Here is a 143,564-nt window from a genome sequence, read left to right as displayed (position 1 = left end):
TGCTCATGTTTAAAAACTTTAAAAAGTGAAATAATGTCCTTTTTTGACCTTAAAAACTAAGATACCACTAACTATCACAAAGACAGACCTCGCGCTAGCAACAACTTGTTATTTGAAATAATACTTGAAGTAAAAATGCATCTTAGGCCTACTGGCACTAAACACACTAACAAACACGATGATAAATGCCTGTAGCGCTCAACTAGGAGTTATCGTACACTTTATTCATCATGCGATGTTACAGAAACATTTCAAACAGACATGCATCTTCATTTGCTCAGCCATTCCTTGCCTTTGTTGTCTCCCTCCACATTTCACCCTCAGCATTGCTTCTGTTCCCGCATGCCACCCTGCCTCTTATGGTCCTCTCCACAGACCTCAAGCGCTGCAGAGAAGGCCACAAATCACAAGCCGTCCTCTCCAAAGGACTGCAGGCTGTGGGCCAAAACTGATGAGATGTCATGCTCTCCTTAAACAGGAGCATATTAATGAATCAGTCTGTGCTTGAAGAGCCCAGAAGCGGTGCTCAGCAGCCGAGTGCATGGGGATTATTTAGGTGAACAGATAATGCTTAAAGCTTCTAAAGAACGACTAGCTCATAGTCATAAATCACAGCTACAATCACACATGTACTGTCTATACAGATGCATACAGTACATTTGCAGGCAGATGCACAACACATCCACATTCATCACCATTCAATAATCTGCAATCTGAATGTATTTCTACAATTGCTATATCAAAGTGAACTAGATTGATATTTTAGGCGTGAAGATTTTTTATTTTACTTCGATATCCTGCTGACTGAGTACCTGAACCTTGTTGGTTTAAATGGGAACATCCTGTCAGAGACACATAAGACGCTAAATGGGGCGGATGATCGCTGTGTCTTTCAGGAAGCAGACCACGTAATGGATCTCTGCACTCTATGAGCCATTATTTCCCATCTCATGGTCCTGGAGGACTCTTCCCCATTCCTTCTTCCTGATCCTGTTTCACTGCGGGATCATTACACGGAGATGAGAGGAGGCAGCGCAGAGATTACAGGCCTTTCAGAGAGCACCGTTTACAGCAAAGAGCCAGAGAGAAAGAGAGAAATTCTGCAGTGCTACAGTAGACTTTAAAAGGAGTAGTGCAACATTTTTGGGAAACATGCTTAATTGCTTTCCTACAGACAGTCTAGGATAAGAAGATCTCATGCCTGTTTCTTGGACAGGCAACAAAACATCTTATCTTGGAGGCAGGGGAACAAGCTTCAAACACAGCTTGTATTGTAATGTGTATTGTATCTGTTAAGTTCCTGTCCACCTCACTGATACATTTTTAAGTTCATTAATTCAACATGTTTGCCTTTGTAGTGTATATCATAGTAATCCTTGATGATTATAGGGTTAGGGAAATAGTTACATCATGTAAACCTATTCTGAAAGCTCAAAGTGTTGATGTTAATCTCCTTTTCATGTTAAAATAAGTAGTTAAACAAGTAGAGTGTGTTAATAATTAAACTTGAAAGCGGCTGGCAGGCATGCTTGGACAGATTCTGGCTAACTGCCCTAAAGTCTTTATGAGGCCTAACAGAATAATGACTCCTTGTTCTCAATGTAAAGACAGGAGACTGATATCAATGTTCAGTATGACACAGCAGCACAGTTTACCGAAGGTGTGAGAAACTAAAACGTGTTTTACAGCCAGTGAGGTGACACAAAGAGTTCTTACTCCTAATTTAACTTCAGTCTGTCCACTCTTCATCTGCCCTATCATTAACCTCTAGGTCACTTTCCATCCTCAGACTGAAGATACTGTTCATTGAGTTTTCACACACGTTGACTGCATGATTGTCTGTCATTTGTTCCTGCTTGACGCTGTGATGTCAAATAAATCGATCCAGGCTTCACAAGAACATATGAGTAGCCTCAAACCTCCCCAAGCTCCTCCAACGAAACCTTGACCTTTTACCAGATTTACCTCCAGAAGGAAACGATGATAAACTGTCTGGTGATGAGTCATAAGGTGCTTTAATGTAATGCATGTTTCCACACTGAAGGGGAAATACACTGCTCCACAATTGAGCATTTAGGAAGTTAGTGAGGGGGTGGTTAGTGTGGTCTGAGATAGATGAAGATACAGAGAGGAAAAAGGAGTGGGTGTGATCAGTGCTTGAATTGGGCCGGTACTCACCGGTAGTACGCAGTACCGGGACTTCTGATTGTTACCCATCCGGTACCGTTACTTCTTACTGAGTACCGGCACGGTGCCGGTACAGCGGTACTAAGTACTCAGTAGATGCGTCATGAGGTGCCGCCGCCGCCGCTTTGTCCGCCTAGCCCCCGGAGCAGCCGTCTTCGTTGCCCCAAACACCACCACCCCTCGGCGGCCCGCAAGTGCCAGAGGACCTCGGCAAAACAGAGCCTGCCCAGGTATATTTAAACAAGTTCCCAACTCGCCTGTACAGTGGGGTTAGGCAGTCATTTTGCAGCTCATGGTTTAAAAACAGAGATTGGCTGGAATTTGCTGTAAAAAAGATGCCATCTTCTGCTATGCATGTAGACATTTAGGTTAAAATACATCTAACTCAGATGCCTTCACCACAATTGTACCAGAGTACCAAACGCTGTCTCCTGGTACTCATCTGAGTAACTCACTAAAAATTATGTTTACATAATCTATAATGATCACCAGTGATGTTAGCTGAAGAATGAAGTGCAAACCAAAATGGTCACTGTGAGCTCAAACTGTGTGGCGTAAGAGACACTGAGAGTTTGTGGTGCTGCTGAAGAAAATGCTGACAAAATATAGATGAGAGAACACCAAAGAGGAAGTGAAACAAGTGCAAAAGAAGAAACCCCAACTTCAAACTTGGGCAGAGTGAAATACAAAGTGACATGTTGATGTGTCAACATGATGAGAATAGACTGAGTTTGACATGTTGTAAAACCTTAAAGCTGTTGCAACAGAAGAGCGACTCAAGTGTAAGAGCCCAAGCTTTACTGTATTTCACATGGCTTTTTTGTCGTGTTCTGGAAATTTCAATTTGTGAGATTATTGTTGATTTATACGTGTGTTTTGTTTGACGATAAGATCCCCTTTCATCCATCCTTTCTCATTCCCTAGCCATTGCAAACTTCATCATCTCATTTTTCAAAAGTAGGGCATGATAGTCATTGAACAACATTCACTTGAAATAATGATGTTGTTTTTAAACTATGGTACTATTTTCACCCACAATTGAAATATTAAATTGTATGTCTGACATTTCTTATCTAAAAAAAACATACTGTTAACTACTTCAACTCTTAAATAAAAGTTACAGATTTCAGCTTATCTGACAATAACTATAACAATATTAGGGTTTGTGATATTCTAGATAATTTTATTTGGCATTTAAGCAACTAAGGTAATTAAGGTAACTACAGACTGTAACAGGACAAACAAACCACACACACAAAAGAGTTACAAGCCTTTACCAGCACTGCCGGCCTGCAGTTTTATGACTTTCCCAAGATTGACTCTTACAACTGACCAGAGCCAAATTAATCTGTCATGTCTCACACAAACTCTGTAGGTGTTTTTTGGACTTTGGACAAACATAACATGATATACTTAATTAAACCTAAATGAATTGAAAAAACAACATAATTATTATTACCCTGTTTTGGTTTAAAGACAGGAAGATTACAGCATTAATCAGATGATGACCTGAATGAGGTTGCAGTAATGCCAGCGCTTTAAAACACCACCTGCTGCATAATGGCGTATAATGTCACTTTATAAAACTAAAACACATTTCGCAGTGCAGATTTGCATAATTCAGACTTTGGTCAACAAACGCACTTCCTCTTCATGCTGCCAAGGTGAATTACAGACAACCACAAATCAATTTAGGAAAACGGTTTGTAGTGTGAATGAGTGTGAGTACAGGTAGCACACATTCGGCTGTGCTTGGGTGTTTACTTTGATCTTTAATTATCCTGAGAATGTTTGCTAACTCATTTGTTATATTAATGATCTGTCTGTCTGGACAGTTGGTACCCAGCATTCCCCTCTGTCAACATCAAACCGGGACTTTTTCCTACTGGGATGCTGGGAGCATGTGTGTGTTGGGAGGGTGTCAGGATCTTTTTCAAAATGAATAAGCAATATGTCAAATCTATTTTTAAATGCTTGGTATGCATCAACCCACTTATCCTCATTTCACTTATTTTCTTTCAAAACATGAACTAGTTTCATAACTGGGCTGCGCATATTACAATCTTACCATTTATCAGCATCATTACACAAAGTCAATCTTAAAGCTTTTGTTACACACAAGACTTTTGGAAGCATTTTTAGGACATTGAGGGACTCTCAGGGAGTAGAGGAGAGTGGGGGGGATTTTATTCCAACCACATATTTTCCGTTTCTCTGCACTTGTAAACAACAGCTAGAGTTCACTGGGCCTTTAAATCCCAAACCATAGATTATTTCCTGGCCGCCTGGTTGCAATTATCTTGTTAGATTTGTTTAGTCCCAGTACTCAAAGAGCTCAGACGCTCTCTGAAAATACAACTCGTTTCATACACAGCACAACAACATTTTAGGAAGACCACAAATAATACATTATATCGCCTGTTCCCAGAATTGAAAAAAAGTGTGAGTGTTTTGATAGAAATAATCAATAATTGAAAGATGAATGATTCATTTTGTGTTGTCACATGGGAATCATCATTATTTATAAGCTGTGATAGAAAAGTTAACACCCTGCACGGCAAGACTGGTCATCTAATGTGTTTTTAAACGCAAACACTTTATGAATCATAACCTCTGAAATTAACTCCAAGGAACAAGAAAAGGGTAAGGGGACTGAATCATGGCTAACAACTCATTTACTCAAGAATTCTGTCACAAGTATTTAATATTTAAAATGATGCAAGAAATCAAAAGGGAGAATTCTTGTTTTTTCTTCTCGTGATGAATGTTTGAGATTACCTGAAGTGCGTGACCCTAAACTGTTGGTTTCAGTCATTTATAATATCTGTTGGATACCGACGTGTTCCATCCTCCCAAGTCCCTGGGCACAGCAACAGATGAGCAGATTCTGCTTCGTTTGACGTGAGGGAGTATCGTTTGTTGTATTGTATTTCCCTCCTGCTGCTCAGCCAAGTTTTATTAGGCCATAAATCTCCTGACATTGTTGGAGAGTTGGAGTATGAAACAAGAATCCCTTTGTTCTCCCAACATTTCTAAGAAGATGTTGTTAGTAAACCATCACCAGGGATGGTTTCAATTACCTTACTCCGTTTTTGATCCGGTTCAGATACCTGGATTTGTTCTGACTTAATTCTCAAACTCTTTGTTCACTTCTTTCTTATTTATTAGCAAAGAGCAATGTCAAAGCAATGGATAGCAGGCTTTTAATTCCTAGCTGATAGCAGCTTAGATCAGCTTCCCCGTCCCCGAACATAAACTCTGTAACTGCTCAAATTCTGCAATTTGTGTGTTTTCTTGGCCTGTTATCAAAATATTTTTGGTGAGGGAAAAGACACATTACTCTATAACACATTTGTACAAGCATGCGTTGCTTGTCTCATGCTGTTAAATCGGTACTAATAGTTTTAAAGCCATATTTGTTCAGTGTCTGCTCATCCTGAAGTTTATCTCCAACATATCCATGTTCAATTTTAGAATGGCATACTTATATATTAAGTTTTCAAAAGCATGATTCTCCAAATGTATTTTTCAGTGTAGGCCTGAAACTGTCATGATCTTAGTTTTTGTTTCCCGTTTTATTTGTAAATGCCTTTCTCTCCTCGTGTCTTGTATTACTTCCTGCCCTCGTGTTTCTCCACCTGTGTCTTGTCTTTGTGATTGTTCTTGTATATAAGTGTTCCCTAGTGTTCCCGGTCAGTTCATCGTCTTTGTACCGGTTTGTTTTCTCCGATATCCTGCCTGTGTTCCCGCTCTTGTTCCTCGTGCCCTGCGGTCTGTACTTGTTCAGTGTTTCTTTATTTGTGTTGTTTCGTTTCTCCTTGTCTGGTCGTCCTGTGTTTGTATCAGCTTTATTTAATTAAAAGTTTGCTTTTTCGTTATACCTGCCTTCCTCTTTTACTTTTTTTGGGTCCAGCGTCTTTTTAAAACCATGAGAGAAACTGGTTTTATTATAAGACTATTTAATAAATATACTGGGAACAAACAAATATAAATGTATCAGTCTACGCATATCAAGTGAACCCACAAGAGGTCCCAACCCTGAGGTTGAGAAACTCTACACTTGGGTGTGGAACACATCTCACACAATGCTGTGGGAACAATGAAGGTGCTGATGGATAGACAAATAACTGTGGACACACATGGCAAGAACCACTAAATATTGCGTGTGAGCTATTGATTAACTTCTCCAAGAACAAACTAAATAAATATCATTTCATGTAACATGGGGCAAACATAACCTCAGGTCATAAAAGAGAAGCTGATGATGAAATGGCAGCATTTTAAGGAAGACGTCCTACATGTCTCTTCATGTCTCTTGTTAAACAAATCAGCCTGAAGGCAGCAGTCAATGTGAGAAGAATAATTCGTTTTGGCTGACCACTCTTCATCTCCTGAAGAAGCAAGCTAGGCCAACGACTAATCACATTTGCCAAAATCAATACTGTTTCACGGTTTGGTCAATGTAATAAATCGTTCAGATGTGGCATTTAAATCTATCAGTAAAGTCGATTTTTTAAAACCAACATAGAATGTACGCACGTGTTATGCCTTTAACCATCTGTCGTATGTACAGTATACAGCCAGATGCACACAGCTTAGTGTGATTCTGCCCTGGTGTTTTTACAGAGAGATCTCTCCACAGACCCCCATAAAATACAGACACCGTTTAAGGGGGGGGGGGGGGGGGGCACTGTTGTAATAAAAGAGCAGTCATGACTTGTGAAGAATATCTGCACAATGAAACCATAACAAATAATAAAATCAACTTAAATGGTTGTCAAACTGTGAATGCATATCAAATCATTTTTGGCCCAATTTTGGCTGCAGTGGGTATTATTATTCAATATGAAATAATACAGGCAGTATGTCCAATAGTGATGATGTAAATTATCCATAAACACACACAGGATCTATCAAGGACTCCTTATACAATATGTTATTTAAGAGCCTGTCATTTCACAGATTTATGCAGTGATTGCAAATCAGCAGTACCGGGAAACAAATGAATTTGATAATGCTTTCCCGCTTTGCATCCCCCGCTTTTACCACCAAAGTAATGTTTTCAATGTGTTGCTGCAGAGGAAATATGTGGCAAGCAGTCTGATTGGACGTAGATAAAGATCATTCAAGGGAAAAGGAATACGAATATATGGTGCACAAAGCCCTGAAGACCCAAAGAGGATATTCATTGCAACATTACATTGATTTCAAATCCGCAAAGATTTCCCCACAGGGTTAACCGTAAAGTTATGACGCATTATGATCTAAATAGGGAAACTCAAACTAGAACAAAAGAAAGAAAATGGAGGGGATACGGAGGAAAGAAATACGATTTAAAGGGTTTACACTAAATATTGTTCACACAAGATGGATTCTGTGTGAAAGTTGTTCAACCCAGTTATTACCTCTACGAAGAATTTGAGTTTCTCTCCGCTCATTGTTTAGTTTTTTCTAGCCTGCAACTTTTTAATTCACTCTCATTTTCCTCAGCATTGTTCCAGTGACAGCAGGCAACTGTTTTCAGCACAAAATACCTTACCTTCCCTGCACACAACAGCCAACAATTAGCAAATAGCTGCTGATACACTTCAGAATAACGATATGTATACCCTGCTATAAAAAATAAAGTTTACTTCAGGGGATTGAGTTCAAACGTGCAATCTCGAATCTGCTCTCTACATCCGTCTTTACACACTTTGTCATTCACAGCCTTCATAATGTTGTTCAGCACCTCTAATTGTCTGACTAAAGCCTGAGGCCATGTTCTTCAGCTGCAACACACTTTAATGAAACACCAAATGGGTTCAATATCTACACCTCGTTACCTCGAGGACCTTCATTGCCGTCATTTGTTGTTCAGTTCCTCTTGCGTGTGACAACATACAACAAACCAGAAAAATAATAGTAACGAAGAGAAAGCTTAGTGAGCCTGCAGCCTTCTGACTGCTGTAATAGGAGTATTTGTGTGTGTACATATTAAGTGTGTGTGTGTGTGTGTGTGTGTGTGTGTGTGTGTGTGTGTGTGTGTGTGTGTGTGTGTGTGTGTGTGTGTGTGTGTGTGTGTGTGTGTGTGTGTGTGTGTGTGTGTGTGTGTGTGTGGTGTATAGGTTGAATAGAGGATAAAGCATTCATCCACTAAGGAAGGGAATCCTCATTGTTTGTTTAAAAGCCAGCAGCTTATTGCAGAGCATCATCTTCCCTCACGGAAACTTGGATGAAGCTCCCAATGGTATTTATCTCCCAGCAGCACCTGGAGCTTCTCAAGAACAAAACCAGTTCTTATTTCGACTCACACATATTACAGCATGTAAGTCTTATATATCTGACGGTACCTCTCCCATGCCTGATGCATACTTCCGACACCTCAAAGGTCAGAGTACACTGTGCCGTCGTCACAAAGACCTCAACCAATGTTTTCCACATTTTGTGTTGATGCACAAGTAGACTCATGTAACAGCACTTCTGGGAGGCATTACAGGGATATCAGCTTTCAGGCATCTTGGATGTGTCTGGATTTGAGGAATTCCCCTTTTCATTCATACTGATTCACTAAATCTGGATCCAGTTGGATGTGGGTAGTTAATGCCTCTCATTCTGCATATTGTCAGTGGGCTTTAAATCCGGCTTTGAGCGGGCCTGTCGAAGGACTTAAGAGATCCTGGCTGTCTATAAACTATTGGCAGGTAGCTGTGTGCTTATGGTCTGAGTCATTCGGCTAAACCACGTTTGTCTTATTGTTTATTAAGAGCAGGCTCTCTCCTAGCTTATACATAATATTCTTCATGATGTATAACTATTAACTGGTTCCTTAATCAATGTTTAGTCTCAGAGCCCCTGAAAAGGTGAAACATTGTATGTTTTTGTGGCTTTAAGCAAAAGAAGATGTTGCCTCTTACTGACTGTCAGACAGACCTGATTTAAGATGTATGAGGCATGATCCCCGGCGGTGTCTATAAATGTGTCAGAGCTGTTATTCATTTTTTTATTGACAATCTGCCCTCTGGCTAATTTTGCTCAGAGCTATTGGAAGTGATGCGGTATTTTTTATTATTTTTTTACGATATCGTAGGAACTGTGCTTGTGTAACCCTTGAGCATTTTTTTTGGAAGCCACAGGAAAAAGATAGAGCGACATGTAGTTTACCAAGTGGGAAGACAATCCTCAAGTTTAAATGCTTTGGTTTTGGGCTTTGTGATAGATCTTCATGTTGGTAATGTGCCAATAAATGTAAAACTGTGCCAACACAATCAAAGATAAAGATTTCTGGAATACAAACTTGAATGTAAATCATGTGAGTTGAGATCTTTCCTAAAATCATCTCCTTAATAGTTTAATTTTGGTGAGAAACAGTGCATGCAAAATAGGCTTTTAATAAACTTGTTTATAAACAACTCCAAAGGGTTTACAACTTCCTGACCTCTAGTCCAGTATTTTTCTTGACTTCAATTTCATGATCTGATTTAGTATAAATAATCCATTACAGCTACTATTTTTAAAACTATAAAACTTTCAACAGCGCAATTAAATATAATTCAGTTTATGGATCTTCTTTTTTCTAACCTCAAGCACAAGTCAATAAGAGCCTGCTGACTAACACATGGTAATGGAAACCCTTTCATTACACAACGCGTCAGTGATTCAAATCCATCCCAGAGTGCAGCTCTGGATTAAAGTTACAGTCACCTAAAAGCAAAACATGCCATGGGGTTATTGAGGCTAGATTTATTTTGCATTGTGAACTATGTCATTCTCTAATGTACAGTTAAAAACGTGTAAAATCTTGCACAAAGCTTGTGATATGAGTGCAGCACTCTATTGATCCTGGTATTGACTATATCAACATATTAACCCTGGGCTGCTTCTGTGGTTCCCATAGGAACTGTACAGGTTATGAGTCTGTACCTCTCACCTGAAGGAGACAGCTCTGATCAATGAACTGAGGAAGACAAACCAAAGAGGAGGACAACCAGACCTGTGGATTTCCCTTTTAGAGGGAAACCTGTCAAGGTGTATGAAATACTGACCCTAAGATCCCCCCAAAACAACCGTGCTACAGCTAGTGAAGGCTTTTTTAATCTGTATTTTAAAATGTTTAACAAGCAGTGGCCATATACTGCAAATAGCACTCCATGACACTAGCATGTCAATTCTGCTTCCTAGAACAGACCAAGATGTTCCTCATGTTTTATGTTGCATCAGTACCAATAAACTGTTCTTTCACAGAACAGCTGCAATGATAATGTTCATGAAGTTGTATAGATTAATGGCACCTTTTATCCTCCAGCTGTCTACTTTAATTGCTCAATGTGTGAACGGTGTGATTAAATCAGTTAGGTGATGTATAACATAATATGGCAGTGTTGTAGTGTGACCAGCGTGGGAAGCTATTTTAATCAGGTAACAGCAAACAGCTCAAATATACAGAGCCAACAGATAACGTATAAACAATACATCACCCACCATCATCAAATAAAGATTGAGCATTTTCTGAAAAGTTCCCACACATCTGGTCATCTTTTACCACTTCCTTCATCAGTAAATGTGTTTTGCCTCCTGAATAATAGATGACATTCAGGGTCACACCTCTGTAACGCACAGAGCAAATACTGCCTCATTTGTTTTTGTGCTAAAGCAACTCAAACTCAGAACACAGAAAATAATGAATGTTTCTGATTTGACAAGTTTCTATTTAGTCTATTCACATGCCAAACTTACAATGAGAAAGGGAAGCATTGAGTTTCCAGCATCTGTTTTTGCAATCTCACCCACAGCGTGCAGTCCCTGCTGATGCCATCAAAGCTTCAAAAACATCATTCTTCAAGGTGTTATCAGATGCATGAAAGCGCTTTGAACAAATGAAGACTTCATGGAAACACATGTAACACGTGGAGGAATAATGATTGCATGCAGCTTGAATACTTTTGCAAGTGAAGGAACAAACGTCAGAACTGTGTCAGTGCTGTAGGCAGCATCAACTAAATATGTGCTTGACTATATTCTCCTCATAGTAAACAATAACACTTTTTTACCACTACCCGGTGAGCTTCAGCCACAGAAACTGATGTGAATCGTGAAGCTGCAACTTTTTAGAAACGTGTTAAGTCTGCTGTGGTGCTTTATCACCAATGTATCACATGTATCGGTTACAACCACAATGATGAACATGCTCATTGGCAGGCAAGCTAACACAAAAACAGAAATGTCTGCTGAGATGATGCATGAATCACTAACAGCTTAATAACGGGGTCTTGAATTATTCAGAGTAACATACTAGTGAATGCTTGTAACTCTAGATTGTTTGGTAGGGATGGTTAACATATGAATATTGATGAGTACATCTAAAATTAGGGTTGTGAAAGCCCTCCAATCAATTCAGAGAAGAAAAATGTATTTTAGAAGGAAAAGGGAAAGAATTGAGGTAACATGACTCATGGCAAAGCTGCAAGTTTTCTAATATGAAACGACCCACAACTACAGCTAAATTACATTTGCAAGTGTTGAATTTGGGATTTTTGTTTCCTGAAGTCTGACTCAGTGTTGACTGTGCATAATGTCATCATTTTCATTCCCCAGGGCCCTCTCTTTGACTACTCCTAGCAAATGCAGCTGCATGCACTGTAGGTTAGTCAAACCAAGTCTTACCACAACCCATTCGGATGCAGACGATGAGTAAATGGCAAAGAACGGAGCTTGAGAACCTTTTTACTGATTCCTGTAAACTAACTGATCTTCAGACCACCGCTGTTAACAAGGTTTACAACATGTGAAAGTAAGGATGCCTTTGTAATGCAACGCAGATATTTATTTCCCAAATGTCAGTGACATCAGGCTGATGTTTATGGGCATAGACGGGAAAGCGCAACCTCCTCTAAATGGAGCGTTGCCCTCTGGGAAAGGCACTGTCGGACCAGTCCTCCAGGGTTAGCAGGTTTGGCGCACTCCTCTCCAACAGGGACAGATATGGAGCTTAGTGCATGCACACACAGCCAGCATGCTTTGTGTGAGGAGGGCTGCACTTTAAAAGGCACACCTTTTATTAGTGGAATCTCCAACAGTATTGCAAACACATACCAGAGCAACGGTCGCCATGCCAGCTGAGCTTTCTATGTACATAATGATTAGAGAGTGAGGGGAAGTAGTATACATCATAAATTCAAAAAAAAAACTAATCTCCATGCTTGAAACTACCCTTCACTGTCAGCTTTGAGACATACGTCCAGCCAAGGACTCGTGTTAAAGGGGAACAGTACCTTCACTCCTTCTTTCTGTTCCCGTTTCAGAAACCTTCTTTGATTCCTCTTGATTTCGATATATGTCACAATAGGTTGTCCGGTCTTTACTTTTGTCCACTGTACATAACATTCATAGCATGCTGACATATCATGATTCAGAGGTGAAATCTGCAAAAATAATTGCTGGCTAGGATCCAAAAAATGTGTTGTAAAAGTCACAGAGAGAGTGAGAGGGAGTGGAAAAACAAAAAATGGATTTCATTCTGTGAGACACACAAACACAAGGGAATGCCAAAAATGAACTCACAGTGAGTGGCAGGGAGCAGACCACGAAGATGACGGTGATGAGTGCCAGCAGCACCAGATGGTCCACCTCTTCTTCCCCCTGTACAAACCATGCCAGGCTCATCCTCCTCCTCCTCCCCGCCGACCCGACCGAGCCACGCCGCATCATCTGGCTCCGGTGCATCTGGCACAGGCTGACAATCACTGAGCCGTTGCACACAAACACTGCACAAATCAGCAGGGCCATGAGAGAAGAGTAGGACAGGGAGAAGGCAAGCACCAAGCTGGACTTTTCATCCCCAGTGGCGTCCATGTCGATGAAGCACCACGTCCCGGGACAGTACTGTCTGAATTTTCCATAGCCGCTGTATGGCAGGAGGCAAAAGGCAAAAGAAAAGAGGTAGATAAAGAAAAGAGTGAATTTGGCAAAGCTGTGGCGGATGCGTACAGAGTAAAAGTAAGGGTGGCTGATGGCCAGGCAGCGCTCCACGGCCATGGTGCACAGGATGAGCGTGGGAGCCAGGCCGAAGAAACTCATGGCAAAGCCAAAGAGGTTGCAAAGGCTCGCACCCCCCAGAGTGATCAGGGACTTGTTGCTGGCGTAGCAGATGAACACAGGTGGGCTGAGGAGGCAGGTGCCCAGCAGGTCAGTGAGGGCCAAGCCCGTCACCAGGATGCAGAAGACAGAGGACCTGGAGCGATGCTCTTTCTGGTGCACCCCCAGGATGAAGAGAGCCAGGAGGTTCCCCACCACGGCAGCCAGAAACATGATGATGCTGGTAACTGGCTTGCCATCCTCATTCACAATGCGAGTGTCATTGCAGGTGGTATTGTTACATGATTCGTTTAAAACCATGCTTATGTTCATGTTTAGCTCTCTGCAATGAAATATCCCTGCTCAGTGTGAAAGTGATAAGGAACTCCCACACAACAAAAGAAGATCATGACGTCTTGATACCATCATTTGGCATCACAGAAGGCAATGTTTTTTCGTAAGAATCATACTGCTGCGTTGACTTAAAACGTGGTCTCTTTTGCTTGCAGAAACTTTTGAAATATTTCTGTGGAAATAAAGAAAAAAGCTGTTAGGAGCTATAGGTGAAATAAAACAGTGGCATGCTGTTAAAGTTTTCCTTCTGAGTAAACTATGTTTCTTGTATAATTCTAAACACTGTTCTATCAGAGTTTTAGTTACTAAAATCGCTCACCTTTCACTGGCTCTGTCGGAAAAATGTACCTCTTGAGCGGGTAAAAACGCTGTCACAGCTACTTCTTCTTTTTGTTCCTCTTCTTCTGCGGATTCAGACAAAACTGTTTTAAACTCCCTCCGCCGGTAACTTCTCGACAGACACACGCTGAACCTTACGGGACACGGAGAAGGAGTGAACAAGCTTCAGCTGACTTTCTCCGTGTGTGTCTTTTTGTACCTCCCTCTGTTTTCGGATCGATGCATAGTCCCACCCACTGCACCGAAAGACGCTGACAGATACTCTTTAGAGGGACTTTCTAGCTCTAAAAAAGGGGAAATGTTAAAGAATGCACTTGTTTATGCTGTCTATCAACCATAAACTATTTGTTGACTTGTGTCCTTCCTTGTTCTTAGATAATGAAGTTTATGTCCCAAACATATAAGCAGATGCATGAGCACACTCTTATCACCTCCTTATCAGATGTTTTACTCAAGTTTAGACAAAACCTAAAGATGTAACTTTAAGACTGGACTAGTTTTTTTTATTGATGTATTGAGTGAAATAACAAAAGTGCAGAGACACAATTAGCTTTTTTCAAACGCCTCAGCTGTATTGGCTTAATTGTTCCCCATGTGAGTTTAAAAATAACTAATATAATTAGTCTTTTGTGTAAGTATTTGGTTTGGCAGAGTCTCTTCTTGGATTAAAAAGAAAGTGTTTTTATTAGCAGTAATCTCTGCTAGTTTACATTTCATGCAATCTTTGGAACTCAACCATAAAGGAAGAACCAGTGCTTTAGTTAAATATAAATCAAATCAAATCAAGTTCTATTTATATAGCACATTTTAAAAACAATTTTTGGTCGAGCCAGAGTGCTGTACATGCAATAAAAAACACTTTAGCACACAGAAGACAATAAATTACAACAGCAAATATAAAAATCAAACGCAGGGAAATGTCAGGAGTCGTGCTCCTGACAAATATAAATGCCAAAAAAAGAAAATTCTTGATTTTGCTGTTTTATTTAATATTCTGGACACAGTTTTTGTTGTGCAGCCTTGCATGCTTTGATTTGGCCCTCGCCCGTTGTGAATACTGAATATGCTGTCAAATATTTGAACAACTCGAAGAGTGTTTGACAAAAGTCCAGGAAACAGATAAATGCTGTTAAGCCTCATTTACCATTACATCTATCATTCAAAATTTGAAGCCAAGTAGAGGTACTATCAACAACAAAGTGTACATCCTACACAGGTTGCTCTACTCAATGACATATTATAAATTGTATTGGATTTTAATTATTGCTTAGTCCCAGGAGATTGTGACCTCTTCGTTTGTCTAAACACCAAAAATAGATGTTACTAACTGTTCAATTGATCTGATGGACCCATTACAATGATACAATAGCAGCCCAAAGGCGCTTTATTGAATTATTTCTGCCGATAATATTTGATTTAGATTTTGTTCATCATGTAAACCCTAGCTGAAGGCCCTGGAGCAGTCCACTATGGCACAAAGGTGATTTCACTTATGATCCAAATTAGATCTTCTCAGGATTGTGCCTTATTTCCCTGATGACAAAGTGATTTCCAGTATAAATCTTACATCTTCAACCTGAGCAGGGGTCTAAACAGGTGGAACAGGGGTCTAAGTTTTTAGGCCCAGAACCCATTATTTGAAAGAGAAACGTAGCAAGGACCTACATATAAAGTTAAATATTATACTGTGCTTACAACATTTGAAGGGTGACCTAAATGGCCTTGATAGCCTCCACATGGATACAATACAGAATAATTAAAAATAATAATATACTGTAGCCATAGCTAACTCACAGTCATAAACAGCTACCGCACAGTGATTTAACAAAGGTTATAGCTTCATGAGTAATAGTTCTGTGTGAATACAATGTTTTTCTTACCCTTTGAGATAGTAAACTGAATTATCTGTAGGTTGATCTATTTGAATGAATTCAACAAAACATAAAGGTTGTATCCAATTGCTGTAATGATATGTTGGTTGATGGATATAAAATGAACACATCACAATTTACAGACATAGGATATGATAATGGTAGTGCTGAGGTGCCATTGCTGCTCTTCATAATGGTATCTTTTCATCACAACTAAAATAAGATGTAGCAGCAATAACATCACCACAACCAACAAAATAGGCATGAATACATATTGCTGCATAGTAATTACATTTTATTGCTTAGTTTCACTCTCATTTGCTTCCTGGCGGTTTCTGTAATTGACAGAACAAAGCACCAATTTTCAATTCTGGACGGAGTAATGGAGATCCCATTTCACAGTTTTATACGCTGAAAATGAGGCAGTTACACAGCTGCTAGTGCGTGGTAGCTTGCTGGCACAGATCACTGGGATATTGTTAGACAAAGACATGCAGATATTTGTTTTTAATCTTCTTCTTCGTTTCACTCCATCCCTCCAGCCCTCACTCCCTCTCTGACAAACAAAGCTCTAATTTACTTTTAACTACACAAGGCACCTGGAGGCGTGGATGGCATCCGAGGTGTTTACAGTTGCCCAGCCGATAAAACAAACCAGGCTGCCACCTTTAAATAAACAGCAGACATGAACGTGCAAAACAAACGCAGACATACATGCATACTTTTCCAAAACCAGCAGACGGGTTTGTAAACAAAATCCAAACGAGACACCCAGGTCATGATACATACGTTTTTAATAAGTTCACAATAAGTTCAGCACAGCATCAATTTAGAATAAAAGCTGTTGTCTGAAGCTGTCTCACTATGAGATGGACATGTCTGGTCATTATTAGGCATCGTTTGTTCCTCCAAGTGAATTCCAGAAAACCTTGCTCCTTTCCTTACTATTAAAGGAATGAGGCGTCTCATGTCAACCTCTGACCTGTCTTGTGTCAGTTCAAGCCTGACCATCTGCTTGTTGGTTGGAATATGATGCAATAATTTGGAAATTCTCAGGAAGAGGACCAGTACCAGTAAGCAAGTGCATTTATCGTACCTCATAATTCACTGAAAAACATTAGGGTAATCACATGAGACATTTTCTCTTTTTAAAAAACAATATATTTGCAAAACACATGGAGCCCAGGGAGTTTTGGTCTCAGTGGTTTTTCTTGGACTGTTTCAATCCTAATTGAAAGCAGAATTTAAAGTGGTAACACAGACCCAAGGAACTCAAATCCGTTGAGGATATGTCTGATCTAATAATGAAAAAGGTCACATTTGACGTTGTGCATCTGTCATATTTCAAACATGCAGCCAACAATGCATGTATTGTTACAGATCAACAACATGATCAAACTCAGAATAGCAGAGTGTGTGTGTGTGTGTGTGTGTGTGTGTGTGTGTGTGTGTGTGTGTGTGTGTGTGTGTGTGTGTGTGTGTGTGTGTGTGTGTGTGTGTGTGTGTGTGTGTGTGTGTGTGTGTGTGTGTGTGTGTGTGTGTATGTGTGTGTGTTTTAGAGAAAGTAAGAGAGAACAGATAAGGAGTTTTTGTTGTTACATATTTCTTTCTTCTGTCAGATTGCCTTCCTTGTCGAGAAATCTCCTCTGTAACAATTACAATGGGTATTCATCAGATGATAGGTATCAAGTCTGCAAGTCATGGAAATGTTAATCACCAATTTATTTAATCAGCCGGCACATGTTTTCAGCTATGCATGTCATGATGTCTGCCTTCCAAGACGTCAGTTCTTCTCTGTGTTTGTTTTCACATTCGGAAAACCAGCGGTGGAAAAAAGGTTTTAAAATCAATAATGGTAAATACTGCTAATGAGCCGGTGCAACGCTGAGTGTAAAGACTTAGGCTTGAGATGGTGAAGGAGATGCTGCTGATTTCAACTGTGAGACCACACACACAGCATAATTCTGATGGTAACTGTAAATAATTGTAACTCAAGAAGTCACAGTATAACTATGTACTTCATATATTCCACACTAAATGTTTCACACCTGGTTGACCTCTCCAGCCAGCACACCTGCTTCTGATAAATGACTAGTTAAGAACTTAATCCCAATATGAAAGCTTATTAGATTTGCATAGTACTTTTCAATATACATTAAAAGATGTTTGTTGTGCAGTAAAAAATTGATTTGTATTTGTGTATTGGCTCCCCCGCTGTTTGTACTTTCAAAATAAACCACTAATTTGTAATGGAATCAGGTAAACATTGGAGACCTTGCTACACTGAGATGTCTGTCCCATACTGCTCATGTCTACAGAACACATTTGACTTTGATCACATCCCCATGACATGACTTTTTCATATAAAAAATGATGTATTTATTTACCATAAATTAAACTGTTTTTATTAGCAGAACATATTCTCATAGTTGCTTACTGTTACTAAGATGTGTGTCCTACAATAACAAGCTTGTCATTCTGTAAACTGAATTTTGTGGTTTAATTTGAGGCAAAATAGTAAAAAAAAGGCAAATTCTCAGTTGACCGCTTACTTACTTTTCTTATTCTCTTATAATAAGTCAAGAAGTGTAATTATTTTGTTTACCCATACATGGTAACATATGTGCTGAAAGACATTTGACAGGCGTAAAGAAACACACCCACATATATGGCACAGTGGAAATGTACACAGAAACAATACAACAATAATGATCAAGGCCTGCATTGGTTTACCTTGTTTGATGTAATTCAGAACATAATGGAATTTAAATATGTTTTCTCTGTTAATAGACGTTGTTTGTTTTAGCAGCTTTTCCTGCTGTCTCTGTCTAAACAGGCTTTAGAGACTGCATTTCCCACATAACAAATGCAAAGTATGATACTAAACTCAGTCGACAACATAATTTTAAAATTTCAAAAGCTTTCTCTTTGCAGTACACACCCAAACCAAAATGTGTATATTTAAGGGATGTTAAATCAAGTCAACTATTGCTTCTACAACCTAGACAAGCACAGCCACTTAAAGAATCAATCAATGTTTATTTATATAGCCCAATATCACAAATGTTACATTTGTCTCAGTGGACTTCACAGTTTGTACAGAATATCAGTATGACAATACGACACCCTCTGTCCTTAGACCCTCACATCGTACAAGGAAAAACTTCCAGAGAAAACCCACAGTTTAAAGGGGAAAATGGGAGAAACCTCAGGGAGAGCAACAAGAGGAGGGATCCCTCTCCCAGGACGGACAGACGTGCAATAGATGCCGTGTGTAAATCGAAAAGATAATACATTTTACAGAATAGGTAGACCAAATGTTCGGAAATGCATGTGTGTATAATAAGAAGATGAATCCACAAGGATGTCAACAATCCTGTGGGAGCCATCAGGGAAGTAGTATGATGAGAGTCAGGCAGGACCACAGTGATAGGTTCAGCCACGACTCGAAGTCCAGGACTCAAATCCAGAACTCAGGATAAAGGATCCAGGACACAGGATCCAGGACTCAGGACTAAGGATCCAGGACACATGATTCAGGATCCAGGATACATGATTCAGGATCCAGGACACAGGACCGCAGCAACAGGATCAGCCACGGCTCAGGATCCCAGCGTAGATAGACACCAAAAAGACATTTGGGGGAAGCTGGGTTATTCGGAACATGAGTACAGGTAGAGACAGACAGAAGGAAGAAGTAAGGTGTCCCCCGACAGTCTAAGCCTATAGCAGCAAAACTAACGTGTCTACGTACATGCACTCCCTTAGGATAGGTTGAGGGAAAGGGGTAGCAAGTATGAAGTAAGGAACAGAGGTGGAGAGGCACAACGTGTCTACGTACATGCACTCCCTTAGGATATGGTGAGGGAAAAGAGTATATAAACTAAGATGTATGCGCCACATCTAAACCATGAGCGCATTGATCCTAAAAAAAAATGTGGGCACTGACACCAACAGTTGTGCGTCGGCTCGGCAGGGATCAAGGCACGTATATGCCTCTCCCTGCTTCCACTGTCTACACACACAACCAAAGAAGCCCTTGGATGTGTGTTGAGGTGTGATGAAGTTAGACCTTTTTCTATTCTTCTATTCTCACAAAACTACTGCCATCACTTTTCATTTTTACAAAGAAACACCCTGCTTCGGGGAAGAGACGTCATGGTCACAGTTCCCCCCTCATCATGTTAAGTTAAATTCCTTATATCCAGTTTAAGACACACACTATAAATACAATTCTTGGGAAGATATAATAAAGGTCTTCGGATGCCCCCTCGGATAGGCTACAACCGCAGATCTTTGTTGCGTCATTACAATTATTGTATTGTATTAAGACATTTCAAATTTACAAATAATTTCTGCCGAACCCTTACGCATGAGGAACGTTATGTTCCACAATTCGAAAGGGACAACACCCTAACAAAATGAAATATCAAAGCAGCCCTCTGCTCTTTAGAACTGGAAAGGGAAATATTACTAATGTAGTTCCCGTTTTAAGAAGTGTTGAAAGTAAGATATTTTCACTTCCCTTTCTATTCTCTTTTGCAGACAGTAACGGACAGTTTGTCTTAACAATAGTTTTGGTGCTGAACTCGAACAAACTAAAAACACTAAAACTAGTGGAGCAGTGTTTAGCATCTGTTGTTACGTTTCCTCCAGATATATTTGTTCATCAGCTATGACAATACTTTGGGTTGGTTTTGAGGTTAATGAACATGCAGTTCAATACAGTCAATAAAAACAGAAAGCAAATGTGGTCTTTAATTAGAAAAAGGTCCTGCTGGGAATTTTCCATTTAAAACCACTCCACTGATGTATTGATGAGTAATAACGTTTAAAGAACAAAACATTTAAGATCAGGGGAGAATCGACTCAAACCTAATAGTTTCTTCTTCAAGCTTCCCACATCAGTTTCTGTTATTGATTGAAACTCATAGTCTTTCAGGGATGACTCATCCACAATCTCATTTGAAAAACAATCAGCCTTTTCTAAACAGTGGCTACCATCACATAGTGTTTTAATAAGATTAGGTTTTAATCATGTTTAGCAGATTACTGTATACTAGAAAAGAACATTTGTCTGTTTGAAAGGGAGATACAGCCATTACACAGCCGATGGTCGTGCAATAGACAGTCTAATCATTATAAAAGCATGCACGTTCAGTGATATCACAAAATATTATGCAGAAATGTTACAGATCTGCTCAGTCAAGTTTTGACTGGAACTCTGTGATCGTCATGTTCCTCTGAAGAATGAACATGTTTTATTAGTTAGGTCTTTACGTGAGGTCCTATGGTATGATGCAATGTTTTTGAACATGACATTTTAAGAACAAAACTGCACACATTTTTATAAATAGACAGCAAAAGCTTTAATACTGCAAGGTGTGAAAACTATACAAAAAGGCGCACAGCACAGTAAATAAGAACACTTTAAATTTGGCTTAAAAGAAAATGCAATTTTTTTTGGAAAATCAATTTTTGAACTTCCATAAAATGAAAAACTGTCACCAATTACCCAATTGTAGTTTTTAGATATTTGTTAATAGTTAAAAACGTGTCCTGGGTTTTAATGCAGTGGTTAAAAAGCTATATTAATGCTGATATGTGTGTCCTTCTTGAGAAATTATCCAGAATATACTAAAGGGGAGGTGTTGAATTGGTGAGTGGTTAAGATGGATGCCACATAACCGCGGCTTTATTCCTTGTTACGTCTGTCTCTATCAACTGTCCAATACAGACGGAAATGGCATAAAATCAAGAAAGAAAGAAGACATGTAAAGATTAGTTTGAGGTACTTTTGTTACAATGAATATGTTGGAGGTGAATTAACTATCACCAGAGACACTGAGCAATGAGCCTCTGAAACCAGGCATACCTACACCCTAAAAAACGATTCTGTATCTAAGTTTGTTTCAGTGTTACAGCTTGGTAACCAACATGAAGTAGGACAACAAAAGAGTAAACAAATGTGTTAGTTTGGTCACATGCAAAGTGAGCGGGGGATAGTGAACCATGTCAAAGAGGGAGATTCTTTGTATGTTCTTGGGAGGAGAGATTTAGCTTATAAATTCAACAAACTGTACAAATATGATTCCAAAAATAGAAACATTGTTCAGGAGTCCCAATTGCACAGTATAGTTATACTCCTCCAAATCCCCTCCCCCAGGCATAATGAGAATAAAAAGGAAACCACAGTGTTTCGCAGTCTAAGAGATAAAGTCAGATTGCAAAGTGTACATTATAATAATAATAATAATAATAATACATGGGACTTTTATAGCGCTTTTCATGAAACTCAAAGACGCTTTGACAGAGAATTAAGAAAAGACAACAAAAAAAAGACAAAGAAATACAAAAAGAGATAAACAAAACAGAAAATAGGGGGGGAGGGGGGTGGTCAGTGGTTGAATGCAGTGTTGAACAGGTGGGTTTTGAGTGATGTTTTGAATGCTGTGAGGGAGGAAGAATCTCTGATGGATTGGGGTAGTGAGTTCCAGAGGGTGGGTGCAGCAACGGCACACACACACACACACACACACACACACACACACACACACACACACATTAAAACTCTCTTAAGTCAAGTTGCATGTAATTTATAGAGAATTTAACTGGGTTTTATATAAGGTGTTAATACAGCTGTTTTAAAAGTAAGTGTGTTGACTCCTTACTGTTTCAGACTCACTGTACCATTATTGAGTTGGCTGATAAAACAGCACCACCTAGTGTCGAAGTTACGGTCAAATCCGTGCACCTTTCATGTTTTATTTATTATTGGCCATGAATGCATGGTGTCTTGAGGCCAACAATGTAACTAATCAAGTAATTTACTTAGGTACAATTGTGAGGCACTATACCATTTTGATTGTTATTTACACATCTTCTTTCAGCAGTGGAAGAAGTATTTAGATTGTTTGTATGAGTAAAAGCACAGATATATTGTCCTCAAAACATACTTTACGTATCAGAGATACACTTCTCATTATGCAGAAAGCTGCCTCTATATCACTGGATCATTATTATTGTTGCATTAACATTCAACTAATTTAAACACCGTACAGTATATGTCTAAAAAGTAAAAGCGCTCAACAATTCATGTACGTAACCACAGGAGATAATGTAATAGATTTTAAGCTTTCTTTAAAGTTAATAGTATGCCTTCTTTAAGACCCCAATATTAGCATATATTGAACACTCTATATGTATAATGTATGCATGTATGATTAACATAAACATGCATCTTATGAAACCAGCAAAACATTTACAAAATATCTCTAGTATTCTCTCATAACTGCTGTGGGAGCAACACCAGTGGGAATCTCTTCGGTTACACAACCAGAGGGATAATCACACCTTCCTGTGCCTGTGATTCAGTTCTCATTATCCTGCTGAGCGTGCTCCTAATTCATTCTCCTTATCTATTTAAACCAAACGATTAGCAGGTGGACACACATCCAATGACCTCTATCTGCCCAAGATAACGGCTTGTCCCATTGGCTGTTGGTGCTGCCTGTCAGCAAGAGGGCAAGGCTCCTTCTTTGCATTTAGTGTGAAAGGTCACGACACTATAGCTGACGTGGATTACCACACACTCCTGTTAGAGATCTCATGAGCCACTAAATATAGCCTGTGACTGGGATAGTGTCTCCAGTGAAGGGCTAGGGTGACCAGCCCTGACCCAATCTCAAACTGTCTGGAGGAGATTAGTGCTCCTTTCTGGCAGGAAAAGAGCTTGAAGAGTGACAGTTAGATTAAACATGACAAGGAAATGCAGGTGAAGTAAAGCTCAATTTATTGATTTATGGAAAATATATCACATCTTTACATTTTTGATACCTTCAGAAATTAACAGTTCATTAACCATTTACTTTCTGACATCCGAATCGAATATAACCAATTGAAACGCCTCAAGCCGAGCAGCATTTAAGTTCCGTGCATTAAAGAAATCAGCTAACCCGCTTCTTAAATTTAGCCTACTGTTCAAAACCCTAAAACATTTCCCATCTAAAGCTGAATTATTTGCTACAACCCAAATTCATCTCTATCTGAAAGTCCCTTTCTAATAGCCCAAATGTAACACTTAAACCCCACCACCTGTAGTTTTGGTGAATATACAGTTGATGTATCCTGTTCAATAAAACAGCAAACAGATTGAAGTTTGAATCACCAGACTACAAATTGAACATGAGACACCAAGGACGGGAAATGAGTGTAACATATAGTTGTTATAGCAGCAGCAACAGTGACTTTTGGTTTCTTTTTCTTCTTTTACAACAAACCTTTTTTTTTTATATCCATGTGGTTTATACCAAAGTGCAAATATGTTGAACTGCTTATATTTGTTATGTTATTACATTAAGTAGGTTTAATATAGTCTAATGAACTACGAGTCTTGCAAGAAGGTTGAGGCGTTAAGAGTATTATGGCACATTTCAAAACCAAAGATAAAACATGTCACAGGTCATTAACTACAACAATAGGCAATGCAAACTTTACGACACACTAATATATATATGTATAGATATATCTGGTGACCAAAGTTTGTCATCAACACATTAATATTTGAGAACACATTTATAAAGCATTACATCAATATTGTACCATCAGGATATCTGATTGCAGGACAAATATTTTAACTGCAGTCCTTAAGTATTGTTTTCACAATAATCCTTCTGAAGCAATGCAACATACTACTGTCCGTCTCCAATCAGTGCCGTGGGCCATGTAAAGCCCACAACTCAAAACCAGACAATATATCATCCCCAAGAGGAAAAAAACATCAGCACTTTTCAGTCTTTCGTTCTTGTCTGAACTCTTCAAGGTTTAAGGATGCTCTTCTGCAACCCACCACCAATAAACACCCAACTATTTGCTCTTGCAATAATCAATAGTGACACAAATGTTACAGATATATAGCTATATAGTTATGTATATACCTCCAGTGTGTACACAGTCTGACCACTACCTCTGATGGGCTCAGAGCCTCCTTGTTGTGACAAGAGACCGCCACAGGAAGGTGCATGCAAGAAGAGTACTTAATTCAGTATTTAGAGTTCTTTGTTGAATATTGGAAATAATTAAATAGCCAACTTCTCTATACGAACTGTGGCATGGGCTCCTACCCCTCTGCCATTTCAGTGTTGCTCTTTCCTCTAAATTAATCAAGGGCTGGGTGACTCAGCAGAATCTTGGTCTGAAGTCAAGGCTTCGGCAGACTTAAAGCTTGGTCCATTCACTTCTTTAGGGATTATTCTGTTGGTGTTTGATTTACAGAAACCTAAGAAGTATTTGGATATACTGAAGCACAGATTGTTAAGTTCAACAGAAATAATTTTGGGGGGGAAGTTTGTTATCATTTGAGAATTGTTCCTTTTTTTGGTTCTTAAAGACAGTGATCTTAGGAGGACAAGCAACATTGAGAAGCAATTCAGTGTTCTCTTCACTTGGCAGTCATCATCTGGACAAACTCTGTGAACATAACAGAAAACAATTCTTTAAGGACAGTCGCAAATGAATCCGTTAAGGCTTTTTGGTACAGTACATTTTAAAACATTGTGTATATGTTTTCTTGTTCTAATAATGTATTAAATATACTAGATTATGTTGTTGTAAAAACTAGTTGTAAAGAGAACAAGCAAGTGCAATGTTTTAATTAGGGAAAAAAAATTATTTTCACGAAGAAACCAACCAAAAAGAGCATCTCACCTTCGTAGTTGACCTGCCCATCGCCATCAATGTCCGCCTCGCGGATCATTTCGTCCACCTCCTCGTCAGTGAGCTTCTCCCCCAAGTTGGTCATGACGTGCCGTAGCTCTGCTGCGCTGATGTATCCGTTACCATCCTGCCCATGGCCAAAAAGAACCATTGTTAATGCACTATTTAAGATTCTATACAGTACAGCAGCTAAAAACAGAAAATATCACTTATGTTAGTTTCAGTTTCTCTAGTATTAGGTTACACGAAAGATAGGTCAGTAAACCTAATCATCTCTATTGCTAAGCCTCAACTGTAGATTGAGCCTAATGCTAAATATTTGCATATTAGCATGCAAAAGATAATTGTTGAGCTAGCAGAGAGGCCTGGTCCTTTTAATGGATGAAAGTGCTGGTCAAAGGAAAATAAATAAGCTGTGACTTTGTGCAAGGGAGTTTAATCACATAAAAGACTTTGTCCATGTTTTGTCTTTTCAGAATTTGGCTAGCCATCACAATGATCTGTGTGGAGATCCTGTTGAGAGGTTCTAGTTAGGTCCACTCGGTCCTATCGTACCTTGTCAAAGACTCTGAAGGCTTCTCTGATCTCCTCTTCACTGTCTGTGTCTTTCATCTTCCTGGCCATCATGGTCAGGAACTCAGGAAAGTCAATTGTACCATTACCTACACGGTCACACAAACAGAGCGAGGTAAGAGCAGTTGTCACCAGTAAGTTGTGACTACATCAGGCTGTGTTCAATCTTGAGTAGAATCCAATGAATACATCTGCATTCCTGAAATTAGTGGCACTACTTTTTTCTCAGGAATAAAATAAGTTTGAAGCAACAGCATTAAGATGACGGCCTATCACATGAGTAACAGGGAAGGGGTTATCTGCCAGACAACAACAGTCACCAGAGAAAATGTCACATTTCTTAAGGATGACGTAAATGTCATGGTGGTAATTTAAAACCAAGTGCTTCCACCGATACCCTAAATATCTCTGCACTGCATAGACTGGGCAAACCTCCTAGGTGGTTTAAGGCAGGGGTTCCCAACCCCTGGGCCGCAGACCGGTACCGGGCCGCGAAGGTGTTACTGCCGGGCCGCGAAATAGCTGAGTTTATCGTAATATTTGCAGAATTATAAATATTAATGCTGTCAAAATGATCGCGTTAACGGCGGTAATTAATTTTTTGAATTAATTGCGTTAAAATATTTAACGCATGTGCAAAATGGCCCGCCCCATACATCCCACCAGTGGCAGCGCCAGGGTATGGCTGGGGTAGGCTACACCCATACCAAGAAATGGCTTAGCCATTGTCACGTAGTGATCGTCTTCTCAATAGAACATCTTTGATAATGTCTTCTGGCCAATCAGAATCAAGATAACGGCGTGGTGTTGTTGCAGGAAGTCCCGACAGAGAATACTTTTGCTGTAGTACAGAGGTGCACATAACTGGTACGCAGGTTATGTGCGTAATCTGAAATGCGTACCGTCACTTGTGTCACAAAACGCATTTGCGTACCGACGTACTTGTGAAGCTTTTCCAGAAGGCGGTTAGATCACCGGACGACAGAGTCGGTCTCCGTGTGCACAGACAGGGCTGCTGTTAACGTCGGTCTGTACAACGGAATTGTGCCAAAACTACGCCAACCGGCTGCGGAGGGAGACTCCCCCCCTTCACAGGAGAACTGCGTTCACACTCTGTGGTCACGAAGTACTCCACTAGCCCCCCCCCCCCCCCGTCGACTTTACTGAAGTACTCCACTAGCCCCCCCTCCCCCGTCGACTTTCCTGAAGTACTCCCCCGTTGATAGAAATCAACACGTAATGAATTAAGACCCCACGGTTTGATGATTGATAGGTGTGTGGGCTGTCTTTCATTTTGACACACAGAACAATGTTATAATAAAAATACATACATACATACTGTATGTTAAATGGATATATCCGCCTTCTTTCATTTATCTTTCCATTCCCACAACAATATACATAAAGAAATGGCATATTTTGGACATAGTTCGAATGGTGATTAATCATGATTAATTAATTTTTAAGCTGTGATTAATCTGATTAAACTTTTAATCGTTTGACAGCCCTAATAAATATATAAAAATTAGGGCTGTCAGTCGATTCAAATATTTAATCGCATGATTGTCCATGGTTAATCGCGATTAATCACACATTTTTGATCTGTTCTAAATGTACCTTAGAGTAATATTTTTCAAGTTTTGAATACTCTTATCAACATATGAGTGGACAAATATGCTTTATGCAAATGTTTATTATCATTTGAACAATGACAAATATTCTCATGAATATTAAACACAACAACCTCTGAACATTACAAATATTCGCCTCAATTGAACCTGGAACCTCTCTCATACAATAATACAATACACATGGTGTTGGTGTGTGTGTGTGTGTGTGTGTGTGTGTGTGTGTGTGTGTGTGTGTGTGTGTGTGTGTGTGTGTGTGTGTGTGTGTGTGTGTGTGTGTGTGTGTGTGTGTGTGTGTGTGTGTGTGTGGAGAGAGAGACACTGTGATGGATCATTGGAGCTTTGTGTAACTCAAGGCATATGCTCGAACGGGAGCTGCCTGGACGCTGCAATCATGTTGCGAGCACTATCCGTGCCGAGTGTGCTGACTTTTCGTACAATGTCCCACTGTCTGGCTGCCTGCATAAAGTCAAGTGCTCGGCGCAGTTGTCGGCGAAATGTCGCTCCTCTGTTTTCATTTAAACAGCTTCTTATATCCATTAGCGCAGCTAGCTAGCACCAGATGCTAACAACAACAGTACACGTAAGGTCTCTCTCTCGCGCCGCACATACACACATCCTCCCTGTCCTCCCGATGGCCAGTCGGTGCCTGCCGGTGAGCGTGGAAGTGTGGTCTGCCACAAGCGGGCAGCAGGAGCGGGGCTGTCAGCATCAGCTTGTAGATAGTATTTTAAACTCGATGCGCTCTGAAACTACGGGGAGGCCGAGGACAAAAAATACACATGCGTTAATCGCGTTAAAATAATTAGTGGCGTTATTAACGCGTTATTAACGCTATTATTAACGCGTTAACTTGAGAGCCCTAATAAAAATATTTTATCATGTTTTTAATTTTCGCACCTATACCAGTCATATTATTTCATCCAATAGCCTCGTTAAACTTCCACCAGAAAACAGTTGAAAATTGCTTTTATGGTGTTCCGAGGAATTCGGCGGCTCAGCCTAAGGTCTCAGCCCCTCGTTCACACGAGAAAGTTACCAGTGCTCCAAGTAGGAAGAGGAGCACACAGGAGACAACCGTTTAATTGCAGACTGTTATGTTTATGTGGGGAAATGGCAGTGCATACATTATTTGAGATATATTTCAAACTCGGACCTCATTTTAAGGACATGTCGGCCAGGGGTGTAGAGCTATTTGTTTAAGCACCGGATTGGCAAAACAGGAGAGTAAACCATTCTGCCTTGATCTATGAATTCATGTCCGGGACTCTCACGGTATCTGCTGCCCACAGCTGTTTTATAGAAGGAAAACCTCCTTCACTTCATGAAATGGCTGCAGCATGAGGAGACAGCGGGACGTATACTCCGCCTCAGAGAAGTGTAGCACCAGCGAACTGCCCGATTACTCCCCCCTTTATTAGTTTTATGAAGGAGATGTCCGGTCACCAAGGCGCAAGATGTGTGTGTATGTGCTCTGCTCAGCTCAGAGTGTGTTCGGTGTGTTTGTGTCTGTCACTGGCATTTGTTTTTAAATGACCATGAACAGTAATTTACACACATCTGGCTAACTCCATAGGTATATGTGGGTGTTCCCAAAAGAAGTTAGTTTAATCTTAATCTCGATGTAGTGCTAAATGTGTACCGGAACGAACAACACTATCATACTATCTTCTGAAAACAAATTCCAGTGTCACACAGACACACACACACACCCTGGCGACCGGACATCTCCTTCATAATGCGCCTTCTCCTAGTTTTCCCAGCATTCACTGGATTATCCGTGAATCATACAAACAAAGCCAAAACGTTGATTTATCTGTTTTCCCGTTTTGGTTTAAAAACTGAATAACATCGTTTTTCTGGTTTTCCGTTTTTTCCGAAAAACAAAAAAACGACACTGGTTCTTATAAAAAAGTTGTTAATATGTTTTGGATGCATATTGTTCTAGTATTTGTTCTGGCTGTAACATGCAATTGGCCTCTGTTGCTACCTGCTGGTGGTGAGTAAATATTCAAATCAGTTAAAATTGACAACCGGTCTGTGATTCTTTTTTAATGTATCTGCCGGTCCTTGGCACAATAAAGGTTGGGAACCCCTGGTTTAAGGCATGAGCAACAACTGACCAAGATTACCCTTTACATTGTGGTAATTAAAAGTTTCAACATATCATTTTATTGTGTGTTTCCTCCTCACCATCAGCATCCACCTCATTGATCATGTCCTGCAGCTCGGCCTCAGTGGGGTTCTGTCCCAAAGAGCGCATCACAGTCCCAAGCTCCTTGGTAGTGATTGTACCATCGCCATCCTTGTCAAACAGCGAGAATGCCTCCTTGAACTCTGTGCATTGACAGAAATAACACTCGTCAATACAGACACTTCACTGTCAGGCTTTCAAGCAGCCTGAATAGAAAACACGTGCTCAGCATTACCAGGGTGTGTGCATGACTAATGCAATGCTATGAAGGAATGTAACATGTGGGGTGCTGGACCCGATTTAAACAACAGCACAGCATGAGTTAAAGCATTGGTGCATCTGTTGATTCCTAGAAATGGATGTGCATATGTGAGTTTTTTCACGTGTAAGTATTATCCTGAGACTCCTTTTAGACTTGTCAACCACCAGCTAATATCCTCACAGATCTCTGGTTACTTAAATCTCTGAAGACATTCAAGCTTCTCAGGTTTGTTGGAGAATGAATGAAGGTGCTTAATCTAAAACAAACCAAACACAGTTAAGGTATGCCCTCACCAGCAATCTGCTCCTCAGTCAGCTGATCAGCCTGTTAACAAAAGAATAAGACATTGATAAAAACACTGATAGTCCAACATGAAAATCGTATTGTGGGCAGTCCTGCCAATGATTATCGTATATTTTATACTTTTTAGTTCGGTAGATTTATTACAAATGTATTGTTTAAAAGTCAAATGTAAAAGTAGTGAGTAGGTTAGTTGAAATATGAGGGGTTTTTACATTATTGTCGAGACGAAAGTCAATATTAAAATGAAAATAATAATATCTGAGGAAAAACGGACGGATAAATAATAATTTGTATGTATTTTCGTTTAGATTATTATTATAGTTCAATACCAATAGGGGTATTTTATTTTATTTTTTTAATAGCATAGGCTACTTTTTCTGAATGATAAGCGAGCTGTTGTTAAAAAAATGTTAATGCCGCTTCCAGTAACACGGCAGGAATTATGATGGCCGGTCTTTGTCACCAAAGCCACGCGGGGAGAAGTTGGCGACAGTATGTGTGTGAGGCTTCAGAGATGCCGTTGGTATGTTTCTCGGTTGTTTATTGTGTTTTGCGTACTTGATCTATTGCCTTATTGTGTGAGAGTGCTGTTGCGCAATGGAGGGCTTTTACGCAGCGTGGTTTGTGTGCACTCCGTTTTATTTGGTGTATATTTATAGACAGCGGAGATGGTGTTCAGTTGAGGTTTTCTCGGTTGCTTGGTTTCAAGTAGAGAAATATATTTTCTTATTAATTCATTTAACTTAATGATGTTTTGTAAAATAATTAACAATTTATCATTTGAATTATAATACCTTGAAAAGGCAGCAATGTGACTGAATTATTATTAGAAATAATGCAATGAGGCATACAAAATGTTTATAATTTTATTTGCATGTGAACTAACATTTGTTTGTCCTCTGTGTTTTGAAGGTTTTCAATCTGATGAAAATCTGATGCAAAGTCTGATTTAAAAAGAAAATAAAGACAAAAGAAAGTTGTCCAAGCGTCCTCTGTTGCCCACCAGCCTCTCAAGTTCGGGAAAAACACTGAATAAAGGCCAAAACCCAGAAGAACTGGACAATTATCCTAGGGAAGACTTAACAAATATAACACTTGATTGAATTGCCTTCACTGATGGTGTGTATGGCTGGAGTTGCTGGAGCCCTTTTAGTCTGACTTATGACAAAATTGTTCTTCAAGTCCAGTACTCATTGTCAATTGTGTCATTCATCTTATTGGGAGGGTGTTCAAGGTTCATATGCTCAAGATCTATTTTCAATGCATCCATCCATCCATCCATCCATCCATCCATCCATCCATCCGTGTGTGTCTGTCTCTGTGTGTGTGAGTGTGTTTCGCGGGTTGCTAAATGTTTTGTGTGTTTATGTTGACAAGGAGGTTTAATAATTGTGTGCTACACACAACGTGCAGTCGATTTCATTTTCATCGCCGTTTGTAGTAGAGTTACCATGGTATTTTTATTTTAACTCTCGTCCCAAATTCGTCCCAAAATTATTTTTTATCCTCCCTGACACTATTTTTTTCGGCCCCGGGACGACGGGAGGTCCTTAAGCTCGAGCCCTGGAAGGAGGAGCGGTTCAACTCCGAGTCCCTCCCGGATGACCAAACTTCTCACCTTATCCCTAAGGGAGACACCAGCCACCTTGCGGAGAAAACCCATCTCGGCCGCTTGTACCCGCGATCTCGTTCTTTCGGTCATGACCCATCCTTCGTGACCATAGGTGAGGGTAGGAACGAAAATGGCACGGTAGACAGAGAGCTTTGCCTTCTGGCTCAGCTCCCTTTTCGTCACAACGGTGCGGTAAAGCGACTGCAGTACCGCTCCCGCTGCTCCGATTCTCCGACCCATCTCACGCTCCATTGTTCCCTCACTCGAGAACAAGACCCCGAGATACTTGAACTCCTTCACTTGGGGTAAGGACTCATTCCCTACTTGGAGTGGACAGTCCATCGGTTTCCTGCTGAGAACCATGGACTCAGATTTGGAGGTGCTGATCCTCATCCCAGCCGCTTCACACTCGGTTGCGAACCGATCCAGTGAGTGCTGAAGGTCGCAGACCGATGAAGCCATCAGAACCACATCATCTGCAAAAAGCAGTGGTGCAATCCTTAGTCCACCGAACTGCAGACCCCCTCCCCCACGACTACGCCTCGAAATCCGATCCATGTATATTACAAACAGGATTGGTGACAAAGCGCAGCCCTGGCGGAGGCCAACCCTCACCTGAAATGGGTCCGACTTACTGCCGAGGACCCGGACACAGCTTTCGCTTTGGGAGTACAGAGATTGGATGGCCCTGAGTAGAGACCCCCTCACCCCATACTCCCGCAGCACCTCCCACAGTGACTCCCTGGGAACCCGGTCATACGCCTTCTCCAAGTCTACAAAACACATGTAGACTGGATAAGCGTACTCCCAGGCCCCCTCCAGGATCCTTGCGAGAGTAAAAAGCTGATCCGTCGTTCCTCCTCAATCTGAGGTTCGACAATCGGCCTGACCCTCCTTTCGAGTACCTTAGAGTAAACTTTCCCGGGGAGGCTGAGTAGTGTGATGCCTCTGTAATTGGCACACACCCTCTGATCCCCCTTTTTAAAAAGGGGAACCACCACCCCGGTCTGCCACTCCTTCGGTACTGTTTCCGACTTCCACGCAACGTTGATGAGACGTGTCAACCATGACAGTCCCTCAACACCCAGAGCCTTCAGCATTTCTGGGTGGATCTCATCCACCCCCGGGGCTTTGCCACTGTGAAGTTGTTTGACGACCTCAGTGACCTCCCCCCGGGAGATTGGTGTCGATCCCCCGTCATACTCCAGCTCTGCCTCTAACATAGATGGCGGAGTTGTCGGGTTCAGGAGTTCCTCAAAGTGCTCCTTCCAACGCCCTAACACTCCATCAGTTGAGGTCAACAACGTCCCATCCTTACTGTACACAGCTTGGATGGTTCCCTGCTTCCCCCTCCTGAGGGGCCGGACAGATTTCCAGAACAACTTTGGTGCCGCCCGAAAGTCCTTTTCCATGTCTTCTCCGAACTTCTCCCACACCCGCTGCTTTGCCTCGGTCACGGCTGAGGCTGCTGCCCTTCGGGCCTGTCGGTACCTTGCAACTGCCTCGGGAGTCCCCCGGGATAACAAATCCCTGAAGGCCTCCTTCTTCAGTCGGACGGCTTCCCTGACCACCGGTGTCCACCAGGAGGTTTGAGGGTTACCGCCCCTTGAGGCACCTAGGACATTGAGACCACAGCTCCCCACCGCGGCTTCGGCAATAGAGGCTTTGAACACCGACCACTCTGGTTCAATGTCCCCAACCTCCACAGGAATGCCCGAAAAGCTCCGCCGGAGGTGTGAGTTGAAGGCCTCCTGAACTTTGGCCTCCTCCAGACGTTCCCAGTTCACCCGAACTACACGTTTGGGCTTACCAGGTCTATCCAGAGGCTTCCCCCGCCAATCGACCCAACTCACCACCAGATGGTGATCAGTTGACAACTCCGCCCCTCTCTTTACCCGAGTGTCCAAAACATACGGCCTCAGGTCCGATGATACGATAACGAAATCGATCATGGACCTTCTGCCTAGGGTGCTCTGGTACCACGTACACTTATGAGCATCCTTATGTTCGAACATGGTGTTTGTTATGGCCAATCCATGACTAGCACAGAAGTCCAGTAACAAACCACCACTCCGGTTCAGATCAGGGGGGCCGTTCCTCCCAATCACTCCCCTCCAAGTGTCTCCATCATTGCCCACATGTGCGTTGAAGTCTCCCAGCAAGATTAAAGAGTCCCCTTCAGGAGCACCATACAGGACTCTTTCCAGGGTCTCCAAGAAGGCCGTATACTCTGAACTGCTGTTGGGTGCATAAGCACACACAACAGTCAGAGTTTTCCCCCCCATAACCCGCAGGCGTAGGGAGGCGACCCTCTCGTCCACTGGGGTAGACTCCAACAACGAAGCACCCAACCGGGGACTTGCGAGTATCCCCACACCCGCCCGGCGCCTCACACCTTGAGCAACTCCGGAGAAGAATAGAGTCCAACCCCTATCCAGAAGTAAGGTTCCAGAGCCGACGCTGTGCGTAGAGGTGAGCCCAACCAGATCCAACTGGTAACGCTCCACCTCCGGCACAAGCTCCGACTCCTTCCCCCCCAGAGAGGTGACGTTCCACGTCCCCAAAGCCAGCTTCTGTCGCCCGGGTCTGGTCCGTCGAGACCCTCTGCCTTCACTGCCACCCTTCTGGCAGCGCACCCGACCCCATCGCTGTTTCCTGTAGGTGGTGGGCCCGCGGGACGGAGAAGCGGAGGTGTTGCTATGCCCGGCCGGGCTCCGTGGCAAGCCCGGCCACCAGACGCTCGCCGACGAGTCCTCCTTCTGGGCCTGGCTCCAGAAGGGGACCCCGGGCTTCCTCCAGGCCGGGTATCCTCACTTCGTGTGTCGTCTTTCATGAGGTCTTGTGACCTATTTTCAATGCAGTGTTCTGTAAAGATCAGAGGCAATAGAGTGCCACAGTCCTAAAACCCAGAAGCAAGTTAGCATTTTACCACTTCCGGTTCCTTAGACAAAAACCAATGCAATTTCTCCATAGGATTTTGGAAAATAGCTCAAAATAAGCTCTGTGGTTGACACAAATTGAAGAGACAGATCACGTTTTGTTCAGCCGGATAATATCCACATGTCTACCCTACTTTTATAATTTTCGAATCATACATTTAAGCGATAGATTTATGATCGATATATTTTAGGACGCGTCACTGTGACACTCTATATCTTAAATAAATAACCTGTTCCTAACAATATGGTTAAGGCTACAGTATTTAGATAGTATGGTTTTTTTGCCATGTATATGTCATAATGCTTTTAATTTGAATTGCCTTGATCTTGAAAATGTGCTGCATAAATAAGCCTGCCTAGCCTTACAGTTGTTAAGTGTCTACGAGTTTCTTTTTTTCTACCATGCACACTCGGAACACCTCAACATGACTCAGCTGCTCTTCTTTGTGTAAAAGGTAACTACAGACTTTTAAAATTAACCTTTGAAGCTTTCAGTGGGTGAGTGTTAATACTCAAAGATTTATTTTAAGTGAATGTGACTTTGAAATCTTCCAGTACCATGATTATACAGATACAAGCTTTGGGTTTACCTAATGAGAAGCACTGGCAGCAGATTTCACTCTTCAATCATCATCTAAAGATCTATGCCAATGCACTATAAACAAAGTAATTCAAAACAGACTGTGATATAATCTGACAGCTGTGCACAGTCAATGCCTATACGAACTACCAAAAGACTAACCCTTCAGACAAAAGGCTATTAAAACAAGATAAATATTGTGTAACACCACTTCCTTTATTGAAAGCGTCCCCAATGGAGAAAGTGGATTTATACTTTATTTATAAAAATTATATTTTATACAATTTGGCTACATACACATTTTCAGGGTGGCTATGGTTTAGGCAGACCTAAACATTTTAAGTCATTTTGATAATCACAAAAAATCTAATAGAAGACAGACTCAGAGATAGGGGTGGTTGTGTGGTGGAGAAGACGGTAAAAGTGAACTGGGAAAAACATAGCGTCTGTCAGCGGGTTGACTTCACAGCTGTGAGTTTCTCAGTCTGCATGTCGGATTGAGCCACCTTGATTCCAATCTTACCGGGTTTGAAACACTTTCTCCTCTAAATACAGCGTGCTTCCTGCCTCATATATATATAGCCTGGTACTGGTTTCAATCAAATGTTACATTCGATGAATTGTATTTCAAAAATGGAATACTTTGGTCAGCTAATTTAGAAAAATTCATTTAAACCATAATATAAATAAAGCCCTATTTTTAGATAAATTAATATTTTTAAAGGATCTGCAGGAACCCTAATGGGATTTCAGTTTATTTGTTGTATTAAGTAAAACATATATTAGTATTTTACACAAACCCACATGCTAATATCAGTGGGCCAATGTTATCCAAACCTGCTGCTCTTAAGATTGCACTTTTTGCTTTGGCATTTCTAAAACACACAATTTATTTTCATTAACTTAATTTGACAGGCCATTCTGCCACTCGTGTGAGGTCTTACCAGGCCTGTCTAAGTCAGTCAACATGCCCACTTCAGGCTGAGAAAGTGTGATGAGGGACGGGTATAAATACTCCATAGCCAGAAATACACACGCCTGCTATAATTAGTGAGACACGAACAGGGTCGGCAATGTAGCACATTGAATATCACAGCAAAACTAACCACCTCTTTGTATCTTCTTTACTGAACAGATGTGAAGTGCAGTTTATCATCATAGACTAGCCCCCGTGCCAACTGTTGCTTGACATTGCTTGCTGCTTTGTGAAGTCCTTCATGTTGTCAGGAAATTATTTTCAAATGAATTAGAAACAACTGGCATATTCAGATATAACAAGAATTTACTAGCCACATGAAATCCCAATAGCCTACAATAATATAGTACTGATAAAGGTCTTGTTCATTTGAGTATAACCTAAGCTAGGCAATTAAACAAGTAAATATGTAGATAATGCAACAATAAATAAATAAATGGTTCCTCTGTTGCCTCAAAGAATGAAACATTAATTGGTTACTAAAAATGTTGTGCTATTTCAGAACTAAAGAGATAAACGCTAACATTTCTGTAGCTCAATATGGTGTTAACACCAGGTGTTCCTCGACTCAATTTCTATGATTCACCGTGTTGGTTTTGGGGAGGGGGTTGGGGGGATAAAGAAAAGGGAGCAAGAGAGACTGCAGAGTATTCACTCCGTCCACTGCAAACCAGTTCAGCGGTGCTGAAGCAAGCAGTGTCTGGATCAGAGCAAAGCAAGGTTGAGTGTAAGAGGATTTGTACAGCTGCTGTGAAAGTGCTCAGCAAAACAGTATTGCTGCTTTTCAACTTATTATTAAACAAAATATCGCATTTTCTCATGTCGAGTATAGAAAACTAAGGGCCACAGGTGATTTCTTTTCATGCATGTGACTCAATGGGGTTATGTAGTGTCCTTAAAATCTAACAGACCATGTGTATGTTCTTGCACAGTACTGTATATAAGAATAATGGCAGATTAAGAATAAGACATTGGTTATAGTGCCACTGTTGGGCTTATTTGAAATATGTATTTTTAGCTGTCATTTTGGAGGGGTGCACTGCGGGTCCTGACAGCCTACTGCACCAAGCATGGTTTGGTTCAATGCGGGGGAAAGGGAGGGGTGGCAAAGAGGATCATTCAGCAGGAGCAGAATGCGGATCCACGTTATGGCGCAATACGTAACGGTAGAGATGCTGTCATGGAGGTGTTTCGAGAGCACACAGCCCAAAAATGTTGCAACACAACCGTCATAATGTCCATGCAATGTGAAAAACAATTGTTGCTTATGGTAAGCCACAAACTACTACCTGTGAGCTGTGTTCTTATGTAATCGAAATTGTTGGCGCTTGTTGCGCATGTCGCTCTATATCCAAAGCCTCCATGCTGTTGTGCCTGTAAGAGGTTCTACCCATGTTGCAGCAACTTGTAATGTGGGATGTCAAATGGTAGTTAGCAAGACAGTTTGCCAGAGCTTTGATAGTCATCTTGCAAGATTAACGAGATGGGTTTCAGATCGCCTTAACACTGGACGGTCTATTTTTACACAGCACCTCCTTCACCAGCGCCACCACGCCCACTCTCGACTCAAAGCAAAAGCGATAAAAAACGCTGCAAACCTTGATACGAGCATGGAGGTTAAACCACAGTATTTACACACACTTAAAGGAAATTAGCTAAATTGTAGCTATAACATAACAGCAGAGAGCAGACGGTGTAGTTCCCCTCGCAATACGACGTGCACATTAAGCTGCGCAGGTGATAATAAATACATTGGTTTCCTTTGGTTTACTTCATATGTAGAAAAACACTGAGTAACATAGTGATATAAAGACAAAGTGATTATCGACAACGTTTGCCCACATCAACCTCAGGACTTGCTGCAGTTTATCTAGCTTGTAAAAAACATTAAACATCTATCTTTAGCTCGGATGGTTTACTGAATGACAAGCAGAGGATATGTTTAATTGCAATACGATTAGTTTGCTACAGCAGTGTAATCATATTAACGACCTAACATGGCTAGCGTTAGCCCGTACTCACCATTGTATCGTTGACGTTTCGAGCTCCGTGAAGATGACGACAAATATAAGGTTTTGTATTGACCTTACAGTTACACGTAAGAAGTCCTTAAATTATTTCAAACTTTATTACAATATATGTTTTTGAGCAATCTGTGGAGACTGTCCCGTGTTGCACCAGAGTGGCCCGGAAACCTCAATCCAGTGTGTCCTATGCCTCGAGTACTGTATCCTTCCGCCGGTGCCGGTTTGGTCCTCCCACTTAATGCAATGTCAAAAATATTGAGCACTGCACAGGTGGAAGTGTTTTAATTGCAATATACGTTTACTATTTGTTATTAAATGCCTATTTGATACATACGCTATGCAAAACCACAATTCTTGTTGCTCTATATTCACCAAACGCGCAAAGATACCATCCTCACCACCCAGTCTCAAGGAGTGACAGTGTATGGAAGATTAACAATGCCATACTGCGCGTTCCTTACCAGTGAATTATTTAGTATGACTGAAAAAACGTTTCTATACATAGTATGTGAAATTAAAAATAATAAAATACAAGGATGTTCTACTGCACCTTCTACAGAATATTCTTACCCAGAATTGATCATTTTAGTGTCAAGATGTGCAATTTGGACATATTAGTAAACTTTTAATAGAAAATGTAAAAAAATACATTGCTCCCGCTGTGCAGCAGCAGGGCCCAGGCAAATTAAAAAGGAATGTCAACTAAAAATAATTCCTTCTTAATCCACTGACTCTTGCTTGCGGCAATGTTGTTTGGCCCGTTTGTCTGAAGTAAATGTTGTTTTTTTGCTTTATTTTCTTGTCAGAGTATACCAGAATGCGTAGTTTACATATGTTAAAAGGAAAACAAAATCTTCTGGGGAAGGGTCCCCCCAGACACCCTTGCAGGGGTTCTGTCCGCAAACGTCGTTCTCACAATAGAGTGCATCATAAATGTATTGATCAAAAATCTATCGATTAGATTTACGATTAGAAAATTATAAATGTAGGGTAGACGTGGATATTATCCGACTGAACAAAACGTGATCCGTCTCTTAAATGTGTGTCAACCAACCACAGACTTATTTCGAGCTATTTTCCAAAATCCTATGGAGAAATTGTATTGCTTTTTTTTCGAAGGAACCCATGCGCAGCTTTCTTCCGGGTTTTAGGACGTATCACTGTGGCACTTGTTAGAAATTAAAATCAATGTTTTAATGGGGAAATGTAGTTTAAACATGCCGTCAGTTTTAATGCTCTTTTATACTGAAAAACCAGAAATTCTTGTGCACAAGCAGTTAAGCTTTTATTCTGAAAATCCTTCATCTACGGTTAGCATTTAGCATGTGGCTAATATACGATTTCCTGAAGAGGTGAATTTAGTAGCGAAATTATATAGAGTGGTGCAAACCGAAGCCTACTGACTTAACACTACAACTATAGATGTCGAGATACTACCATGCTGAATATTAAATGAAGGTACAGTTTATTTGAATACATTATTGTTTACAGACGAGAGTAGCATGTGACAACATCCGGAATGACCGGAAACCAAACGAGCCGAGAAGTATTGTTTAGAGTATTGATTACAGCGTTTAGAATGTGTTAAATGAAAAGTGATGAAAGAGAATATGAGGAGAAACGGCGTGTTAAGCATATATTGAATGTGAAAAGAACCTATCCTCTGTTTAAATGCAATAACGGACATTGGAGACGAGGTGAGCCGGCTGGCGGGGAGGAGCCAGCAGAGGATATATAACAGCACCGGAGGAGAGATCCATTCTCTTCTCTTCCCTATCAAGGAGCGGATCACAGCTGTTTGTCTGACTGAACAATATCATGCTTGTGACCAACCCGCGCCTTTTTTAATTAAAGTTCCCAATTGAACTTTCACAGAGACTCCATTTAGTCTCCTTTTAAAGCTTCTCTCCTGGTCGGGAGAATAACGAACACAGTTAACAATCTGGTGAGTTCCCTGACGTGATCCCGCTGAACGAGGAGAGAAAACCAACCGGCTGTTTCCTGGAGACGCTTGCAGCCATTCGACACACAAGAGCTCAAATCAATCGGTAAGAAGATGCCTGTTATGACAAAGATTCTTCACTAGTTAAACTAGGCAAAGTTAGATTTGTGTGTTTGACGGCAGCTGGCTGATCCTGAAAATAGCTGTGCATTTTAATGTTAAAACAACCCAAATTGATAAAATAATCACTCTAAAACCACGAGGCGTTGTTTTGTCACAAGCAGGGTGAGTTCACACTTTCTTTTGTTCCATTAACCCTGCATGCTATTTACCACGTGTTGGTGTTGAATTTTAAATATATAGTGTGTGGACATTGTACTTCGGATAGGTGCCTTGCTGCTTTCACATAGGTGTCTCTTGTTACGTTAATAGTTATTTAGCCTATGACGTAAGGGTATATAGCCCATTTGACGATTTTTGTTAAGATCTGGAGACATAGCGAATCGGTTAAGGGCCGAGTAAGTGAAAACCAGCGGGGCATAGTGAATCAATTCAGGGTTAAGACCGAAGTCAGTGCTTTAAAGAAAGTCCTTTTCAAGAAAGGCTTGGTTAAGGTCTAAGCCTTTATCAGTGGTTACAACTGTTCTGTTTAAAAATGATATTGCGGGTGGGTTACGGTAATCGGAATTACAACAGCAGCGCAGTAATAAGACGACGGTCTATTATCAGTGGCTGATAGGTCTCCATATTGGTCCCGGTGTTACAGTACAAGTTGAGTCATGACAACTGGCGACATTCTATTATTTTCGTCATAGGAATCCGGGGCGTGTACATTGAGGACCCATTGTTGACTTACCAGGAAAGAAACATGCCGATCGCCTCGTTTGTCGTTTACGTTCATCTTTTGCTATATCCTCCTCCATAGGATCACTTTGATGCACATTCAGTACTCGTATGTGAGGTTGTGGGGGAGAGGTCGATATCGTGACGCTTACAGGGAGGTATCGAACATTACAAAGTAGGTGACTGTGTAGATGCCTGTTCAAAATATTGCAAACTTGAATAAATCATTTAAATTATATTATTTGTTTCCGACTTTCATTTGTACATCGTTCTTAATGTGATGTATAGTAGCTTTGATAGCTGTCCATACCTTCAGACAGCCTAAAAGTATAACACAAGTTGTTTATTCACAAACGCTCATCGACATGACTGGATCACTCATGACAAGTTGTGATCAGCTCCGATTAAATTGTGATATCAATTCTTTAGCTATTCTCCAGGGAGCACGTTTTTTTGATGAAATACCTGTATCTCTCTCATCACAACAAGACTCTACACTGTGCAGGAAAAACAATTACATACATGAAAATAACCTTGATGCATGGGAATGAAACACACAAACTATCTTCCGTGGCTATGCTGATATGTCACAGTAACAGTCAACCACATAAAAGTAAGTCCAGCGGGGCAAACGTTGAATACATAAATACAGTAGTTCTATTATGCCTTTAAGCCTATACGTTTAACCCATAAGAACCCGGACCCATTTCTACTTTTGGGGAAATTAAGGGGAACGTCATTTAGACAAAATAGACCACCTAGAACACATTTCTGACAAGTAACACCCCCCTAGTTTCAAATATCTGAAATGTGACATATATGTCACATTGGGCTTTAATGGTAAAGTAACTCTTATTTATAACTTCATTAATGAGGATGATGTTTTGGTTTACATTTGTTTGAACATACTTTCAATTGAATAATAAAGAATATGTTAACTAAATATAATTGAATCAGCTAAATTAACTGAGCAGATCATAATCATATTTGTAATTGTGCATATATGTCACTCTGGGTTTACTGTGAATGTTTAGGGTTAATGTCCCGATGTGACACCAGTGTCACAGCAATATTTATGGCATTTGTTTCATATCAATTTCATCAAGAAATGTTTCTACAACATATGTATATGTAATCAGAATCAGAAAAGAGCCAAAGACAGCTTAATGTTTAACAAATGACATGTCATGTAAGCATTTTTATTCTTAAATGGCTTGAATATTAGCTTTAGCAACAAAAAACATTTCCAAATGTAGCTAGTTCTGTCACATGTGTTAGCCTGGCACATGGACATCTTGGACATGTTGTTATGGGAACACAAAAGCAAATGACAAGGACCATGACCCACCAGACTGTTCAGTGTGTGTCACTTAGGGACTTCATGAGACAAAAAAGGCTAAAGTTGTATAAGGAACTTTCCAGAGCATTTAAAGTTCATGTGACACCTGTGTCTAAGCAATTATGTCTGCCTTCCGTGTTGCACCATGAGGACCCACTGATATAAAATGCTTAACTGTCTAAGTTGCAACCATGCACTTTTTGGAGGGCTAAGTGCCAGCTTGACATCTTTTTGGCTTCATTTATAGAAGGAAAGACAACAGTGATAGTTATGTTTCAGAATAACATTTATTGGAAATTGTTAGAACAATCTCCCTGGTCACCGGCTTGAGCTTGAATCTCAGGATCCATGTATCTGTGATCCTCTCCAGAATGGAAGTAGTCATGACATACAGAGCATCAACTAGTTCCTGAACAGTGTCCTTCACATGCTGATATCCAAGAGAGGTAGTTACACAGTCACAAGATGGAGGAATAGAAAGCAGTATTCAATGTTTACTTCAGATTAGCTCCACGTCAGAAATGAGCATGCTTGTCATATGTCTCTCTCCATAGAGGCTGAATCATCATGTTAATCACATAGCTATCATATGCCTCAAACAGTCCTGATGCTCTTCTAGGTAAACACAAATCCTGTCATGTTCACAGCTACAGTTGATACCTTTGTTATCATGGTACCCTCATGTTGGAAGAGGACATTCAGGATTTTGCCAACAGAAATGTGTGTGTGTGTGTGTGTGTGTGTGTGTGTGTGTGTGTGTGTGTGTGTGTGTGTGTGTGTGTGTGTGTGTGTGTGTGTGTGTGTGTGTGTGTGTGTGTGTGTGTGTGTGTGTGTGTGTGTGTGTGTGTGTGTGTGTGTGTGTGTGTGTGTGTGTGTGTGTGTGTGTGTGTGTGTGTGTGTGTGTGTGTGTGTGTGTGTGTGTGTGTGTGTGTGTGTGTGTGTGTGTGTGTGTGTGTGTGTGTGTGTGTGTGTGTGTGTGTGTGTGTGTGTGTGTGTGTGTGTGTGTGTGTGTGTGTGTGTGTGTGTGTGTGTGTGTGTGTGTGTGTGTGTGTGTGTGTGTGTGTGTGTGTGTGTGTGTGTGTGTGTGTGTGTGTGTGTGTGTGTGTGTGTGTGTGTGTGTGTGTGTGTGTGGGGGGCAGCCTTTACAAAAGAAATCTGCATTGACAGAGGGCTCCCCAACACAGTACGTGTGGTACCACCCAGTGCACTCGATCTTAAAAATAAACAGAAAAACGACATGTTAGAATATTGACAAACATTTTAACACCCCTCATCCAGAGTAAGCAGTAATCAAGTTGTTTACATTTCATTAAGCAAGCAATGTATAGTTTTAGATCTTAGCTGTTTTCCTTTCTGTTTAGAGTCCATGCTCAGAAGTTTCTTCAACTGCTCCAGTGTCATCCCATAGTGCAAAGGCATGCAAGTTTGGTGAATTAAAGTAAACATTTATAATATCTGTTATAGAGAGTGTTCACCCAGTGCTGTAGAGGTAACCAATCCAGGGTGTATCCCAGTCCCAAATGTTGGTCAGGAAATAAATACAACTTCTTACCCATTGGTCAACCTTAGGCCCAATGCTATGTTCCCCACAGCTCGGATAGGTCATCTGTAAAAAAATTATTAAGAAATACAGGCATTAAGGTATTGAAATGCCAAATAAGACACAATATTTATGTTTCCCCTGTCTAGTCCTGTATACCTGAGTTGTTCACCAGAGCCATTGCCATCTTTAACCTCATTGAGGCCACTCCTTCCTGGTCCACTGGGTACTGGACCTGTTGGTTTTGCAGTATTTGCTCTGCAAGCTTAAAAGGTCTGTCATAAGTATCTTCATAATTTTTGTTAATTACAGATGGTTATATATACACACACATTACTAAATGTTACCTTCAGAACCAACACACTGCAGGACGTAGAATCTATCTGTTTGGGATGATCGATTGTTGTGCAGGCCCATCTCCGAACTGAAGGTCTGTGTTTCCGGACCAGCGATCTACATAGGAAACAGATAGATTGGGTTTTGTATATAAGCCCAATTCAGATCCTTTTTTAAGTCAAGAAGAGCTGCATGTTCACACAGGACAATCTAATGGTATTCAAGTAAAACAGTAGTAATCAGGAACATGATTTATGTGGCTTTGTGTTGCTCCCTCTTAATATAATCAAAAATCCTGAATATTTCTAGTAAACACATTAGAGCTTATATTTGATTCACCTTGTTACATCTTTGCATCTGATTAATTGCTCTTCCGTGGCCCCCAATGGGTTCAAGAACAGGGACCTGTTCTCATTCAGATACATGATCTATGGAAGTGCAAAGAACTTATTAAAGTGTTGAGTGTTGAATAAATAAAAATGTCTTGACCCAGTAACATTTTAGATTACTTACAATGAGGGTCCAGTGTGCCCCGTCACAGAAAGCTCCGGCTGCCACCTCATGTTTTGACAAATCCAACTAAAAAATATTTTTACATACATATGTTCATATATAAACTTATTTCTAGTACTCTACTCACCTTTCTTAAGCTTCCCTTGTGGGTTCCCTGCCAGAGGGACGTCATTAGGTAGGAGTCCACAATGAAGACCCCAGCTTTGGCCCCAACCCATGCCAGATAGGCATTCACAATCTATGAATACACCAGTATCTTTTGAACCCATTTTCAGAATGATCAGTTTGCCTACTTACATTTTTCATATACAGTAGGCTTACCTCTCCCTCCAACTCCTCTCCCGGGGCCAAGACCAACAGATTTTGACTGTATATTTTGTATGGGCCATACTTGGCCCACAGTGTCTCTTGTCTCCTCCCTGCCCATATGTCTCGGATTATTATAAAAAAAGGCATGTTAGTTATTAATGAAATGCATACTTTAAGGTGTACTTTTTTTCAGTTTACTTACAAGTCTCTACATCAGAGGATGCTCCTCGTGCCTGGCACTCTGTTGTGGAGGTGGAGGTGGGTGTGGGTGTGGAGGGCAGTGGAGCAGCCAGAGGAGAAGGATCCAACACTTTTTGTAATTTAGCAGGGATCCTCTCCTCTGGCTGGACATAGTGTTTCAAATGATCAATGTTCACTCTCATTGTCTTTTTTCCTTTTTTTGTAGCAAATTCCGCTACCTTCCCCTCAATTTTTAGGATCCTGAATGGTCCCAACATGTCTGCCTCTAGCTTTCCTCCTTTCCTCTGTTCCGACCTTTTGTTGCGTTTTAAAACGAAATCCCCCACTTGAAAATTGTCCACTTGCCCACCTTCTTTCCTCTTGCGGATCTTATCTTGGCTTTTTGCTATGTTACCTTTCACCCTCGCAAAAACCGCCTCCTGTTTTTTGAGTTCCTCGAAGACTTCCTCCATTTGCAGCAAGTTGCTCACTTTCTCTTCCGTTATCTGCCACAGAAAAGCGTCAGAATGTTGAGAAAACATTGATGTTTGAAATAGTATGAATAATTAAAAAGGATGAGGACATTATCAGATCTTACCTCATACTCCTTGGGCACCTCTGACGGGTACCTCGCCTCCCTCCCAAACATCAGAAAATAAGGACTGAACTTGGTGGTCAGCTGGGTTTTCGTTCTCAGACCAAACATCGTCCCTTGGAGGAGTTGGTCCCACCGTTTGGGCTCACCCTCCACCAGTTTGTTCAGGGACCTAAATTCAGGTCAAGTACAAACACAAGAAGGTAGAACAGAAATTGGTTTCTAATATATGATAAAGCAGCTGATTTATTTACTTTTGTTGTATTTTTAGCTATCAATTCTGATTAGTTCATATAGGAACAGTAATGTTTGTTATTCTATGAACAAATATACCTTTGTATTGTGCCATTTAGTTTTTCCACCAAACCATTTGTTTGTGGGTGGTACGGCGAGCACAGGCTTCTTTTGATGGCCAGCTTCTCACAAAGGTTATAGTTGACCTTGAAGTGAACATTGGGACAAACAGGAAATAAATTTGTTAGCACAGCAGTTACATAATGGGGAGTCATAATTCTTCACAGTAGTACCTTATTGCAAAATTCCCTGCCTTGATCTGTTAGCAGTCTTTTAGGTGCACCAAATTTGTAAAAGAAATCAAGAATACACTTGGTCACCTCATCTGCTGTTTTATTTTTAAGTGGGTATGCCTCTGCCCATTTGGTGAAATAATCAACCATTACACAAATGTACTGATTGCCACCATCGGTTACTGTGAGTTTACCCACTAGGTCCATGCCGACAAGCTCCAGAGGCTCTGTTACCTGAGATGAAAAAAATACACATGAGCATTGCAGTACATTACTGTTGGCATGTTTGAAAGCTGAAACTGTCTGCAAATGTGTCCTGTACTTCAATAGGAGTGTACTCTTTCTTCTCCTTGATAGTGGCCCTCTTGGATTGGCACTGGGGACACGCAGCAATCTGAACAAAAAAACACACTATAAACCTTTATGTGTTGCACTTTTGTACCATAATGTGTAATTTACCTCATTATTTTGAACTCACCCACTTGCGGATGTCCTCCGTCATGCCAGGCCAATAGAACCGCTGAATGATGGCCAGATGAGTTTTCTCCATTCCAGCGTGTCCACCAATTAGGCTGCAGTGGAACTCTATGAAGAGCTCGTTGGCTTCTTCACTTGATAAGACCACTTTTGCAAGGTGCTCAGTCCTGTTTTTTTTCCTCCTGCATATGTGGTGCAGGTCTCCGTCTAGTATTGAAATGTCATAATTATACATGTATCAACAGTGTTATCAAAGCAGATGATGTTCTGAAGACCACATGTCTGAAATGGTTACCTTTTAATCCTGAAGGACTCAGCTCTTCTTTTGATAGCAAACCTCTGTTTGTTAGTCAAGCCTTCAGGATATATATGGCGGATATGGAAATCCAACAGTTCTTTCACCATGTTTGCATCCATGGTTTGCTGGCCCTCTCTAATATTAAGCCCTACACAAATGCTGTCCCTCCAACACACACACAGGCAAACAACTACTCACTAAATTACCACACAACACACAAGGACAAACAAACAATCACATTCAGTACTCACGCACAATCAATCTTTCTCTGTCGAATCTCACTATTCTATCGCTATGTATCTGTCTCTCGCTCTAAATGTCTCTCTCGCTCTAAATGTCTCTCTCTAAATGTCTCTCTCGCTCTAACTCTAAATGTCTCTCTCGCTCTAAATGTCTCGCTCTAAATGTCTCTCTCGCTCTAAATGTCTCTCTCGCTATGTCTCTCGCTATATCTCTCTCGCTATCCTCATACAATTGTGTCATTTCCACCAGTTTATATAGCACTAGAGACAATCAAGGAGCAGATCACAGCTTGTCCCAGATGTTCAGCTGGGCCAGCTGTGATCGATCCTGTGATGAACACGTGCTTCAGTTACAGTGTTGGGTGTAATGCGTTACAAAAGTAACTGAGTTACAGTAATGTATAACTGTTAGCTGTAACGAAGTAATGTAATGCATTACTAATAAAATGTGGGTAATATATTGCCCGTTACAATTCTCAGTAACGCAGTAACAACACATTTTAACCCGAAATTAAATGGTTTTATGTTTTTGAACCATTTACCAACATCGCAAGACATTCTGACACCAGAGAAAAATTGTTTACCCTTCAGGCTCATCAAGATCCAGGCTGTCGGATGTTCTTTTCCCAATGACTGCCTCGCTGCACAAATATCCCGCTTATTACATACTAAACACACTACAGAGCCCATTCCGTGTTCCTGCTAGTATTTACTTCCTCTCTGCCTTCTTCTGGTGATTTATCTGACGTTCAGCGCTCCGTCTTTTAACCTCTTTTGCTTTCTCTTTCTTGATCCTCCTTAGCAACCTTCATTGTAGTCATCAACAGTGGTCTGTACTACTGTATTAACAACGTGTCACATGTTCAATGAATCAGAATCGAGTATTCAACTAAGCCGTGTAATAAAAGTTGTGAGTAGCCTTAATGGCCTACACAGTTGTTATGCTATACCACATTGTCCTTCACTGGATGTATAATGAGCTGCACTTAACTACATTTTAGCATTTAAAATACTTAGCCATTCTTTTAAGGTTATTTTGGTAGAGTAACTCAAAAATAGGCTAATATAAAAGTAGTGTTAGTCATTACATTTCAGACAGTAATATTGTAATGTAACGTAGCCTATTACTTAAAAAAGACATTAATAAGTAATGTACTGTCTTACATTTTGGAAGTAACTTGCCCAACACTGCAGATGATCCAGTCATCTCGATGCTGTTTTCGGGCTGTGAATAAACAACTTGTGTTTTACTTTTGGGCTATCAAAGCTACTATACATCACATTAAGAATGATGTACAAATGTTTTATATGTATTCAACGTGTGCCCCGCTGGACTTACTTTTATGTGGTTGACTGTTACTGTGACATATCAGCATAGCCACGGAAGATAGTTTGTGTGTTTCATTCCCAAGCATCAAGGTTATTTTCATGTATGTAATTGTTTTTCCTGCACAGTGTAGAGTCTTGTTGTGATGAGAGGGATACAGGTATTTCATCAAAAAAACGTGCTCCCTGGAGAATAGCTACAGAATTGATATCACAATTTAATCGGAGCTGATCACAACTTTTCATGAGTGATCCAGTCATGTCGATGAGCGTTTGTGAATAAACAACTGTGTTTTACTTTTAGGCTGTCTGAAGGTATGGACAGCTATCAAAGCTACTATACATCACATTAAGAACGATGAACAAATGAAAGTCGGAAACAAATAATATAATTTAAATGATTTATTCAAGTTTGCAATATTTTGAACAGGCATCTACACAGTCACCTACTTTGTAATGTTCGATACCTCCCTGTAAGCGTCACGATATCGACCTCTCCCCCACAACCTCACATACGAGTACTGAATGTGCATCAAAGTGATCCTATGGAGGCAGATATAGCAAAAGATGAACGTAAGCGACAAACGAGGCGATCGGCATGTTTCTTTCCTGGTAAGTCAACAATGGGTCCTCAATGTACACGCCCCGGATTCCTATGACGAAAATAATAGAATGTCGGCAGTTGTCATGACTCAACTTGTACTGTAACACCGGTTTGGCGTGTCCAAATAGCAACAGTTAACCATAGTCGACTATAAAGTCAAATATTACGTGAACAGGTTTATAGCTAGTGCGTAAGGGTTCCTAACTTTAAGTGATATCAATAAGATAAAGCCCATTTTTTCATAGTAGCCCATTTTTCATAGTAAACTAGATAGAAATGTTGTTATTTTAAACTAAGTGTTGTTTTGGCTTGTATTTCAGGGTTTATAATACCACACCAGTGGTTTACTTTGTTACGGTTCGTTTAAAGATCACCTAGCCATTGTTTAAACTCCCACCTGAGAGCCGCATGGACAAATCTCTTTGTCTACAGGTCAGAGTGCAAAATAATCGGGTGCCATCTTGTTTACACCCCACATGTGGAAAAAACAAAGACAGGGCAATCGCCATTTCGTGAAATGCAAATTCAATTAGCTCCTTTTGCTTTGAATTTGCATTTACACAGAGCCTCCACCAATTAGAAGTAGCAGAGTAGAACATTTAGCAGACTATTTTTGTAATTATGAGAAGGATACAGATTACAAGTGATGTTGTTCCCCCACACAGAAAACTATTGTGTCCACACAACTAGTGAGGTCAAGAAGACGGGCTTCCACCCAAAATATGCAAGGGGCGGCGATACACCTGACGTGAAGCTGTCCAGACCTGAAAACAGAAACTCGATTCTGCTGTGGTGAAGTCTGGCTACAAAGGGAGGTGTCCGATAGGGTCGCTTGTCTCAAACCAGTGAAGAAGTCAACAAGAACCCAGCAGAACTAAAGAGTGACTGTTAGTGGGAGAACTGTGACGGAGCGACAGAGACTGGCCCAACATTTTCCAGCCAGTACATAGATAGACCCCGTCAGAAGACCGGGGCTGTGTTTAAAGGGGAACTTCATTTATTCTTAGCCAGAAGTGCAGTTTTTAATCAAACAATTATGTGATTTATGGAGTCAGATTACATTTTTCTCATAAACACAATTTTATAATCGGTCTGAAGTGTCTGTTTTAAGGCATGAGCCGCAGATTAAATAACATAACACTGATGAAGAAGTTGTAGGGTTTTTACAACAGTTTCAAGAATCAGTCTTTATTTATTTATTCTTGAGTAACTTTACTGATTTATAGTGTAGTGCGTAAGGCAATATCTCATTTGAGTGAGGGGCACCAGCCCTTCATGCAGGTCACCCTCTGTGAGAATAGTTCATATTTTCCCTCCAGTTTGGAGAATGATTATTTTATCATATGTTAGTTCAGCAGTGTCAACCAATCCTCTAATCCTAGAGTTATTGAGACGCATTAGCGACACCAGGGGTATTGTTTTTCGCAGCAACGATGATGCATAATACCATGACAAAAGCCATTATTGAAACAAGTAAACTATTAGAAGTGCTAATGGGAAATGTTTTGTGAATATGCATTTATGCCATCAGAAAGCCATACATCATATGATATTTTTGTACGCCTTGTGGGTACACGGAGAATTTATATTTATTTAATGCAACGTTATGGGTTTTACATGTCCTGTTCATAATAGGGTAATCATTGCAATATTAATTGAGCATTTTATGCTCAAAGGAGGGAGTGTCATGATTATACAGATATGTTGATTTCAGTGACGTAGTTAATAAATAATAACATGTAGTTGACAATACGTCTCATAACAACAAGAGGTATGCCAAAGCTTGGGCCTTCTCCAAGGAGGGAGTGGTCCAGTTTTAGATATTAGACAAATAGAAGTGGATGAATATGTCAGAACTCTGAGTAATATTATGCAAGTTTTGTCTACACAGCAGGCTAGGAAAACTACAGAGATACCAGACGAGACACCAGAAGAGACTCCTGTTCGGCCAGGTGATTGGGTGAGGGTGAAGGTTCACAAAAGACAGTGGGCTCATCCCCGGTGGACGGAAGCGTGAAAGGTTGTAACAAACTTCACACGCGCTCCGGTTTAAAGGTAAAGAAAAAGGAGCAAATTGACACCACCTCACACATTGTCACCCTTCACTGGCAACTTCCAGAACATTATTGGGAGTTAGGACTGATTTGGCAGAGCTGGAACAAAACAATAAATAGAAATAAGATAAAGATAGAAACAGCTCAAAAGACAAATTGTCTATAGATTTTTATAGATTGTACATTAATGTGAAAACCTATTTTTTTTGTTTTACATCTGAAAAAGAGTCCAATTTTTTGTATGTTATTTTTGGACTCATTATTTAAATCCTGTAACGGACACAACCAGGGATAAAATAGAGATGATGACGAGAACAAAGCCAAACCAATTGTGGGGTCCCCTAGGGATAAGAGTCAGAATAGCATTGTTGATTGTGCTCATTACACTTGGCACCTTGTTGGTTGGATGGGGAGTACAATATCAAGTAAAACATGGAACCATTAGTTCACTCATAGAGAATGCCCACATCACTAACAAGACTCCAGCTGCGTTTCACAGACTTTCACTTATCCCCAGAGCCAAAAGATCAGCTGAGCAACAAGAGGAGGAGTTAGAAATACTTCCCAAACAAGAGGCGGTTATAATCAAGATGATTCACCCCCCTATATGCAGTTCTTGTATCAAATGATGAGATGGGTTTAAGTGATCGGGATATGTAAGTGATGGGGATTTACAGATTAGGGGAATCTCTAAATACACTGGATCCATGTTTTAGTCTGTACCAGAAACACCCCCTGTTAAGTTTATGAACAACCGACCGGTGACCTGAGTAGAATTATTGAAAATGATTACAGTTGAAACAGGCTACTAACCCACAAGTACAGCTTTGTACGTACAAACTCTATGAACAAAATTTCCTAGCAGACAGTGGCGACATTGCAGATATGTCCAGTCACCAAAGTTAGTTATGTTCTAAATAACAGTGAGATTTAAAGTGATGGAGAAAATATGGAGACGTTCCTTTATAGTGTGTGAAATATGTGGTGCTTGAAACATCTAGGTATTTAAATGTATGGAAGAAAGTGGTTTCCTGAAAGAGTTAATTGGAGTAAACATGTTACAGTGGGTGAAAACAATGTTTAGGGATATGGTACAATTATTAGAAAACATTAACTGGGCTTAGATGACATTTAACATCAAAGAAAGATAGTATGGTTAGGAAAATAGAGTGGGAAAGATTGGATTTATTTTACCTCAGTGTGTTAACTATAGATAATGCGTCCCGAGATCTCTCTCTCTCTATCTCCGCCTGTCAGAACGCTACGACCCCAACTTCCAAGCAGACAAAAGACCTCACCACGGAAGACTCCTCCTCCTCCATCGAACAGACAGAGAAGCAGAGCTGAACCAACAATGACAAGACTTTATCCAGAACCATTTCCACCTGAGGAATCCAGAACTACAGGTGACATAAAAGGCACACTCTCATCGGTCCCCCACAGGACACAGATGTTCCAAGCTGAGCCACAAGATTTGGACACAAGAGCAGAGTGTGGGACATGAGAGCAGAATATGCCCTCCATGCAACAAAGTAGAGACTGTAAAGGAGGAGATGAAAAGCAAAGCAGATGGGACACTGAAAAGAGTTACAGCGGAAGGATCCAAGAGCAGATGGACTGAGGAGAAGGTGGACTGAGGAGAGGAAAGGGCGGAGGAGTTGGCATGGTCCGGCAGAACGTGAGGGGGTCGTGGCTTGACAACCAGAGGGGGAGACAAGGAATACGGGAGTGAGTGAGTTTACACATAAACACACTTATTCACCAACGAGAAATACGTAAAGAAAAAGGTTTATTAGCCATGAATTAATCAATTGGTGAATTTATAAAGTAAGAAAGAGGAAACTATTAAATAACCCTAAAAACACACTGAGGGTAGAACATATTATTCAATCTTTTCATCATATGAACAAATTATTCTTTAAGAGTTTTTTTTATTCATGTGTGAATTTGGGTAAGATTTAATTTGTTACAGTATAGACCTACAGTTTAAAGGGATGGTTTTAGTAACCACTCTATAAAAGCAGACAAATCTTTATTTGTATGGAAAATGTTAAAGGTAGAGCTAGTACCAAGCCAAAGATAGTATTCCAATCTAGAGTATTGATATCTCCATTGTAGCACGGTTATTACCTCAGGAGGGAAGATTAAGGTGGAAATAACATTTGTTTTTTGTCCAAGATGTAGAGTTTTAAAAAGACAAAAGAGAGATTGCACATTTTAATTAAAAAAAACTAATATAATTGGGAGTAATACATGGGGGGCCTTGGATCACTCATTGTGATGGTGCATATTTTACAACAAATATCGTTCAGGGAGAAGGGGTCGCTCGATCCACCCTGCAGATGTTTTAAATCTTACTTGCAGCTTCAGAGGGAGCGCACGGCACCAGAGTATGAGTTTTAAAAGACAAGCGCCACCAGCTCCTAAAGGTCATCCATTCAATCAGTGATGACCTGACTTTTAGAGATGTTATTTAAAGGAGAAACATATCTGCCATAGGTGTAAATTCCTGAATTGAACTGCAAACCATTAATGAAATGACTTCTGTTTTAAAGTTCTTGTTAAAGGAGGGAGTAATTATCACATGCTCTAGCACCCAAGGTTCCACACACTGTTAAAGGGGTTAGCATAGCTATTTAAGTAGACCAGAATTGAAAATAAATTAGTATAATGAGTTATTGATATTCCACTGGTTCTCACACCATTTCAGGGACTTTATCACAGCATTAGAACAGACCACCCAAAGGTAATGAGAAGGAACTTTTAAGTGATGAAACTCTACAACTGTTGTAACTGACCAAAATCTTCTCCCAGAAATGACTGTCTAGAATGCCGTACCCCAGAGTAGAACGTACCGATTGATCACGACGGCCCCTTCTAGAGAACATATTACTTTCATACCTTAAATGGTATGAAAGGAGGGAGGGTACATTTCTCATGAGGAGATAATTACAAATGCTAGCAGAACAAGACGACCAACCCCCGTATTCAGATGTTGATGACAATGATGAGTTAGTTTAAATGATATGGATGTTCGGAGATGAGATTGATCAATGAATGTCCAGCTGATGTGATTCTTTACATTATGAAATCATGTGAAGAAGTGAGCAAAATAAAATGCTAAAATGGAGTGAATCCATTTCAATTTACTTTACACTATTCCAAGATAGTTTATTTTTATTTTTCAATTTACTTTGCCAATCCAAGATATTTTATTTTATTCTTTATTACTTTATACTATTCTAATATGGTGGATCTCATGTTGTAAAAATCATTGCTATTCTAAAATGGTTTGTTTCTTTTCACTTTGTAAAAACAAGTGCCTTAACACTGAGCGTGGTATGAGAACGGTTTCTGTGAAAGGAGGGACGAAGAAATGTTCTGATACCAAGCCATTGCTGCTATTTTGAAGAATGATATTGAATGTAAACACTAGAAGTTATGCACAAGGGAAAACTTTTATGTTTGAACACAGACAAGAATTTATTTTGTATTTTTGTAAAGCCGGCTGTAAAACCATTCCATTTGATTGTATGTTTGTTAATATGAGATATGTAATATGCAAAGTTCAGATGAAGAACTCATTGATTTCAGTATTATGCACACCTTTTAGGTGTGTAAGGAGGGACTGTTAGAAATTAAAATCAATGTTTTAGTGGGGAAGTGTAGTTTAAACATGCCGTCAGTTTTAATGCTCTTTTATACTGAAAAACCAGAAATTCTTGTGCACAAGCAGTTAAGCTTTTATTCTGAAAATCCTTCATCTACGGTTAGCATTTAGCATGTGGCTAATATACGATTTCCTGAAGAGGTGAATTTAGTAGCGAAATGATATAGAGTGGTGCAAACCGAAGCCTACTGACTTAACACTACAACTATAGATGTCGAGATACTACCATGCTGAATATTAAATGAAGGTACAGTTTATTTGAATACATTATTGTTTACAGACGAGAGTAGCATGTGACAACATCCGGAATGACCGGAAACCAAACGAGCCCAGAAGTATTTTAGAGTATTGATTACAGCGTTTAGAATGTGTTAAATGAAAAGTGATGAAAGAGAATATGAGGAGAAACGGCGTGTTAAGCATATATTGAATGTGAAAAGAACCTATCCTCTGTTTAAATGCAATAACGGACATTGGAGACGAGGTGAGCCGGCTGGCGGGGAGGAGCCAGCAGAGGATATATAACAGCACCGGAGGAGAGATCCATTCTCTTCTCTTCCCTATCGAGGAGCGGATCACAGCTGTTTGTCTGACTGAACAATATCATGCTTGTGACCAACCCGCGCCTTTTTTAATTAAAGTACCCAATTGAACTTTCACAGAGACTCCATTTAGTCTCCTTTTAAAGCTTCTCTCCTGGTCGGGAGAATAACAAACACAGTTAACACACTATATTGGTGAGTGTGCATTTGTCTCGGTGGAGAACAGGCGTGTTCAAGACTCGTAAAAAAAAAAAGGAGATCATTGGCTTCCTCAATCATTTTCATAACCACTTTTGAAAACAAAGTGACGCCCCTGGTCACAATAACAACAAAGTTTATTTCTGAAAGAGGGACTCACTCCACGTTGACTCTCTGTCGGAGTCCCTCAGAAAGCCGAGGAGCAGGGAGCCTCTGGGGGCCAGATCCGCTCTATGGACCTCTCAGACCCGACCACAGTGCGGGTTCTCCGGGAACACACACAACTTTGTGGAGCTGCTCTCCAACATCTTCATTAATACATTGAATAATCGGGCAGTGTGTTCAGTGGCGACTGGTCATTAGGGGCAGGCCTTCGATCTAGCCCCACTGTCTAAGTCAGGGGTGTGAAACTCAAATACACAGTGGGCCAAAATAAAAAAATATCGGTACTAGTCGAGGGCGGGACTGGTTCAATGTTTATTGCAAAACGTATTGAAATGAACTTATTGCACATATTATTAAACCTGGATCTAACAAAGCTTAAATGATTGCCTATAAAAACAACATTAAACATGAAATAATCAGTTGCATTCATTTCTTATGGCTCTATCTGCAGCTTTTCCGGAGTCATTTCTTATGATTACATTTTTCCACAGGCTTCAAAAAAACAATTTCCCTCAAAGAAAAAAACAAATATGCCCTGTTGTCATGAGAGAAAAAGTGCAGAAGGAAACATCCATTGAAACCCAGTTTGCTGCTCTGTGATGGTAGTTCAAGACAGATACTTGGCATCTCATCTTGGGTGCAAGTTTATCAATGTTTGGAGTCAGGCTCTGAGCTGAGGAAATCCTCAGGATTGAGTGAAGGCGTGCGTGCAATATACCGGCGGGCCAGATCTAATAGTAATTAAAAATTATCCTGGGGGCCGAAATTAAATCCACCAAGGGCCTGATTTGGCCCCTGGGCCTTGAGTTTGACACATTTGGTCTAAGAGAATGGGTGCTGTAAAAACTACACTCCACATGCTCCACATGAGTATTTTTCTATTCAATGTGTGCGGCAACAAAATAATCACCATGGGGGCACTGTGCTGGCATACCTACCAAACGTCATCTCATAATTCAGAGAGCTGATTGGCTTTAAGCACCTGTGCCGCGAAAAGTGTAGTTTTCACCCTGTAGTGAAGAGGAGACGAGAGAGAGGAACGTATAGCGATTAAAATCAGTAAAACGGAAAGAAAATGAATGAAGTTGACCATCAACTTCAGCTTTGGTAAGTACATTTTATGTCATATCTTTTGTTGATCTTCTGTGTTTTGCCTATAGGCTATTGCTCTGCTGGATCGATTGATATTTTGACCTCGGTGATGAGTGTCTGTGTTTTCCTTATACCCGGACCCCCCTTGAATTGACTTATGTGCAGAATCTCTTGCTAAAAACACACATGTGCTTTAAAAAAAGTTAAAGACTCAATGGGAATAGGAATGAATGAGAAAAGTAGATCTACAAGAGGATACATATTTGAAAGCAATACAAAATAGTTGAGAGCCTTATTGCATTATATCTTGATAATGGTCACCTTGTGTCTGATTTTGGTTTTACTTTGCAAGACATTTCTGCCATAAAGTGTTGCATAAAAACTAATCAGAATGCAGGAAACTGAGTGTTTGACACTAAAAAGCAGTGCCCACCACACATTAATGTTGTCTTGACGTTCCAGCTGCCTATTAGAGTTATATCATCTAAAGATTATTGCAATGGCCAGACCTTTTATTTCTTCCAGGGGTACGGAGGATGGGTGCATCCTATTTCATAAGGGAGTACACTCAAAAACTACAAAGCCTTATCCAAAAGTCTGCACAAATTGTCGAAGTCAGTTGCAGCTCAATCAGAATGCTTGTCCTAGGGATTATTTGTTGTAAAATAATAGAGGACACATCTTTTATGGCCTTAAGTCTCCGTGTTGGCTTCAGTGGGATTCATGTTAAGATGCTAACACTTTACAATAACTCCATTCATGGGCATGTACTTGATTTTTGTGTTAAAAATGTAAACGATATAGTTTATTAATGTGAGTTATAAAGCACTCCAGGAGAGGGAGACATTGCTCTAATAATTCCAATAGTTAACATCCAAAACTGGTCAGCGACAGTGACACAAGGTTGCATCAGACAGTAAAAAGAACATCAAGGAACAAGAACAAATGGAAGAATGCCCCAAAAAAATTCAGAAATGTAAAACATAATAAAAAGAAGAGTTTTCCAAGAAATTTTAGGTCACAAAGTCTGGTATGGGGTGTGGAGTAAACACTTCATCAATCTGGTTTTTTTCATCTGCACGCCCAAGGGTTACAAGAAGTCCTTCTTTGCATTCTTTCCGCCTTCTGTAATGGATGCACTGAATGGGTATAAAGGGCTAGGCCCTAAACCAGAGTCGGTCTGAAGTAAGATATTTCTCAGTAAAAAGTCAATTTAGAGACAACATACACAAAGCATATGGGCCACATTGTTAGTAAGTGTTTTCAGTCTTGCTCCTATAGATGGGAGCCTTTTATTTAGTTGTTTGTCCCTTATAATCCATTCATTCTTTCATCTTAATTCAGCTGATTTCATGCTAGGAAAGAAGTGTGTTGCCAAAGCAAAACATCGTCAGATGTGGGGGAAGATCACTCATGCACATCAACTGTTGATGATTGTGGTTATTTTAGGAATTTTACAGATGCGAGAATCCTCCTTAACCTAAGGCGTGGTTAAGATTCTCATAATATTGGCCTTCATCTATCGCTAGCAGGAAACAATTACTTGAACACTTTGATGACTACATGATGTATTTTAAGTAAAGGACAGATGCATCTATTAACTGTAAATATTTTCCTAGGCCCAACTTTGACCCAGTTTATTAGTTAGTACTGCCCTCGCTGAGCACAGGCCTGCCACCTTGGGCTGCTGTGCTCTCAGTGTTTTGTCTCCCTATTCCTGCCTGAAGGCGTCAGCTGATAGAGGTGTTATAGTTCTTTATCTTGTTATGCACAATGTTGATTATTCTCTCAGAACTAGTTAAATACAGGGGTCTGGGGTAGAGATCTTCAGAATTGGTTTGGCAACCACTGTGTCAACTCGTGGCACAGGACATCTCTTGTGAATCCTCCGGCCAGGGCCCCAAATAAACCATCAGTGTTTGCCATCAATTTTCCTGCTCTCCCCGTGTCTCTCTGAGTCCTGTCTCCATTGCTTCAGAAGTTTTCATCACACTGATAACTTAGTTCATAAGGTGATTCCATCAGGCTTCTGCAACAGGTGTTCATAATGAACACGCAAAAGATGGAACTCTTGATTTATTTCCTTTACGTTTTTGACTATTATAATTGCTTCTTGTCAGAGAGTACCAGAATTCGGGGCACAGGTATAAAGTGTATCATGTCATATGATTAGGTGTGTCTGACCCCGGAAGGGCATATGGTTTTTGACCACCTTAGCGCGAGTGTTAAAGTATCACAACGATTGTTTGTATGAATGACATCTGAATGGAAATGGATTCTTCTTTTACGATGCACAACAATATAGAATAAATGGATTGTATTATTCTGCACCTGATAACGAGCCTACCTAATCTTCATTGAAACAACAACACAAACGGTATTGTATCCACACAGTATAGCTGGTCAGCCAGGTCATTCCCGGGAGTTAAAACACCACATAGCTTTAGCATTAAGCTAAATCTCCAACAGACAAAATTCAAATTTCAATCGGTCTGTTTATTGATATTATCTTTTAGAATTATTTTTAATTTAACCGGGTAGGCAGTGGATTTAATTCCTCTCGACAATTATCCTGTTCCTGTTTTTCATATATTCCTCTGTCTATCTCTCTGTGGCACACGGTTTCCACTTGAGTCTTGTCACAAAGGCATTTACCGATAGCATTGTGTACACAGTAGTGCCACATCATGCCATGGCCTGAACTGGGGGTAGCTTGCACCTGTTGACCATTCACAGTGTCATCTTCACAATAACTTATAGGAGGCTCAGAGTCAGAAAAACAGAGTTTGAGTAGTGGTCTGAGTTGCAGCATATTTTGGCGAAACCTGCCAAACACCCATGCCAGTGTTCTCAGCATCCAGTCCAAACCCTGTTTGATGATCACAGAAATGGTGTTAAAGAGGGAATACGTGCAGCACACTCCCAAGAGCATCAGGAGACAGTTTGCAACCTGGTACGCCCATGTGTCCTCATGGTGCTCTCTCTGGCCACTAACAAAATCCCCAAAGCCCACTGTGCTGAACGCCACAAAGCAGAAGTAAAGGGACTGTGTGTAAGTCCAGCCCTCCATGACTGAATAGAGAGAGGCAGCCCCACAAGCAAACAGCAGGACAGCTACAAAAAGGATGAATGTGACTTGGTATACAGATGGTTTCCAGTCTTCATTTCTGTCATCTTCACTGGTTCGGCCCTGCAGTCCACTGTGTTCGATTCTCCTTCTGTGACACCTAAATATAAGCAAGCTTAGCATTGTTATGACTCTCTCCAGGAAGAGATTGAAGAAGAGTATGGTAGCCGAACAGCCCAGCAACCCATAGAGAACGAGCAAGGCCTTCCCCGTAACAGTGATCGGGGCTGTCACTCCGAACCCTAAAAGAAACATTTATGGTTAAAGCTCTCATCTGCAATTACAGACTCTATCATACCATTAATGTCCTTGCACATAGAATTGTATTTTTACCACTGTTAAATGTGTTGTGTTAAGCCATGGCCTAGCAAGTGCATTTTGGCAATATTAGGATGGATGTAAGTTGTACTATGTAATATTTAAAACAAGAAATCACCTGCCTTTTTACTTATAAAGCTATAGAAATTAGATGATAAAACACTGAAGAACTTTGGTGTCTGTATATGTCCTATTGTCCTGCATATTTTTTCTTTCTGACCGGTTATAAATGATTTATTTAATGTGCTTAAGAATAAAAGGGTGCACCTGGCAAAGTTACACTTTTATGCTGGTGTGCATAAAAATAAAGCCTAAAAGCCTGGTATCCTTTTTGGCCATAAAAGTGTTGACGCTTCCTCCAAGTTCCCTTGAACCATAATTGACCTTGGTCAAATGAGACCATGTGATATATTGAACTTTGCCAAGTAGCAGAAGGCGGGGGTTTTGGCTTCCCTCCTTCCCCCGGTTTGTTTTTGTATTATTAATGACCGGATTGTACTGATTTCACCAATCCCCCAAGGAGGTATAAATTGTATTAATGTCTGTGACGTCGTGACCTTTACCCCAAAACAATTCAGCAGCTGCTGTAAAGCATCTATTTAATATTTAAGACAAACTTATCTGTTAAAAACATTTGACAAGTACACGCCCAAGTACACTACTTAAGTGCGATTTTGAGATAGTACTTTACTTCAGTATTTTAATTGTTCTCCCCACTACAATTCATACACTAGGTTCCTTTGCAGATTTATGATATGAAATATAATTAATACCTAAATAAGACTTTGGTCAGACCTGGAGTAACATTCATAAGCTAACCTGCAGTATATCAAGTAATTAGATGTACCTACATGTTTACCAGCTGTGATAAACACATTAATGCATCAATAATTGTAAGCAAAACATAGTATTAGAAAATGGGATAATCTGCATAATGAGTATTTTTACTTTTGGTATTTTAAGTATATTTTCATTCTAAGACTTTTACTTGAGAAATATTTGCATTGCAGGCCTTTTACTTGTAACAGAGTATTCCAAGATTGTGGTGTTTCTACTTTCTAAGATATGATAACTTCTTCCACCTCTGACAGCAGGTAATCCCACCCAGTATCACAGCATTTTGTGTTATAGTCACAAAATGTAATCTATTGATTCGTTTTCACCAACAGGATTTTCCCATTTTATGACTATAACACAAAATGCCGTGAGACTGGGTTAGGTATTCAAAGTAACTTCACCTCGATGCATAAAACTATGGCTTACAATAACATCCTCTTTGTAAAAAAATTTTTCTCATATCCTTTACCACGTGTGTCTGTTCCTGTGGTTTCACCCACTCTATCCTCTTAAACTTGTGAAGACTTGTAAGGTCTGCAGGACATCCGAGAGTCAATGAGACTTGTATTGGAACACTGAAAAGGCCACTTGGACTATTAATGTACACAGAGGGCACAGGCCACACAGAGACCTGCATATGTTCTCCTGTATTCATATATACAGTAGTAAGCTGTCATTGATCAGTAACACATTTCAAAAATCCATGTGGATTTCACAACAACACTGACAGGGATAGATCACTGGAGTGATGCAATAACAGAACTTCCAATCTTTTAGCCATGCTACTACTGTATGATCAGCAATGACGGCGGTAGCCCACCATGTTATCCTACTGCTACCATATCCTATCCACATTATTATTTCCTTCGGCACCACTGACAGGTAAACATTTTCACTGAGAGATATTTAAAGATATACTTGATGTTCTTCGTACAACAGGGTCTTTCAGCTAGGAATAGAAAAGCAGTTGAGAAGAGGGGAGGAGAGGGGATGGAATAACATGCTGCCAATATTTGTATTGGGAGAGAGTTGAAATATTGGGCTGAGGCTTGGATGATTAAAATAGATCTTCAGCCGGCTTTTTCATTGTTCCCCGCCCAAGTTTTGCACGTCATATCAACGTCAGGAAATGTCTTTATCGGGTGGTCCAGGAGAACCAGATGTGAGGTTTATTCCGTTTCGTGAAAAGATTCTTTAGGAATTTTTGTTTTGGTCAGTGGTCTAGAGGAAGGAAAATATATCTGCCAAAGCCATGAGTCATATGAAAAGTAGAGCATTTGATTGTGGGAAAAAAAGTTTGTCAGGATGTGTTTTAGTGTCACATAGTATCCTGATTGCGGTCAGTAAACATAGAAGTTGTTGTTAAAAGGAAATTGACCAGGGCTCTGTGCCATCTGTCGCTTGGTTTCCACAGTGACAGAGGGGGACTAAAGATAGTAGATACAATTATAAGTCTGTAAATTGATTCTCAGAGATGAGGCCTGTTTCATTTTTATCTTGAGAACATGTTTGTCCTCTACAGGTTAAGGAAGAATATGGATTTGGATTGATTGAGTTTAAAAACAACTCCCCCCTGTATGCCTCCCCAAATCAATATGGCTTAATGTGTCCTTTCTAATTCAGTTCATAGGATTAGTTCATTGTGTGTAATTGTAGATGATTTATTTTTGCATGAACATGCTATGGCTTGGTCATAAAGGGATCATCTCTGTGTCAGGAATGGCTGAACAATTTGCCTTTATCTTATCTGTTGGTTTTTCAATTGCTATTTTTGTGTGTTATTTTAGACCTCGGGACTGTGGGAAACAGTATTTCGATCTTTCTGTGTGTACAAACATATTTTGAGATTGACAATAAAGGTGAATATGACTTTGACTTTGATTTATGTTGCATAAAAATGTTGGCTGCAGTAGTCAGAATAATAGGTGTTGCACTTAGCAATTAACAGTAAAACGAACCGTTTTATATTTCCTATTGCATTTTGAAAGACTGGACATTCATTTGACAAAAATAATCTGCTAAACCACATTATATGTTGCGTGATTTAAAAAAAAAAAACATTGGTGAAAATGATGTTGTGCAGAACACTGGAAAGGTAATTGATCAATTGTAGATTAATTAGCTGATGTTACCATTTTTCATACTTTATTCCAGGTATAATGTACCTCATATTCTTCTTGACTCACCAATGGTGGAGACTACTGTTCCCACAAAGTAGAAGGCACCGTGTATATCCCATAGAGCTCTGCCTTGTTCTGCCCTGATGCCTGCAGTCCTGGCCTCTTCATAGTGACACAACAGGGATTTCAGGTCTTCAAGGTTTATGTTATGCTCATAGCTGAAGTCTCTTAGCCTCCTTTCCCAGAGCTGGTGGGCCTTTAGCTCTGCTGGTCTCTCCAAGGAAGAAAATAAGGCAGCGCCAGCCAGCATGTAAAGAGCAATGAGCACACAGAGCAAGGAGATGCGAGCAGTTTCCCTGCTAGGGATCAGGGATGGGCAGCAGCAGGAGAAATATGTCTTCATTGTAGAGTGGATTTTTCTTCTTTGTGTGTTGTAAAGTCAAATGCTATAAGCAACAGCATCAAGAGCGATGATATTTGCTCAGCTGATTGACACCATCAGAATGGTGAAACAGGAGAGCACATTGTAAGTCTAGTTCTTGTCTCTGCCTTTCTATAGTCATCCATGCACTCCTAGCATATTCAAAGCAACTTAACACATTACTTACACAGCAACAGTTTCCTCAACTGAGAGTCTGTCAGTACGGCAGCGTCTCGGTCTACAGGTGGCATTAACTCTGGCTTTAATGATCTTTGTATGTGTATGGCTTCTGCTTATCACCAGCTCAATAATCCATCTTGACTCTTCTTTTTATGAGCCACAAATATATGCACTCCTGCTCTACCTAGCATAAAACAGACAATATACAGTATGTGTTTACTGCCTGAGTCTGTATCAGATATACTGGTCCTTATGCAATCTGGTCCACGCTCAATGTTAGTGTCAAGTTATGACTCTTCTTTTTCTTTCCGAGAAGAGAACTTCATAATATATTTAGAATGTGCAAGCACTACATATTTCCAATTGATCAGATTTCAAGCATCCTGTTTGAGTTTGAAAGTGTGAATCTCAATCACAAAACTTAGCAGTTCCTTATAAGTGTGTTTCTATTGGAGAACTATTCAACTGAGCAGTTTTCTCCACTGTTTTAGGCAAGTTTGCAAGTTTAAGTGTAAGACAAACATAAAATGAGTGGGACATCAAAGTGTTTGTGGTTAATTAAATGAGCTAATACACAATGGCATGTTAAGTATTTCGATTTTGTCTCGACGGCTGACATTATGTCTGGTATTTTCCCAATGTAGAGGAACACCCCTTGTTCTTCCTCTGAGACTTACTGGAATAACACAATATAAAGCAAGTACTTTAAATGTCACACCAATTAGTCAATGGTTATTTATAACAAGACAACTATTATTTCAGTATTACTGTCAATGGTGATCTTACACTGAAACACCAAAAGAATAGTTGTTAGGCACCATATACTGTATATGTAAAATACATACAAATAAAATACTGTCGCAAAGGCCATGCCCCAGAGTCTTACACTGTAATAATTATTTATTAACATAACTTTGCTTGCATTGAGCAAAAATAAATCCCATTAAGGTCTTACTTTGGGTAATGGGACAGCTGTTTGCATGATGTTTTATTGTTTGCAAATTTTCTGTGAAGATGTGTGCTAAATTTGGGTGGAAAACGTAATAGTTTTAGCTTCAAAGGCACACACAAAACAACAGACCATGTCATGGTCTTTACTTTAAGCCCCCAAGCTCATGCTCAAAATAAGGCAAGTCATAACAAGTTGTATTATGATTGTATTTTATTGCGATACAATGTATAAAACACAAAGGACAAAAGGATGTCCTGTCCTATATTCAAATAAACATGCAATAGATATGTAATACCAGGTTTATAACACTTACTTCAACTAGAAAGAAATTCAAATATAAATTTAGAAAATATATTTTAGTTTAAGTTCATACAGTACAGAGATGAACAGTACTCTACAGAAAGGGTGCAGCCTAATAGTTTGTAATAAAGAAAATGATGTCAATGGACAGCTTATTCTTTGGATGATTAGGTTTTGCTTCCTTATGGCACATTAGTACCCCTGATGTTTCTTTTAAATTAAGTCATAGCTTTATTAAATAATAATGACATGATACATCCTGTAATTTACATTTCAACAAACAGTTTTCATAAGAATTTAGTGAAAGAATACAAATAATAAAGTATAACAATTAACAAACAAGGATTAGCATAATATACTGAAAGCCAGAGCACATTAGCTTATTCTGTATTGAACTGTTTCAATGACCAGTCCAAAGGCAGTCAAGACAAAGTCAATACAGAGTTCAGATCAAATCAGTTTCAAGTAAAACTCTACAAAAGGTTGTTGATAATAAGGTCCTGATACGAGCATTTTGGAGGGATGGCTTTATGTCTGTCAGTCACAAGGGTGTGTTGACTTCCTGTAGGTTTAAGCCCGGGATTAAGGCAAAGATTAGGTTAACAAACAACTTTTTACTAGCTTATTATTCAAATGTACAATTACCTGATGCAAGCAAAGGAGTAAGCGCACCAGACACACATCACTGTGTGACGCAGGATGTATGGCATTGACCCGAGGTTAGATGGCAAGTTCTCAGGTAATCCTGTTTCTGAACACCACATTTTTATTGTAACGCAAACACAGAACGGACAGATAGCTTATGAGAAGATATTCACTAAATATTATGAAATTGTTTTAGATTAGAATCGCTGGCTTATCGATACTTTGCACACAGAGACATTCATTTTGTAATTTGTTGTGCCATATTCTGGGAATAAAATAGTAATACAAAAGTGTGCCTGTGCACCTGCACTGCAGAACCGGTTTAGGTAGCAAAGCTACTTCGTAAGGTTAGTGTTTTGGGTTAGAATACTTAAGGAAGTGGGGTTATTTTGTGCAAAAGATACGGAACAAAGAATTCAACATTGACTTTTAGTTTCACACGGGACATAGGTTGAGTTTGATGAACCCACACATCAACCTCAACCTCCTCCCAATAAAGACTTTGTTGCTTTTTATACTACGTCACCTTTCCTGGCTCGCAATCAGGTGTGTCACATACTATTTATAGTGCATTGCGTTTTTAGGTACGTATAAAAAGTGCATGAGAAAAGCCTGTCAGCCTAAAAACCGTAGTTGGCTGCGTGTTAATTACAGTGTCCCTTAAGATGATGATAATAGAAAGATATTGTAACTACTTTTTAAATAGCTGATAAGTAATAAAAGATTGAAGATTTTTCAGATACATTTACCAACCCTGACCATGAATACAGCAACAGAGAAACTTGGTGGTAACATGTAAAGGTGGTGACCTAAGGACCATAACACTTGGAAAAAATGAAATAGAGTGACTGGAGAACAGAATCGTGGTTGAAATCAGCGAAGACATTCTTTCCATCAAAGAAGTAGATCTTTCCTGGGGTCAGTTTAGGGAAGCTGAAGCAGTCAGGTGTCTTCAGGATGTGAGGCAAGGCCAAATGTGTCATAGTGGCATTTCTACCATGGATTTCCAGCACATCACGAAACACGATGCTGTTCAGAGACACACTGTCCACTGTCCCGATTTGCACTAAACAGGGACATAAACACAAACGGTTTTAAGCATCACTGTACATTTGTCAAGAGGCATCTTTAGATGTATGTACACAGAAATGTGTAGAAAATGATAAAACTATATCTTACTTTTGTTGCAAAGATCTGATTCATTCAGATTGTTTATGGACAGGAGTTTGGATTCTGAAAGGACATAATACACGTATATTATTGCTAAGATCCAGAAACTGAACCATGCATGTTAAAGTGACAAAGATCAGATACTGTTCCGTTAGGCAAGCATCTCACAACTGACCGTTGATACTCTTGATTTGGTTCTTTGCTGGACTCAGCCTGCCTGCGCAGCATGACCACAGTGAGGCGTTGAAGTACTGGTGACCACAACATCCGAACCCAATCTTTTTAGAGTAGAGCACCTCATTGAACTCGCTGGAGCAGCAAACACTCTAAATTTGAAGTAGACATTATGTATAATATGAATGGTCATATTCATGAGAAAAATAAGACAGAAAAAAAAATACTTTCTTTGAGATTTGAAGACAAAAGATAATCAAGAACAATTTGAATCTTAAACATGGCATTGTTTTAGGTGAAGTCAATCTCACATGTACTGTCCTCATGGTGAGTTTGTTGGCCTTGTTAGGTTTGGCTGTTTCTCATCATAGAAATATGTTGTCACCGCAGATACATCACACATAATATTCAAGATTCACTCACACCACTTAACAGTTGTGAAGTTGAAATCCAAATGGTTTTGGGTATCATTATTATTACAAAATCCTACCTCTGGGGTTTGCAGAAGGGATCCACAGCAGTTATAATATTTCTCTCCACTTTGTCCAGTCAGGTTGTAAAGTCTTCCCGCACAGCACTTCTTCTTTGGGTCTGAGATGTTGTAGGCTCCCCCCCCACAGCAGTGAGAGTTTCCATTTTTGGCATGCCTGGGGAAACATAGCTTTGTAATATCAAATCAGGAGATTGAGATTAAGAACAAAGGACTTGAAGCCTGGAGCGTATAGTCTTATCTTTTTAATCAGACATGCATAAGAGGCTGTTTAATGTTAATCAGTAAACCGACTTGCATCTCCAGCAGAGATGTCTGGCTCTCTTGTCACCTGAGAAGGGTAAATCCAACCTGCAGTCTCCTAATATCTCTGGTGTGGTCTACCCCACCTCCTCAAAAAGATATCTGGGTCTTTAGCTTCCCTAGAATTTTTCACCAACTAATAGATCACTTAAAAAGACTAATCCTATTCAAGCTGGTCAGCTAGGATAGGGATTGATGAGTAATTTATATTCAACAAATTGAACTAATAAATAAACCAAAAAAACCAAAGCTTACTAAACTAAAAGAGCTGCTGAGTCAGACTTCTCTCTGGATTTGTCATTTGATTATTTTTAAGTACTGAATAATTTAAGATTCAACCAAAAGACAGACTTGCACATACTGTAACTCTTAAACTCTTAAATGTCAGGGCCCTATCAAGTTTTAGTAAACCGCTGGTATACACAACAGGGACATGCAGAAGTATTGCCAAACCTTCCCAAACACACGGCAGATGTTCATAAATGCAGTTGCAAACCCAGACAGTCAGTCATTCCGTGGCTCAATGGTGCACAACAATTTCCAGAGGCAATCAAAAAAGGAGGCACATGATCGGAGCATGGCTGCTGGAATGTCTTCCTGTCTGGGAGACAGTATTTAAACATCAACAAAGACTTTTTCCTTGCACCCTAACTCACAAGAGAAACAGCGCAATTCCATATCTGTCATTTCATCTTTGAACACCCACAAAATACATACCAGACACTGCAGCACTCAAAAGTGAGCCAAAACACATACCAGACACTGCAGCACTCAAAAGTGAGCCACACCCCTTCAAGTCTATGGCCAAAACATATACCAGACAATAAAGTGACCCCAAAGAAATGTTTACCGTCTCATTGAATTAAAAATGTTTTTCAATTATAAATATAAACACATGCAAAAATAATCACCTTTGTCCATGGCAACAGATGTCCTCCTCAGGAAGATAGAGTTCTCTCCCGCAGTAGTGTTGTTCAGGTGAGGGATAAGTCCCTCCAGCTGAACATACATCTCCATCATCTCTGTACTTGTACAAGGTGCCTTTACGACAGAGGACTCCGCTTTGTGCCAAGCAATAAGGCGTCCGTCCGAAGCACTTTAAGAATCACAGAAAACAAAGTAAAACTGTGCAAATGGAATTCTGAAAAAAATACAGACCCAAAATAAAAATGAAAATCGTCCTTCTGCTTCTGCCGTCAACATAAACAACACCATTTTAAGCAGCGTCTACTGTCCATTAGATCAAAAAACACAGTCACTCACTATATATAAGAAGCTGGGTGGAGCTCTGAGCCCGCTGACCTAAGCTGCACCACAACAGCAGTTTTGTTTTTTACAGTATAATCTGAGATGAATTTCTATCAGTTCTAAAACTACTACATTATTTATTTGCAAAATATAAAGAAATGTGATCCAGGTCGTTGTCAGAAGACAACAGACCCATTCTTTTTCCAAAGACAAACACAGAGACAAATATTTGGCCTTTACAGAAAAAATACTCCACCCAGCTGAGTTGAAACAGTTATCAAATATTTAGTATATTACTTGATCTTTCCAAAGTTTCCTTCCAGTTACACAGCCATCGCAGCAGATGTGCGCACTTGAGTCATACACAGGGAGGACACCCTCATAACGTTCTACAGAACAGACAGGGATGGTGGGGTCAGGAGGAGAAAAACAAGTAAGGTTATTAGGCGGTGTTGGGATGAATGACGTTGGGAAAAATGTAATGTTCCCTTTTTGACAGACACACAAGGAGACCGTTCTCTAATCTGGGCAAAGGGTGGAATAACATATGTGTGGTTTTATGAACTTAACATTATCCTTGAGCTAATTCTAGCAAATATCAAATGCTATAAAGGCAGTTTTATGACTTAAGACTGAACATATTTAAACATCTAAAAAAAGAAAAAGTCTACATTTATTCTTCCAAAAGAAAAAGATACATAAAACCAAGGTCTTATTGCTGTTTTCACGTTATGTTTCAGATATTTCGACTATTCCTTCTGTAGTCTTAAATCTGTTTACACTTACTAACCCATGACCGCAATCTTTCCCCAACAAATTACTACATAAACAAATCTTGAGCACTCCTGTGACAGATTAGCCCTCGTATGAAGTAATGAGTTTTGTAAATGTCATATGTAACAGTTTGTATAAGGAATATGCAATGTAAACTTAATAAGGTTGTTCGATCTGACAGCATGTGTTGTTTGGGATAAATCAAGCCTCACACCTTTTGCAAAAGGAGCCTTATATGTTTTGCTGCATAGCCTTTATGCAATACGATATAAAAGCAGCTATTCATGCTTGTAACATTGTTGATGGTTCCCACATGTCATAACTTGTGCGTGCCCAGGTTATTCAGGTTAAATAGACATCATAAGATCATTAAACCTACAGTTGGTTTTCTGGCATAGTAGCATATTAGTCCAACACTTCACAGTTTGCCTTTAGGTGTTTTGTGTGCAACTGAGGTAATATCGGCTCATGAATCCTATTAGGGGATTGTGTCAACACACCTGCATCAATATGATGACGTAACATCCAATAAAAGAAACCGATTAAAGTCCAACCACACACAAAACTACACACCCACTCACATACCTGACGTGCAGCAGCATTGAGACTTTGGCTGTTTTTTGTCACAGGAGCTGCAACGCTTTGACCCACAGATACAAAATGTTGTCTCTTTGCTGTGGACGTGCAGAGATAAGGAAAAAATAAACAGAAAGGCACAATAACCAAGTATTGCAAACCAACTGAGTAAATATTTTCAACACAATATTGTTTGCCAGTTTTTGGCAATAATAGCATTTTGTTGTTCTCAGTAAGATAGTCAAAAATGTTGGTTTACTTACCAAATGAGCAGAGAAGAGGGTTTCTGGAAAACAAAACACAAAAATGTGAATATCTTTAAGCAATAGAGTGGTGCAGTGACGAGTCCTAAAACCCGGAACTGAGTTAGCATTTTACCACTACTGGTTCCCTCGTCTCAGAGTCAATGGGATTTCTCCATAGGATTTTGTATAGCTTTGAAATAAGGTCTGTGGTTGACACAAATTTAAGAGACGGATCACGTTTTGTTCTTCGACATTAAATACACCAGCAGTGAATCCACTGGTGATTTTTGAAGAGTTTACGTGTCTGAAAAACGATGGTTGTTAACAAGTGGCTGAATAGGACTACAGAAGTTGTCGAGGACGTTGTACGTCATTACACCGAACACGTAAACACTCCCACTAAGTTTGTCTGCCCCTGTTCTGCTTGAAATCAAGTTCCTGCGCTCTTGCAAACTGTTAAAACACACGCTTCAACTTGTACAATTTTGAATCTGTATGTTTGAATATCGATCTTAAGTTGGCATGATGTTGAAGTCGTGGGACCCTGCTGTACTCGGCTGTAGTTCGTTTATAGCATAACGTTAGCATTTGACTTCTGGCGATTAGATTTATGACTTTAAAATTATAAAAGTAGGGTAGACATATGGATATTATCCGGCTGAACAAAACGTGAATTTATCAAACAGGTTCATTTTCCACAGACCTTATTTTGGTGCTATTTTCCAAAATCCTATGGAGAAATCCCATTGTTTTTTTGTCAAGGAAACCCATGCGCAGCTTACTTCCGGGTAAATATGTCATCCCTGCACCAGTCTATACCCACTTCCTTACATCTCTCCCTTTTCTTCAAGGTAATATAATTCAAAACGCCACTAATGCTTTAAAACACCTAATGCTTTAAAACATTGTGATCAATCTGAATCGATACACAATCTACATTTTAATTACAGAACTACTGCAGCAGAGTGGGTCTATTGTCAGTTGCTTCTGTTATTTTATCCATCAACTTTATTATACATCAGGTGGTCTACAGGTAATGTTTATTTTGCTTTTTTTCTAACGACAGAGAGGTCAAACACATAAATTAAAGATATCAATGTGTTTCTTACCTGATTCTGCACGCCTGTAGAGAAAAAAAAACACATCAATTATTGAGTGTGAGGAAATAATAATTGTGTGTTAAATAAAAAGTGTGGGCGCTTGTCATTTAAACATGATAATTGAGCAACTGTCAGTGTGTCATCCTGCATGTTCAGGCAATCACTTCATGCCTCATGAGGCCCCTACAACAAGGCACAATTTGGGGTTAGCAAATTAACCTCAGGGTTAACTCTGGGTTTTCAGTCCTACGGCGGTGGTTCACCTCTTAGCCATTTAAACCTACACTGAAAGAAAAAATTAAAGAAGAGCGATCAAAAGATCAACTCGTTTAAAAGCACTGTTTGTTGACAACTTTCAGCTTGGATTGTAAAACAACATTAAGGCAGAATGTAGGTCTACTAATGGGCTTAAACCTGCCTATTGATAACCTTATGATTAGAGGCTTTATTTAGTCATTTTATTTATTGGTTAATATTTTAATCAGATGCCCATTTATAAACAGATCCCTATTATCGTTGGGGAATCTACTTATTGTTGAAGAGGCATTTTTTGTTGCTGCTTTAAGTGTCTTTTAAAAAAAAATTCTCCAAGTTAATACTTAAATTGTTATGTAGTTAGGAACTGGTTCTTGGGCTCTCTATATCAGATGAATTCTAGGGAATCAGTGCTGCAACATGACGATGCTCAGACGTACATAAATCCTTCTTACAGGAGCTGGAATTGATCTGCTTTGGCTCTAGGCTTCCATTCATCTCATAGCAGCACTCAGTCTTAGGGTTGTACTGCTTATGTCCACAGCACACGTGGCCAATGGAGTCTTTCTGCAGGAACGTTTTGTTATTATGCGGACCACAACACAAGTGCGTGTGTTTATCAAATGGCACTGCGGAAAAGAGAAAGATGCTGTTGAAAACGTTATCACTTTTGTAACAACAAATCTGACACAACATCAGTTTATTTTGCACACCAATACTGTGTCAGCTCTACTCACCTTTTCCGCAGCAACTGGCATCTGGCACAGTTGTATTTACAACCGTTGAATCACAGCATAGTTCACTGGATATGTTGTAGGGATTCTCTCCACAGAGATCTGTTAAAACTAGGGCTGTCAAACGATTACAAATTTTAATCAGATTAATCACAGCTTAAAAATGAATTAATCGTGATTAATCACCATTCGAACTATGTCCAAAATATGCCATTTCTTTATGTATATTGTTGTGGGAATGGAAAGATAAATGAAAGAAGGCGGATATATCCATTTAACATACAGTATGTATGTTTATTATAACATTGTTGTGTGTGTCAAAATGAAAGACAGCCCACACATCTATCACTCATCAAACTGTGGGGTCTTATTAAATCAACACGTAATGTTGTATCGATGTAGGCCTATATAGAGATGCACTACCGCAAAAGTATTCTCCGTCAGGGCTTCCTGCAACAACACCACGCCGTTATCTTGATTCTGATTGGCCAGAAGACATTATCAAAGATGTTCTATTGAGAAGACGATCACTACGTGACAAAAGTTTTCAAAACCGTTTCTAGTCTTCGGTATTTCCAGACAAGTGGCTACTGAAATCAATCTTACTAACTGCCGTCTGTGCAATTTACTCCGCGCGAGTTGGCGGACTTTATTTTGCTTACTTTAACATCATTTTTCATGGTGGGGCTAAGGTGGGGCTAAGCATTTCTTGGGATGGCTGTAGCCTACCCCAGCGCTGCCACTGGTGGGATGTATGGGGCGGGCCATTATGCACATGCGTTAAATGCGTTAAATATTTTGAACGCAGTTAATTCAAAAAAATTATTACCGCCGTTAACGCGATAATTTTGACAGCATTAGTTAAAACATATTCAGGTCAACATACAGACGCCAAACACATTTTTAGCATGAAGTTCCTGACACAATCAGATTTTGCAGATTCAAAATGGGAGATGTGTAAAGGCGAGCTATTTTTGTGTCTCAAATTAAATGTGACGTTCATGGGAGAAATGTGGTGAAAATATGAAATTCTCAATCATGATGAACAATATGGAATTCTACAAACCAACAAATACGAAAAATCTATGAAATAAAATAAAAATAAACTAGCCTTGGACACTGAAGGCAATTATAGAAATAAACCAATTACGACAAAGGCATCCGTAACCAGTATTGCGTCTATTGCGTCATTTTTTTATCAAGTAGGAAAAAAGAAAGCATCAGCATAAAACATTAAAGCCGAACAAGTTTACTGACTTGTCTCTGCTTGCATATTTGTGTATATATTTACAGCATCGAACCGCAAGACCCTGCAGCGCGTCGTGAACACTGCTGAGAGGATCATCGGTGCCTCACTCCCATCACTCCGGGACATTTACAACACCCGCAAAGCACTCAGAATTGCGGGTGACCCCACCCATCCCTCCAACTGCCTCTTCACCCTCCATCCTTCGGGGAGGAGGTTCCGCAGCCTGAGGTCGAGCGCTACTCGACTAACAGTTTTTTACACCAGGCTGTCAGGAGGCTGAACTCTCTCCCCTCCCTCCCCTCTCTCCCCCTGCCCCCACTAGACTATAACTCCCCACACACTCAGACACTCAATTCCAGCACCAGACACTTTTTTACACTGCTATGGGCAATCTTGCACTATGTACATTCCCTAAGATATTGAAGTGACTGTTATTTTGTTATTTTGTAAATATTGATTTTTGTGTTTTATCTTAATGTGTGCATATGTGTAAATGTGTCAGTTGATTGTATAGGATATTCATATTTTATACAGATTTGTATACAGATTTGTATATTTGTATTATTGTATTTTGTATTCGGGATTGTTGGAAACGTTATTTCGATCTCTCTGTCTGTACAAACACACAGAACATTTGACATTTAAAGTTGACTGATCATATCAGAAATAATAAACATGGATCTGAAAGTAAGAAAAGTCAAAGCTCTACGCTTTACCTTAAACTGCGTTACACGGTAAGGGTCGACGTTCAAACGTACCTGGCTGACAGCAAGAGGAATTGATGGATTCAATCTTAAGACTCTCAGGAGGAACAGTACAGCAGCACTGATTCCTAGGGTTGAACGGCTTATATCCACAGCACCGGTGTTCAGTGGAGGTTTTCGGCACTACCTTCTTAGATTCTTTCGGACCACAACACAACTGCTTGTCCACATCAAAGGCCACTGTGGAAAAGATCAGGATGATATTTTCAACTCCCTTTCATCTGAGCCACAAGTTTGAATCCTGCAAGCCACAAGGGTTTGGATAAAGTACAGAAGAACAGAAAATAACATGCCTTTCATTTGAAATGCATAAGACTGAGGTGAACCAGTGGCAGCTGTTAGAGAATCATGACGTTTTCGTACTTTACTTCAGACATTGTATCAGAATTGATCAGATTCATATGCTTTTTGGTGAACTTCTAAGCTGTTTAGTTCAGCCTGACTATCCCGAGGCAGAGTTTACTCTGTAGACAAACATCTGCATCACAGGTATCTGATTATTTTGTCTGGTTACTATAAAGGAATCGACACCTTTCAGCCAATCAGAGGAAGCAAGAGTTTTTCAGGGGGAATGGTATACAATAACAAATCCTAAATACATTGTATTATGTAAGTGTATACCCTGTTTTTATTAGATGATTTAGAACCAGCTCTACTTACCTTTACCGCAACATTTGGCGTTTGGACCAGGCTTGGCTGCAACGTTAAACTCACAGCATATATCATTTAGTTTGTTGTAGGCCTTCAGTCCACAGCAAGATGACACCTTTTGACTAAGACCCTTTGTAACAGCTGTAAAAACAAAAAGGGTGGATGTCAACATGCGAACAGAGATGAAGTCAAGATACAGTAACAGCCAAAAAGTTTTATATTTCTTACGATGTGGGATGTCACGATCTTTGTTTTGTTTTGTCTTTTTCTGTCTTTGGTTTCATGTTTTATTTTGAAAAGTCTTCACCCCCTGTATTGCCTGTCACTTTCTGTCTGTTTTCCCTCCTACCTAATTACCTGATTGTGTTCACCTGGTGCCCCTGTGTTTTCTCCTCCCTCCTCACCTGTGTGTTGTTTTTATTTAAGTTCTGGTTTTTCTGTCTGTCATTGTTGGTTCATTGTTTGCCGTTGACTGTGTTCACGAGGTGGTGTTCTGTTTGTTCCTTAAACCTTGAAATAAAGGTATTTTTTCTGTTTATTCTGCATTTAGGTCCTGCCTGCTTCACTCACCCTAACATGGGAACTTCAAAGTAAAAAAAACAAAATTCTGTTAATGCTGGTTTTCACGAGCCAATGCAGGAGAGTGTTTAAGTTAAAAAAACAGGTCAGGTTCAAAGAGAGGACAACAGATTCAAATCAAGCTATAGAGTGCTGGAAAACAGATAACCCTATAAATAAAGGCTATTTTTCTTTAGATGAGTCAGAAGGCACAGTAATGCTATAATGAGTAGCAATGTTAGAAATAGCGATGCTGTCACTACTGTGATAGTGATCAAAGTAGGAATGCACATTCAGTTACCAGTTTCAAAGCTTATTGAATAAAGTATTAGAAATACAGTTCAATTAAACCCTCTTTCAGTGTTAAAACAATCTGAAAATGTTTCACTTCATGAGGGTAGAATATTGTGCTGGACTGTTGTTTTACACTACTTTTACCATGTGTAACTAGCAATTCAGAATATATTGTGGTAAGTATGCCGATTTTATAATGGAGGAGATAAACCTATTCAAACAAGAAATAAAAGGTAACATGTACTTTTAAGACCTTTGTCATCATTATTAATTTTTGTGAATTGTTTTTTTTTCTCAAGTGTTCATCTGCCTGACCTTTGACATTTTAGTTTAAATAATAAAATCATCAAACCACAACAGCAGGGGATTTCATTCAGCGTGCAGGTCTAGACAAAGGGTCTGTTAGTCAGTTCTCCCAGTATAAGCATTTTTACATTGCTTTTTTGTATTAACAGTGGCAGTGGTTATGACGCAATCGTTATGTTGGCTCATTGCGCATTTTTCCATTAGAGTCAGCAATAACATTTGATGCTATCTGAAAAAGAGCAACAAGGTTGAAGAGTACCATTTGACCATTTGAAGCTTTAAGGTATCTCTAAAGATTATTATATTCCTTCTTCTCATACTAAAGTATAGTCTCTATTTTCTTGTTAAAATCATATATCTAACATTGGAAGTTTTTGCTAGTCTAACAAAAATGGGTGAGAATTACCTGTTTTGTTATGTCCATTGTCTACTTCACAACACGTGCCTTCTTCAGGGTTGAAAGCCTGCCCTCTACAGCACAGCCCTGCCCCTGTACAAACTTGATTCCCACAGCATTCAGCCTTGCCGATGTCATTACTTAGTTTCTCACAGTTTGTCCTGAAAGACAGTCATTGGTATTGCATTAGCAACACAGTTATTATGTAGGAAATACAGTTATTTTACATTTAAAGAGCAACTTCCAGGTTAAAGACACCTGTGAATAAATGTGTAGGAAAATGATGAATACACTAGATTTTCAAAAAAATATACAGAAATATACACTACAGTGAAATCTGGCGTCGTTGTTGTAAGAAATGTTCACTTCCGCATAAAAAAGCCTCGGCACGTGATCTCCCGCGTGTGACGTAACACGGGGGACACAAGGGGGAGAGCGGCCGGTGTAACGTATTAATAAACATGGATCCCAATGCTAGTTTTGACACAGAAGACACAGAAGAAGTTGAACATGAATATTCGAATGCATGTGACGGACCACAACCTTATAATTGGACGCCTGTTAGGCGTCCATGAGACCAGGAGCAGCCAAGGATTAGAAGAAATAACGGCCATCGGAGAGAAATTGAGCTGTGGTGTGAGGAGAACCAGTGGAGAACTGGGCAGCTATCTTGGGGAGTGACCGGCGTTAGCTACAGAATGTTAGCTAACGTCACATCACAACATTGTAAAGTTAGCTATCATATATCAGGCTATAACTAAAGTAGCATTGATAATATAGTAACAGTACTGGCAGGACTGTTGATACTGACCCATAACAGAAACGAATGCGCAAGTATCAGCCGTATCTCGCGTTACCTAATGCAACTCCACACTACGGTGCTGTGTACCGGAGGAGAGACGAGAGATACGGCTGATACTTGACGATCTGGCGGAGAAAGGTTGTGGAGCCTCCGTTGATATGTCGTTGTAAATGGCTTAATGGAAAGCAGGGTTGCGTTCCGATAATCCAAAAATCAGCTCCTAAATTCTAACCCTATCTCCTATTCCTTGACCTCTGAGTGAAACGTCACGGGGTTAAGGGATAGTGGATAGGAGAATTCAAAAGAATTTAGGAGAAGAGACTGCGGTACTTTAGAGAATCCGAATGCACTTTCACTATCTGACGTGTTTATGATGCGCCAGCGGACGTCATTGTGTGCGTCTGCTGCTGTGGTGAAACTATGGAAACTACAGTGTTCTATACAACGGACTACATGGATGTTTAATAAGAACGAGGGACTCATCTAGAGACTCTGCACCGTGCTCTGATGCTGTTGTTTTATGCTTTATGAACGTAGACAACAGAGAAACATATTCTTCATGACCAAAGTTGTAATTGAAATAAAAAAGGAAAGTGACATTTTTGCTTGTCACCCTCTCCCTCCGGTCCACATTAATACAAATGATCCCAATACGTATGATTGTATGAAAATATCTTAAAATCAATACAAATGTATTTAATATAAACGTTAGTCCTTAACATCTATCACTGTGTATATCACCATTCAAACATCTTTTAAAAGTTCAACAAACCCCACACAGCTCAGTGAAATGTTGACTTTATTTGATCATTTCAGTAAAAACTAACGTTCATATTTCTCTTTTTGATTATAATACTGATAAACGTTCAAAACAAAGAACTTTGGCAACTTACCACATACGTTTTAAAATGCTTAATAAGCACCGTAACTTTCATGATATAATTTCTCCGTCATAATCGTCTGTTTCCGTGAACGGCCGACTGTTGTGTGACGCAAATGCTGCGGCTGCAAGGCATTGTGGGGCAGCATTTTCTCCTCTCCTTTCGGTAAGGGAGGTCCAGTTGTTCCTAAGCTAAAGGAGGTTATAAAGGAAGTTTGAAACCTCCTTTCCTTTCATTTGGAGAATTGGAACGGCACTTAACATGGCTGCCACTGACGTACTTCCAGGTCATTTCACTTGGTTAGGAAGGTTCCTAAGCTAAATGAACTATTGGAACGCAACCCAGGTGTGTAGTCGGGGAGGGTGCACAGCTGATTGCAGCAGGTGAGTGGAGGTTGAGCCGGGAGCCAGGAGTGACAGCCACCACGCACACACAAACAACACAGACAGGGGGAAACAAACAAACACAAAGGAGACGGCTGGAGCAGTACAGCCACAACAGCGTTACCTAATGCAACTCCACACTATCTCTTACGGTGCCGTGTACCAGAGGGGAGAGAGAGAGAGAGCAGCGAAGGGGGGGGGGGAGAGAGATGTAATACGGTTTCCTGATAAAGCTGTGGAGAGTATGTGCTGCAGGGAGGTGGATGCACAACGCACTCAGGAACGAACGCTAGCTCCGGTCCTTTTTACTGTGGACTCGATGTCCTGACAGGCTGGTATTTGTGCAACCTGCACAAACACAATACTGCACCGTGATTACAAATGATGAAATACAATGTAAAACTACCGAAAAATACCAGCTCTTTAAAACACAACCGCTCTACTCAACGCAACTCTACTATACCCGCGGTCAGAGAGCGGAGATGTGTCCCCTGTGTGATGTAATATGACGCGTGTGACGTATGACCTTAAAAAAAAGCAGTTTTTAAGAGCAGAGCTCAAAATTGCTCCTTTCCCTCTGAATTCCTGCCCTTATGTCTCGTAAAACATATCAAATCCTGCATTCACTTTTTTAATTGTAATTTTCAAGCAAGTTTAAGCATAAATGTAGAAAAAAAAAAACCCTGCAAGATGCTCTTTAAATGTATCCTTCCTTCATGTGTATTTACATTTTAGCCTTATCCTTTGTGCCCTCTGATGGAGTTTTCTAAAAACACTAAACATACACATTTCAACTCTTCGCTGTACATGCAGACATATTTCACAGGGGGGAAAAAAATTACCTACAGGAATAGATCACATGAAAACACGCCTGCTGGAAAGAGTTCTGGAATAGTTTATGAGCTTTTTAGTACAAACTATTTTGTGTGGAATGAAGGGAAAAGGGAGGACGGGAGATCAGAAGCTTTTAGTAGCCAAGTAAACTATTTGTACACAAATAAGGAATCTGAATAGTTTCTAGGCTTATGCAAATAAGGTGCTATATTTAGAAGCTGACGAGTAGAGAAGTTAGAATGAGGATGACTGTTGGGGAGACCTTCGGCATGGCATCAGGGGTCAGTCAAATCGTAAAGAAAAGGTTTTTGGCACAGAGTATAAATGTATGTGTCACCTGATGATGAGTCATACAACATCACAGGCATTAACCTGGAAGACCCTCGCCCTAGGAAGAGCTGCTCTCTAGATTTAACAAACTACATATAAATGTATTTTTTTTATTTAAGGATGAGTTTATGTGGTTTTATCTTGTAGGTTTTATCGGCAGACAAAATGAGGTTGCACCAACAACAGTATCAACAATCGAAAAGCAGAACTTGCTACATCCTGATCATGACTGAGGTGCCCTTGAGCAAGACTCTCATCCCTCACTGCTCCAGTCACAACGCTCAGTGGCTGGCAGATCAGGTCACTCCAAGCCCAACATCTAGGAAGGCCAATAAATAGCATGCCACTTTCTAGTGCCATGTCTATGCATTTCATGCTTTCACATTATCGTCTTTTGCCCTATTTTCCTTACCAACTAGAGATGCACGCTGGTAGTTTAAAACATTGGATCTGGAGTGATGAAATCATACCAACTACTTGGTTAGGTTTAAGAAAGTATTTTGTTTGAATTATAATAATGACATTGTTATGTATTGTAATAATACTAAAATAATATTAAATAGATATAGCGCCTCGTGACCCGACCCGGACTCGCTCAGTGATGGACTCGCAAATTGTCGTGCACTAGGACTCGGATTTCGACTCGCGCACCGACGGACTCGGACTCAAACTCTAACTACTGACTGACGTTCGGAATTGGTCTCGAACTCTTGCAAGTTTTGTCTCGAGTCCGGACGTAGGGGAGACCAGGGACAGTTGTAAAACTTTTGGTGTTTTCCCCAATAAGTAAAAGAACATTTACACTAGACATTTTTGCTATATTATACATTCTCAATGTGTCAACTACTGAAACAATGTATTTAAGATGTTTCTATGAAATAAGTACAGGTTGGAAAATGTATTTTTTCTTTTTTTAAAAGGACGGGGATGGTTGTAACATATTATTAACGGTTATAGCGTATGTCCCTTTATAAATGAGGCCCCTGGGCTATACGCCACTGTTTTCGAGCTCCCTCACATAATGCATTCTTCAGCTCCCAATCCAGGGTCTAAAAAAATCAGCCAAACTAACTTTCTTTTCAATAAAGTACCCTTATCTCAAAGGCATCAAAAACAATCTTGGTCCTCTCACACCCACTCAAGAAGAACACTTACAGGACGTAGTCGCTTTTAGGGTATTCTCTTCCTCTCATGGCAGCCCCTGCACACAAACCCAAATATGAGTCATTGGGAAAATAACAGGATTTGTTAAACTGCCAACATTTAAAAAAAAAAAAAACTGCTCCATAATCCTGCAGCAAAATGCAAGTCACCCATATTTCTTTCTTATCAACATAATAAAGTATTATAGAATGAAGTTGTTGGGTATAGGCTTTTACTTAAAACATAAACTGTGTGAGAAAGAGAGAGTTGATGAATCAGCAGGTTCAGAGAAGATGTACAGGGCTAACATGCAGCTATACAGCTCTGCCAGAGAAGCCTTAACATCCTTCATTTTCATGCCAGAACATGCATCTTGCATACAGACTAATAAACTAGGAACCCAACATTTCCTCCACGTAGTCCCTTGATGGACTCAGGTCAGATTTTAAATTTAAAATCTCCATTTAAATAAACTCTCCCCCACATCATTTAATTACTTAATGAGTGAGGAAAGACTAAACAACAAAATGATAATGGAACAAGAACGGCCAATTAAGCTCCGTTATATTAGGAAAGCGAATTAGCCCGTGCACTTACCACAAACATTGGAGCCGCCAATCAGCCAAACGGAGGAAATGTAAGCGAAAGCAAAAAGCGTGAGCATCTTAGAGCCTGTTTGGTCAACTGTTAGAGTGTTGCAAATGAAAATGATAGGCCTGTATAAATAATATCAAAGGGGCACTCCTCCTTCCTTATACACACCTACAAATGTGTCACCCCATCGCTGAGTCCTGGTCATGTGACGCAGATAAGACACTAGCCATCCTAATTGGCGATATGTGTATACACTAATAAACCTCCCCAGCATGTCTTTAAGCTTATTAAGGTCCAAATATTTCATAAATATATCAATTTGTTTCATGGAAAAGTAATGTCCAATTACTCCAACAAAATATCCAGTTATTATCAAGTTTTTTTTTTGGGGGGGGGGGGGGGGGGGTTACAGATGTCACAACCATGTGATCGTTGAATTAAAGAAAGGGGGTGAATATGTTCACCAGTTGTTTAGTCTGCTTTTCTTTCTGGACTCGAAGCAGACGCGTTGACGCATTCACCAGACTTGTCCATATAGGTGTAGGATTGTTATGCTTATTAAGGACACTGAGGTTTCCAGCTATTCATTCGACGTCACACCAACTATATTTCGTTTACATGCAACTGAAGTACTCTCTAATTGTAACTTAAAATCAACATGCAAGCACTGTTAAAAATGAACATCCTCCATGGTTTTGAGAATTTAATCAGCTTAAACTGAGACAAGCCACTATAAGAATCAATCGGTCAATTTGGGCTTACTTGTTTATGCCCCGAGGTTCTGACTAGTTATCTCATGTGCAGAGTTCTTCATACATTACGGAATAAAACTGTGCGTGAACCAAACAAAAACTTGCCCAAATGGAGTAGCCAGAATTATATCCGTGACAAAAATCGTTTTATAAAAGTATACTAAAGCCTCCTACCTCAGAAATGTATAGGCCCCTTTCCACTGTGTTATATTAAAACTCAAGAATACCAGCAGCACTTTTTCTTGAAGAAATTAATAGTAAGATGCTGGGCTGACTGAGCCTGACTCAGCAACTCAGCAGTCGAGTCTTGACGAGACTGTTTTATTTTTCCATAAAAAAAAAAAACATTCATGTTTCAATAGAAAATCTGTGTGGGCGTCAATTTAATAAAATATTCTAGCGTAATGAGGCATCACCAAACTTCCCTCGTTCAGTAAGGTTCAAGCAATGCCCCAGTGGAAGGGATGGAACATGAATAACAAGGCCTCCCCCTCCATGCAAAACTAGATGAGGAGCACGTTCAGCCACAGACTCATCCCTCCTCGGCACAGCACTGAGCGCACAACCGGGTTAACCCATCAATAACCTGCACTGAACATTAATAATATTTACACTCTATGCACAACTTATACCATGCTCTGGTACCTCCTTAAATGTTTATATAGGCTATTCAATATCTGTTGTGCTCACATATGCACTGATACATCGTTTAGCTCCCGTTATTTGTTATTTATATTTGCCTAATGTTAATCAGATGTGAGAAGTAATGGAGTACAAATATTTCGTTACTGTACTTAGTCTAAGTACATTTTTCTGGTATCAGTTTTTACTCCACTACTTATTTTTCTGACGACTTTTGACTTTTACTTCTTCAATTTTTAACACAAACCTGTACTTTTTACTTTTTACGTTTTCAAAACAGGTTTGTTACTTTAGTTTTAATCTGTTTTTGGTGGCATGATCATTATTATTTAGAGTCATCGCGTGCCTATTGATTTTAACACAATCCGTGTATCCATCATTTCCCGGTCTTCTCTAAAGAAGAGGGACCAATGCGAACTTTGTAATTTTGCCGTTCTTCAGCATCGAAACATTCCTTAGCTAACAATTACATTATTGTTCTATTAATATAAAGGGAGGTCAGTTACTCTTTAAAACGGTTGACATGGTTATACGTTTTACTTATACATTTCGAAGCCCATAGCCTACTCTTTACTTTTACTTGAGTAAAGAAGTTTAGTCACCAGATTATTTTTAAACACGAGTATCTGTACTTCTACTTGAGTAAAGGATGTGTTTACTTTTGCCATCTCTGCTGTTAATACATATTTATTCATATTTTATTTTTGTATTATTTGTAATTCCTTTGTATATTATATGTGTAATATCTGTGTTTCTTCTTATTCTGTTGCTGCCTTGAAACGTGAATTTCCTTATGGGGATTATTAAAGGTCCATTTTATCATCTTAACTTTCCAGACATTCTACATTTCAAGCATTCATAATTAACACAATGCAATAATCATCTTCCTTCCGTTCCTGTGACTGAGGGAAGCATTGTATGTGTAAGTGTATTTACTTCTTACTTCGTTAAGAAAAGAAAAAGGACATAAGAAAAAGCCTGCCCTGAACCACAACGGTGCAAGCTCCTCTTGAAGAAAGCATCGAATTTAATGCTAAAGTTAAAATAAAAAATATCATGGATTGAAGCTATACATTAATAAACATGATTTAATTCTGCTTGGAAATGTATAAACAAGCTAAATGCATCGCTCATATTGCCTAATAAATTGAATCACAACTTTCGTTGGTTTGGGTGATTCATTTATTATTTATAGAGAGCGTGGATCTGCTGAGACATGTTGCGACGGTGATGAACGAGGTGGCTCGTGCACCAAAAGCAGCATGCAGAAGTGTTCCTTGAAAATGTCTCTGAAATAATCGTGCAATAAAAGATTTGTAAAAGACAAATAGGCCGAGATGTATTTGAACGGAGTCTATTGCGGCGCCTTGTCGATATTATAAAAATAAAAATAATAGCAACATTAATAGCCTACAGAAATAAGAATAACCTGAATAAACTCATTTTTAAAAGTATCTGCATTTTTTTTGACGAAACGGATCCTCTCGCCAGAGGAATGAAAGCCAGCTTAATTTAATTGTCAAACTTTCAAACTTATAAAAAATGAAAAATAGTATGTTATTCAAAACAAAATCACTATTCGTTATTTTGGAACATCATTTCTCCAAAACACACAACAACCCCTCAAATATTCAAGAGAATGCAAATTTGAAATATCACAAAAAAAACGTGAGCTTATTCAGAATACAAAGCAGATCCAAGAGAACCATGCCCTGTTCTTAAATCATAATGTGCTTCCAGTTAAGTATAATATAGATATTAAATGGCTGCTAGTTTATCACTCAATAATAATGGGCCAACATACATTTTTGAAGATTCTGGATCATATGAAGATATTCTATTGAGTCAGATGAGTTGCATTCATTGATCTGAAACAAGGTGAAATCAACAGACCTGCGTGGCAAATGTAGCTTGTTGTCAAAGACTATACATTTCTTCAAAAACATTACATTCAGAAGGTCAAAAAACTATACATTTTAATTTAAAGTTAAATGTAAATCCTAAAAGTGTCTGGACCAGGGGCGTTGCCGGATCTCACTGGTGGCTAAGCCAAGCCCAACCATTTTACATCAAACAAATATATACAGTGAAGGAAATAATTATTTGATCCCTTGCCGATTGTGTAAGTTTACACTTACAAAGGAATGAACAGTCTAGGTTTATTTGATAATGAGAGACAGAATATCAAAAATAATATCCGGAAATGTCCATCATATAAGGTGAATTGCCCTAATGTGGGACATTTTTTGCATTTCAGACTTCTGGAATATATTGCGATATGAAGCCGATACAATAAATCCAGTACCATTCTGAAATCCCCAGGATGTGTCCTAATCAAAACAAAAGAGAAAATGCAGATATTACACTCATAAAAGAAATGGTAGACATATCAGTACTCTTAGTGCCAAGTTGTCTCAGACAATCTGCATTTCCTAATGTGGGACAGTTCTGTGCAAAATGTGGGACACTGAAAAGTCTATGTTAAAAACCCTCAGTCACATTAATTAATGTAATAAAAACTTCTCAGGTCAGTAACACTCAAAGCTGAATGTGCAATACCATGTTCAGCTATGTTACTATTTATAATGTTATTGTTGTTACAACAGAAGATGTTTTTCTTTAAATTGAAGTTAAATGCATCAATCTGGTGCACTTTGAGGGCAAAATTAAGATTTATGCATACAGCTCTCAACACTCATATGAAACAGAACTGTATATATTTCAATAATCCAAAAACCATTAGAATATGCTCACAAGCAATAACACATATTTGATAAACTCCTCTCTCCTATCTTTATCTTAGTCTGCATTCTTTCTAGATCCTTGACTTTAGACAAACAATTCAAAAGACAACATGTATTCAAAGACCAATCTTTATTTGAATGTGCCTCTTAACCTGATATATTAGTTATACAGTAATAGTATTGACAATCTAAAAAACTGAGCAACTCAACAGTCAACTTTATGTTTCTCATTGTCTAAAGCATTTATTATTTTCATTTTCCCCCTCTCATATTCAGTGTGGACGGATTGAGACAGCGTGGTGTCCAGAGAGCTGCAGAGACTTCAGGGTGAAACCTCCATGTGATGGGCGTCCTGTCTGTTTGTTTGGCCCGGAGAGGACTGAGGGTCTTTCCTCTGCGAGGAGGACCAGGCCTGATGGAGGAGCCCATGCTGGGCAAAGCTGATACCAACTGCACAGGCCTAGTCTGTCACTTTATTTGACTAAATGTGTTTACTTATACATTTAATAGGTTTACACCTTCTGTCCATATGTGCTTTTTATTTAAAACATGTTTGATTACATTTTGGTTCACATTTCAATAAATTGTATTTGCACTGCTTTTGTCCATTATTCTTACTGAAAATGTTAGATTACACATTCACATCTGACTGAAGATTGGCCCCATTTATTTGTGACATTGCAAACTGCAGTACAAGGCACAAGTGATGTGAAGCTCATAAAGTGAGGCAAATACAAATAATCAGCTGATGGAGTGTAGATGTGGAAATAGGTGCATTCGATCAGCTGACTGTTTTTACAATAAAAGTAGTTTCTTAGTGTACTGGTCTTAAAATCTCATAGCATTAGCTTTTCATTTTCCTCTTGGATGTTCTTCTTGACCCTCAGAGAAGGAGAAAATGTCATGTCTTTCAGGCATGTCCTTTCCTAACAAAAATTACAGGAAACATAAAACATATTATTGCAGAACAAGTGTGTTATTTATGAAAGTGGTGTGTTTGTGTGTTTAGGGGCTGTAGATATAATTATTTTGTAACTGTAATGTTTTTTTTTTTATTTCAACAGTGAGCTACAAAGGCAATCAGATTATGAATGAACAGTATGAAGTTCATCAACATTGAAATGTATGTTATTATCAAAATAATATTGAACTGTTATCAAAATGTAGTGCAACTGTAGAAGCTTGCTCTGTTGTCTCACTGAAAGAATAACTTGTACCACGTTTTTTACAGACAATATTGAGAGATAAATAGTAGCAGTTCTAACTGTGTTAAATATCTTTGCCTTCAATACATTAAATTAGAAAGCTGACAAAATCATATTGCTTGTTAACATCTAAATGTAACTTTTTGCATGGAAAAAACCCTCAACTTAACTGATGTGTAGGTGATCTAGTATTGTTTAATGGAATGTATATCAGTGTATTAAAGTCAATACTTCATTCATTTAAACCAATATCTTTCTTGATTCTTTGTACAGTATGAAAAATAGAGTCTTTATACCTGAGCTGAAGTTCACTGCTGTGAGGAGTCCAGTTCTGTCTCTCACTCTCTGGTCCAGCCTGTCTGCATCACCTGGACACCTTAAACAAACAGATATATGTAAAGTACCATGTGTACAGACAATATGACTGATTCTCTTCTGTTGAACATGTTGGATTGTGTATTGTCCGAGTCAGGGTCCTTTTTATTTTACTGTAACTTTGGAAGTTGTGTTACCAATGCTTACTGTTTATTTGATGACTATGACGTTAACGTGTAAGCTCAATAATGAACTCCAGCTCAACCAACCATATTGTAATATCTAAGTAATCATCTTGAAATATGACATTAATAATTGTAATATACACACATCTTATTGTGAGGTTGATTTCACATACACTACTTCGACATTAGCTTGTCTACATACTTGAGCATAGCCCATTTAAATTAACATTAGCGATGCATACAGTTCCTACCTACATAATAAAATATCTCTCTAAGTTACAAGGATGACCTTATTTTATCAACCTCAAACAGAAGCCGTTTGTTGTACAGTATTATCCCACTTAACGGTTAACACTTGTCTATTTCGTTTTAACCTTTATATATAGTCTATGATTTTAACTTGGAGGTATTAGCATCGTTGCTTAAACGCTAACCCAAGCCTTAACATTCATTACGTAGCTGATTAAAATCATTAACACATAAATAAAGTACTCAAATTTCACTTACCGCAAAACCGCATTAATGCACAGTCTGTTTTAACCGCAGAGCGAGTCACAATAGTCCGATATATAAGCATGAAGAACAAACAACCACGGCCAGATCAAGTTGTGTTCCCTAGATGAACTGAGCAGGCAGAGTCCCTGTAGCTAGCTTCACGGAGCAGCTAGCAGAGAGACAAGAAGCTAGCAGCAGCAGTCACTTGACAGAGCTGTCACTCAATGTGACCAAGCCCTAATATATGCATAACTTTAAGGCTTAATATGAATTAAACAAATGAGTTGAGAAAAAACTCACCCCCCCAATCCATATTCACGAAAGGGGGATCTAACTATACAGAGAATATGGTTTTTTGAACCACGAAGTAAACATGTTTATTTCTGCTTTAAAGTTGGGCATTTTAACATGGGGGTCTATGGAAGTTGCTCCCTTCTGCAGACTGCTCCTACTGGCCACTAGATAAACTGCAGTGTGTGGCACTTCCGTATTGGCGTCCCGGCTCTTCCCCGGTTATGGCTAGAAAGGATCCTTCTTGTGTAAAACTCTCGCGAGACTTTGCAAGTCACGTGGCTGAATGTTTACGTTTGGCATGCAGCCTTTCAGTTACGATCGTTAACATCAGTGGGCCACAGCAAATGATGGTGAGAAGCTAAACTATCATGTTACTGCTGTAGGTGTGTTTCCGAGCCGCTCCAACGAGAGTTACAACGAGAACGTGACGTCATATTTACACAAGACGGATCCTTTCTAGCCATAACCCTCTTCCCCGGGGTTTGCCGCTTGGTAGTGACAGTCTTCACATAGGGTACTTCCAGTGGCGGCCGGTCCATAGGGGCGCTAGGGGCGCCGCCCCACCTCTTTCCACATAAAATAAAAAATACAAATAAAAAAATATATTTTTTATTTTATTTTTAATAAAAAAGGTAAATATTATATAATTTGTATCAGTAAAATGTATAATCTACAGTAAAATCTCGTTTAAAATTGTGTTACGATGTCTAAAGATGTCTATAAGTCACATGTTTCCTGCCTGCCTGGCCTTGCCCATGTATCAACATCATTACCCTCTCTCGCCTGGGCGCTAAGAAATCAGCCTTCATCCAGTGCAGCAACAGCCACTAGCAGCTGACTGTTGCGAAACATAATTTCAGCCAATCGGCGTCGTCAAATCTGATTTTGACCGGGCGCCAATGTCAGCGCCTGGTCCAATCTGTGAGTAGTTTGGACAGTGACTCGTATCCGGGTGACGCACTAGAGCAGAGGATGGCTTCGTGTGCAGGTGGAGTCTCCGGACCTCTGTCCCCACCCAATTCAGTTCAAGAGCTAATCTCCAATCCTTTCGAAAGGAGAAGTTTGGGAGATAAACAGTTGCTAAAAGATCTTGGACCGGACCAACCCGATTTGAATATATCGCAGCAAGCTCGTGAAAAAAACAAAACCTATCAACGAGGCTTCTCACGTAGCTGGTTCACCAGAAAGGCATGGCTAACTGGATGCAAACAGGTGAATGCTGTCTTTTGTTTCCCATGCTTGCTCTTCAAACAGCCGGGGACAGATACGATGTGCCCGTGGACTGTGACGGGGGTGAACGATATGAAGCATTTGTCCGAAAAAATTAAAAAGCACGAGTGCACGAAGTTACATATGACAAGTACCTTCAAGCTAGCTATGCTAGGCAAAGCTAACATAGCCGTGCAGCTAGATCAAGGGTACAAGATCTCATTGAAAAAACACAATGAAGAAGTGGACAAGAATAGGCACGTCTTGTCTAAAATAATTGATTGTGTGGCATTTTGTGGGGGCTTTGACCTAGCTTTGCGTGGCCACGACGAGACTGACACATCCGACAACCCCGGTGTTACAGTACAAGTTGAGTCATGACAACTCGCGACATTCTATTATTTTCGTCATAGGAATCCGGGGCGTGTACATTGAGGACCCATTGTTGACTTACCAGGAAAGAAACATGCCGATCGCCTCGTTTGTCGTTTACGTTCATCTTTTGCTATATCCTCCTCCATAGGATCACTTTGATGCACATTCAGTATTCGTATGTGAGGTTGTGGGGGAGAGGTCGATATCGTGACGCTTACAGGGAGGTATCGAACATTACAAAGTAGGTGACTGTGTAGATGCCTGTTCAAAAATATTGCAAACTTGAATAAATCATTTAAATTATATTATTTGTTTCCGACTTTCATCTTGGACATGTTGTTATAGGAACACAAAAGCAAATGACAAGGACCATGACCCACCAGACTGTTCAGTGTGTGTCACTTAGGGACTTCATGAGACAAAAAAGGCTAAAGTTGTATAAGGAACTTTCCAGAGCATTTAAAGTTCATGTGACACCTGTGTCTAAGCAATTATGTCTGCCTTCCGTGTTGCACCATGAGGACCCACTGATATAAAATGCTTAACTGTCTAAGTTGCAACCATGCACTTTTTAGAGGGCTAAATGCCAGCTTGACATCTTTTTGGCTTCATTTATAGAAGGAAAGACAACAGTGATAGTTATGTTTCAGAATAACATTTATTGGAAATTGTTAGAACAATCTCCCTGGTCACCGGCTTGAGCTTGAATCTCAGGATCAATGTATCTGTGATCCTCTCCAGAATGGAAGTAGTCATGACATACAGAGCATCAACTAGTTCCTGAACAGTGTCCTTCACATGCTGATATCCAAGAGAGGTAGTTTCACAGTCACAAGATGGAGGAATAGAAAGCAGTATTCAATGTTTACTTCAGATTAGCTCCACGTCAGAAATGAGCATGCTTGTCATATGTCTCTCTCCATAGAGGCTGAATCATCATGTTAATCACATAGCTATCATATGCCTCAAACAGTCCTGATGCTCTTCTAGGTAAACACACATCCTGTCATGTTCACAGCTACAGTTGATACCTTTGTTATCATGGTACCCTCATGTTGGAAGAGGACATTCAGGATTTTGCCAACAGAAATAATTGTGTGTGTGTGTGTGTGTGTGTGTGTGTGTGTGTGTGTGTGTGTGTGTGTGTGTGTGTGTGTGTGTGTGTGTGTGTGTGTGTGTGTGTGTGTGTGTGTGTGTGTGTGTGTGTGTGTGTGTGTGTGTGTGTGTGTGTGTGTGTGTGTGTGTGTGTGTGTGTGTGTGTGTGTGTGTGTGTGTGTGTGTGTGTGTGTGTGTGTGTGTGTGTGTGTGTGTGTGTGTGTGTGTGTGTGTGTGTGTGTGTGTGAAGTGCAGCCTTTACAAAAGAAATCTGCATTGAAAGAGGGCTCCCCAACACAGTACGTGTGGTACCACATAGTGCACCCAGTGCACTCGATCTTAAAAATAAACAGAAAAACGACATGTTAGAATATTGACAAACATTTTAACATCCCTCATCCAGAGTAAGCAGTAATCAAGTTGTTTACATTTCATTAAGCAAGCAATGTATAGTTTTAGATCTTAGCTGTTTTCCTTTCTGTTTAGAGTCCATGCTCAGAAGTTTCTTCAACTGCTCCAGTGTCATCCCATAGTGCAAAGGGATGCAAGTTTGGTGAATTAAAGTAAACATTTATAATATCTGTTATAGAGAGTGTTCCCCCAGTGCTGTAGAGGTAACCAATCCAGGGTGTATCCCAGTCCTCCAGCCAAATGTTGGTCAGGAAATAAATACAACTTCTTACCCATTGGTCAACCTTAGGCCCTATGCTATGTTCCCCACAGGCCCGACACAGCTCGGATAGGTCATATGTAAAAAAATTATTAAGAAATACAGGCATTAAGGTATTGAAATGCCAAATAAGACACAATATTTATGTTTCCCCTGTCTAGTCCTGTATACCTGAGTTGTTCACCAGAGCCATTGCTATCTTTAACCTCATTGAGGCCACTCCTTCCTGGTCCACTGGGTACTGGACCTGTTGTTTTTGCAGTATTTGCTCTGCAAGCTTAAAAGGTCTGTCATAAGTATCTTCATAATTTTTGTTAATTACAGATGGTTATATATACACACACATTACTAAATGTTACCTTCAGAACCAACACACTGCAGGACGTAGAATCCATCTGTTTGGGATGATCGATTGTTGTGCAGGCCCATCTCCCAACTGAAGGTCTGTGTTTCCGGACCAGTGATCTACATAGGAAACGGATAGATTGGGTTTTGTATATAAGCCCAATTCAGATCCTTTTTTAAGTCAAGAAGAGCTGCATGTTCACACAGGACAATCTAATGGTATTCAAGTAAAACAGTAGTAATCAGGAACATGATTTATGTGGCTTTGTGTTGCTCCCTCTTAATATAATCAAAAATCCTGAATATTTCTAGTAAATACATTAGAGCTTATATTTTATTCACCTTGTTACATGTTTGCATCTGATTAATTGCTCTTCCGTGGCCCCCAATGGGTTCAAGAACAGGGACCTGTTCTCATTCAGATACATGATCTATGGAAGTGCAAAGAAATTATTAAAGTGTTGAGTGTTGAATAAATAAAAATGTCTTGACCCAGTAACATTTTAGATTACTTACAATGAGGGTCCAGTGTGCCCCGTCACAGAAAGCTCCGGCTGCCACCTCATGTTTTGACAAATCCAACTGAAAAATATTTGTACATACATCAGTACATACATATGTTCATATATAAACTTATTTCTAGTACTCTACTCACCTTTCTTAAGCTTCCCTTGTGGGTTCCCTGCCAGAGGGAAGTCATTAGGTAGGAGTCCACAATGAAGACCCCAGCTTTGGCCCCAACCCATGCCAGATAGGCATTCACAATCTATGAATACACCAGTATCTTTTGAACCCATTTTCAGAATGATCAGTTTGCCTACTTACATTTTTCATATACAGTAGGCTTACCTCTCCCTCCAACTCCTCTCCCGGGGCCAAGACCAACAGATTTTGACTGTATATTTTGTATGGGCCATACTTGGCCCACAGTGTCTCTTGTCTCCTCCCTGCCCATATGTCTCGGATTATTATAAAAAAAGGCATGTTAGTTATTAATGAAATGCATACTTTAAGGTGTACTTTTTTTCAGTTTACTTACAAGTCTCTACATCAGAGGATGCTCCTCGTGCCTGGCACTCTGTTGTGGAGGTGGAGGTGGGTGTGGGTGTGGAGGTGGGTGTGGGTGTGGAGGGCAGTGGAGCAGCCAGAGGAGAAGGATCCAACACTTTTTGTAATTTAGCAGGGATCCTCTCCTCTGGCTGGACATAGTGTTTCAAATGATCAATGTTCACTCTCATTGTCTTTTTTCCTTTTTTTGTAGCAAGGTCCGCTACCTTCCCCTCAATTTTTAGGATCCTGAATGGTCCCAACATGTCTGCCTCTAGCTTTCCTCCTTTCCTCTGTTCCGACCTTTTGTTGCGTTTTAAAACGAAATCCCCCACTTGAAAATTGTCCACTTGCCCACCTTCTTTCCTCTTGCGGATCTTATCTTGGCTTTTTGCTATGTTACCTTTCACCCTCGCGAAAACTGCCTCCTGTTTTTTGAGTCCCTCGAAGACTTCCTCCATTTGCAACAAGTTGCTCACTTTCTCTTCCGTTATCTGCCACAGAAAAGCGTCAGAATGTTGAGAAAACATTGATGTTTGAAATAGTATGAATAATTAAAAAGGATGAGGACATTATCAGATCTTACCTCATACTCCTTGGGCACCTCTGACGGGTACCTCGCCTCCCTCCCAAACATCAGAAAATAAGGACTGAACTTGGTGATCAGCTGGGTTTTCGTTCTCAGACCAAACATCGTCCCTTGGAGGAGTTGGTCCCACCGTTTGGGCTCACCCTCCACCAGTTTGTTCAGGGACCTAAATTCAGGTCAAGTACAAACACAAGAAGGTAGAACAGAAATTGGTTTCTAATATATGATAAAGCAGCTGATTTATTTACTTTTGTTGTATTTTTAGCTATGAATTCTGATTAGTTCATATAGGAACAGTAATGTTTGTTATTCTATGAACAAATATACCTTTGTATTGTGCCATTTAGTTTTTCCACCAAACCATTTGTTTGTGGGTGGTACGGCGAGCACAGGCTTCTTTTGATGGCCAGCTTCTCACAAAGGTTATAGTTGACCTTGAAGTGAACATTGGGACAAACAGGAAATAAATTTGTTAGCACAGCAGTTACATAATGGGGAGTCATAATTCTTCACAGTAGTACCTTATTGCAAAATTCCCTGCCTTCATCTGTTAGCAGTCTTTTAGGTGCACCAAATTTGTAAAAGAAATCAAGAATACACTTGGTCACCTCATCTGCTGTTTTATTTGTAAGTGGGTATGCCTCTGCCCATTTGGTGAAATAATCAACCATTACACAAATGTACTGATTGCCACCATCGGTTACTGTGAGTTTACCCACTAGGTCCATGCCGACAAGCTCCAGAGGCTCTGTTACCTGAGATGAAAAAAATACACATGAGCATTGCAGTACATTACTGTTGGCATGTTTGAAAGCTGAAACTGTCTGCAAATGTGTCCTGTACTTCAATAGGAGTGTACTCTTTCTTCTCCTTGATAGTGGCCCTCTTGGATTGGCACTGGGGACACGCAGCAATCTGAACAAAAAAACACACTATAAACCTTTATGTGTTGCACTTTTGTACCATAATGTGTAATTTACCTCATTATTTTGAACTCACCCACTTGCGGATGTCCTCCGTCATGCCAGGCCAATAGAACCGCTGAATGATGGCCAGATGAGTTTTCTCCATTCCAGCGTGTCCACCAATTAGGCTGCAGTGGAACTCTATGAAGAGCTCGTTGGCTTCTTCACTTGATAAGACCACTTTTGCAAGGTGCTCAGTCCTGTTTTTTTCCTCCTGCATATGTAGTGCAGGTCTCCGTCTAGTATTGAAATGTCATAATTATACATGTATCAACAGTGTTATCAAAGCAGATGATGTTCTGAAGACCACATGTCTGAAATGGTTACCTTTAATCCTGAAGGACTCAGCTCTTCTTTTGATAGCAAACCTCTGTTTGTTAGTCAAGCCTTCAGGATTTATATGGCGGATATGGAAATCCAACAGTTCTTTCACCATGTTTGCATCCATGGTTTGCTGGCCCTCTCTAATATTAAGCCCTACACAAATGCTGTTCCTCCAACACACACACAGGCAAACAACTACTCACTAAATTACCACACAACACACAAGGACAAACAAACAATCACATTCAGTACTCACGCACAATCGATCTTTCTCTGTCGAATCTCACTATTCTATCGCTATGTATCTGTCTCTCGCTCTAAATGTCTCTCTCGCTCTAACTCTAAATGTCTCTCTCGCTCTAAATGTCTCGCTCTAAATGTCTCTCTCGCTCTAAATGTCTCTCTCTAAATGTCTCTCTCGCTCTAACTCTAAATGTCTCTCTCGCTCTAAATGTCTCTCTCTAAATGTCTCTCTCGCTCTAAATGTCTCTCTCGCTATGTCTCTCGCTATATCTCTCTCGCTATCCTCATACATTTGTGTCATTTCCACCAGTTTATATAGCACTAGAGACAATCAAGGAGCAGATCACAGCTTGTCCCAGATGTTCAGCTGTGGCCAGCTGTGATCGATCCTGTGATGAACACGTGCTTCAGTTACAGTGTTGGGTGTAATGCGTTACAAAAGTAACGGAGTTACAGTAATGTATAACTGTTAGCTGTAACGAAGTAATGTAATGCATTACTAATAAAATGTGGGTAATATATTGCCCGTTACAATTCTCAGTAACGCAGTAACAACACATTTTAACCCGAAATTAAATGGTTTTATGTTTTTGAACCATTTACCAACATCGCAAGACATTCTGACACCAGAGAAAAATTGTTTACCCTTCAGGCTCATCAAGATCCAGGCTGTCGGATGTTCTTTTCCCAATGACTGCCTCGCTGCACAAATATCCCGCTTATTACATACTAAACACACTACAGAGCCCATTCCGTGTTCCTGCTAGTATTTACTTCCTCTCTGCCTTCTTCTGGTGATTTATCTGACGTTCAGCGCTCCGTCTTTTAACCTCTTTTGCTTTCTCTTTCTTGATCCTCCTTAGCAACCTTCATTGTAGTCATCAACAGTGGTCTGTACTACTGTATTAACAACGTGTCACATGTTCAATGAATCAGAATCGAGTATTCAACTAAGCCGTGTAATAAAAGTTGTGAGTAGCCTTAATGGCCTACACAGTTGTTATGCTATACCACGTTGTCCTTCACTGGATGTATAATGAGCTGCACTTAACTACATTTTAGCATTTAAAATACTTAGCCATTCTTTTAAGGTTATTTGGGTAGAGTAACTCAAAAATAGGCTAATATAAAAGTAGTGTTAGTCATTACATTTCAGAGACAGTAATATTGTAATGTAACGTAGCCTATTACTTAAAAAAGACATTAATAAGTAATGTACTGTCTTACATTTTGGAAGTAACTTGCCCAACACTGCAGATGATCCAGTCATCTCGATGCTGCTTTCGGGCTGTGAATAAACAACTTGTGTTTTACTTTTAGGCTATCAAAGCTACTATACATCACATTAAGAATGATGTACAAATGTTTTATATGTATTCAACGTGTGCCCCGCTGGACTTACTTTTATGTGGTTGACTGTTACTGTGACATATCAGCATAGCCACGGAAGATAGTTTGTGTGTTTCATTCCCATGCATCAAGTTTATTTTCATGTATGTAATTGTTTTTCCTGCACAGTGTAGAGTCTTGTTGTGATGAGAGGGATACAGGTATTTCATCAAAAAAACGTGCTCCCTGGAGAATAGCTACAGAATTGATATCACAATTTAATCGGAGCTGATCACAACTTGTCATGAGTGATCCAGTCATGTCGATGAGCGTTTGTGAATAAACAACTTGTGTTTTACTTTGAGGCTGTCTGAAGGTATGGACAGCTATCAAAGCTACTATACATCACATTAAGAACGATGTACAAATGAAAGTCGGAAACAAATAATATAATTTAAATGATTTATTCAAGTTTGCAATATTTTGAACAGGCATCTACACAGTCACCTACTTTGTAATGTTCGATAGCTCCCTGTAAGCGTCACGATATCGACCTCTCCCCCACAACCTCACATACGAATACTGAATGTGCATCAAAGTGATCCTATGGAGGAGGATATAGCAAAAGATGAACGTAAGCGACAAACGAGGCGATCGGCATGTTTCTTTCCTGGTAAGTCAACAATGGGTCCTCAATGTACACGCCCCGGATTCCTATGACGAAAATAATAGAATGTCGCCAGTTGTCATGACTCAACTTGTACTGTAACACCGGCGTTTTTCGGGGTTTAGTTAATCTTCTGGCCTCGTTAGATAGCGTGTTGGAGGAGCACCTTAAAACGGCTACCGTTTTCAAAGGCACCTCAAAGACGGTGCAAAATGAACTTTTGGACTGCATGTTATCAGTTTGTAAAGACTACATTCTGGAGGAAGTAAAAAATGCCAGTTATTTATCTATTCAGGCGGATGAGACAACTGACATTTCCACCCACTGCCAGTTAGTGCTTGTGCTACGCTACATTGACCCGCATAACAACGTCCAGGAGCGTTTTTTTGAGTTCATCCCTCTTCAGAATGCAAATGCTGACACAGTTGCCACCGTGCTGATGGAGAGGCTGGGCACTATCCTCCCCGATGGACAACAGGGCAAACTAATCGCCCAAGCCTATGACGGTGCAGCAGTGATGAGGGGAGCTAAAGGTGGAGTTCAGCGGAAAGTGAAGGATGTGTACAGTAGTACTACATCCACTGCTATGCTCATCAGCTGAACCTCATTATGCAGCAGGCAACATCCCACATCCCCAAGATAAGAACATTTTTTTCAGACCTTGGTGGATTTGCTGCATGTTTCTCCAGGTCATTTAAGCGAACTCCGATCCTGGATCAAGTGGTGGCACACAGACTTCCTGGCCCTTCCACAACAAGATGGAACTTTCACAGTCGTGCTGTTAACACTGTGTATGAGCACAAGGAGAACATCCTGAGGTGTTTCCAGATAATCAGAGACTCAGGTGACTTTGATCCCATAACAGTGAGAGAAGCTGGGGGCTTTGTGAGAATGATGGAAGATGAAGTTTTTAGCTTTTTCCTGACATTGTTCCACAAGATCATGCCACATGTAGACATGCTGTTTAGCCAACTGCAGAAGAGGAACATCGACTCTGTCTACATCACAGGACTCATCAAGAGGTTCACCAGCAGCATACAAACAATCAGGTAAATCATTATTTACAATGGCTGAGATGTGCTTATTATAGGAAATCTGTGAAACCTAAATGTGATTTAGCTGAACACAATAGACCAACTCATACATACTTACAGGAAATGTATATATTATATAACGTTTATAAGGTGTATCTCTGACTACTATTTCAAATAGTCAAACCTAATTTGTCAATTCTTGCCACAATGAGTAATTGTACATGGTTACTTGTGGTTTGGATCAGGGACTCCATTCCTTCTGGTGAAAACAGTGGATCTGTGCCGCAGCTGCCCACAAAGAGGAGGGGAATTGGACATGAAGAGCAACAGCTGTTGGCTAGAGAGGTAAGCAGTAATAGGAACGTGTTCTATAACCAAAAGCTCCTTTCATAATATATAGGTAATTTCATGTCACAATAATGATACATTTCACAAGAAAGCCCATTTTCTGTAAATTCAATAAATAGGTAGGCTAGTTAAAATATCCAAATGGAAAGGCCTATTGCTTATTACATTCTGAATTGTATACACTTAACAAGGCCTAAACTGCAAAAAGTGTCCCACAGTCTATACATTTCAAAGGGGATCAAGACAGATCAGAAAAGGTTTAGGCCTCCAGAAGCAAACTAGTCTCCCAGTGCAAGTATCTTGAACAGAGAGTGTCATATTGGACTCGCACTTGACTTTTTAAGAAACATATCCGGAAACTATCCAATACCATTCAATTCAACTTGCAACATTTTAAACAAATTAGACCTTTTTCTGAACTGTCAATGCTGCAAAGTCATACCTCCACTGTATGATTCTATCCCACATTGAATACTGTTTTACAAACTGGTCGTTTGCTTGTGCCACACACCTGAAACCCATAGAACAGCTGTTCAAGAGAGCTATCCAGGTGTTTGACAGAAAGCCACAGTCATACCACCACTGTACCATCCTTGAATATGCTGCTCATGCTCTTTCTGCATATCATGTATTTTATTTTTGCTGTATATATATATATAAATGTCATGTTCTTATATGCTGTATGTGACGGGACTATAGATGGAAATTAGTTCAAAGCTAAAATCCGGCTCATTTACACTTGTAAGCATTATTTTTGTTTTAAAGTGTTCATCAATGTGCACTACGGTAGCCCTGAAGAAAATTAAACATTAAAATATGTTATCGATGTCCCCATTCCCAGTTTGTTTAGGGAATAATTGCGATGTTTACTATGTTTTTGGTAGCTCTTAACAAAACAGAATTTTTGTAAAAGACTGCGACTGTAAAAGGCAAGTTTGTGATTTTAACACTGTTTCGATGAAACAATACATTATACAATATTACGACTTTTTGCCATATTTTTAACACAATATACTTTTACCTTTTTTTTTTTGTGGTTGTAGGGCTTCAAGATATTTTGCATGTCATGCATAAACACGGTGTCATCTTTTCCTTCAAACTGACGTGCTGCCCGTTTTACAAAACAAGTTATTTTTCTGCTTCTTCATCCTCTGAATTTTCCTCCCCCGTCCCTCTTCCTTCAGCCAGCACAACAAGAATCAAGGTGGATCTGTGAAATGAAACACCTCTTCCCAAAGTGTGACTTCCCTATTGAGAGCATGCGTCTTCGGCAGTAGGGTCTCAACCAATTGGCCAGATAAACTAACATGCAGAACGTACGGTATGTTTGAAGACTAACCATTTATCCAGTTCAAGCTGTCTTTAAGATGTGACATTGTGCTCTGACTATTTCCCGTAAAATGGTGACAAACTATTACTTATTCTTAAATTTGACCTCTTGCTGCTTGGTTGAAAATGATAGTTGAAAAATAACTTTAAAAAAAAAAAGACTCAAACAGCGAGGGACATTATACTGGTGAAAAAACTCTCAATTCTACAGATAACTCCCCCCACTCAACGCAATAAGTCCCTCCCTCCACTCAGCAAAGCATCTAAAACTAAGGACCCCCACTAAGACGACAGTTTGAAAACTAGTTATGGATCTGAGAAAAACCAAGTCTCCCCCGTGAGTTGCAGCCAGGAACAAACTCCTGGACTACCATCATCACCACCATTCTGGACACCCGAATCTTGCAGTACTACTGCTGCTTATTTTGCTCCTTGGCCCAAGACGTCTCTGTTTATGGACACAGTGAAATCAGTGTTGGTTGATATTGTGGAGGGGGTGATACATCGGTACAGAGAAGAAATATGCAACGGATGCCGAGTCAGTCACCCCGGCCAGAGGCAACACGATTGTCTGAATGACATCCCCGATTTTTTCTTCAGAAACAATTACAACGCATTAATGAAAAGACTCTGGCTCACCGACTTCATTACTGAGATCGACCAGACTCTTATTGATAAAGAAATTTTCACGGATGATTGGAGGATCCAAGGCGCTTCGGAGGCTTTTCTGCACAATCTCAAAAATTGTAGACGCCTCAAGGAGAGACTTGAAAAGATCCATGCCGAGTTGGATGGAGAAGAAGAAGACTAATAACCTACGGTTGGTTGAAGCCAGGGATTTTTTCTTTTTCGATACATTGACTTTTTCTTTAAAGTAAAATAAAAATGGGAAACTACTATGCAAAACGCTCAGTATATATTGATCAGAATGTAGTCAATACCCTTTTAATAAGTGTGGTGATGAGGACGATTGAAAACAGAGTGAATAGTGATCCCCGTGTAAACAGAATGGCTGAAGTTTGTAAACTAGAAGACATTTTGGATATCGTTCGTTCTGGCAGTACTATTCCTGGTCATTGGGAAACGATTGTAAACGAAACATTTAAAGTGGTCCTGGAATCTGCATTTTCCTAAACATTCTGTAACATTACCGAAGAAATGAAACAAACATCAAAAGTGTATCATGTGCTCTCATTGTATGCTCTGTTTGTAGATGTAATGCATCTTTGTGTCAAAAACAGCATACACATGAATATTTTGACTGAAGTGAAAAAACTCCATCATGATATTTCCAGTAATCTGGGGAATTCTAAGCTGGAGACGGTCCTGGGGATGTTACAATCAGTATAACTATTGATTTTGTGTGTGAAAATGTTTAAATGTAAATAGGACATTTTTCTTTTTAAATAAAAAAAAATGTTTTTTACATTTTAAAAACTGTTGTCTTCATTATAGCAAGGGGAGCGTGTCTGATACATGTGTATTACAGTCCTTCACATGCACTGTTGTCTTCATTATAACAAGGGGAGGGTAACAGTGAAGATGTATGATACATGTGTATTAAAACGTGCGTATTATACCCCCACAGAAACAGAGAAACATGGAAACACAGAAACACAGAAAACACTGAAAACACTGAAAACACTGAAACACTGAAGAAACCCAGAAACACTGAAACACAGTTTCTGTGTCTCTGTGGTTCTGTGTTTCTGTAGTTATGTGTCTCTGTGTTTCGGTGTTTCTGTGTGTCTGTGTTTCAGTGTTTCTTTGTTTTTTCAGTGTTTCAGTGGTTTCAGTGTTTTCTGTGTTTCTGTGTTTCCATGTTTCTGTGTTTCTGTGGGGGTATAATACGCACGTTTTAATACACATGTATCATACATCTTCACTGCTACCCTCCCCTTGTTATAATGAAGACAACAGTGCATGTGAAGGACTGTAATACACATGTATCAGACACGCTCCCCTTGCTATAATGAAGACAACAGTTTTTCAAATTTAAAAAACATTTTTTTTATTTAAAAAGAAAAATTTCCTATTTTTACATTTAAACATTTTCACACACAAAATCAATAGTTATACTGATTGTAACATCCCCAGGACCGTCTCCAGCTTAGAATTCCCCAGATTACTGGAAATATCATGATGGAGTTTTTTCACTTCAGTCAAAAATGTTCATGTGTATGCTGTTTTTGACACAAAAATGCATTACATCTACAAACAGAGCATACAATGAGAGCACATGATACACTTTTGATGTTTGTTTCATTTCTTCGGTAATGTTACAGAATGTTTCGGAAAATGAAGATTCCAGTTAAGAAAAGGTCTAATTTGTCTAATTTGTTTAAAATGTTGCAAGTTGAATTTAATGGTATTGGATACTTTCTGGATATGTTTCTTAAAAAGTCAAGTGCGAGTTACATTATGACACTCCCTGTTCAAGATACTTGCACTGGGAGACTAGTTATATTTCTGCTCCATTTAAAAATACATTGGATCCTTCGATTTTGATTGATCGTTTACTGAACATCGTCGTTGAGAGTTTTTTCACCAGTATAATGTCCCTCGCTGTTTGAGTCTTTTTTTTTAAAGTTATTTTTTCATCTATCATTTTCAACCAAGCAGCAAGAGGTCAAATTTAAGAATAAGTAATAGTTTATCACGATTTTACGGGGGATATTCAGAGCGCAATGTCACATCTTAAAGACACCTTGAACTGGATAAATGGTTAGTCTTCAAACATACCGTACGTTCTGCATGTTAGTATATCTGGCCAATTGGTTTAGACCAGGGGTAGCCAACGCGGTACCCGCGGGCACTCAATCGCCCGCAGGGGCAACGTGAGTCGCCCGCCGGGCATGTTCTAAAAATAGCTCGCCAAGCAAATCCAAAACAAAAAAGCAAATGTAATTAAAATAATCTACTCTATGCATAAACGAAACCTAAATCATAGCGAACTCTATCTACTTACTACAACTCTATATCTATCTAACACCCCTCCTCCCCCACCCCCACAATGAATATCGACCAATCACGTTTTGCTTGATTTGCGGGACCAGCGTTGCAGTCGGGAAGAAAAGCAATGTGGCACCTCTCCGCTGATTTTCCTTCTGGCAGAATCTACACAACACATCAGCCCCATTGAACAGCCTATGATGCCAGCCAACACATGAGGGGCAGAGTTTTACTCTGTGTGTGTTGTAACTTGCATATATATTTATTCCACTTGACGCACACACAGGCATGGCGTAATCTCCACTGGGGACCGGGGGGACATGTCCCCCGCACTTTTCGAAATCCCGTTTGTTTCCTCCCACTTTACAAATATGTTTATTATTATTTTTTAACGCAACCCGTCATCGCCAAGGAGGAGCACACAGCCTCTGTGTGTGTGTGTGTGTGTGTGTGTGTGTGTGTGTGTGTGTGTGTGTGTGTGTGTGTGTGTGTGTGTGTGTGTGTGTGTGTGTGTGTGTGTGTGTGTGTGTGTGTGTGTGTGTGTGTGTGTGTGTGTGTGTGTGTGTGTGTGTGTGTGTGTGTGTGTGTGTGTGTGTGTGTGTGTGTGTGTGTGTGTGTGTGTGTGTGTGTGTGTGTGTGTGTGTGTGTGTGTGTGAGTGTGAGAGTGAGAGAGAGAACTTTTATCTATTTAATATAGATAAAGTAAGAAGTTATTCCAGTGTGTACTATAGGAAAGTACAAAAAACTGTTTAAAAGGGGAGTGATTAGTAAAATATGCATAAATAAAAAGAAAGAATGCTAATTAGGTAACATAAGATAAGAATAAACCAGTTTAAATGATTTGTTATTGGTTGTGATCATATTCTAAAGATGATTGGAGGATTGAAAAGTATACAGCTCCCTTTCATATGAGTGTTGAGAGCTGTATCCATAAATTCATTTTGTACTCAAAGTGCAGCAGATTGGTGTATTTCACTTCAACATTTAAAAAAAAAATCTTTTAGAGGAGGCGAGGACCCCCCTAGAAGATGTGAGATCCCCCCTGGAGGATGTGAGGCCCCCCCTAGAGGATGTGAGGTCCACCCCCAAATAAAGCAGGTTAAAATTATTAAATTGCATACATTTTCTTTTAGTAAACACTGAAAACGGGTCCCACAGACCCAAACAGCACACAAAGGTTAAAGGTAAGCATATAATATATAAATATAAAATACATACACTGCAAAAAACAAAAAAAAGAGGAGTAAAAGTAGCCCCCGACTTGCTTTATTTTTTGAAAGTAGCCCTCATCCTAAAAAAGGTTGGTGACCCCTGGTTTAGACCCTACTGCCCTATACGCATGCTCTCAATAGGGAAGTCACACTTTGGGAAGAGGTGTTTCATTTCACAGATCCACCTTGATTCTTGTTGTGCTGGCTGAAGGAAGAGGGACGGGGGAGAAAAATTCAGAGGATGAAGAAGCAGAAAAATAACTTGTTTTGTAAAACGGGGCAGCACGTCAGTTTCAAGGAAAAGATGACACCGTGTTTATGCATGACATGCAAAATATCTTGAAGCCCTACAACCCAAAAAAAAAAGATTGTGTTAAAAATATGGCAAAAAGTCGTTATAATGTATTGTTTCATCGAAACAGTGTTAAAATCACAAACTTGCCTTTTAGAGTCGCAGTCTTTTACAAAAATTCTGTTTTGCTAAGAGCTACCAAAACATAGTAAACATCGCAATTATTCCCAAAACAAACTGGGAATGGGGACATCGATAACCTATTTTAATGTTTAATTTTCTTCAGGGCTACCATAGTGCACATTGATGAACACTTTAAAACAAATATAATGCTTACAAGTGTAAATGAGCCGGATTTGAGCTCTGAGCTCATTTCCATCTATAGTCCCGTCATATACAGCATATACGAACATGACATTTATATATATACATACAGCAAAAATAAATACATGATATGCAGAAAGAGCATGAGCAGCATATTCAAGGATGGTACAGTGGTGGTATGACTGTGGCTTTCTGTCAAACACCTGGATAGCTCTCTTGAACAGCTGTTCTATGGCTTTCAGGTGTGTGGCACAAGCAAACGACCAGTTTGTAAAACAGTATTCAATGTGGGATAGAATCATACAGTGGGGGTATGACTTTGCAGCATTGACAGTTCAGAAAAAGGTCTAAATTGTTTAAAATGTTGCAAGTTGAATTTAATGGTATTGGATAGTTTCTGGATATGTTTCTTAAAAAGTCAAGTGCGAGTCCAATATGACACTCTCTGTTCAAGATACTTGCACTGGGAGACTAGTTCTATTTCTGCTCCATTTAAAAAATACATTGGATCCTTCGATCCTTAAAACTAGAACACTGATGGCTGGCTTACGCTACAAACTTTATCACCTTTTAACTAGAGAGTAAGTATATAAAACGTTATTTTGTATATTTTACACCTCAGCGGAAACAGAGAGAGATGGCAGGACACTGTGTTTTAGAGAGAACCCCTCCCCCCTGCGTCAGCAAACGGCTTGCGCGGTAATACCATCGCCCAGATGGTCCGCTTTTAGTTTCCCAGACGGTGCTTGTCAGGACTCTTTTCACTTCTGGCGGCGGGGGGATATTTCCTTCTTCTTCCTCCACATTGAGGGGTAACGGTGAAAACTCTTCTTTGATCTCGCTTTTTGTTTGCGTTTCTTTGCTTTTTGTTGCACATATCTTGTACACCGCTGGTTCCACAGTGTTTTCTTGATGCACTACTTCTTCCGATACAATGGTTGCGTGGAGATCTCTGGAAGACACCAGAGTTAATACAGCCCAATCTGTTCAGGTCAACGTTGCTTTAACACTGTGGGGTCCATACGTTTCTCCATTCTTCAGATTGTAGAAATGCAGTTCATTCGCCATATAGTTGAATACGTATCCCCAAACATGTTCATTTTCCAGAAGCCGTTTCTCTTCAAGATCTTCGACCGGAGGTGTTTGAACCCGGCACAGATACTGCATCCGTTTCTTGATTGGCTCTCCGGACGGATGGCGGTAAGTTGTCACGGGCGTCTCGCTGATTAAACCCATATCGAGGCGTCTCTTGGCCATTTTTTCTTTTTGGAAAGATGACTTGATGATTGGAAATGACTGGCTTTTTATCTGCACGTGGTTCTTTTTTTTTTATCTCACTCCACCCCTTCGGTCTTCTGTCGTCACATAATTGGGGCGGGCCCTTCTGTCACTTTTATGCGTACTAATGTGATGGAAGCGGCATTTTGTTTTAATAGACTTGGGGGCGGGCCCACCTGTCACTTTTTATGCATACTAATGTGATTTTTTTATTTTTTATTATACACCATAAGGCGCAACAGTGGGGGCTTTTCACACCTGTGAATACACATCACCCCCTTCCTATCGACGGATCTCACACCTACTTGGGATATCACACCTACTTGAGATCTCACACCTCGAACAAAGGGGAGGCGGGACTTAGCTCATTAGCAGCACCTGTCACTTTCTATGGATACTAATGTGATGGAAGCGGGATGAATAATACTACTAACGTGGACAACAGAGAAACATATTCTTCATGACCAAAGTTGAAATTGAAATAAAAAAGGAAAGTGAAACTTATGCTTGTCACTGTTACGTCCCCACTAAGGTCTAGGGGACCTGGAGACAATAACACACAACAACCATGAGGGAGTCAGAGTAAAGGTTGACAAAAGGTTTATTCCTTGTAAACCTAACTGAACAGAAATTAAACAGAAATACTCTTTGTGTGAGGAGGAGGAGGAGGAGGAGGAGGAGGAGGAGGAGGAGGAGGAGGAGGAGGAGGAGGAGGAGGAGTCAAACGAGATTTTGCCAAACAAAAGAAACAAGCATAACAAAACCAAGCCTATGTCTACATCTACCCTTTGAAACCAAAACTCAAACAAAAACCTTCACTAACTAAACTACTCAGAGCTGGAAAAAACAGAATACAGGGGTGGCAACAATCCGCTAACCTAGTGTGTCTTAACAATAGTTACCTACGTGATGAGAAATGTACAGGGTACCCCAGACTTACCTAACTCCCCCACCTCTCAACACACACACATTAACAAAGGTCAGAACAATATAAGTAGAATGACTTTCTACTCAAGGCAGTCAATTGCAGGCTCCTCATCAGTAACAGGCACAGGGTGAGAGAGAGAGAAGACTTCCTTAGTGCCTCCTTTATGGTCGGCCCTGGCTGCTGATAGGCCAGCTGAGGGTGAGAGGATCCAATCAGCCATCAGACTCAGGTGCACAGGCAGATACCGATCAGCTGCTGATTAGCTGTGCAGAAGACAAACATGGCGCGCTGAAATTCATTTCCGGGTCACTACCGGAGGACAGAGGAGTCGAGGAGGGGGATTTGACGAAATGAGAAAGGGCAGTGAGAAGAGAGAAACACAGGAGGGAAGGAAAACCAGACAAGTACAGCCTGCCTGGCACGTAACAGTCACCCTCTCCCTCGATCCGGTCCACATTAATACAAATGATCCCAATACATATGATTGTATGAACTATGAAAAGATCTGAAAATAAATACAAATGTTTTTATTATAAACGTTAGTCTTTAACATCTATCACTGTGTATACATTCAAACCAGTGGCGGCTGGTGGAAATGATTTTAGGTGGGGCTATTGTAATGGTGAATAAACCACACGGGGAACATTTTGAGGAATTAACCCTTAAATTAAATTGGCTACACTATTTCATCGTTGCTGTTGTATGATTGGTGTTTAGCTACGGTATTTAGCGTCTACAGCGCCTCCGCTTTTAGGGTTGACGTAGACCCAAACGTCGCCCGGAGGTCCCCCGGTGTTGTTGCGGGAGCTGCTGCACTAGCTATCGCTCCACTAGCTAACACTGCACTAGCAAAACAAACGCTTATTTATTTTGCAAATGGTGCGGCGGGCTTCAAACACGTTCCCCTCCACTGGTTTCAACCAAGCACTAAATTAGATGTTTTCCAACCAAATACGGTTGAACTGACACTTCCCCATATTAATTTGTAAGTAGATTCGAAGATACATGAGTTTCTCACTGCCGTAAACTGAAGCTTGGTTGCTATGTTACTAGCTGGGTGTTCTCCAATAAGGGGCCGGGGTAAACAAAGTTAGTGATTACTGGTTCCATGTTGATTTAATTCAATACAAATTGTTGGGTGGAACTGAAAGGCTATCACCGTACTGGTTACTTTGCAGCCTGGACATTTCCCCCAAAACACATTTAGACGCTATCGCAACACAGAAGTACCTTTCAAATCCGATCATTTTTAAGACCTTCTAAATCATATTTAAGACCTTTCTTATTTTTTTGGTCATATTTAAGACCTTTTTAAGGCCTTACATTCAGATTATCAAATGTAAGACTTTTTAAGACCCCGCGGGAACCCTGAGGAGACTAAATACGAACATTATATGCAGACACAGACGTGGTTCAGAAACACAGAAATATTAGAAAACAGATCATTAAGGCAACACATCTAGTTTGATGGATGCTGTCAAAACTCAACTACGTGTGTGTGTGTGTGTGTGTGTGTGTGTGTGTGTGTGTGTGTGTGTGTGTGTGTGTGTGTGTGTGTGTGTGTGTGTGTGTGTGTGTGTGTGTGTGTGTGTGTGTGTGTGTGTGTGTGTGTGTGTGTGTGTGTGTGTGTGTGTGTGTGTGTGTGTGTGTGTGTGTGTGTGTGTGTGTGTGTGTGTGTGTGTGTGTGTGTGTGTGTGTGTGTGTGTGTGTGTGTGTGTGTGTGTGTGTGTGTGTGTGTGTGTGTGTGTGTGTGTATTTAGCACGGGCACATAGTATCTGTCCCCGGCTGTTTGAAGAGCAAGCATGGGAAACAAAAGACAGTGTTTACCTCTTTGCATCCAGCTAATCACACACACAGTTACAATCACACTCCCTCTAATTGGCATAATTAATAGATAGTTTAGCTTCTCACCATCATTTGCTGTGGCCCACTGATGTTAACGATTGTAACTGAAAGGCTGCCTGTCAAACGTAAACATTCAGCCACGTGACTCGCAAACTCTCGCGAGAGTTTTACACAAGACGGATCCTTTCTAGCCATAACCCTGCACCGGGCGCTGACATTGGCGCCCGGTGATCATCAGATTTGACGACGCTGATTGGCTGAAATTATGTTTCGGAGCCATAGCTTACAGATAGCAACAGTAAGCTGCTAGTGGCTGCTGCTGCACTGGTTGAGGGCTCCTCTCTTAGCGCCCAGACGAGAGAGGGTAATGATACACGGGCAAGGCCAGGCAGGAAACATGTGACTTATCAGTAACTTTAGACATCGTAACACCATTTTAAACGAGATTTTACTGTAGATTATACATTTTACTGATGCCAATTATATAATATTTACCTTGTTCATTAAAAATTCAAATTAAAAATATATATTTAAAAATATATATATTTTAAAAAAAAAAATAATAATAATTTAAATTTTTTTAATTTTAATTTGTAATGTGGGAAGAGGTGGGGCGTCGCCCCTAGCGCCCCTATGGGCCGGCCGCCACTGATTCAAACATCTTTTAAAAGTTGAACAACCCCCACACAGCTCAGTAAAGACTGTGAAATGTTGACTTTATTTGATCATTTCAGTAAAAAGCAACGTTCATATTTCTCTTTTTGATTATAATACTGATGAACGTTCAAAACAAAGCACTTAAGCAACTTACTACATACGTTTTAAAATGCTTAATAAGCACCGTAACTTTCATGATATAATTCCTCGGTCATAATCGGTTCTTTCCGTGAACGGCCGACTGTTGTGTGACGGCAAATGCTGCGGCTGCAAGGCATTGTGGGGCAGCATTTTCTCCTCTCCTTTCGTAAAGGGAGGTACAGTCGTTCCTAAGCTTAAGGAGGTTATAAAGCAGGGGTGCCCAACCTTTTTTTAACCGAGAGCAACTTTTGAAGTTGCCAGTCTGCAGAGATTTACCAGTCCAAATAGAGAGGCGTAGCCATTACTGACAGCCTACTACCATATAAATACACACTTCTACTTGTATAAAACTGACCTTTATAAGATGAATACTTCATAAAATACTGCAGATCCTTTATCTTACCTCTTTCTAATCTACACACATACAAGTATTTAACTGAAGTTGCCACGATCTGTCTGTGTTGTGTTTTGTCTTGTCTGTCTTTGGTTTCCTGTCTGTGGCCGTTTCTCAATCGTGAGGATACTGGCTTGGTAGTCGCATACTTCCAATGTCTATCTAATTATGAACTTGCTTTACTTTCACGGAACACATTTTTGGTGATAACAAATTCAACAAAGTAACATATTTACCAACACATGTTCTACGCCACTACATACTCATTTAAATATGTGCTGCGCTGCGTCGGTCAGCCATTCTCCGCAAGGGTTTTTGAAATTGGTCCGTGCGCAAAGCATTGTGGGGATTTGAAGGACGCGAAGTCTACCCATGTGCAGCCTCGAAATTACCCCCAAACCAAGGACGTGGCCTCGGTGGAATTCCAAGTATGCTGGAGATTGGAACGGTCCTTTGGAGGCACTCGATGACGTAGTATAACCAGGGCTTAATTTGAGCCGGAACACGCCGGAACATGTTCCGGCACCTCTGAAATTGGATCCGGAACCTTTTTTATTGGATCCGCCACCTCCCGTGTCACTATGAAAAAAAAAAACGCCCAAAAAAAAAAACTACTGTTTGTTCGGTGTTCAATGTTGTTATATGTCTTGTTAGTGTTTATTCCCCATTGAAGTTCCTCAAAAATCTTGTGTTTGCCTTTTTGATGCGTTTACATTTTTAAGGTTTTTAGCGGGAGAGGGGGGGAGGGGGGGAGACTAGAGGTGTGACACATGGTTGAATACATAACAGTTAGCTTCGTGTCTACAATGTCAAAAAGACAACAAACTTTACTTAACTTTTTCAAAGTCAGTGACCAGCAGTCAGATCCAAAACGATCAAAAATAGTTTCCGAAAATCATGAGTGTGAAGACCACGGTGGACAGAGCAGTAGTATGCAGCCTACCATCGATGCTGCTAATGCACCTGTCGTTAGAGGGGATATTAGCGACCCCCACGGGGAAGGAGATGAAGGGGACGAGACGGATGATGTGAACTTGGAATCTGCGAGAGATAGTGATGGCGATGAAGCAGGTATTGTCAGGGACACTCACGATGGGCAAATCTGGACAGATGCCCAGTTTACACAGAAAAAAAAAAGTTATCCATGGCTGACAATGGAAAACCACTGGACTGGGCTGTGCCATTTGCAAACAAGTGGGATCACTGGGTCCGGAAAAAACTGCAGGTGTGAAACTTGCAAAAGAATGGATCTCGGGCTCGGTGACATCATCTGCGCCCGATTAAAAAAAAAAAAAAAGCAAAGAGCCTTAAGGAAAAAGGTTTTTGAGCATGGGAATACCAAAGCACACGCAATGGCATCAACTATTTTGGATAAGGCAAAGGCAAATGTATTTGTTAACACAGTAGTCAATGCCCAAAATGACCAGGTGCAAACGACTGCCAGAATCTTTCGCACAGCTTACAAGGAGGCCAAGCGTCATAGGCCATTTTATGGATTTAAACATGAGATAGACTGTCAGGAAATGAATGGTGTGGAAATGGGGAGGATTCTCCACTCAAACGTCGCATGTTCTCATATACAACAGCACATTGCAACTGACATGAAAAAAAAACTGCTTGAAAGGATTGTCACTTGCGCTCCAAAAATCGGACTCATGCTGGACGAGGCCACAGGGTTGAATAAAAAGAGCGCATTAATCGTGTATTTACGAGTGCAGTTGCCAGAGATGGATTCACCCGAGAACATTTTCTTTGAGCTCGTGGAGTTGTGTGATTTTGGTGCAGAAGGCATTGCCCGCAAACTGCTGGATGCCTTACAGCACGCCAAGTTAGACGAGGCCTTCCTCTCAAAAACTCTCGTCGGTGTCACATGTGACGGTGCGTCAGTGATGCTCGGGCGCCACAGTGGGGTGGCAGCTCGACTCAAAAATCTCTTCCCAAACATCATGGTGTGGCACTGCTCTGCTCATCGACTTGAGCTTGCAGTTGGTGATGTGATGAAAGAGATGGGGGCTATGAATCATTTCAAGATCTTCATGGATAAGTTTTACACACTTTACAGCACATCAAACAAAAACCGGCTGGAGTTCAAAGAGTGTGCTGACGGTCTGAACATTCAATTGTGAAAAATTGGCCGGGTGTTAGACAACAGGTGGGTTGCATCCAGTCTCAGAACAGTCGAAGCTGTGTGGAAAAGTTTTGCTGCCCTCAACACACATTTTACACACGCAGAGGAGGATTCTGCTCGTGGGAGCACATCTCGGGAAAGCTACCATGGCTTGGCAAAGCGCCTTTCATCCCATGCCTTTGTTTCCAATCTAGGACTTATGTTCGACGCACTGCAAGAATTGTCAGAGCTATCTCTCGAGCTCCAAAATCGAGAATGCAATATCATAACGGCTCATAAAGCCATTTGCCGACAGATCAGGGTGTTCGAGGCTATGTCTGAGCGGCCCGGACGACACAGCCTATTAAGCCAGCGCGGGGTCGAGGAAAACACCTTTCAGGGAGTACCCCTTCATGCAGGTCGGCTCACTGACAGAACCCTGGACCAGAGGACGTTTTTTGGGAGTCTGGCAAGAAACTTGGAGAAACGCATGCTATCACTTGGGGGAGACCAATCAGGATACAACAAGCTAATTGAGGATTTAAAAGTGATTTATCCACAATATTGGCCACAGGATCGTGACGCAGACGCGCTGTTTGGAGAAAGTGAAGTTGAGACGCTCTGCCAGCAGTTTTGCATCGAAAGCCCGCGGAGGGTCATCAGGGCATTCAGGGAATACCGTGACAATGATGGGACATTCATCCCAGATGAACTGAAAGACCTCTTGGCTGCGGTCAACACGATCCCCATCTCAAGTGCTGAGTGTGAGAGGGGCTTTTCCCAGATGAACCTAATCTGTTCAGAAAACAGGGCGTCTCTTCTCCCCTCAACGATCTCCTTCCTACTCTTCCTTTGCCTTGTCGGCCCGCCACTTACCCGGTTCAACCCCGTTCCATATGTGAGGTCATGGATTGCAAAAGGACATCGAACTGCACTGGACACAAGGTGCAGAGACAGAAGCAGGAACATGGAGGCCGGGGGCTCTATGGCTGCTGTATGGGCCGTTTTGGACAAATGATGGTAGGAATATATTTGTCCATGCTGTGTTTGATTATTGGGTGGTCTATGGTTTAATATGTCTGCAAATCTATATTGAAATCGTAACTTCGTGGAAATCGTAATTTTCCCACCTGTTGTTTTGTTTCTCCCGTTAATTTAACGGACAGATATAATTGCTGCTTGTTAAAATGTTGCAGTATATATATTTTTTACATTCCGCACTCATTTGGTGCAGTGTTACGTTGTTTTGTTTCTCCCGTTAATTTAACGGACAGATATAATTGCTGCTTGTTAAAATGTTGCAGTATATATATTTTTTACATTCCGCACTCATTTGGTGCAGTGTTACATCGTTCTGTAATCTGAAGGCTAACAGGCTACAAAAATAAAAATTGACCTGATGTAGAAACATCGTCTGTAAGTGTATTTTTTTGTTTGTTCCCTTACCTCTAACCCCCGTACTGAGCCGCCGGATCCACCCCCCCTCTGCGTTCCGGCACCTCCCACTTTACAAATTAAGCACTGAGTATAACCTATAATAATACATGATAAAATACTAATACTAGGGCTGCAACTGACAGTTATAGGCACATTTTTATTGTTTCTTATCGCTGTGTGATTAAAAGAATAAACACAAATAGCAGGATAGGCAATGCAAAACTTTATTTGGTACCTTCATACACACATAACACAACATTAGAATGAGCTTTTATCAACGCCTACATGGTGATAACCTGTCAACATGACAGGAAAATCCAAATGACATTAATACAGAGCGGGCAGAACTGAGGTTATCTACTGTAACCCCAGTTTCTATGAGTAAATGGCGCAGCCCTCTAAGGCTATCGCTATTGGGTAATCCCCCTGCGCACCCGCGCAGCACTGAAACACTTGTAGTCCACGCCCACCCGCAAGGTGGGCCCCGCCCTCGGGCCTCCTTCCGGTATAAATAGGAAGGAGGCCCGGCAATCTGCTCCCTCTTTTCTTCAGCAAACCTCGGCAGTTACTGAAGCACAGAACCATTAAACATCATGAGCAACAACTGCGTCCGAAATGGTCCCTCATGTGGCTCAGGATATATCATGAGCTATGACCAGCACGCAATGTGCGAATCCTGCCTGGGGCCAGAGCACGCAGACGCGGCTCTCAGCCAGCAGGTTGCTTGCTCACATTGTGCCCGTCTCCCATCAGCCGACAGGAAGCGAAGAACGGACGCTCTAGCTGCTGCGGCCGACGAGTACGATTGGCCCGTCCAGGAGCACGTGGACGGCAGCATGTCCCTGGAGCCGAGTGCCGGGCAGGAGTCGGACGACTCCTACCCCGTCTCTCTCCATGGTTCACCGTGCGGTTCTCCCCTCCCTCCTCTCCCCCGGACGGGGGAGACAGAGTCGGAGCAGGGGGCTGGTTTGGCGGCCGAGCATGCGGTCCCCTTCTCCGTCGCCACAGGACGGCGCCCTACGTTGAGCTCCCACAGAGAGTATGTCGCCCGCCAGGCCGACCGGGTGCACCAGTGTGCCTTTCAGGCGGCGGCGAATATCATCGCGCTGCTCTTCAACTCAGTAGTGACACTGGTAGAGCGGTCCACCACCGAGGCAGAGGAAGTCAGCAAGGCGGCCAGCATGGCGCTCACTCTGTGCGCGTCCGTCGCTGTCTCCCAGGCGAGGATTTCCGTGTGGGTGACACAGATCCAGCGCCACCTGCAGCAGGCGTCTGTTACGGAGACGGCCAGAAAAGTGCTACTGGACGCTCCAATCAGCCCGTACGGGCTGTTAGGACCCCAGTTCCACGCCATGGTGTAGTTCATGAAGACGGCCGCGGAACAGGCGGACGGCATTCGCCAGCATGTCAGCTGGCTCCAGCCTGCTGAGCGCCCACAGCGGCACCAACGCCCGTAGCAGTCGCGGCGTCCACGCCGGCCACAGGAGGCCGCAAGCGGAGAGACGCCCACAGCAACCGCCTCGGCGTCAGACTCGCCCTTCGGCGGCTGCAGGGGCTCCGTCCCACGTCCGCTCCCCCGCCACCCCAGAGACAGGGTCTCCCGGTGGCGAGTCAAAGGGGAGTGAGGCTCCCCCGCTCCTGGTCTGCTCCGCGAGAGCCTCCGAGGAAGCACAGCCGGTAATTAAGCCGGCTGCCACTAATCTGTTGATTAAGTAGACAGCAGGGCTCCCTATCGGTTAATAACCTGCAGAGCTTGCGGCATTCCTCCCTCCGAGATACGACTCCTACACACGGTCATAATAACCCATGAGCGCCGTTATAACGCCTCATGTGGACAGCACTGCACACACCTCCACTCATCCACTGAGCGTGTACACGCCTCATGATGACAGCTATGAAGGTAGATATGGTGCAAAATGCGAGAGCGTGTAAAACCTGATGTGAGCACTTGCAGAAAAAAATCTGAGCTTGTGTGCATACATTTAAACTTGTATAAAATATCCACGAAACTGTGAACCAAATGTACACTTGTATAAAATATCCACGTAACTGTGAACCAAATTTGAAGTCACAGAACAAGAAAAAAAAGTTTTGTAGCTTGTAGAAAAAAAATGAACTTAGTGATGAAATATTCACTTGCAGAAGAATACATATTTTTTAAATATATTTTCCACTACAACTGCAACTTGGTTATTACAACCTCTCAAATCAGTCATTACAACTTGAAGAATCTGCTCTGTGGCAGTATAAATCGACGAATCTGCGGTCATGACTTTTGCTACATTTCTTGCGATAAATGTGTTGCAAAAGTAATTTTCACCTGTAGATCAGCTGTAGATGTGGGGGGAGGGAGGATGGTTGGAGCGAAGGGGCGGAGCGAAGGGGCGGAGCCATCAGATCGACGAGGCTCGGGTCAGTAACGGCCCGTCTACACTACAGGCATGAAAAAATCTTGAAGCTGGGCGGGTCTGAAGCTTGGCGATTTTTTGCGGGCAACCAATCACATGAATCTCCCGCCCCCGACATACAAAGCAATAGCAATGTTAAAACGAAGTAAACTGGATATAAACTCTCCAAACAGGCGAAAAAACTATCAGTTTCACCCACTGTCTCTGCCACCTCCCTCCATGCCTGGTTCCTCTGGTTTGTATCCCGGTAAATAGTTCCGGTCGTAAAGAACCGGGTGATTTGCTACCGTAATATCTCGTTTGGAATATGAGGAAATGAACTGTGGTCTGGCTCTCCCAGCTTGCACGCGGTTTGATTGGCTGCGCTTGCACTGGCGGGATTTGCATAAACGGAATTTGATTGGCTGATGCCAAGCATCGAGCCTCAAAAGTTGAACATTGTTCAACTTTTGATGCCGATAGATGCTCGTGATGCTTGCAAAGCCATGCCATGCTCCCCACAATGCAGTTCGGCGAAGATTAAAAATCTTCTACGTCACCCCATTCAAGTGAATGGGCGAAGCGTTGAAAGCATTTTTTGATGCCTGTAGTGTAGACGTACCGTTGGTTCGTGTCGCTAACAGTCCGCTGACATGGCGCGTCAATCAACGGTACATTTTGCCCATTACTTGCCCAGTATTACTTTGAATATTATTATTGTGATTAAGGATTACATCCGCTTTGAAGACCACCGTTTTATATCGTGCAGTTTAGCGGCAAAATAACGTCAGTTAGCCAGCTAACGCTAGCTTTGTTGAGTTTATGCTAGCTAAACAAGTAGTGGTTGTAGTCGACAGCAGTAATTAATATATTATAGCCTATTGCTTTGGCACTAGCGGTGGTGTTTTTAAAGCCTTTTTAAATGATCCATGCTATTTTCTTTTTAGCTCACGTCAAAGTAGTGTATACGAAATCAACCTCACAATAAGATGTGTGTATATTCCAATTATTAATGTCATATTTCAAGATGATTACTCAGATATTACAATATGGTTGGTTGAGCTGGAGTTCATTATTGAGCTTACACGTTAACATCACAGTCATCTGAATAACAAACCCAAACCTTGTTGTTTTTATTAATTGCATTACCAAATGGGTATCAAATAAAAAGTAAGCATTGGTAACACAACTTCCAAAGTTACGGTCAAATAAAAAGGACACTGACTCGGACAATACACAATCCAACATGTTCAACAGAAGAGAATCAGTTATATTGTTTGTACACATGGTATTTTACATATATATCTGTTTGTTTAAGGTGTCCAGGTGATGCAGACAGGCTGGACCAGAGAGTGAGAGACAGAACTGGACTCCTCACAGCAGTGAACTTCAGCACAGGTACAAATACTATTTGTTCATACTGTACAAAGAATCAAGAAAGATATTGGTTTAAATGAATGAAGTATTGACTTTAATAAACTAATATACGTTCCATTAAACAATACTAAATACTAGATTACCTACACATCAGTGAAGTTGAGGGTTTTTTCCATGCAAAAAGTTACATTTAGATGTTAACAAGCAATATGATTTTGTCAGCTTTCTAATTTAATGTATTGAAGGCAAAGATATTTAACACATAGTGAGAACTGCTACTATTTATCTCTCAATATTGTCTGTAAAAACGTGGTAAAAGTTATTCTTTCAGTGAGACAACAGAGCAAGCTTCTACAGTTGCACTACGTTTTGTAACAGTTAAATATTATTTTGATAATAACATATATTTCAAGGTTGATGAACATCATACTTTTCATTGATAATCTGATTGTCTTTGTAGCTCACTGTTGAAATAAAAAAAAAACATTAAAGACACCGCTTTCATAAATAACACACTTGTTCTGCAATAATATGTTTTATGTTTCCTGTCATTTTTGTTAGGAAAGGACATGCCTGAAAGACATCTCCTCTTTCTCTGAGGGTCAAGAAGAACATCCAAGAGGAAAATTAAAAGCTGATTTTATGAGATTTTAAGACCAGTACAGGACATTCACTAAGAAACTACTTTTATTGTGAAAACAAAGATCTGCACACCGAATATTTTTTTAATCTATCAGGACCATCATTTGTTTGTGACGCTGTCTGCACCTCAGAGAAGGGGTGGTTATAGTCAGGCTTATAAAGTGTGGCGAAAAACATAGTCAGCTGATGGGATGCATCTATTTCCACATCTTCACTCCATCAGCTGATTATTTCTATTTGCCTCACTTTATGAGCTTCACAACACTTGTGCCTTGTACCGCAGAGTTTTCAATGTCACAAATAAATGGGGCCAATCTACAGTCAGATGTGAATGTGTAATCTAACATTTTCAGTAAGAATAATGGACGAAAGGAGTGCAAATACAATTTATTGAAATGTGAACCAAAAGTTAATCAAAAATGTTGATTGTCAATACTATTACTGTATAACTAATATATCAGGTTAAGAGGCACCTTCAAATAAAGATTGGTCTTTGAATACATGTTGTCTCTTGAATTGTTTGTCTAAAGTCAAGGATCTAGAACTGGTACTTAGTTTTAATGATACAGTCTGGTTATTATGCTGTTTGGAGGAGGCCTCACAGGTAAGAGTACTAACTAGCTAACATCACATGTACCTAGCTTGACTTAAATGTATTAAACATATAATTAAGTGATGGCAAAATATAAATAACTAATGTCATGCAAACATATTAATATTTGCTTGATTCCAGAGTTGAATTTAGCACAATTGCATACAAACGTCAAGGGATTTTAAGATTCTGAAGTCTTCGTTCTAAATAGAAAATAGCATGGATAATTTACAAAGGCTTTAAAAACTCAGCAGGAGCCCAAGACAATTATAAAACGTGTCCTTATTTCAGTTCAGTTCAATTGGTTTTACTTTCAAAAACGGTTATCAACCGTTAGTGCCAAAGCAGTAGGCTATAATATATTAATTACTGGTGTAGACTACAACCACTACTTGTTTAGCTAGCATAAACTCAACAAAGCTAGCGTTAGATGGCTAACTGACGTTATTTTGCCGCTAAACTGCACGATATAAAACGGTGGTCTTCAAAGCGGATTTTATCCTCAATCACAATAATAATATTCAAAGTAATACTGGGCAAGTAATGGGCAAAACTTACCGTTGATTGACGCGCCATGTCAGCGGACTGGTAGCGACACGAACCGTTAGCCCCGCAGTCAAGCCTCGTCGTTCTGATAGCTCCGCCCCTTCGCTCCAACCCCCCTCCCTCCCCCCACATCTACGGCTGATCTACAGGTGAAAATTACTTTTGCGACACATTTATCGCAAGAAGTGTAGCAAAAGTCAAGACCGCAGATTCGTCGATTTATACTGCCACAGAGCAGATTCGTCAAGTTGTAATGACTGATTTGAGAGGTTGTAATAACCAAGTTGCAGTTGTAATGGAAAATATATTTAAAAAATATGTATTTTTCTTAGGGCCGGGACTTTAACGCGTTAATTAAGATGAATTAATTACACAAAAATTAACGCGTTAAAAAAATTAACGCATTTTAATCGCACTTATTTTTGCACCGTGGAACGTTTCTCACTGGATGAGTTTCAGGGGTACCGATTATACTGGAGCACCAACTAACGTTCATGACTTCAAACAACAACAAACCACAGTGAACAATAGTCAAATGTGAACGAAGAAGCTGATGAGACCGCTTTGGTTGGCCCCGTGGATGGGACATTTTGTTTTAAAAAACGGACGGATGGAAGCATCGATAAGAGCACGGTTGTTTGCAAATTATGCAAAAAGGAATTTGCATATCACCGCAGCACATCAAGCCTCAAGTATCACCTCAATGCAAAACATATAGCAGCTAGCGTGGAAGCTAGCGTGGACGTTAGCCCGACTCGGAGTACAAGAACCCACATATGCAACAGAGAGATTTTATTTTTCATCAGGATATTGGAAGAATAGGAGGGATTGAGGTCAATCACTGGCACTTTTTTATTTTATTTTAAATGGTACACTTTATGTTGAACTATTTATTACGTTGTTGGTGCAACTGGCACTTTATGTTGAACTTTTTATTGTTTTGGCCAAGGTTATTGAGAGAGTTGGACTGAAATTGATTAGATTTTTTAAATCAACTGTTGGTAAATCAACAAAGTCTGTTATGGCCTCTGAAGCAACAGAGAGATGTTTTCTAATAGTCAGGGTTTCCAATGTTCTGAATGTACTTGAAAGTATTGTGTTTTACTTAAAAAACAAAGTGTTATAGTTTACAGAAGGTCTACCTACCTATAGACAAGTTTACGCGACAAACCACGGGTAGCGCCATAACCCTACACAAATGCACTTCATTTCCGCCGGAAGTCTTTTGCACAGCGTCTGTCGGTGTAAACCGGTGTAAACAGTCAGACGGGCACTGGTGTAAACACAGCGATTTCGATGCTAACAGTGATGCTAGCTTGGGAACACAATTCTACTTCTTTGACTGGAGATGGCGTTACTCTCCCCCACCCGAATTCAGTGCAAAACTGGGAGGATAACATGACGACGTGGCCCAGCATAACGTACAGCAAAATTTGCTCCTACTTCGTTCAATCCATGGCAATAGATGGAAAAGCAATGGACAGTCTGAAGGCATATCATAAGGCTGCGCACATTCTACTTTGCCCACATGCTCCCGAAAATTGTTGACGATTTTGTTGAGGGAAGGTTACAGTTCTGCAGTAAATATCTCAGCATTTTAAAACCAAAATAAACTGCCTTATTTAGGTCATGCCCACAGGAGCCAACAGTTGTCTGTTGTTTACATAATGCACAATTTACATGATCTCTTTATGCTGTGCAATATATCATATGTGCCTGTACTGTTTGAGTGAAAATAAAGTTTGATGTAATTTAATTTCATTATTGCACTGTTATTGCATTATTGCATTTCATATGTTCCTTAGAGTGCTACAATTTCTTTTAACACAGTTCATCATTCATATTAAGCTCATACTGTACATAAATAACACTGAATGAATTAATTGTTTAGAGGAAACTAAAGAAATGGCTTCAACAAGAAAGATCACATGTTTAATCCTAACAGGTATTACAAATTAAAATATAAAAGCAGCCCACACAATTACATCACTATGAAAATATTCATATATAATATTAAAAAATACAATGCATGCAGTATTTGTTGTGTTTATCTGTATTTAATGAACAACATGGCTGGGTGCTGGGTGCTGGTTTGTGGTCGTAGCACTCTCTATCTAACCACTCGTTCAGGTGCTTTCTCGAGTGATTGCAACCAACTACCGCACACGTAGTTCCCGAACCACTTTTCTTCATGTTGTAATTGTTATATCCTCTTTGTCTCTGCGATATCAGTGCTTTGTCGGCACAACGGAGCTAGCTAGCAAAACAAACCCAGTCCGCCAAAACGGAAGTGCATTGCATCGAAGGGAGGAGTTCAGGATGTAGAGCGGAAACGGCTCAATAACTTGTGTATAGGCAACCTGAATCTCTGAAATGTACTATATTCCTAAATATGCTATTGCTACACTTTATGGCAAAAATTGCACTTTTCTGCTGGTCTTTGTTAAGTACCACCTTGAAAAAAATAAACAATGTTTTGTTGCTTAAGATGATGTATTCAGTCATTATTCAATGGTATACTAAAATCCATGTGAAAAAAATTGCTTCTCACTGTTCTCAGGTCAAATATTTATATGTGATTAAAAATGCGATTAATTGCGATTAATTAATTACAAAGCCTGTAATTAATTAGATTCATTTTTTTAATCGAGTCCCGGCCCTAATTTTTCTGCAAGTGAACATTTCATCACTAAGTTAATTTTTTTCTACAAGCTACAAAACTTTTTTCTTCTTCTGTGACTTCAAATTTGGTTCACAGTTACGTGGATATTTTATACAAGTGTACATTTGGTTCACAGTTACGTGGATATTTTATACAAGTGTAAATGTATGCACACAAACTCAGATTTTTTTTCTGCAAGTGCTCACATCAGGTTTTACAGGCGTGGCTCGTCACCATGACGACCAAAAACACATCTCGAGCACGTGCGCCCGCTCTCAGAGTTTTTCTCTGAGTGGCAGCGCGTGTGTCTGATGGACAGATGGATGAGCAGGCTGATCAGCAGAGGATACGTCCTGCAGTTCGCCTCTCCCCCCCACAGTTCAATGGAATACAGGAAACACTCCTGTTATCCCAGAAGCTATGTCTTGCGCTCCAATCCGAGCTACTGGAACTCCTGTTGAAAGAGGATATTTCCAGGGTTCCTCAAAGGGAGGAAAATCAGGGGTTTTCACTCCCGTTATTTTTCTAATCCCGAAAAAGATTGGGGGAATGAGACATCCTCGATCTGTCAGTATTCCACATGCTAACGATCAAACAGGTGCTGGAATGTGTTCACCAGGACGACTGGTTCACTTCCACCTGAAGGATGCATACTTCCACGTAGCCTACCCATCATCCCAAAACACAGGAAATTCCTGCGTTTTCTCATTTCAGGGAATATCAGACCAGACAATAGTCTGCCGTTCGGATATTTCCTGGCTTCTCGCATTTTTGTGCAGAGAAGACTGGAGCCACTACACCGAGGGGGGATGAGAGTGTGGTTTTCTCTGAACTGACAGCTCTCCTCCGGCGTGTCACAACCCACACAGCCCTCTCCGTAACGCAGCTGCTCTGCGTTGGCGTCAGCTGGTCACGTGATGATACCCCTGCCCTGGGTCTCTTCCAACAGGGGGACTTGAGGTGGTTCATTCGCTGCAGAAGCCTGTTGTTTTTAATCTATTGGTTTATAAACTGCAGAGCTCGCGGTATTCCTCTGTCCCAGATATGCCTCCTACACACGGTCATAATAACCCACGACGAGCACCCTTATAACGCCTCGTGAGGACAGCATGCACACACCTCTCACCCCCTGGGCGTGTACGCGCCTCATGAGGAGAGACGGAGTGAAATGCAGCGTGTGGAAACTCCCTCGCAGCCCTTTTGCCTCACGGGCAGCGGCGGTGATGGCGTGGCTCGTCACCATGACGACCATTACGGCACATCACAGAGAAGCCTCTCCCCCCCAGCAGTTCCACGGGATACAAGAAACACTCCTGTCATCCCAGGAACAGTGTCTTGCGCGGTTTTTACTAGTATTTTTCTAAATCTCGAGAAAACAACGGGGGAGTCGCCCCGTTGCCGTACAATCAATGTGTTGATTCGCACGGACAACAGGCCACGGCTGTGGAAGCAGCCTCAATCGCCAGGGAGGAGCTACGATCTGCGCAGCTTCTGAACGCAGCCAGGCGGCTCCTGTTCTGGGCGCGCACACACGTTGCTCTCATCAGAGCAATGTATATTCCCGGCGAATTGAACAGAGGGGCTCGCAAAGCGCAGCAGCCGTGTTATGCGAGGAGTACGGAGACTCAGACCTGTGTCACGCGCACTGGCGCCTCAGTGGGATTTGGCTTTGGTGTTACGCGCACTAAAGCAAAGCCCCATTTGAACCTTTAGACCAGGTTCCCCTTAAACTGTTGTCAGCCAAAGTAGTATTACTTTTGGCTCTATCAGCGAAAAGGGTGAGTGATTTGTCTGCTCTCTCTGTGGCTCCGTCATGCCTCCGGATCCAGATGGCAGTTCAGCTGTTTTACGCCCTAACCCGGATTTTATGCCAAATATAAATATATGCCATGCATATGTCTCCTCATGGAGTGGATCCCCCGGAGAACATCAATTCGCACTCCACCAGAGGAATGTCCTCCTCCACGGCTTTGCACGGAGGAATGTCAGTGGAAGACATTTGCACTGCTGCATCTTGGTCTTCCCCCTGTTCATTTATTCAATCAGGGGCGGAGCTTCCTACAGGCAATATAGGCGGTTGCCTAGAGCGCCACCTAGAGGGGGGCGCCAAAAATTGCAACAAAAAAAAGATTCTTTTTTTTTTTTTTTTTTTTTTTTGCTTGGCGCAGTTTTGGCGCCCCCCCTCTATATCTGCAACCATTATTCTTACATTAAAAAAAAAATTCTAACATAAGGGAAAATAAGCCAAAAATCTAAAACGGTCGGTCGGTCTAAGAGCCTCGGCTTTAGGTGTTCACAGTCAGAACATGCTAGAGCGCTGTGCATTGATGGTTATCGGTCAAGTGTTTATAAAATTGAGCGTTGAGGAAAGAAAGACTAACGTTAGAGAACTATGAAGAGGCAAAAGCCATCTGGGGCGCAGTATAAAAACAGAAGAAAAGAAGAAGAGAAACGTGCCAAGGTGAAAGGTATGCAATTTTGATTGTATTGTCAACATTAGCGAATGGATCATGTAATCTTGCTAGTTAGCCAAGCCAACGTTAGCTAGCCAGCGTTTGTTATTGCCATTCAGTCGAAACTGTCATAAGGCTATTTTCTTTGTGTCATGAAATAGAAATATTAGTAATAATAACAATGTTAGTTTTGGTGTAGCGAGCTAGCCAGTGTGGTGGAATGTTAGTTAATTGGTAACGTTAGCTAACGTTAAGTTTACCTCAGAAAGCACATTGACTATCCGAGTCAAACATTTGCCAAATTCAACCCTGTCATAATGTGCGCTAACGTTAGCTAACTAGCTCAGTGGTTCTCAACTCCAGTCCTGTTGAATGTTTTCGTTCCAACCCAGAACTAACACACCTGATTCAACTGTTCTAATAAGATAGGCATAGCTCTTGATTAGTTGAATCAGACCTGTCAGGCTGTCCTAATGCTTACTAACTAAATAATAGCTACATTTAACAAATGGAAATTATTCAATGTTGATAATACACATTTTGTTATATCATTTTAGATTCACTTTTAAAATATCTGGGACCATCTGCTGCATCAGTTGACAAGGAACCGCCATGCACCTCAGCTGTGCCGGCTTCCTCAGGTGAGTGCAATGTGTCAATAGATGTTCCTGATGATAAATAATTGAATGTGAAATCCAGTCAATATATTTGCTCTTGTGTGTTCTTTCTATATTTATAGACCTAGAACCACATGAAGGAACGTCAGAACAGCAAGCTGCTCATCCTGATGAGATGACCACTGATTCCACCCTGCCACTGACCACTGTGTCTGTTTGTTCTGGTGAGTACAATATGTCAATAGATGTTCCTGATGTGATGATAAATAATTGAATGTAAAAATGACTGTCGTGCCATTTCTAATCCAGCCAATATATTTGCTCTTGTGTGTTCTCTATATATGTATAGGCCCAGAACCACTGCAAGGAACGTCAGAACAGCCTGCTGCATCTCATCCTGATTGCACCACAGATTCCACCCATACACTCTTCTCAGGTGTGTGCCTGATGAATGTAAAGATGTTTAGCTATAAACCTAATTGTCCTCATGCTTTCAAATAATTGCTTTCTGCTTTTATTTACATTTTACACACTGTCCCAACCTTTTTGGAATTGGGGTTGTGTGTGTGTGTGTGTGTGTGTGTGTGTGTGTGTGTGTGTGTGTGTGTGTGTGTGTGTGTGTGTGTGTGTGTGTGTGTGTGTGTGTGTGTGTGTGTGTGTGTGTGTGTGTGTGTGTGTGTGTGTGTGTGTGTGTGTGTGTGTGTGTGTGTGTGTGTGTGTGTGTGTGTGTGTGTGTGTGTGTGTGTGTGTGTGTGTGTGTGTGTGTGCGTGCGTGCGTGCGTGCGTGCGTGTAGATATTGTGAATATGAGGTGAGAAAATGTGCTTCACATGCCCTCCAGATGCAGCAAAGACAGACGATCCACTACCAACCGATCCTGCTGACTGCCCTTCACATCTCACAGACACAATGAGGACAGAGTTTGTTCGGAGAGGACCATATCAGATAACACCTGATTTCATTTTCCCAAGGAGAGATGATGGGAGAAGTTGCCACCACCAGTACTTCAGCAGGACCTTAGTAAATGGAGAAAGGATCAAAAGAAGTTGGGTGACATATTCAAAAAAGAAGAACAGTCTTTTTTGTTTTTGTTGTCAACTTTTATCTTCAAAACAAATTCATTTAACAAATGCAGGACTGTCGGATTGGAAAAATGCAAGTGCTGCTTTGACCAGCCATGAAAATAGTCCGGAACACCTGAACAATTTGAGGTCATGGAAAGAATTGGCAGTTCGATTAAAACAAGGTACAACAATAGACAAACAAGAGCAGGCCCTCCTTGAGGCAGAGAAGAGTCGGTGGAGAGCAGTGCTGACACGACTGGTTGCTATTGTACAGTCTCTGGCAGGGCGAAATATGGCATTGAGAGGAAAGACAGAAATACTCCACTCTCCTTCAAATGGAAACTTTTTGAAAGAGGTTGAGCTTTTGGCGCAGTTTGACCCAGTGATGAAAGACCACATCCACAAGATTAAAAGTCAAACATCCCACCACAGCTACTTGGGCAAAACCATTCAGAATGAGTTGATTGAATGCATCAGTGGAAAGATTCTATCAACAATAGTGCAAGAAATAAAGAAATGCAAGTACTTTTCCCTCATTTTAGATTGCACCCCGGATGTTAGCCACACTGAACAGCTGTCAGTAGTCATCAGAATTGTGACACTGGAAGAAGACCCCCAGATTAAAGAGCACTTCATGGGATTCCTAGTAGCAGAGGAGTCCACTGGTGAAAGTTTGTCCGCCCTGATTTTGAAGAGGCTGGAGGAGTTGCAGATTGCCTTTGATGACTGCAGAGGACAGTCATATGACAACGGCGCAAATATGAGAGGGAAGAACAAGGGAGTACACAGGCCAGGCTACTGCAGTTGAACCCAAGAGCTTTGTTTGTGCCTTGTGGGGCACATACACTCAATTTGGTCATTGCTGATGCTGCCAAAAGCTCCAAAGATGCCATATCATTTTTTGGCATTGTGCAGAAGCTATACTGCCTGTTTTCTGCCTCTACACAGAGATGGGCCATCCTCAAGAAACACGTCAACCTTTCACTCAAAATGTGGTCAGAAACCAGATGGGAGAGCAGAGTGAAAGCTGTGGAGCCTCTGCGATATGAAGCCGCAGCTGTGAGAGAGGCACTGCTTGAGGTGAGAAACCAGGCCAAAGACCCAATCATCAGGATTGAAGCCCAGTCTCTGGCAGAAGAAGTGGGGTCATTCCGCTTTTCACTGTGTACAGTGGTCTGGTATGACATGTTAAGTCAAATTCAGCAGGTGAGCAAAGTCCTGCAGTCCCAAACAATGCAAGTGGATGTAGCAGTAAGTCTACTGAAAAAGACTGAAAAAGCTCTCAAATCCTACAGAGCCACAGGCTTTGTGGCTGCACAAACATCAGCCAAGGACATGTGTGAAGACATGAATGTGGATGCAGTCCTTGTGCAAAAGCGGCTGAAGTCAACAAAGAGGCACTTCTCATATGAGTCTCCTGATGAGCCATTGAGGAATGCCTTGCAAAATCTGGAGGTAACGTTCTTTAACGTGGTGGTAGATGCTGCAGTGTCAGCACAAAAGGAGAGGTTTACCACTCTTGAACATGTGCAAGACAAGTTTGGCATTCTGTACAACTTCCCAGACCTGCCACACCAAGAGCTGATGAAGCAAGCAGAGGCACTTGCACACACCTTAAGCCATGGAGGGCAATCTGATTTGGATGGGAAGGAGCTGGCTCAGGAGTTGGAAAATGTACCTGACTTGCCATCAAAGAGCATGACAACTCTTGAGTTGTTGAAATTCATACACACAAAGCAGCTCACCGAAATATATCCCAACTTGTGTATTGCTCTGCGGATCAGTGCAACGCTACCAGTAACAGTAGCTTCAGCCGAGAGGAGTTTTTCCAAATTAAAACTCTTGAAAACATACCTGAGGTCCACCATGGCTCAAGAACGCCTCAGTGGTCTGGCTGTAATCAGTATTAACCATGAGGTTGGTGTTCAGATTTCATATGATGATGTGATTGATGACTTTGCAGCGAGGAAGGCCAGAAGGATTGCACTGTAAATGGAAACCAGTAGGAGCTAATATGTAGGCCAACCTTGTGTGATGATAGGGAGTGGAATGTAAATAGTTCTTGAGACAAAGTGAATTTGTAATTTTTATGTATTTGTTTGTTTATTTAGCATATTATATTTTGATTATTTGACATGTGTAACATATTTTACAATACATAATTTTCTTTTAAAGCAAATGTGCACGTTATTTTATTGTTTGTTATTGTTATTATTATTATTGTTTGTTAGCTAAGTTGTTTGTTTTAATTCTTTAGTGTGCACTTTACATTTCTTCTTAATTTTCTTTGAAAGCAAATTTGCACATTCTTTTATTGTTTGTTATTGATATTATTATTGTTTGTTAGCTAAGTTGTTTATTTGTTTTAATTCTTTAGTGTGCACTTTACATTTATTCTTAGCTCTTGTTCTTGCTTGTAATAAATAAAGCTGCAGTACTTTACTGTATAACTGTTAAGATGTTTTGATATTTTTTTTGGGGGGGGCGCAGTGGTGAAGCTCGCCTAGGGCACCAAATGTGCTAGGTCCGCCCCTGTATTCAATTGTATGTAAAGGATCATGTCTCCCATTCCTCTCTGACACACCCTGTACGGAGTGTCTTGTCAGAGTGAGTGACGTCAGGGATCCAGCTGTTCGCCTCTCTCCTGCCTCTCGGCACGCGGAGAGCGGCCCTTTTTCCCTCTTATGAGAGGGATGTTTCCTTTTTTTCCTCTGACACATTTTTGGTACGGAGTGTCTTGTCCGAGTGAGTGACGTCAGGGATCCAGCTGGGCGCTCTCCTGTCTGACACGCAGAGAGCTGCTGTTCCCCTTCTATGATCGCTGGGCAAGGTGGGACCTTCGTCTCCACTTTCTCACAACGGCTGGGGTATGTATTGTTCCCAGCCTGGATCCCGTCAGGGAAGATAGGCATGTTTGCTATAATCCAGGGACGGTGATGCGCCATTACGGATGGCACAACAGGCATGGGGTGTTATTGAGCAGGTGTGTCTGTGCTTCCAGTGGGGCGCAGACTACATCATGCTTCGCCCTTAACCCAATAGAGAGGCGAAGTCACGCCCATCTACTTCCGGTCCATGGGACCCCGGAAGCGAAAAATTATACATTGAATTCAATGGAGAGAGAAAACGTATCTTTGGATCCCGTTTGAATTGTGCCACGAACTACACATATGATGTTTGTCAATCTTAAACAATCATTTCCATGTCAAAAAAGTCACATTTTGTCGTAAAACTGTTGAAATATAAGACTATGAAAAATACGCGACTACGCGACTACAAATCCCAAATCCCATTCTGGGTCGCGCATGTGATGTCACAGGAGATAATGCTCCAAGTGGTTGCGACTCGTAATTAAAGCGAAGAAGAAGATTTCATAACTGATTTATTCCCTCCAATAAATATAAGAGATTGCTCCAATAAATTCACTTTTACAAGATGCCTGTGTGCTTTGTACCATGTTGTAATCACAAAAGTGATCATACCACTTGCTCGTTCTATCGCCTCCCCTCTTATGAAAGGACCAGGAGTCGCTGGATCAGACATATCAGGTAATATCATAGGTAATATACATGTTGTGCATGGAACATAGTCAAGTTAGCTACCTAGCTAGTAGCGACGAGTAGCGAGCACGTTAGTTAGCATTACATTACTAAGCCTTGTCATTTTTAGTAGTCTTACCATGAAGTTATTATTTTATTACATGAAGTACACCAAAATGTTAAACAGTAAGAGTAGTCATCATGGTAAGTATTTCGTGAAACATTTGAAGAGTAAAAAAAAAAATCGGTCTCATGCTACCACTCTGTAAGCCAAAAGTTGTTAATTTAGCAATGCCTTAGCTTGAAGAACAGGGACACAACTAATGACAATAGCATATGGTGCTATATTATTTAGATATTCACACCTTTATATCAGAAGAACCAAACCAACATAAAATGAGCTCACAGACAGGCCACTTCTGTGTCATTTATAACAATTATTTTTGACATCAGATCTTCATATCGTCCTAGTTTTGTATTTAGTTTCTAGATTTGTAAACAAATCCAGAACCTTTGAAATACGTTACCACTTCACAGCATGGTGCGCTGAGTTCTTGTAGTCGAAACAAGCCTAAGAATCATATAAACTGTACCCTGTGTCCTTTTGTGTCCTTCTGTAGTCCATTTACTGTTGTTTGTCTTGTCTTACCCCGGCTGATATCTCACTAAATCCAGTGTTTTAATTGTTCCCTATATTGCCCCTATGCCCTGTAAGGTGTCCTTGGGTGTTATGAAAGGCAGCCCCCCAAAATAAATGTATTATTATTAAGAAGAACAACTTGGTGTGGAGGGGATGTAGGAAGCAGGGGCAGGTGGGGAGAGATGGGGCTTCAAGGTTCAAGGTTATTTTGTTTTAAATGTGTCTTGGAGATAAGGACCAGCTGCACACAATAAAATACAGTATAACACAAAACCAATCTTTTGGACACATGGCACACCAACAATCATTCATCGTCTATCCTCAGCTTTGGTATTCTTTCACAACCATTGTATGGGTTTATTAGACACATTATTAGACGCGTACTTTTAAGAAATTGATCTTAATAGGCTTGTCCCCTTATAAGGCAAAAATATGTTTTGAGGCTCTGGACAAAAATGGCTATTTTGATTGTAAAGGTTGCCAACCCCTGGGTGTAGTTTCAATGTTTGCACATGTTTATTCAAGTGTATGAGTGACATAGAGCAAGTGAGATGGCCAGTGGTTCTCAAACCTTTTACACAGAGTACCACCTCAAATTATATTGGGCTCTCCTAGTAACACCATCATAGACCTTCCTGGGTACCACCGAGATAAAGGATTTAATATGAAAAAGCCATATGATGCTCTCATTTGTTAGTGACATTCCACATGCAAATAAGATAAGATGGTACTTTATTCATCCCAATTTGGGAAAACATTTTTAGTTACAGCAGCATAAGGGACAAGGCATTTTACAATAAATTAGAAAAAAGTAAGAAAAATAAAGAGGAAAATATACATGTTGAGTTTGGCAGGATATTATATATATAATATACATAAATATAAGGCATATGGAATATTAATGTTAAATATTGAACAGATTATATATGTGTAAAATGTACAACGTGGTTATATTCAAGAGAAACTATGGAGCAGAGAGTTATCTTCCAGACAGGTGATTTGTTGTACAGAGTTATGGCACTGCGGAGCTGCAGCAGTCTGTTGGAAAAGGAGCTCCGTTGACTGTCCAGGTGGAGAGGATGGGGGGGGGGGGGTTATCCATGATGGAAAACCGCCTGTTCAGTGTCCTCCTCTCCACCACAGCTTCAAAGGGGTCCAGCTTGATGCCGATGACAGACCCAGCTTTCCTGATCAGTTTATTGATCCTGCCGGTTTCACCGGCTCTTATGCTGCCCCCCATGCAGACCGCAGCAAAGAAGAGTGCACTGGCCACAACAGACTAGAAGATCTCCAGCATCTTGCTGCACACGTGGAAGGATCTCAGCTTCCTCAGAAAATAGAGTCTGCTCATCCCCTTCTTGTGCACAGCGTCAGTGTTGATCCTCCAGTTCAGCCCATTGTCTAAGTGCACTCCCAGGTATTTCTAGTCCTCCACAACAGCCACATCCTCTCCCAGAATGCACAGGGGTAGAGGAGACGTCCTCACCCTCCTGAAATCAATGACCATCTCTCTGGTCTTGGCTACATTCAGAATACTCACAACATTAGGCTGAGGTTCATCTTCCTCTCTTCTTGAAGTGGTTGTGCTTCTTGTTGGTTCCGGCTAAAATAAACATAATTAAATACATTTTGAGTCTTTAAAATGTGCTGTAATACACAACACATTATTTATTCCTAAACTTGCAGAAAGAAAAACTAAAGTGTGACATTTAATCACATATTTATATATCAATCTTATACACCTTGAATTCTTGTTGCCCAATGATACACATACCCTTTGAAGATGAGCTGGGAAATTGAATACTGTTGGCACAACACCATCTTTAAGCCGGACAGTCTGCCCCATCCTGTCAAAGTCCTCACTCCTGATGTGATCACTGCAGAGCAGTCACCTGCCACAGGAAACAAAACCGTCCCTTCTTGGGACAACTTCCCACTCCTCTCTCCGGTTTTAGGAAACCTTAAAAACATGAGAAAGGTAGCCAGATATATAAATTATTGTCAACATTGTCCTCCCTTCTTTCCTTTAACATTAAGGGTAAGGACAAAAATACACAACGAAATTATCATATTTTTGGGGTAATTGTATGTGTATGTAATGTATACTTTAAGAATAAGACAACCACACTAAGAGTTATAAAAAAGGTGTCCAAAAGAAACATTAAATAATTGTGTAAAGAAATGGTAGCAACATTCTAAAGAGGCTGGGTCAACATCAATCTTGCAATACTATTATCTCACATAGCCCCACTGATCCTGTGTAGCAGGACTTGTAATGTACATACATCCACTAAGTAATTAACGATTATCCTAATTATAGTCATAATATTGTCATATCTTACACGTGAAAGGTGAGTCCACGGGTTCTTGTTTGCTGACTGCGGCGATTAGAGCATCCGTAGGCTGCACAAAAGTCCGGCATAGTCAGGTACTTCTGTAAACACAAAGCCAGCAATTTCCTGTATCATAATGTATCTAAAATGTAAGATGTTTTTAATAAGCCAAACCACTTGGAAGAAATCATGTGCAACTTAAGTTATGTTGAAAAGAAAGAGCAGTTATGCCTCTCCCACTGGTGTAAAGTTGCTGGGTCAACTTTGTAAATACTAGGGTTTCGTTCCAATAGTCCATTTAGCTTAGGAACCTTCCTAACCAAGTGAAATGACCCGGAAGTACGTCAGTGGCAGCCATGTTAAGTGCCGTTCCAATTCTCTAAATGAAAGGAAAGGAGTTTTCAAACTTCCTTTATAACCTCCTTTAGCTTAGGAACCACTGGACCTCCCTAACCGAAAGGAGAGGAGAAAATGCTGCCCCATAATGCCTTGCAGCCGCAGCATTTGCCTCACACAACAGTCGGCCGTTCACGGAAACAAACGATTTTGACGGAGAAATTATATCATGAAATTTACGGTGCTTATTAAGCATATTAAAACGTATGTGGTAAGTTGCCAAAGTTCTTTGTTTTGAACGTTCATCAGTATTATAATCAAAAAGAGAAATATGAACGTTAGTTTTTACTGAAATTATCGAATAAAGTCAACATTTCACTGAGCTGTGTGGGGTTTGTTCAACTTTTAAAAGATGTTTGAATGGTGATGTCCACAGTGATAGGTGTTAAGGACTAACGTTTATAATAAATACATTTGTATTGATTTTAAGATATTTTCATACAATCATACGTATTGGGATCATTTGTATTAATGTGGACCGGAGGGAGAGGGTGACGAGCATACATTTCACTTTCCTTTTTTATTTCAATTACAACTTTGGTCATGAAGAATATGTTTCTCTGTTGTCCACGTTCATAAAGCATAAAACAAAAGCATCAGAGCACGGTGCAGAGTCTCTAGATGAGTCCCTCGTTCTTATTAAACATCCATGTAGTCCGTTGTATAGAACACTGTAGTTTCCATAGTTTCACCACAGCAGCAGACGCACACAATGACGTCCGCTGGCGCATCATAAACACGTCCGATAGTGAAAATGCATTCGGATTCTCTAAAGTACCGCAGTCTCTTCTCCTAAATCCTTTTGAATTCTCCTATCCACTATCCCTTAACCCCGTGACGTTTCACTCAGAGGTCAAGGAATAGGAGATAGGGCTAGAATTTAGGAGCTGACTTTTGGATTGTCGGAACGCAACCCTGGTCTCACTCACAGCCTCTTGTTATTAGCCAGCTAATACATACAACCACGGCACATACACAAAGAAAAGCTGCAATTTCAACATGTCCAAGCATCCTGTATCATAGCCATGCTAATAATGTTTATAATAAACCAAACCGTTTGTAAATCAGTCAATATTTCAGCGATTTAAGAGTATTTTTGTGCAGATCACTCACCTTACAACAGCTACCATAGCGCGTACCAGAGTAGCTGTTGACTGTAGCAAAATGGCGGCCGGTGAGCTACGCTGGAAAATCTCCCATGAGCCATCTAGTGTTTATATATATCTATGGTGCAGACTCCAACTGATGATCATTACAAAATCACAAAAACTCAGGAACTCTGTACTTGTGGAGCGTCACAAACAGCGGCCTCCGTTTATTACGTTGTACTCTCTCCACAACTTCAGGACAGACTGCGCATGCTCAAACACATGAACTCGTACACAATCAATAACAACTTAAGAGCTATACAAATTAAAGAAAATACAAAAATTAGCTCTCACAGATCAAACGAGAGAGAGACTGACTTCACTGATAATTACGTGGTACAACACACACACACACACACACACACACACACACACACACACACACACACACACACACACACACACACACACACACACACACACACACACACACACACACACACACACACACACACACACACACACACACACACACACACACACACACACACACACACACACACACACACACACGAAGGTATTTTGAGTGGGGGTGCTGAGGTGCTGGACTCCAGTGAACACTATTACGGGCACTATAGAGCACGCACAAAAAAACTCCCCACACGCAAACACACAGTAAACCCGCGACTGTTACCCGATAATCAGCTCACGGCATATAGGCAGGGGTAAAATGCTATTTTTTACGAGTGGGGAGCGGACCTCACCTCCTCTAGGGGGGTCCGGGGGGATGATCCCCCGGGAAGATTTTTTTAAAAATATTGAAGTTAAAAGCATCAATCTGGTGCACTTTGAGAGCAACATTAAGAGATCTATGGATACATCTCTCAACACCCAGATGAAACACAACTGTAAGCAGATGTTCTTTGTCTTTATGGATATTTTACAAATCACTCCCCTTTCAAACCGTATTCTTGTTTTACTGCCATATAGTATTTCATAACTGTTTTTCCTTTATTCTCTTATTTTTTTTATAACTATAATGATCATATGAAGGTGTGCCGCGGAAATAATCTTTTGAATAATTTTTGACCAAACCGTTTGAGACCCACTGAGATAACTTAGAATAAAGTTAACTATCTAAACACTCAGAGAGTCCTTTAGCTCACCTGAGCCTCTCAGTCTGAGAGGAGAGCCCTCCTCCAGCTTGTTGTGGAACAAACAGCTCCGTATATCCGTTAGTGCAGCTAGCTAACCAAATGCTAACAACACGGTCCCTGCTGCTGGCACCGGTCCCTCTCTCTCTCCCCCTCTCTCACACACACTAAATGCGCTATTTCCGCACACACACAGAGCCGCGAGCTTGAATGACACAAGCACACTTTTATTTCCATGCAACTCTCTGATTGGTCTGGTGTCTTTTCTCTGTTGCATTCACTGAACACGGGAAATTACAGTCCTGCCGTCCTTTCTAGTGTCTTGATGAGGTTCACGTAAAGCACGGTTAATGTATTATATTATTGAGGTAGAATTGTCCGGGGCTACAGAAAAAACATTCGGGCAGGCCAAAATATTATTTTACCAACAATGTGGAATTTATTGGCTACATATTACACAGATTATGCACAGCGGGAACAGCAATAACCGTCAAATAATAATTCAGACAGGGGAGCTCCGCACCCCCTGCCTGCCGCTACGGGGTGCTGCAGCGCCCTCAGCACCCCCTTTCCCGCCCATGCACACACACACACACACACACACACGCGCGCGCGCGCACACACACACACGCACATACCTTACCAAAGACAGCATCCTCCGTAGCAGCAAGGTTAGTGCTAGCTGTCACGCTAGCAGGTGCATTTTGGTTGTCAAAAGCTGTTTTTTGTTTCGTTGTGAGAACCAAAACTAGCCAGGCTTGTAGACCCCGTCGGCGGCAGTGGCCTTTTTTTGGGCGGCATGGTAATCGTCTGCTTGCCTACGGTACTCGTAGTATGTATGTGTGTATCTTGTCAATATATTTGAATGTCTGTTGATATAACGGTTCATTCTTCAGGTGCGCGCAGCACGTTCACAGCCTCACAGGCATAGATTGCGCAATATTTTATTGCGCACCTTAGAGGTGAAGTGCAGGCATATTGTCATTCAAGAGAGAATACGATGCGTAGTTCTTTGTTTTGTTTGCCTATTTACCTCGTTAACGTAAATAATACTCATTACATTGAAAAATGCATTATTTGTGATCAAAATAATGGTTGTTGGTAATGTATATTAGCGACCCCCACAGATGTTTGATTTCACTGGGTCCGTGGGAGCTCAGGCCCCTCCTTATGGGAGCTCAGCTCCCATTGACTCCCACGTAACTCGAACCCTGGTTTCTGCTAGTTTCAATTGATGAAAAAAAAAGAGAGAATCTTACCTGAAAAACCAAGTTGAGTTTCTATCTGTCCCCAGAGTCCGGTTTTCACTACTCGGTTTGAGTACTTTTTCTCTGTAATGTCGTACAGAGGTGGCCTCTCCTGGATCAAGGTGATGAGCAGGTCTTCGTTTTCGTCATTCCAGATCGCCATGATGACAAATAAACCGATGAGATGAAAATGAATAGCCGTCTGCGTGTGTGCCTTCTTAAAGCATTTGTTTGCGTCCCTCACTTCCGTTTCGCTTCTCATACACTGATTCGCTAGCTGAACAGCCAATCAGAGTGATTTATTTGGCCCGACTGCCCGACACGGCGCATGGCCATGAAAGGCCAAATAAGGCGTGTCACGGCCGACGGTGTGGGACACACCAAATTGAGTTTGGGCGACAGGGCACGTTTCGTAGTCCGACTAACACCGACGGCCGATTTCGGCCCGGTGTGTCAGGGCCTTTAGATTAGGGGTGCACCGAATGGGAAATTCTTGGCCGAAAACGATACCGAAAATAGGAAACAGTTGGCCGAAAACCGAATGCCGAAAGGCCGAAAATGATTAATAGAAATATATATATATATATATATATATATATATATATATAATGTATACATTTTTTTACCAATGTTGTTCAGCTACCTGATTATGGAAAAAGACATGATTATGGCAACCTATAAGTGCATGCTTACAAATGTGCAAACTGGATAAATCCACATGAATGTAACTATTTACAAATGAAATTACAATTCAATTTCAAGAATCTGTAAATAAGGCTGTCTGTCCTCATAAGCAAAGTAGTAAACATTGTATAAAGATACATAAAGTGAAAAATGGATACAAAATCCACAATCAATTACAAATTAAATTACAATTTCAAGAATCTGCAAATAAGGTGGTCTGTCCTCATGAGCAATGTAAACAACATTGTATCATTTACATACCAAAAGTACAATATATTGAACACTGTGCTGCTGTCATTTCCCCCTAATGATAACCTGAGATGGTGAATTATAACTCACAATGAAAATTGTTCAGGAAAGTGGGTATAGAGTAGACATGTAGAACTAGATAAGCTTATGATAAGCCAGCCTTGTCTAGTTATTAAGGAAAAGTGGGAGGTTCTTTTTAATGAACAGTAGCTTCTCTGTTTTATCAGCCATAAGTCTGTTCCTCTTCTCATCAAGCACATGCGAGGCAGCGCTGAACAGTCTCTCGCTGTCAGTGCTTGTGATTTGATCATACTCCGCATATTTGTCCGGGTGTTTTGATTTCAAGTGGTGGAGTAATCCCGAAGTGGTGAAAGTCTTTGCAGTTACACCCTCTCGAGAAATGTCAGCTGAACACGTTTTACAAATCGCAATCTGCGTCTCTTTCTCTGATATTTTTAAATATCTCCAAGCGCCAGACATGTTGGCTGTGAGCCAGCCGCGAGCATGGTCGCGCACCGTGCTTGTCGCCGCGTTTTGATTACGTCATCACAACAACACGTTAGCTTACCAACGTAACCCTGTTCCCTGACATTCGGTGATATTTTTTCGGTGCTAAAACCCTTTCGGCCGAAAGGGCCTTTTTAACCATTTTTGGTCGATAATTTTCGGCGGCCGAATATTCGGTGCATCCCTACTTTAGATCCTTGTTTGTCTTGACTGTGTTCACAGGGAAGAGTTCTGTTTGTTCTAGTTAACCTTGAAATAAACGAATATTCTGTGAAATCTGCATTTTGGTCCTGTCTGCTTCGCTCTACCCTGACAGAAGGATCTAACCAAAGATGGGCCCAGCAGATCCATTTGAGGTGGAGTTACTTAGTTTTACCTTTTCTTTGGCTTGCTGCTATGGTAGGTGGAGGGGAGCGTCCAGTGTTCAGCAGAAAGGGGCTGCTCTGGCAGAGGCGCACCAGATGGCTACAGAGAAGCCATGTTTAGTGAAGTTCTTACCTGGCTGGATTATGGACCTCCTCCCGACATGTGATTCCCAGCCTGCTAGCCCCAGGCATGCTAGCCCCCTGCCTCCCAATTCCCAACCCAACACCACACATCTCGGTGTGTTCTATCTGGAGTCAGCCCCTTCTTTTTCCCATTTCCTGCTCCTGTCTAGGATCCGTTCTCGGGCGCTCGTCTGGCTTTTTGGAGGTCCACGGAGCCTCCAAAAGGCTCCGAAGAGAAGGAGTCGCAAGTCCAGGCTAGCAACCCAAGCCCCAGAAGCCATGCTTTGCGCTCCAGTACAGGCCCCAGCAGGCTTGGTTCCGGCCCCAGTACCGGCCCCAGCAGCCATGGTTCCAGCTCCAGAACCGGCCTACACAGCCATGATTCCAGCCTCAGTCCTGGCCCCAGCAGCCATGGTTCCGGCCCCAGTTTCGGCCCTTGCTGACATGTTTTGGCTCCAGTACTGGCTCTCCGGCCGACGCCAGCCTCCCGTGTCATGTCAGTGGTTCGGCCCACTCCGGCCCCTCGTGTCCTGTCGGTGGTCCGGCCCACTCCAGCCCCTTGTGTCCTGTCGACGTTCCGGCCCACTCCAGCTTCTCGTCACCTGTTGGTTCTCCAGCCGACGCCAGCTCCCTGTGTCCTGTCGGCGTTCCGGCCGACTCCAGCTCCCCGGGTCCTGTCGGCGTACCGACCGACACAAGTCCCCTCTCAAGTCCCTTCTCAAGTCCCCTCTCGAGTCTTCTCTCGAGTCTCCTCTCGAGTCCCCTCTCAAGTCACCTCAAGTTCCCTCTCGAGTTCCCCCTCGAGTTCCCCCTCGAGTCACCTCTCGAGTCCCCTCTCGAGTCACCTCTCGAGTCTCCTCTCAAGTTCCTTCTCAGGTCCCCTCTCAAGTCACCTCTCTAGTCTCCTCTCGAGTCCCCTCGGAAGTTCCCTATCAAGTCCCATCTCATGTCCCTTCTCTAGTCCCTCCCTACTCAAGTTCCAACCCCATGTCCTGTCCCGTTGGGGTACTGCCGACTACTGTTCTGCCGGGGGCCCTGCCAATCCCATGTCCTGTGCCGTTGGGGGTCCAGCCGACACCTGTTTCGTCGGGGGTCCTGCCAACTCTATGTCCTGTACCGTTGGGGGTCCCGCCGACTACTGTTCTGCCAGGGGTCCTGCCAACCCAATATCCTGGTCCATTGCGGGTTCCGCTGGGGGTCCTGCCAACTCTGTGTCCTGTTCCGTTCGGGGTCCCGCCGATACCTGTCCCGCCGGGGGTCCCGCCAACACCTGTTTCGTTGGGGGTCCAGCCGACACCTGCTCCGCCGGATTTCCTGCCAACACCAGATCCTGTCCTGTTGGGGGTCCCGCCGACACCTGCTCCGCCGGGTTTCCTGCCAACACCATATCCTGTCCTGTTGGGGGTCTCGCCGACACCTGCTCCACCGGGTTTCCTGCCAACACCATATCCTGTTCTGTTAGGGGTCCCGCTGTAACTTGCTACGCCGAGGGTCCTGCCGACACCAGCCCTTGTTTCATCTGGAACACCTGTCCCGGCAACACCGGTGATTATCCCTCTGACACCTGTTGCGCCGGGGGTTCTGCTAACTCCCTGTCCTCTCCTGTTGGTGGTCCCGCCGATACCTGTTCCAGCGGGGTCCAGCCAAAATCTTGTCGTGACCTGTTTGGGGTCCCGTCAACACCAGCCCTTGCTCCGTCGGGGGTTCCACTAACACTAGCCCATGTTCCGTCCATGGTCCCGTCTATTCCTGACCCGCCAGGGGTTCCACCAGCTCCTGCTCTCACTCCCAGTGCTCTGGCGATCCAGCTGAAAATGGAGGGGTCCCATCGCGGCCTATGCCGTCTTCCTGCCCGTCCTCCGGAGCTGTCCCGTCGCCGCCTTCTTGCCCGTCCTCCGGAACTGTCCGGTCGCCGCCTTCTTGACCGTCCTTGTGCCCGGCCCCCTGGGTTTCCTAGCCGCGGCCTTCGCCCTCGAGCCCGGCCCCCTGAGTTCCCCAGCCGCGGCCTTCGCCCTCAAGCCCGGCCCCCTGACTCTTCCAGCCGCTGCCTTCGCCCTCATGCCAGTAGGCAAACCACCTGTAATGGATTTGACAAGTACATTCCTCCAACAGAGTCTGTGAAACTCCAGGATGGCAAATACATCATTTCTAAACAAGGTTAGTGTCCCATTTTTTTTAATTGATCAGCCTTTTTTCCCCTCACAAAAAAACTCATTTTAATCTCAAATTGCATTCTGCATAGTGCTTGCTTACAACATTATTAAATCTCATCCTGATTGTACTTTGACCTTGCAGATCGTTTGCTTCCAACATCCTTTCCTTCAAAGATATGTTCTTGTGAAGTTTTCGATGTTGCAGTCTCTGCAGGTAGACCTATCATATTGGTGTGCATAAATGGTAGGTTTTTTAATGTATTTTTTGACTAATACATTACTCTAATTCATTGTTATTGTTTTTTTCTTTATGTGTTCTTAAAGAAATGTTTTGTTCCAGAATCTTAATCTTAGGCCCTTTCTCATTTCTCTAACTCGCCTCCTCGACTCCTATCCTCGACTCCTATCCTCGAGACTTAGTCCCGCCCACAGGAGATGCGAGCGGAGGAGCCGAGGAGCCGAGGAGGGGAACCGAGGAGAGAGGAGGGGAAGCAGCAGGCGGTTAGAGAAATGAGAACTCCTCTCCTCTGAGCGGTCATTTTAAAGAGACGTCCATTAATGATGACAGGAGGCACAGCAGCCCTCTGTCTGATGGACAGATGTGTTCATGACGACTTATATATTTACTTTGATTCATTCACAGTGTAGTATAATGAGACAATAACAAGATGCGGACACACACACACACACACACACACACACACACACACACACACACACACACACACACACACACACACACACACACACCTACACCACAAACACACCTACACACTGTACCACACACACACTTACACACTGTACCGCGAACACACCCACACACTGTACCACACACACGCACCTACAGCTCCTAAAGCATATAATCAGGCTACAGCCGTTGTGTATTTTATTATGTGAAGCACTAAATGGTTTTAGAAAAATATCGACTCTTTGTTTGTAGATATCTACTAAACTAAAGCAGAGTAGGCCTGTTATACTGAGTGATATATATTACACACACTGCTCTGCTTTCTGCACGGACCTCACAGCTGCTCACTGTAAACATCACGTCGCGATGGAAGCAATTAATAAAATAATATCCAGGGGATGCATGCAGAGCTGTCATTGGCTGAGATAAGTCCGGCCGTGCGTCACAACTCTTTGAAACATCTCTGTTCCCGGAAATGCATCCACGAAGGAGCCGTGGAGGACCCATCAGTGTATCCTCAGTTATAGCTCCTCCAGAGAGCCTCCTCGACGCTCGATCCTCGGTCCTCGAAGTGCATTTAGAGAAATTAGATGTCCTTCAACATGGCGCGCTGAAATTCATTTCCGGGTCACTACCGGAGGACCAAGGAGTCGAGGAGGGGGATTTGATGAAATGAGAAAGGGCCTTAATGTTCCAGAGCTAACATGCAAACATTGCACTAAGAGGTGGGGTCCAGAATTTAATGACTTGGTTAGGAGTGGATACTGGCCAGCTACCATGCAAGCACAGACCCTGTTCCACCAAGATCTGTTCCATTCCTTTGAGGCTATGAAGACGGCAGCTCCAGGAATGTCTAGACAAGCCTTTACTGCAATGTTGGACCAGAGAACAAAGCAGTTACGCTAAAGGGGTACCCTGTGCGTAATGGTATGACGGGGAGATGCCCCGACGTCCATCAATATGTGACGAGTTGGGAATGAGAACATGTTGTAATAGACTATAATCAATTTAAACAGAACAGATCTTAATGTTTGCATTCTTATACCATTTTGTACAATAATTATAATGAATAAGTTCAAACAAACTAAAACTTACAGCTAATTAATAGCGGTATCTAACTTGAGTTTTTATTAAATCAAAAACCTGTTGAAATGCTACTGTTATTTTTACTGTCCCCCAAAAGCGCGTTGGCAGCCTCCAGGAATGCTCCTTTCACAACTTCGCCGTCTTTGAAAGACTTCATGTGCAGGGCCGTATCCAGGATTTCCTAAATACCGAGGTCCAAACATGCTAGGGGGGTTCGGGGGATACCCCCCGAGATTCTTGGGATTTTCATGATCTAGTTAGGTGCTTTTTAAGTCCTGTGGAGGGTCACAAATTGGATAATATATTGATTTAAAACCATGTCAGTGGGCTGACAATGTCAGCATAAATTATTTTTGAAAGTGTAATACATAATAATCAGTTGATTGTTGCAATTAATGATCTTGACATGCAGAAGAGTTAAAATGATCACAAAAACATTGTCAACATTCATTTTCCATGTCTCTCTCCTTTCCATAACCTGCAGCCTCTCTTCCATCTTCTTGAGTCTCTCTGTCTTCTTCCTGTTCACTACTCTCGCTGTCCTCTACTCTTTCTCTTTGTTCAATCTCTCCATCGTTGTTCACTTTTTGCTCTGGCTCCATGTCGCTCCTGCCAGTGAATCAAAAGCAATTCAGCCATTTAGTTCA

The 143,564-nt window shown here is 40.9% G+C and overlaps 6 protein-coding genes and 2 long non-coding RNA genes across 12 annotated transcripts; 3 read left to right on the top strand and 5 right to left on the bottom strand.

Moving 5' to 3' along the window:
* Positions 1-186: 186 nt before the first annotated feature.
* ptgir (prostaglandin I2 receptor) lies at positions 187-14,105 on the bottom strand. The gene is made up of 3 exons (XM_079679702.1): positions 13,913-14,105; positions 12,727-13,765; positions 187-385 (listed from the first exon to the last, which is right to left on the bottom strand). Exons 2-3 carry the CDS (start codon positions 13,570-13,572, stop codon positions 278-280), a joined length of 954 nt encoding a protein of 317 aa, XP_079535828.1. The 5' UTR covers positions 13,573-13,765; positions 13,913-14,105; the 3' UTR covers positions 187-277.
* A 9,473-nt stretch (positions 14,106-23,578) lies between these two features.
* Positions 23,579-39,007, bottom strand: calm3a (calmodulin 3a (phosphorylase kinase, delta)). Its single transcript, XM_079676175.1, has 6 exons — positions 38,607-39,007; positions 30,468-30,498; positions 29,912-30,055; positions 26,073-26,179; positions 25,509-25,644; positions 23,579-25,271 (listed from the first exon to the last, which is right to left on the bottom strand). The coding sequence occupies exons 1-6, from the start codon at positions 38,607-38,609 to the stop codon at positions 25,243-25,245; spliced, it is 450 nt and encodes a 149-aa protein (XP_079532301.1). The 5' UTR covers positions 38,610-39,007; the 3' UTR covers positions 23,579-25,242.
* Positions 39,008-60,088: 21,081 nt separating this feature from the next.
* LOC307034936 (potassium channel subfamily K member 13) lies at positions 60,089-64,208 on the bottom strand (the record flags this gene model as incomplete). Its single annotated transcript, XM_079673861.1, has 3 exons — positions 60,089-60,122; positions 60,229-60,772; positions 63,872-64,208. The coding sequence occupies 3 exons, from the start codon at positions 64,206-64,208 to the stop codon at positions 60,089-60,091; spliced, it is 915 nt and encodes a 304-aa protein (XP_079529987.1).
* A 1,342-nt stretch (positions 64,209-65,550) lies between these two features.
* LOC307036841 (uncharacterized protein) lies at positions 65,551-82,017 on the bottom strand. 2 transcript variants are annotated; one of them, XM_079677458.1, is made up of 15 exons: positions 81,977-82,017; positions 77,601-77,752; positions 76,046-76,177; positions 75,380-75,565; positions 73,376-73,489; positions 73,079-73,267; positions 72,393-72,406; positions 71,302-71,324; positions 71,048-71,136; positions 69,986-70,077; positions 69,352-69,536; positions 68,138-68,294; positions 67,649-67,799; positions 67,483-67,536; positions 65,551-67,369 (listed from the first exon to the last, which is right to left on the bottom strand). In XM_079677458.1, exons 1-15 carry the CDS (start codon positions 82,012-82,014, stop codon positions 67,113-67,115), a joined length of 1,833 nt encoding a protein of 610 aa, XP_079533584.1. In that variant the 5' UTR covers positions 82,015-82,017; the 3' UTR covers positions 65,551-67,112. The 2 variants fall into 2 exon arrangements, with proteins under 2 accessions (XP_079533584.1, XP_079533585.1); XM_079677459.1 differs by lacking the exon at positions 81,977-82,017 and adding an exon at positions 79,287-79,514.
* A 16,018-nt stretch (positions 82,018-98,035) lies between these two features.
* On the top strand, positions 98,036-119,194 carry LOC307036870 (uncharacterized protein). 2 transcript variants are annotated; one of them, XM_079677482.1, is made up of 5 exons: positions 98,036-99,097; positions 99,328-99,427; positions 106,646-106,738; positions 118,032-118,111; positions 118,652-119,194. In XM_079677482.1, exons 1-4 carry the CDS (start codon positions 98,658-98,660, stop codon positions 118,041-118,043), a joined length of 645 nt encoding a protein of 214 aa, XP_079533608.1. In that variant the 5' UTR covers positions 98,036-98,657; the 3' UTR covers positions 118,044-118,111; positions 118,652-119,194. The 2 variants fall into 2 exon arrangements, with proteins under 2 accessions (XP_079533608.1, XP_079533609.1); XM_079677483.1 differs by lacking the exon at positions 106,646-106,738.
* A 5,723-nt stretch (positions 119,195-124,917) lies between these two features.
* On the top strand, positions 124,918-126,367 carry LOC307034658. The gene is made up of 3 exons (XR_013806959.1): positions 124,918-125,626; positions 125,725-125,826; positions 125,952-126,367. It is a non-coding gene; the product is annotated as an uncharacterized lncRNA (long non-coding RNA).
* Positions 126,368-131,000: 4,633 nt separating this feature from the next.
* On the bottom strand, positions 131,001-136,320 carry LOC307038317. 3 transcript variants are annotated; one of them, XR_013807960.1, is made up of 4 exons: positions 135,828-136,320; positions 133,187-133,278; positions 132,619-132,804; positions 131,001-132,447 (listed from the first exon to the last, which is right to left on the bottom strand). It is a non-coding gene; the product is annotated as an uncharacterized lncRNA (long non-coding RNA). The 3 variants fall into 3 exon arrangements; XR_013807962.1 differs by lacking the exon at positions 135,828-136,320 and adding an exon at positions 134,687-135,229; XR_013807961.1 differs by lacking the exon at positions 135,828-136,320 and having other exon boundaries at positions 133,187-135,229.
* Positions 136,321-139,484: 3,164 nt separating this feature from the next.
* LOC307034935 (uncharacterized protein) lies at positions 139,485-141,491 on the top strand (the record flags this gene model as incomplete). Its single annotated transcript, XM_079673860.1, has 4 exons — positions 139,485-139,594; positions 139,952-141,147; positions 141,286-141,387; positions 141,484-141,491. The coding sequence occupies 4 exons, from the start codon at positions 139,485-139,487 to the stop codon at positions 141,489-141,491; spliced, it is 1,416 nt and encodes a 471-aa protein (XP_079529986.1).
* Positions 141,492-143,564: the final 2,073 nt, after the last annotated feature.

The sequence above is a fragment of the Notothenia rossii genome, assembly GCF_949606895.1.
Source record: "Notothenia rossii genome assembly, chromosome: 4".
Classification (NCBI taxonomy): Eukaryota; Metazoa; Chordata; class Actinopteri; order Perciformes; family Nototheniidae; genus Notothenia; species Notothenia rossii.
This window is presented reverse-complemented; position numbering and strand designations above follow the sequence as displayed.

Excerpts from the sequence above, each read along its gene's own strand:
- ptgir (XM_079679702.1), bottom strand. The coding sequence starts at position 13,572 with ATGAACATAAGCATGGTTTTAAACGAATCATGTAACAATACCACCTGC. Across the intron at positions 386-12,726 it reads TCTGCTCCCTGCCACTCACT|CGCTTGAGGTCTGTGGAGAG; the intron begins GTGAGTTCATTT and ends CCTTCTCTGCAG.
- calm3a (XM_079676175.1), bottom strand. Across the intron at positions 30,056-30,467 it reads GACTGAGGAGCAGATTGCTG|AGTTCAAGGAGGCATTCTCG; the intron begins GTGAGGGCATAC and ends GTCAATGCACAG. Across the intron at positions 25,645-26,072 it reads CCTTCAGAGTCTTTGACAAG|GATGGTAACGGATACATCAG; the intron begins GTACGATAGGAC and ends GGCCATGGGCAG.
- LOC307036841 (XM_079677458.1), bottom strand. The coding sequence starts at position 82,014 with ATGAGAGGAAGAGAATACCCTAAAAGCGACTACGTCCT. Across the intron at positions 76,178-77,600 it reads CAATGGACATAACAAAACAG|CTGTTACAAAGGGTCTTAGT; the intron begins GTAATTCTCACC and ends TTGTTTTTACAG. Across the intron at positions 67,800-68,137 it reads CCCTTCTGCAAACCCCAGAG|AGTGTTTGCTGCTCCAGCGA; the intron begins GTAGGATTTTGT and ends CTTCAAATTTAG.
- LOC307036870 (XM_079677482.1), top strand. The coding sequence starts at position 98,658 with ATGCAGCAGGCAACATCCCACATCCCCAAGATAAGAACATTTTTTTCA. Across the intron at positions 99,098-99,327 it reads AGCAGCATACAAACAATCAG|GGACTCCATTCCTTCTGGTG; the intron begins GTAAATCATTAT and ends GGTTTGGATCAG. Across the intron at positions 99,428-106,645 it reads AACAGCTGTTGGCTAGAGAG|AAGCCGTTTCTCTTCAAGAT; the intron begins GTAAGCAGTAAT and ends TTCATTTTCCAG.